The 144,179-nt window shown below is 40.8% G+C and overlaps 3 protein-coding genes across 11 annotated transcripts in view; 1 reads left to right on the forward strand and 2 right to left on the reverse strand.

The window, feature by feature from the left end:
- The first annotated feature begins 609 nt into the window (after positions 1-609).
- On the forward strand, positions 610-28,056 carry LOC131737812 (ubiquitin-protein ligase E3A). 4 transcript variants are annotated; one of them, XM_059029486.1, is made up of 11 exons: positions 610-698; positions 3,449-3,493; positions 8,151-8,461; positions 12,204-13,435; positions 17,847-17,991; positions 19,711-19,916; positions 23,278-23,442; positions 23,716-23,871; positions 23,958-24,031; positions 25,143-25,286; positions 26,076-28,056. In XM_059029486.1, coding segments are annotated over exons 2-11 (2,556 nt in total). In that variant the 5' UTR covers positions 610-698; positions 3,449-3,491; the 3' UTR covers positions 26,197-28,056. The 4 variants fall into 4 exon arrangements, with proteins under 4 accessions (XP_058885469.1, XP_058885470.1, XP_058885468.1 ...); XM_059029487.1 differs by having other exon boundaries at positions 614-698; positions 8,347-8,461; XM_059029485.1 differs by lacking the exon at positions 610-698 and adding an exon at positions 1,068-1,422.
- Positions 28,057-35,378: 7,322 nt separating this feature from the next.
- LOC117407453 (cyclic nucleotide-gated channel cone photoreceptor subunit alpha-like) lies at positions 35,379-62,627 on the reverse strand. Of its 4 annotated transcripts, none has more exons than XM_034012503.3 (9): positions 61,929-62,627; positions 53,444-53,718; positions 52,099-52,215; positions 48,051-48,230; positions 46,256-46,306; positions 41,994-42,101; positions 40,763-40,870; positions 38,798-38,904; positions 35,379-36,958 (listed from the first exon to the last, which is right to left on the reverse strand). In XM_034012503.3, the coding sequence occupies exons 2-9, from the start codon at positions 53,668-53,670 to the stop codon at positions 35,541-35,543; spliced, it is 2,316 nt and encodes a 771-aa protein (XP_033868394.1). In that variant the 5' UTR covers positions 53,671-53,718; positions 61,929-62,627; the 3' UTR covers positions 35,379-35,540. The 4 variants fall into 4 exon arrangements, with proteins under 4 accessions (XP_033868394.1, XP_058885472.1, XP_058885473.1 ...); XM_059029489.1 differs by lacking the exon at positions 61,929-62,627 and adding an exon at positions 60,869-61,894; XM_059029490.1 differs by lacking the exon at positions 61,929-62,627 and adding an exon at positions 55,780-55,987.
- Positions 62,628-65,507: 2,880 nt separating this feature from the next.
- Positions 65,508-144,179, reverse strand: part of LOC117406833 (von Willebrand factor A domain-containing protein 3B-like) — an 86,272-nt gene continuing 7,600 nt past the window's right edge. Inside the window, exons 6-36 of one of the 3 annotated variants that reach the window (XM_059029492.1) lie at positions 142,267-142,426; positions 140,458-140,621; positions 139,965-140,089; positions 138,651-138,767; positions 137,772-137,968; positions 137,345-137,499; positions 136,264-136,402; positions 136,026-136,157; positions 135,382-135,480; positions 133,710-133,892; positions 132,186-132,316; positions 129,226-129,401; positions 128,679-128,822; positions 127,614-127,671; positions 126,190-126,346; positions 109,691-109,809; positions 106,626-106,676; positions 104,739-104,946; positions 99,105-99,225; positions 96,170-96,294; positions 93,877-94,014; positions 89,293-89,390; positions 82,901-83,118; positions 81,480-81,769; positions 80,888-81,056; positions 71,595-71,714; positions 71,063-71,184; positions 69,806-69,898; positions 69,324-69,489; positions 68,005-68,239; positions 65,508-67,293 (exon numbers count right to left, since the gene is read on the reverse strand). In XM_059029492.1, coding sequence (XP_058885475.1) covers positions 67,119-67,293; positions 68,005-68,239; positions 69,324-69,489; positions 69,806-69,898; positions 71,063-71,184; positions 71,595-71,714; positions 80,888-81,056; positions 81,480-81,769; positions 82,901-83,118; positions 89,293-89,390; positions 93,877-94,014; positions 96,170-96,294; positions 99,105-99,225; positions 104,739-104,946; positions 106,626-106,676; positions 109,691-109,809; positions 126,190-126,346; positions 127,614-127,671; positions 128,679-128,822; positions 129,226-129,401; positions 132,186-132,316; positions 133,710-133,892; positions 135,382-135,480; positions 136,026-136,157; positions 136,264-136,402; positions 137,345-137,499; positions 137,772-137,968; positions 138,651-138,767; positions 139,965-140,089; positions 140,458-140,621; positions 142,267-142,426 — 4,585 coding nt within the window. In that variant the 3' untranslated portion in view covers positions 65,508-67,118. Of the gene's footprint in view, positions 67,297-68,004; positions 68,240-69,323; positions 69,490-69,805; positions 69,899-71,062; positions 71,185-71,594; positions 71,715-80,887; positions 81,057-81,479; positions 81,770-82,900; positions 83,119-89,292; positions 89,391-93,876; positions 94,015-96,169; positions 96,295-99,104; positions 99,226-104,738; positions 104,947-106,625; positions 106,677-109,690; positions 109,810-126,189; positions 126,347-127,613; positions 127,672-128,678; positions 128,823-129,225; positions 129,402-132,185; positions 132,317-133,709; positions 133,893-135,381; positions 135,481-136,025; positions 136,158-136,263; positions 136,403-137,344; positions 137,500-137,771; positions 137,969-138,650; positions 138,768-139,964; positions 140,090-140,457; positions 140,622-142,266; positions 142,427-144,179 lie in introns of all 3 variants that reach the window. The other 2 variants (XM_059029491.1, XM_059029493.1) reach the window with 2 other exon arrangements.

Raw genomic sequence — 144,179 nt, forward strand, 5'->3', positions numbered from 1 at the left:
AACACAAACATGGTAAAATTGGCAAGAAAATGAGGGAGCAGGTGAGAGCAGCTCACTTATTGTTTTGAGTTTTGTTATTGGCTCAAAGTTAAAATAGTAATTTGTTTTGTACAATTTGTTTTATAAAAAGTTTAAGTAGTGTGTCTATTTTACTGTGTAAATACCATTAATACTGCTCCCGTAAAAAGTGCGGTTTTTATTTTTATTTTTTATTGCATGTAGTAATGTTAATACGTGTTTCTATAAATCACCACTGGAGGGAACCACCGAGCTGATAGTGTCTGTATTTAAATTCGCTACTGTTTACACTGCCAACGCCATAATAAATGCTTGACATGCACGGGTAATTTCCCCACTATTGAACATCAGTCTTGCTTTGAAAATATTGCTCTTTTATTCCTAGTCATGAGTTTATGTATTTTGTAATAGCACATTGTCAGTGGTATGACTCTGAGAGATTTTAAGCTCGGTTACAGCTCAGTGAGTGAGGGCAATGGGTACACATGCCTCTAACAAGTATCAGGACACAGGTGCTTTTTTTAGTTGTTTATTTTGAACAGGTGAATTTATTTTCAATGTTTCCTGAATAAACTACAGTTCCCAGCATGCAATTCACACAGTCCAACCCTGATTTGAAACCATGCAGTAACCCCCGTCCCCGGCAGGCAGCCAAGCTATCTCAGGACTGGATTAGCGGGGTGAGTTCGCTGTTGCCGCACAGTAATAATATGAATAATAATAATACGTGTTAATTTGGACATCTCATAATGATACCGTTTTGCTAATATTAGGTGCGCGTGAAGATGCCACACCTGTGTATCGTGTGTAGTTATTGTAACATGGATTAACAGTATACAATCTATATATAATTCATTACTCAGTCCGTGTGTGCCCATATTGTATTATAGGAGGGTTGTTTGCCCTGCTGTTACTTTTATTATTGCCCCAATATGGGCGCTTTCTTTAGGGGATTCCGGCACAAGGCTTTGCAAAGCGCAACCCTCAGCCCGCTCGCTGTGTGCGGTTTGCACGCACGCCACCTCGTCTTCGGTTGCAGCTGCGCAATCCCCGGCTGCTCGAGCGCTGCGCTCGCTGCATCCTGGGATAGCTCCCCTTGTGCACGGCCAGCCCGGTGGAAACCAAGATGGCCGAGTTGGTGTTGTGGAAATCAGAGTGTCAAACGGGCCTGAAATGAAACGTTATCTCACTAAAGCAGACACCTCCGCCAAAAAAAAAAACAGCAGCAACAACAAACATCCCATTCCGGCGTCTTGCTGACATCGCAGCAAATTAACCGAGGGAGGTGTTTGTATACATACGCAAACAAACAGAGAGAGAGTCTCGTATGAATTCCGACGAGAAGCAGGACTGTGAGTGTACGCCACCACAGGCCAAGCCGAGCCCGGCAGCAAGAGCAGACAGGTCGGTAAGGGGTGCGGGCAAGGCCGGGGATGCCGGGGAACAGCAAAGTGAGAAGAGAATTGTAGAACATTTGTGGAAGAGGCGTGTAAGATTGCCTAGGTGAAATTGTCACTATTTGTAACTGCATTACGGAAGGTCATTTCATTCGGTGTGAGAGTTCTTACATTTATTTATTTATTTATTTATTTATTGCCAAGTCGTGTTTTTGACAGTTGAACAGCGAGAGCGTACAGCTAACCGTGTTAGGCCTACAGTATAATTTTAGAGATTTGTAATATACCAGCACGTTAAGCCTCTACTATGTGCATTTTTAGATGTTGTCTAAATAAACCCATCCTGGTATCCTTTTTAACGCGCTGGACTGACAGCAGTTAGATGCCGTTCTGTTTTTAGTAAATCGAAATGCCAGCTGTAATAGTTAGTCATGCCCTGTCATTTCCCAGAAAGGCGGTTCTGTCAGTTGCACACACTGTACTGCTACTAATAAAGGGCATTTCTGTTTCCTGATACAAATACGACGGGTTTCTGTGTACACTGGAATTGTGTGTGTGTGTGTGTGTGTGTGATTGTGTGTGTGATTGTGTGTGTTTATAATCTGACAATTGGATCAAATCAGGTTGGCTTATTTGTCGACAGTAATATTAGTAGCTGTAGTACTGGGTTTGATTTGGCTAGTACAGTTCAGATCACGGTGACCGATGCGCCTCCGCTGTGGGTCAGTCACAGTTAAAGAATTCAGCTCCTCTGCATCTCTGTGCTTAAATTAAACCGGTCGTACGTTTTGATGACTCTTCGTGTTCGTTTTATAAATAGAAAATGAATAGCTCCCCAGGTGTATTATTTGATAGGGTATTATTTGATAGTGCTGCAGTGTGATCCGTGTCTGGTTACAACAATAGTAGTCGTCATTACCATCGGATGCAGTTTTCAACAGGAACTGTCTTTTTATGAAAGCGTAAGAATAACTTGCTATACAGTACAAAACGCATGTCCATGTATCTGACGTATGTACAGCGGTAATGAGTGGGGACACGTTTTGATAAATAGCACCTCTTACACAGTATCGTTTCATTCCTTTATAAAAAGCACCTTCTTTTTATTAAGACATGGAGTTTTGTGTGGTCTCTGTTGGGTTGTGTTGCTTGAAAGTACAATGGGATTTGCAGTACACTTGTGCATCATGCACCTTGAGTTTTATAAAAAGCACCTTCTTTTTATTAAGACATGGAGTTTTGTGTGGTCTCTGTTGGGTTGTGTTGCTTGAAAGTACAATGGGATTTGCAGTACACTTGTGCATCATGCACCTTGAGTTTTATAAAAAGCACCTTCTTTTTATTAAGACATGGAGTTTTGTGTGGTCTCTGTTGGGTTGTGTTGCTTGAAAGTACAATGGGATTTGCAGTACACTTGTGCATCATGCACCTTGACTTTTTGTTTCCTTGCAAAATGTCCATTGAAACAAACTTGCGAGAAACATTCTTAGGCTCACCATAAGAGCCCTTAAAAAATGTACCTGAAATAAGCATGCATAAAAAAACAGGCCACAGAAGTATACTTTGAAAGTAGGAGCATAATGAGAGTTAAAAATAGTGTGTTGATCTGCAATCTCTGCACACAGCTGCAGGGGATATTCCTAAGCTGTATACAGTATAGCATTTACAGTGACTGTGGTCTCCATTGTGAAAGCCTCAAACTGGTTTAACAACTGGGACTGTTACTGTCAAAATGAGATCCATTTTGTGCCAAAATACAGATATTTACCAACTGTTTTAATAAAATACTTGTATGGCATATGGTTGTCTGCAGATTGCCATGATATTCCTATAGCCATTGGTATGACCAAACTGATGCGCATAACTGCAGCTAAGTTTCATTTTGTATTGCTTAAAGTACAGTAATGCATTCATGAACATTGCTGTTTGTGGCAAGAGCTGGGAATGAAAATGGAAGTGTAGTCTGTGAACCAGTGACTGGCTGTGTAATTAGGGTACTGATTTGTAACCATTGTAATGCTTATTTCTATTAGATCATCAGGAGACCCTCACATAGAAACCCTTGAAGCTAGCCGAATGTAAGTACAAACTGTGCTGCTTGCTGTGTCCTAGTGTGTGTTCATTGTGTAGTTGTACTTTTTAACATTTGTAGTGATATTTATTTTAATTGTATTAAATTTGTTTTGATGCTGATGACATTAGCCAAAAGAAAAGACTTCACTTGGTATGCAGTTTACACACGACTGTATTTCACCCCTTGAGCTTTCTGTTTTTCTTGCATGAGCTCTTTCCATACTAGATGTGCGCATGGTGTTTCCCAGGGAGTTCAGTATCTCAGCGCTCCAGACCCTTATCGTTACAGTTGGCAACCTGTTGCTTTAGTCATTAAAGTGTTGTAGGGAGCATTGTAGTTAATCGAACTGTGTGCAACGAGCCATCCAAATATGTGTTCTTGCTAAAAAAAATTAAAAAAAACTTTTCTGCTGAAAAATAAGATTAGATAAATTGGGGGCTTAGATATGTTACCAGCAACTGAAAACTAATCCATATGTTTGCACTCCTAACATTATTATTATTATTATTATTATTATTATTATTTATTTCTTAGCAGACGCCCTTATCCAGGGCGACTTACAATCGTAAGCAAATACATTTTAAGTGTTACAATACAAGTAATACATTAAATCATGTATTTGATTATGAACATAACCAAACCAGATGGGATTAAGATATGTGAGGTAACCTGATAAACCCAGACCAGCACAGCCTTTCTGTGAGGTAACCAGATAAACCCAGACCAGCACAGCATTTCTGTGAGACAACCTGATAAACCCAGACCAGCACAGTATTTCTGTGAGACAACCTGATAAACCCAGACCAGCACAGCATTTCTGTGAGACAACCTGATAAACCCAGACCAGCACAGCATTTCTGTGAGACAACCTGATAAACCCAGACTAGCACAGCATTTCTGTGAGACAACCTGATAAACCCAGACCAGCACAGCATTTCTGTGAGACAACCTGATAAACCCAGACCAGCACAGCATTTCTGTGAGACAACCTGATAAACCCAGACCAGCACAGCATTTCTGTGAGACAACCTGATAAACCCAGACCAGCACAGCATTTCTGTGAGACAACCTGATAAACCCAGACCAGCACAGCATTTCTGTGAGACAACCTGATAAACCCAGACCAGCACAGCATTTCTGTGAGACAACCTGATTAACCCAGACCAGCACAGCATTTCTGTGAGACAACCTGATTAACCCAGACCAGCACAGCATTTCTGTGAGACAACCTGATAAACCCAGACCAGCACAGCATTTCTGTGAGACAACCTGATTAACCCAGACCAGCACAGCATTTCTGTGAGACAACCTGATAAACCCAGACCAGCACAGCATTTCTGTGAGACAACCTGATAAACCCAGACCAGCACAGCATTTCTGTGAGACAACCTGATAAACCCAGACCAGCACAGCATTTCTGTGAGACAACCTGATAAACCCAGACCAGCACAGCATTTCTGTGAGACAACCTGATAAACCCAGACCAGCACAGCATTTCTGTGAGACAACCTGATAAACCCAGACCAGCACAGCATTCCTGTGAGGTAACCAGATAAACCCAGACCAGCACAGCATTTCTGTGAGACAACCTGATAAACCCAGACCAGCACAGCATTTCTGTGAGACAACCTGATAAACCCAGACCAGCACAGCATTTCTGTGAGACAACCTGATAAACCCAGACCAGCACAGCATTTCTGTGAGACAACCTGATAAACCCAGACCAGCACAGCATTTCTGTGAGACAACCTGATAAACCCAGACCAGCACAGCATTTCTGTGAGACAACCTGATAAACCCAGACCAGCACAGCATTCCTGTGAGGTAACCAGATAAACCCAGACCAGCACAGCATTTCTGTGAGACAACCTGATAAACCCAGACCAGCACAGCATTTCTGTGAGACAACCTGATAAACCCAGACCAGCACAGCATTTCTGTGAGACAACCTGATAAACCCAGACCAGCACAGCATTTCTGTGAGACAACCTGATAAACCCAGACCAGCACAGCATTTCTGTGAGACAACCTGATAAACCCAGACCAGCACAGCATTTCTGTGAGACAACCTGATAAACCCAGACCAGCACAGCATTTCTGTGAGACAACCTGATAAACCCAGACCAGCACAGCATTTCTGTGAGACAACCTGATAAACCCAGACCAGCACAGCATTTCTGTGAGACAACCTGATAAACCCAGACCAGCACAGCATTTCTGTGAGACAACCTGATAAACCCAGACTAGCACAGCATTTCTTGTATGTAGCAGCTCCCACTGCTACATACAATACATACATCTATCTATTTGTTAATGTGTGCTTCCAGTTGCTATGACCACATTTTAAAAATAATTAACTCGCTTTCACTGTGAGCATGGTTCTGGAATAGGAAAGCATCACAAGTAATTAACAGTGAGCACACCCTCGCTGTCACTGTGAGCATGGTTCTGGAATAGGAAAGCATCACAAGTAATTAATAGTGAGCACACCCTCGCTGTCACTGTGAGAATGGTTCTGGAATAGGAAAGCATCACAAGTAATTAATAGTGAGCACACCCTCGCTGTCACTGTGAGCATGGTTCTGGAATAGGAAAGCATCACAAGTAATTAACAGTGAGCACACCCACGCTCTCACTGTGAGTGGTTCTGGAATAGGAAAGCATCACAAGTAATTAACAATGAGCACACCCTCGCTCTCACTGTGAGCATGGTTCTGGAATAGGAAAGCATCACAAGTAATTAATAGTGAGCACACCCTCGCTCTCACTGTGAGCATGGTTTTGGAATAGGAAAGCATCACGCCCTTAAAAAACGTCATTGTTAGTCTCCGCAATAGGAAGGTATAGATCACTTCAGTCTCCAGAAAGCCCTTTATTAGTCTGTGTTCTACATTCAAATCTTTTTGTAGGCTTTAGTGAGAGTAAGACATTTTGAATGAAGGTATATAGTTAATAAAGCATGAGGGATAATACAAAAAACAATACAGTAGTTGGCATACTAAAGGTGATATTGTGATATATAACCATTTTTAACAAACACAAAAAAAGAACATGTTGGTAGAATTGAACTTAGGCTGCATGAAAACAGAAGCCTTCACCTTTGGAGTTTTTCACAGTTGCTAGTTTCACTTCTCGGTCAGTTCTCATATCTACTTTTTTAAAACCAAGGTCACGTAACACCCATCTATTTTCAGCAGCAAAAGTGAGTAACTTTTTGGTGGCGTTTTCGGTGGCGATGTGCTTTGATTTGAAGCCAGAAGTCGGCAGCATCAAACACCAAAAGCCTGACAACAGCTAGCACCAACATTACAGTTGTTTTAGGTGTTCATTCATTTTTTAGTTCCATGAATCTTAGAAAAGTCCTTTTAAAAAACATTCTAATTTCCTATGAATTTGAAAACTGCTTCCCTCACCACTGAGGAATTGTCTTCTAATCATGTCGGTCGTTATGGAAACAGCTGATGACACAGCAAGCAGGCGGCAGGGTTTCTCACAATCAGCATTTGATGATGCCGTTGACCACAGGAAAGACCAGGTAGAAGAGCATGTTTGTCAGCAGAAAGCTTCTGAAATGCCTGATGTTTGCCATCATGTGTCTTCCTTTCAAAAACCAGGATGTGAGAATTGTCCCAATTGACGAAAAATACTATCCAACATTGGTGGAATTCATTCATCAGCTTTACATCCCTTTATGGTACAAGAGACGTGTGTGCCCCACAAAATAAATAAAGAACAATGCTAACTTTCTTATTAGTGTATTGACCTGCATGGAGCAGGGTTTGGTCATGGATCTGGTCATCCTCATTGTCAGTGTCCTCGTGATACTAGAGTCGCTCTCCAATGCATCTTCAGAAGAAACCGTTTGATCAGCCGCTCAGTTCCTTGTGTATCTTCAGGGCTTATGGTTCAAGACCCCAAGGATAAAGAGGGTGATACAGCTAGATGCAGCTTTCATGGTTGGGTCTACAAGGAGGTGCTTTTATTTTTATGATCAGTTGTCCAACCAGTTGTAAACGTCCTGCCCCCCTTTTGCAGTAGCTGTGTCTAGACGATTTCATGCAACACTTTTGCTGAAAACATGACGTTTTTAGAGTGTTCTATACATGGATGTCAAAGCTATATCGCCTAAAATCAAATACAAGTCCAGTGTGTCTTTGCTGTGCAATTCTGTGCATTTTTCCTTTTTATCTACACAAAGATGGAAAGATGCTGTCTGGCCTTAAGTTAAGAGAATGTCATTGTTTTGTTCGAATTGTATTTAGGTGTCATTGTTCTAGTGTTTTCCACAGCTCCCAGTTATGTAAAACATTTGTTAGTTGTCTTGTATTCCTTTTCTTCTCCCATGTTTTTTTTTTCTTTTTTTTTCTTGCCATATTTATTACTCACCGCTGTCTGAGAAGATGCTGTAGTTTTATAGTGATAACTGACCATGATTGGGAATTGGCACATCTGATAGCATTACAATTGCCATTATTTTATGTATTGTTTAATGTAGTAAACCTGAATAAAGAATGTGTTGAAGTGGAGTTTAATCAGGTGCTCTTTCATTGTATACACAGCAAGTAATTGAATGAGAATGCACTGCTCCACTGTGTCTCAATACAACCCTGCCCTGAAGGCTGTACTAATCCTTGTGCCTACTGTTTGAATATTTGGTACAGGAAGCGAGCGGCTGCAAAGCATCTAATAGAGCGCTACTACCAGCAGTTAACTGAGGGCTGTGGAAATGAGGCCTGCACGAATGAGTTCTGTGCTTCCTGTCCGAGTTTCCATCGTGTGGATAACAATGCGGCCGCCATCAAGGCCCTCGATCTTTATAAGATTAATGCAAAACTCTGTGATCCTCATCCCTCCAAGAAAGGAACGAGTGCTGCTTACCTAGAGACCAGTGCCAAAGGAGCCCGCAACAACGCGTGCAGCGCCAGGGGGATGAACCGGACGGAGGAGCCTCCCGCGAGGGATCACTTCAAAGGTAACGTACTGATTCTTCCAGCCACACCTCCTTCCGCCTGTAACTTCGAGTGACCTGAAGTTCAGAGAATGCAAACGTTGCCATGCATTACCTGAAAATACCATTTTACCATTTTACCATTTGTTCTGTCTAACCACGTGTATGGTTAATGGAAGCCTTTCCTTGCAGAATCTTACCTGACTAAGCATAAAATAATTAAATAATTTATCATTTAAACTATACATACATTTTTCCTAGAAATGCATAAACAGTTATACAAAAAATAAATAAATAAATGAAACCAATCAAGCCAATTCTGCAGTATAACATGTACTGTACAGTAACTGACTGGGTTGTTTTTAGTATTAAATGTTCTAAATGCATTTGAGAGTCAAAGGTGTAAAACATTTACTTTATGTTCAGAACCATTCAAAATATTGCACAGTCCCTCACTTTATTGCTAGCATCACTTCATGTAATCTGTGCAAAACTTTAACAAATGCAACTTGGCACATATTAGTATAGACTTAATAGAAAAAATAGATTCAAGGATTAAGGATTGCATGTGATTTTTAACTGTAGGCAAATTAATACATTTCCTGATGCACATTCCTTATTCAAGCTGAAAACAACAATAACTCTTCTGATCCTAATACAGGGGTTCCCAACCTTTTTCAAAGTAGGGACCACCTTTTGGGGTTTGGATTTTTCCCACAGATCACTTGCCATGCATTTTTTCACAACAGCATTTTGAAACTAGTTTGTATGTGTGTATGTATAAGTACATGTAGAAAGTAAAGTATTTATATAACGTACCTAACTTAATGAGATTCCTGGGCTTGAGTCTTCACTACCAGGTCAGCGAGGAATGTTGTCATTCTACACATGGAAAGTTGCTGATGATAAAGTTGCTGTTTCTTTTGTTTTAAAGTTGTTTTTCTCACATTCCTGAATGATTTGTAGATAAATGGCGTCTCAGTTTTGCAGGATTAAGAGTTTTGGTTGACAAATAATGCAGTGGGGCGTGGGTCGTCCTCGGATCCAGTGAATGTAAATACCAGTGCTGATCCCCACAACCGTTGTCTTGTGTAGCAAATTAAGCTATCCATTTCTAACACACCTTAATGCACACTCGCTGAGTCGCCAGCTTCGCTCGATGTACATGTAAAAAGCACACCAGACTATGAGTAGGAAGGTGAGGTGGATGGGAAGCAATTTAAAAATGAAGAATGATTGGGGAGAGCACAGGATGTTATTTACCATTCTGGTGGGCTGTGATGTGTACATTTAAATGGGATTGGTGGCGCACAGTGGATCGGATTTCTAGCATTTTGGTTAAATATGGCGTCAGAACAGACTGTACACATTGTTTCCAGAAGTCGTGTTAAGAGAATTTCCTTTTGGCATGGAGCTGAAATCGATCATTCACACTACGGTACAGTTCACAAGTCAAGCTACAACTGTAGTGTGTTTGTTAAACATTAACTTCTGTTACTATATGCAGCTAACCTCTCCAAAAACATATACTATGCAAATAATATTATTTATTTCTTAGCAGACGCCCTTATCCAGGGCGACTTACAATTGTTACAAGATATCACATTATTTTTACATACAATTACCCATTTATACAGTTCGGTTTTTACTGGAGCAATCTAGGTAACGTACCTTGCTTAAGGGTACAGCAGCAGTGTCCCCCACCTGGGATTGAACCCACGACCCTCCGGTCAAGAGTCCAGAGCCCTAACCACTACTCCACGCTGCTGCCCTAATATGGATTTTCCTGTATCCCTGGCAACACTGTAGAACATATTTTATGTTGTTGAAAATGAAAAGTACTAAAACTGTAGTTTTAATGGTTCTTTTTTTTGTTTTAATTTACTCATTCCACCCGAATGTGCAATGCAGTGCGTTACTTTTATGCGGAGTGAAAATGCTGGGACAGACAGATTAGGGTTTGTTTTCTGAACAGTGAACACAAGCAGTAGAATGAGCACAGATTAGAAAGATGTGCATTTACATGAATGCTAGTTTTTTATTTTTAATAATGCTGTCAAAAAAGTCCTCCATAATGTGTAAGTTATTTAGTTAGTATTTGTTTCACATTAGAAAGCCGTTTCAGTTAATGACAGCTTTGAAGGCGATGCTTGGTATTGCATCGAAGGGAGCTGTAATATTAATTTATAAACACACTCGTAATAAAATAAAACAGATAGAGGGAAAATGCAGACTACATACACACTTATAATGATGTTTGATGTGGTTTACCCTTTCAGGACCAAACGCTTTTCAGTGGGACCAGTTTTTTGGCTGTAGTTGAGACTCTTCCTATAAAAATTCACATTACAAAATAACATTAGCATCTTGTCCTTTTTTTCAGAACACTCTGGGGAACATTATAAAGTACTTCAGAAACCATATACACGTTTCGCTTTTTTTTTTCTCAACACAATATATATATATATATATATTAAATGTTAAGTAATTTTATTATATATTCTGCTTAGGGACACATGTATAAAAATGTGTTATTCTATGACTTGAAGGATCTTGCAATATTTCCTGAAAGTTTTATTGAAAAATATTGGTGTTTGGGCAAATTGTGATCGTGTTTACATGACCGAGGTTCCAGAATGACACTTCAGTGTGATCGTGTTTACATGACCGAGGTTCCAGAATGACACTTCAGTGTGATCGTGTTTACATGACCGAGGTTCCAGAATGACACTTTCAGTGTGATTGTGTTTACACGACCGAGGTTCCAGAATAACACTTCAGTGTGATCGTGTTTACACGACCGCGGTCCCAGAATGACACTTCAGTGTGATCGTGTTTACATGACCGAGGTTCCAGAATGACACTTCAGTGTGATCGTGTTTACACGACCGAGGTTCCAGAATGACACTTCAGTGTGATCGTGTTTACACGACCGAGGTTCCAGAATGACACTTCAGTGTGATCGTGTTTACACGACCGAGGTTCCAGAATAACACTTCAGTGTGATCGTGTTTACACAACCGCGGTCCCAGAATGAATGGGCTGTCCCTCACGAATTATTCATTTGTTATGCAGACAATCCCTGACATGCATTGTGTTTAAACACTGCTTAGTTGGTAGGTACTTTGAAGAAGATACTTTGAATGCATGGTGTTTCACAGGGAACGCTCTCTATTGTGACTCTCTTCATTCTGAAGAACACTCTTTTTGCACTTCCCTTGGGGTAATGCATTGTTCTGGAGGCATGCGTAATACAATGCGTGTGCCTCCAGAACAATACTCCTACCTGTAATTGATGACCCTACACCTTGTGGACATTGCTATGGCAGATGTTTCTAGCCTGTTCATTATGGGTTAAAAAGGCGTGGAAAAAGCATTTGCAATCGCACTTCTATTTTAAACCTCATTTTGTTCCTTGAAGCTGCAGCAGCTTTGAGTAAATGTAATCTCCCTGTGTGTATTTGATGGCTTTAAAAAAAGTTTTGCTGTGGTCTGGTCAAGCAGAGGTAAATTAAGTTTTGTGTTCCCCACAATGCATTATTATTATTTTTATTCACACATCATGGGTAAGTGAGCTTGGGAATTTTTTTTTTTTTCCCCACAACTTTTTCTTGAACGTTCACCAGAAGAAATATAATTCTTCTTCAAAAAATCGCAATGTATGAAGTTAAGATACAGCAATGTGTCTATGAAAATTTATACTGGGAAATCATAATACTTGCACAACACTAACTTACAATTCTTTTTGCTTCTTTTTCCCCTAAAGATTTGAATTACCTTACAGAGGAGAAAGTGTATGAGATCCTGGAGACCTGTGGTGAAAAGGAGGATTATTCTCCTTTGATCCGGGTGATCGGCAGAGTTTTCTCCAGCGCCGATGGCTTGGTGCAGAGCTTCCGCAAGAACAAGCAGCACACGAAAGAAGAGCTGAAATCGCTGCAGGGGAAGGATGAGGACAAAGATGAGGATGAGAAAGAGAAAGCCGCCTGCTCTGCTGCTGCAATGGAGGAAGACTCAGGAGCCTCATCTTCCAGGTTAGAAGCCAGCAGCGTGAACAAGCCGGGCCCTGACGAAGTGTCTGTGGATGTGGAGGCGGTGAGGAGGGTCTACAGCAAACTCCTGGCCAATGAGAAGATAGAGGCAGCCTTTCTCAACGCACTGGTTTACTTGTCACCCAATGTGGAATGTGACCTGACGTACCATAACGTGTACTCCAGGGATCCCAATTATCTGAACTTGTTTATCATAGTCATGGAGAACAGCAACCTCCACAGCCCTGAGTACTTGGAGATCGCCCTGCCTCTGTTCTGCAAAGCCCTGAGCAAGCTCCCGCTCCCTGCTCAAGCCAAGCTGGTGCGGCTGTGGTCTCGGTATAGTGCAGGGCAGATCCGCCGCATGACAGAGACGTTTCAGCAGCTCATCACCTACAAAGTGATCAGCAACGAGTTCAACAGCCGCAACCTGGTGAACGACGATGACGCCGTCGTGGCCGCCACCAAATGCTTGAAAATAGTTTACTATGCAAATGTGCTGGGAGGCGATGTGGACAGAGAGCACAATGAGGAGGAGGACGAGGAGCCCATCCCCGAGTCCAGCGAGCTCACTTTGCAGGAGCTTCTGGGGGAGGAGCGGAGGAACAAGAAGGGGCCTCGGGTGGACCCGCTGGAGACAGAACTGGGCGTAAAGACGATCGACTGCCGCAAACCACTTCTCCCTTTCGAGGAGTTTGTAAACGAGCCACTCAACGACGTACTGGAGATGGACAAGGACTACACGTTCTTCAAGGTGGAGACAGAGAACAAGTTCTCCTTCATGACCTGCCCCTTTATCCTCAATGCTGTAACCAAGAACCTGGGACTGTATTACGACAACAGAATTCGCATGTACAGCGAGCGGCGCATCACTGTCCTCTACAGCCTGGTTCAGGGGCAGCAGCTCAACCCCTACCTGAGACTCAAAGTGCGGCGGGATCACATCATCGACGATGCCCTTGTCAGAGTAAGTACTGCTCTCCTCAGCCTGCTTCAAAAGCTTGGGTGTAGGAGCAGAGAATCCTCACCTTATGAAACTATACATGAATAGGTGGTGTGGGATTTATAATGTAGCAAGGTATATCTTTAAAAAGGGGTTGAAAGAAGGGAATTAAAGGAGGTAGTGAAGTTTAATAAACCCTTTTTTAAAAAAAAATCAAAACCAATGTATTAATTTTTATCATATTTGCTAAGACGCAGTTCACCGGGGCCTGGGGGTAGGGGGGGTGAGACTCAGTAAAGTAAATGGGTTTTATATTTCAAGCTACTTGATTGTTTAAGAAAATCTAGAGCGGAGGACTTGCATCCAAGCGTGTTTAGTCTAATAGAATTTAACCAATTATTGGTCAGACTGGTTGGTTGCCATTGGTCAGACCTACTAAGATTAACACCTGAACCATGTGCTGGGCATCTTAACCATGTGCCTGCCACCTGGGGTCACCCCTGAATCATGTGCCTGCCACTTGGGGTCACCCCTGAATCATGTGCCGGGCACCTTAACCATGTGCCTGCCACCTGGGGTAACCCCTGAATCATGTGCCTGCCACCTGGGGTAACCCCTGAATCATGTGCCGGGCATCTTAACCATGTGACTGCCACTCAATGCACCACGATGGTCCTGCTGGAGTAATGCAAGAAGATAGGATTTCTACTCTCTTTAAAACCAAGTCGTTTTCCTTGAATTAACTGTGATGGTTTTAATGACTTGTAAAGGGGCTGGTAGTTGCTCAAGGGATTCATCTATCTGCTGCACTCAATTCAATTGCAGTCATTCTTTCCTGTCACTTAATCTCTAGCATTGCACCACTTGGGCGTGGATTTTGAAAGCAAGCAAACTTCTCTGATAGGTGAGAAATGGTTTTGAGGGAAGGAGATGTCTCAGTCTGAGTCTTATTGTGTGGATTAACCCAGAACTCTCAATGCAACAGTGTCAGTTTAATACTACTACTGTATTAAACATGTGGAATCAGAGTGCAATAGAGAAAGGCATTACTGTATAACCCTAACTCTCTAAACATGTGGCATCAGAGTGTAATAAAGGCATTACTGTATAACCCTAACACTCTATTAAACATGTGAAATCAGAGTGCAATAGAGAAAGGCATTACTGTATAATCCTAACACTCTAAACATGTGGAATCAGAGTGCAATAGAGAAAGGCATTGCTGTATAACCCTAACACTCTATTAAACATGTGGAATCAGAGTGTAATAGAGAAAGGGATTACTGTATAACCCTAACACTATTAAACATGTGAAATCAGAGTGTAATAGAGAAAGGGATTACTGTATAACCCTATCACTCTAAACATGTGGAATCAGAGTGCAATAGAGAAAGGCATTACTGTATAATCCTAACACTCTAAACATGTGGAATCAGAGTGTAATAGAGAAAGGCATTGCTGTATAACCCTAACACTCTATTAAACATGTGGAATCAGAGTGCAATAGAGAAAGGCATTGCTGTATAACCCTAACACTCTATTAAACATGTGGAATCAGAGTGTAATAGAGAAAGGGATTACTGTATAACCCTAACACTCTAAACATGTGGAATCAGAGTGTAATAGAGAAAGGCATTACTGTATAATCCTAACACTCTATTAAACATGTGGAATCAGAGTGCAATAGAGAAAGGCATTGCTGTATAACCCTAACACACTATTAAACATGTGGAATCAGAGTGCAATAGACATAATTCTTTAACAATTCTTTCTTTTGTAGCTGTTTTCCGGTATAGCTTGGTACCCTCTTGGCCCTTCTAATAAACATCCTCACAATTCATGCATTGGACACACCCTGCTAATAAGATATATCACTACAAGAGATTACAACAGAAGGCATGAACACCCAGAGATGCTTAGCGGGACTTTCAATAATAAGACATTAAGTACTCTCTTGCAAAGTGAAAACTGATTTCAAATAAAATGCGTTTGGTTTTATTTAAAACGATTGTTGATGGAAAGTTTGAAATTCTTATTATTCATAGCAGCTCATACCAGCCTCTTTCACTGACTGAATTGGTTTTGTTTACATTGGAAATCGCCATCCCATATGGAAGCAATTGTCTGGCACTGACCGCAGATAATGATGTAATTACCATCATGAAGTCTTAAAATAATGAATTATAAGCTTATGATGCAAGTGGTGGCGAACTGCCTTGGTCGACTGAAACATATGCTGAGCAGGGAAATGTCATCTCCTCCAAACACTTCCACTCACTGAAATTGCACCCATTCTGAAATTGCACTCATTTTGAAACTGCACCCATTCTGACACGCACCAGTATGGTTTAAGTTCCACATTCAACTCCAAGGACAAGTGGATATTCTTCTGCTTTTCTTTTCCTGGCTCACAAATTCTGAAGAATCAATATCATATACCAGTAGCACGGTGCCGCACAGATTTGATGAAGACTGCAATAACTGTTTGTCAATATCTTATACCAGTAGCACAATGCTCCACAGATCTTATGCTGGACTTCAATGACATGTGAAGCACAGCAGCATGGTGTGCAGGGTGAGTCATACAGGCAGGGCAGAAGCACAGCAGCATGGTGTGCAGGGTGAGTCATACAGGCAGGGCAGAAGCACAGCCGCAGGGTGAGTGATACAGGCAGGGCAGAAACATAGCAGCATGGTGTGCAGGGTGAGTGATACAGGTAGGGCAGAAGCACAGCCGCAGGGCAAGTGATACAGGCAGAGCAGAAACACAGCAGCATGGTGTGCAGGGTGAGTCATACAGGCAGGGCAGAAGCACAGCAGCATGGTGTGCAGGGTGAGTCATACAGGCAGGGCAGAAGCACAGCCGCAGGGTGAGTGATACAGGCAGGACAGAAACACAGCAGCATGGTGTGCAGGGTGAGTGATACAGGCAGGGCAGAAGCACAGCCGCAGGGCGAGTGATACAGGCAGGGCAGCTCAGGTTCACGTCATGGCCGTGTGGAGTCGCCGGTCTTCTCTGGGGATTCCGGAGGGATTGTCCCATTGGCTCTGGCACTCCTGCAGGTTAGGAAGGCAGAACCGTTGGGGACTGTTTCTCCTCATCACGCTACAGTGAACGGACCCTACTGCAGAGCTCAGGTGGACACTATAAAAATGACAGGCTTAATTTGTCAGTTACTTCTGAAATGTGTTGTGCTGGGTTTAATCTGTGATTTTGATTATAGGGACAATACTAATGTAACAAATTCTAGGGGAGGCAGAAATCTAGTATAATGTATTCATTGTGTCCATGTGTTCTGCACAGGTGGTCTTTTATATAAGGTGTCAGCGTGGGGCTGAGAATGTTATTCCATATCCTATCTCCTCCTGAAGATCGTCTATCCTGAGACAACCAGACCCACAAGTCCATTCAAACAACTCCTTTTTACTTCTGCAAGCTTGGTTACCTTGCTGTTTACTTTAGTTTACTACACAGCACAGTTTTTGCCCATTTCATTTAAAGACTTATCCATTTGCTGTGTTCTGCCAAGTCAACACGAGGCAAGTATGTTATTAAAGCTTGCAAACTTTACATTGACACTTGCTTTGATTCATGTAGGACTCTTGGGATATTGGCTTGTTTGCAGGATAAATAAAAAAAAAAAAATATTAACCTTCTATGCTAGAGCCATGAAACTTAATATGGCCATAAAAAATATTCAAACTGTGAAGTTCAGATATGGGCAACGGGCCTAACATATATTGCTTCTCATTTGCGGGTTTTATTATTGAGCTGTGCCCAGAATTCAGTAGTAAAGCTCATGCCTTTAGAAGAATGTGTTTGTTTTGAAACACCACTTGGGAATTTCGTTGAAAGCTCTTGAAATCTGTGCAGCAGGCTGCAGGGGACCTGGTACCGAATGCAATACGTTGCTGTTGAAACACTGTGTTCAAGTCATGGGCTTTTTAGCCATTCATCATCAGGTTTCATCATGTTTCAATGAAGCATTGGTGCAAAACCAATATGCTTCACTTCCTCCGAAAGAAAACCCTGAAATCAGAACCCCTGCTAATACAAGCGGTTGTTTAGGTACTTTAAATACAAAAATATTAATCATATTCTCAGGATGTGAATTGCTGCAGCGTTGAGCGCTTGAGATTGAGGGAACACCCTTCATTTAAAACTCACACCCCTGTGTGCTGCAGATACACAGACCTCAGGATGTGAATCGCTGCAGCCCTCGTTACCCAACAAGCTGCAGCATTGAGTGCTTGAGACTGAGAGAACACCCTTCATTTAAAACTCGCACCCCTGTGTGCTGCAGATACACAGACCTCCGGCACTGAGTCTGCCATGTCAAGTCTTTTGTAACGAGTCGCTGTATTAATCCCATGGTGCTAACCCTGTTGTTCATTTGGTTCTTCACATTGAAATTGCTTTTCTTCTGTGCTGTAGCTTGAGATGATTGCCATGGAAAACCCTGCAGACTTGAAGAAGCAGCTGTACGTGGAGTTTGAAGGAGAGCAAGGCGTGGATGAAGGAGGAGTTTCCAAAGAGTTCTTTCAACTCGTAGTGGAGGAACTCTTCAACCGCGATATCGGTAAAGATCTTCAAACTAAATTTGTTGAATTTATTATTAGTAGTAGTATGTTTTGCAATAATACACAGTAACCCTGTGGACCTCAGTATCTTCAATGTATTTATATTTGCAGCAGCAACATGTACTGACTGGCCAAACAATGTTAGACTGGCGCTGCTGCCAGTGCAGCTCGTAGTGCGTTGTTTCAGTCGAAGCTGGTGTTTTTGCAGCAGTTTTGAAGGTTTCTGTGATTGGGGCCACTGTAGCATGTCTCGTTTGTTGCTATACGTTGCCACGCTTGCAGGCTTCATTACTTGTGTCTTCAAAGCGTTGTGCTTTGCAGTAGTGGTTACCATCCCAGAAGATGGACATGTTAAGCACTGCAGACACTAATAGACACCCACCATCATGTCCCTGGTGTAGTCACGGGAGTTCTTGGGATTTCTCATTGCTGAACAGTTTCACCCAACTTTCACACATGTTATATAGGCCTAGCAGGTCACATGACCACACACATTTGCACACTAGTGGAACTCTGAAGTACCCCCGTGAGACGCTGCTATGCTGTAGTCATCCTACAGCTCTGTATACCTTTGAGATGCTGACTTCACATTCTCCAGTGTTCCTTGTGGAAAACGGCACCCTTCACTTTGCCCTGTGACCTAAGATGTCTGGCATGTTCTGGTACACAGCTGTGTTCGCTAATCCTCTTGGTCCAGTGGGATTGTGGGTGTCGTACAAGAAAAAACGCCCTTTTGTGTCAGTAATTTTACAAAGCTGACGCTGATGTGTCATCCTGTGTGCAGTGCTTTAAAAATAATATGCTGTATATTTTGGTGACCATGACATTGATTTGTGACTTAATGTGGCTGAAATATTGAGTTCACATGACTTCTATAGGTTTCTGGGGTGAGCCGGAACAGTTTGAGTGTCCTGTATAAATTAAACATTTAGCATCCACATTATCAATTCTACAAACCACACACCGTCTTCACAGCTGAAATACAGCCGGCATGATTCAATCACATTTCACTGTCAGTGTTTCTAAATGTAATCGTTTCAATGCCATGAAGATCCTGTTCATGTAGTCATTTGACTTTATGTTTGTCGATTCCATCAGAGATCCCATGCCCTTCTATGGTCCCTGGAGCTGGGGTGCATTCTCCTAGTTTATTGGCCAGTCAGTGTATGAATCCACCCTCATCCTGTCTTATTCTCACAGTAAGAATCTGTGACGACTATAGCTACACAATTCATTTGGGATACGCACAAATACATTGTGAATGGATATAAAGGAACTAGAAGGTGAACTTAGAAATGAAGCTCAAAACAACCCTGTGCATGAAAATGAAATACTTCAGTATTTAGGGTTAGAGCCTGAAAAATACAGTGATTATCATATACATTACAGTGCCTGCTAGAAAACGTTAAGAATTGCATTTGTTACGAGATTTTCCTATTTGAAAGCATTAACTTATTTTTAGTTTATATTGCAGTTTTATTATCCCCATGTTATTCACACTTTGCAAATAGTCTGTTCAAAATGCATCCAAACCTTGGATCACTACAGGTTCTTCAGGAGTGAGTGAATAATTAGACTTGGAAAGGCATGGCTTTTGAATCTGCTGTAGAGGCCGTGGTGCAGTTGTCTGTGAATTGGATGGAGCAGGGTCAGGTTTATTTCACTGCACATACATGGGCATGCTTCACCAATTTGTTGTTGTTAACAATGTGTTCCAGGGATGTTCACGTACGACGAGACGACCAAACTGTGCTGGTTGAACCCGGCCTCGTTCGAAACGGAGGGTCAGTTTACACTGATTGGGATTGTGCTGGGGCTTGCCATTTACAATAACTGTATCCTCGACGTGCACTTCCCCATGGTCGTCTACAGAAAGTTAATGGGGAAGAAAGGAACTTTCCGCGACCTGGCCGATTCTCATCCGGTAACGAACACATCCTGTTGCTGCATGCTTGCTGTTTTCAATGCCTTTACTTGCTATGCCTGCCTTTGTAGCTTCATATTGAATTGCTGGGGCCTGAGTGCGTGGTAGGAGTTTCACCAGTAACGTTTTAAAAAAGGTTTTAGATGAAACCAAAGGCCTGGGAACAGTTTGAGACCTCATTAAGTACAGAGTTAACGTATGACTTGCTTTGTAATATTGCCAATCGACCAGATTACTTTCAAACAAATATTGCATATTTTGATCCCCTATGGTCCATGACAAGCAAGCAGTTGTTTTCAAAATTCAGGTGAATATTCTTTCATTCTGGGCAGGTGGTATTAGTGAATACTCTGTCTTTCATTCTGGACAAACTTAAGCAGTATGTGACAGGAGACGAAACAAAGACAGACTTAAAATGGCAAAAGAAAAATGAGCTGATAGAGGAGGAAAGTGTCAATGGCCTGGTAGAAAACATTTAGTTTGAATGGAGTACTTTGAATATCTTGAGTACATACTGTAATGTGTTGTACATGTCCGTGCAAACCAGCGGTGCCCTTGTAAAGTATGTGCATGGTTATGGTTCTGATTAACAACAAAACGAATGCATTTGTACAGCTGGAAGTTTAATGCAATTGTACTGCACGTATGCAACACTAAGATGTTTCGTTGACTGGTTATTAGATGGTGCACTCTTTAGTTTATATGGGGCGGGTTGCTTTTTTTAATTGATGCAAGCAGCACTGTTTAATGCTTTTCTTTTAAATTTGAACTAATACAAGAGAATTTGTAAAAGCCAATGCAGAGCTGGAACTATTGCCTAAGTGTGGTTTTGGAAAGAAATGTTCAGTAAAGCAAAGAAGATACGTTCTTGAAGTGTTTGGGTACTTGATAAGCTGTAATAAAATACCGGTAGGGTAATACAGATGTGATACAGGATGTATATTTTATATATCTATTTTCATATTGCACTTAAATTCGAAAAACAGAATAGTTTTTAATAAGTTTCAAAAAGGGGGAGCCACTTTTACGCCAGTGTGACCCGTACAGCGATTTTTACGGTGTGTGTGTGTGTGTGTGTGTGTGTGTGTGTGTGTGTGTGTGTGTGTAATATATATATATATATATATATATATATATATATATATATATATATTATACATACAGCTCTGGAAAAAATTAAGAGACCACTCAGTTTCTCTGGTTTTACTATTTATAGGTATGTGTTTGGGTAAAATGAACATTTTTGTTTTATTCTATAAACTACTGACAACATTTCTCCCAAATTCCAAATAAAAATATTGTCATTTAGAGCATTTATTTGCAGAAAATGACAACTGGTCAGAATAACAAAAAAGATGCAGTGTTGTCAGACCTCGAATAATGCAAAGAAAATAAGTTCATATTCATTTTTAACCAACGCAATACTAATGTCTTAACTTAGGAAGAGTTCAGAAATCAATATTTGGTGGAATAACCCTGATTTTCAAGCACAGCTTTCATGCGTCTTGGCATGCTCTCCACCAGTCTTTCACATTGATGTTGGGTGACTTTATGCCACTCCTGGCGCAAAAATTCAAGCAGCTCGGCTTTGTTTGATGGCTTGTGACCATCCATCTTCCTCTTGATCACATTCCAGAGGTTTTCAATGGGGTTCAGGTCTGGAGATTGGGCTGGCCATGACATGGTCTTGATCTGGTGGTCCTCCATCCACACCTTGATTGACCTGGCTGTGTGGCATGGAGCATTGTCCTGCTGGAAAAACCAATCCTCAGAGTTGGGGAACATTGTCAGAGCAGAAGGAAGCAAGTTTTCTTCCAGGACAACCTTGTACTTGGCTTGATTCATGCGTCCTTCACAAAGACAAATCTGCCCGATTCCAGCCTTGCTGAAGCACCCCCAGATGAGTCCAATTTTCATCTTTGCCCAACACCTGGTCGTCTAATGGTTAGACGGAGACCTGGAGAGGCCTACAAGCCACAGTGTCTCGCACCCACTGTGAAATGTGGTGGAGGATCGGTGATGATCTGGGGGTACTTCAGCAAGGCTGGAATCGGGCAGCTTTGGCATGAATCAAGCCAAGTACAAGGTTGTCCTGGAAGAAAACTTGCTTCCTTCTGCTCTGACAATGTTCCCCAACTCTGAGGATTGGTTTTTCCAGCAGGACAATGCTCCATGCCACACAGCCAGGTCAATCAAGGTGTGGATGGAGGACCACCAGATCAGGACCCTGTCATGGCCAGCCCAATCTCCAGACCTGAACCCCATTGAAAACCTCTGGAATGTGATCAAGAGGAAGATGGATGGTCACAAGCCATCAAACAAAGCCGAGCTGCTTGAATTTTTGCGCCAGGAGTGGCATAAAGTCACCCAACATCAATGTGAAAGACTGGTGGAGAGCATGCCAAGACGCATGAAAGCTGTGCTTGAAAATCAGGGTTATTCCACCAAATATTGATTTCTGAACTCTTCCTAAGTTAAAACATTAGTATTGTGTTGGTTAAAAATGAATATGAACTTATTTTCTTTGCGTTATTCGAGGTCTGACAACACTGCATCTTTTTTGTTATTTTGACCAGTTGTCATTTTCTGCAAATAAATGCTCTAAATGACAATATTTTTATTTGGAATTTGGGAGAAATGTTGTCAGTAGTTTATAGAATAAAACAAAAATGTTCATTTTACCCAAACACATACCTATAAATAGTAAAACCAGAGAAACTGATAATTTTGCAGTGGTCTCTTAATTTTTTCCAGAGCTGTGTATATATATATATATATATATATATATAATATATATATATATATATAAAATACATTTACAAAGTTGACCCTTGTATGTAGTGTCCCAGGTGTTGCCTCTCACCAGCCCCTTGTTACAAATAAAGCACTCAAAACAATTACTTTCATTTGAAACAGGACAGTGCCTGTGTGTTTTTCTGATTACATCCAAAACAAACCAAACCTAACTCCTCTCTGGAACTCTAACTAAACTTTTATTCAGTTCTAACTGTACTGGACAGCTACGCCGTTTACCGGTCACAAAAACCCACACTTGCACAACTATAAGTATTAAATACCTTTCTTCCAGGTCTTCACACACTCAGCCTTCACACAGACCTTAACCTCAGCACAGCAACCCCCAGAAAGCACACACTGGCCTTTTTATTTGTTAATGTGACCAGTCGCAGCTCCCAGTTCCTGAGGTTGACTGTCGTTTTTGTATTCAACTTGTGCCTGAATTCCAGTGATTGATATTAGAACTGTGATGATCTCTTGATTCTTGTGATTTACAGAAATGCAGGTTTTTGCTTTTTTCCAAACGCTTGGGCTGACTTTGACTCTCTTTCTGAGTGTGTTTTAGGTGCTGTTTCAAAGTTTAAACGAGCTCCTGGAATACGAGGGCAGTGTTGAAGATGACATGATGATCACTTTCCAGATTTCACACACCGATCTCTTTGGCAATCCGCTGATGTATGATTTAAGGGAAAATGGAGACAAAATCCCTGTTACTAATGAAAACAGAAAGGTAAGTTACAGAATGATTTCACATTGCATTGATGTTACAAATAGGAAACGAACATGGAAATACAAGCATTCACTTGATCCATGAGGGAAACTCAGTATCAGTGTTTATAAATGTACAGGATTGTAAAGTAAACCTGCAATGGCTGTCCTGCTGCTTTGTTTAAATTGTTCTTGAGGGAAACCAACCCATTCCTCCAGTGTTACTGCCTCAGAGGCTGGATTTTACCAAACCTTGGGTGAAATGTTTCTATTGGTGTCTCTGTTTCTTTCACAGGAGTTTGTTGCCCTGTACGCTGAATATATGCTGAACAAAAGCGTTGAAAAGCAGTTCAAGGCGTTCCGGAGAGGCTTCCACATGGTGACCAGCGAGTCTCCGTTAAAGTATTTATTCAGACCCGAGGAAATCGAGCTGCTGATCTGTGGAAGCAGGGTAAGGCCCTTCAGTCTTCAATCGCTCGCTATCCACAAGAACAGTTACTGAAACCCTGGCATATATTGTGTTTGTTTGATTCACAGAACCTAGACTTTGAAGCACTTGAAGAAACAACGGAATATGATGGAGGCTATACCCGGGAATCCCGTGTCATTAGGTGAGTCTGCGTGTGCTGTATATTAATGTTGAAAACATTGCTGTTTGGGGTTTGAATGCACATTCATAATTACTAATTTCATATAATGATGATATTGTCCTTTTTAAGTTTGTATTTTGATTTGCAGCTTTTATAGAAAATGTGTTTCGGTAATTGAGACTAACTTGAATTTTTTTTATATGGTGGCAGTTACCGGAACTATCTGATTGTGGTTTGTTAGTCAGATTTACAGACTTCACTCTGCATGGAACTTAATATTGTATCACTTCATGCTACAAACAACTTCCTGAAGAGTTCTACTGATAATACTAATATACTCAGTTTAATGTGGTCTTGGTACAGTAATCCACAGAACTGTGCATTATTATTATTAGTCTTGTATAATGTGGTCTTGGTACAGTAATCCACAGAACTGTGCATTATTACATTATTATTAGTCTTATATATGTGATAATGGTACAGTAATCCACAGAACTGTGCATTATTATTAGTCTTGTATAATGATAGTGGTACAGTAATCCACAGAACTGTGCATTATTATTATTATTATTATTATTATTATTATTATTATTATTATTATTTAGTCTTGTATAATGTGATAGTGGTACAGTAATCCACAGAACTGTGCATTATTATTATTATTATTATTATTATTAGTCTTGTATAATGTGATAGTGGTACAGTAATCCACAGAACTGTGCATTATTATTAGTCTTGTATAATGATAGTGGTACAGTAATCCACAGAACTGTGCATTATTATTATTAGAGTCTTGTATAATGTGGTCTTGGTACAGTAATCCACAGAACTGTGCATTATTATTATTATTATTATTATTATTATTATTATTATTATTATTATTAGTCTTGTATAATGTGATAGTGGTACAGTAATCCACAGAACTGTGCATTATTATTATTATTATTATTATTATTATTATTAGTCTTGTATAATGTGATAGTGGTACAGTAATCCACAGAACTGTGCATTATTATTATTACAGTCTTGTATAATGATAGTGGTACAGTAATCCACAGAACTGTGCATTATTATTAGTCTTGCAAATTGTCATTTTTGAATTTGAATGAAGATTAGTTTTGCTTTCAAACAGGAGCTTCTGGGAGATCGTCCATTCATTCGCAGAGGAACAGAAACGGCTCTTTTTACAATTCACCACAGGCACAGACCGGGCCCCTGTGGGTGGCCTTGGCAAACTTAAGATGATTATAGCCAAGAATGGTCAAGACACAGACAGGTAACACTTTGAACATAGGAAAGAAAACGTTCTGTAAAACATGATCTTTTTTTTCGGTAACCTGTAGATTTTAAGCGTTGCTTGTTTCACTTTGCACTGTGGAAGACGACTTGCGGTCTTTAAACTCTACTAGATTCACACTTACTATACTTAATAATATATGTTGAGTAAATCTCTGTTAACACTCTGGATCTAAAAAAGCAAGTCACATTTAAAACATCACATCAAGGAAGACCCACAGAGATTTATACTTTGGGGGGGGGGGGGGGGGGATTTTACTCCAAACCCTTTTAGCAAGATAACCCCCGTTGGTGAAATGCCTGGCACTGTATTACTGAAGTGTATTGAGGGTGACTGCATTTACAATGTGCAGCCACAGGGTGTCTCCCTGTTCACCTGGTAGACTTCTGAAGTACAATCAAACAAACAAAAACAATGGAGAAAAGCCCTTTTAAGTGTGTGTTGCGTGCACAACCCTTATTCCTCTAATAAGTCTGTGCCCGCCCCTAATTCCTCTAATAAGTCTGTGCAGCCCCTTATTCCTCTGATAAATCTGTGCAGCCCCTTATTCCTCTAATAAGTCTGTGCAGCCCCTTATTCCTCTAATAAGTCACATTTTCTTTGAGGAATAAGATCGTTTCAGTGGTATAAAAATGCATGAAGCTTCTCAGAAGAGTAAGATGCTTCGTCCTGTTTCTTGCCTGCTTTATTCCTCTCAGAATCTGCTTCAGAATACGGGCCTGTGTTTGGTTGCTGCTGTAAGCTGATTTCTGTTTCCTCTCTCCCCAGGTTACCCACATCACACACGTGTTTTAATGTCCTCTTGCTTCCTGAATACTCCACTCAGGAGAAGCTTAAAGAAAGACTCTTAAAGGCCATTACCTATGCCAAAGGATTCGGCATGCTGTAACAGATACATGGCTGTTATAAAGTACTGACATTTCTTTGGAAGTTTAATGTCCCTATTTAATAAAGAAAAGAAAAGCTGTCTAAGGTAGTGAGCTCCAGTAGTCACTTGTATCTGTGCCTCCCTCCTGTACAGAGGGCAGCGAGCTGGAACAGCAGAGTACAGCTGCTTGCAGGAACACCATTGTTCTGTTCGTGTGAATTTGTTCTATATTCCTTCACTTGTATGTACAGAAAGGGGTTTTCCTGACTCTATTTTAAAGGTTAAATCAGTTTCTCATGGTTTTGTCTGCTTGGAGTTAAGCTGTTTTTTGGGGGGCGGGCGGGTATATAAATTGTAAAATCCCTGGAAAATCTTTTTTTTTTCCTCTTAAAACAAGAAAACTTGGAGCTTCCAGCTCTTTTGCTTTCCTTTTTTGTGACTTCACTCAATGAGGAGCTGTAAGTTTCTTCTCTGGTTTACTTTGAAAATTGAAGCCTTGGAAGTGGTGTAATGTAACTACTACTGTTGTAGCTGAAGGAGAATCCAGGCGTATCTCTGCTCAGTAAAGACGGAAGGGGGACCTTGGACTGCTAAACTGCAGCCTTGAGAACTTGAGTTCAACCACAGCACATAAAAGCAAAAGAAAGGCAGCATTCACGCCACGATTGAGGGGCTTTACCAGTCTAGTAATATGAATGTCGTGCTTGTTATTTGTAAAGGATATTGTTTAGTAATAGGCAGTACTTGCAGTACTTTTTCCTCAGAAGGGGGGGGGGGGGGGGGTGCATTTTCAAGCAATTAGTGCAGAGTACTGAAGAACAGTAAGAGGTTGCTGTACTGTGTATCATGCAGCATGTGAAAGTGCACTTAAAAATGTGAAATGTTTAAACTGCTTGTTACAATGGCATTTCTTTTCTGTTGAAAATATCATTTAATTTTGAGTCTCACCAGTTTGCTATTGTTTTACAGCTCTGTTTTCTAACAAGAAATATATTGTCATTTGCAGCAGCCAGTTTTTATTTGCTGTAGACTTTCTATTCACTTTGATGAAGCCCATTTATCCTGCTCCTACATCCACATGCGCTTCACACTCACTGTCATATTACCTGTGGCACTGGGAGTGAACAGGGACAGGAAACACAGTACTTCAATTAAACTTAGTGTCAACGCAGGATCCAAAGTCTGAAAAACAAAACTCTTCTGCAAAATAGGGGATTAGTTTTGAATTCTTGGTTATAAGACTTGTTATGCAACTGTATCCATTTTGCTGCCAGTTTTGCAATATGTGCTCTTACATTTGTATGTGTCCTAACTTTATTAGAAATAATTGGCATTTTGTAGACAACAGGATAATACCACTTCCCCTGCCAATCTTGAATAGCGCCTTCAATTCCACACTCACTAGAGTGTGAGGGGGTTAATATTGGTAAGTGATTCCACAGTGAACTTTACCTGCATGCTTTTGAAGTTCATAAATCTCTCGTAGTCTCCATTCAGCTGAAACAGTCACAGGAGTTCAATTCACATTGTATACAGAATCTTCAAACTAAGGATGATAACCATTTTCTGTCTTCAGTCACTCTACAGCAAACATATGCACATGCATTCAGTTTACATACACGTATGTTTATAGTTTGTGCTTCCACTTCTTTTCTAACCTTATTAGCCATATGCCCTGACGTCTGTTGATGTAACGTACCTGTTAATTGTACACCCCCACAGTTGTATATCTGAAAGAAGTCAAATCTTTAAGGGAAGCAAATAATCAATGTTGTTTTTATTGGGTTCATTTAAACCCAGCCTCCTCTTCAAAACGAAAGAACAAGAAAAATAAGTGGTGTGTAAACATGATGCTGAATAAAAGTGACTGCATTTTTAAAAGTGATTTGATTATTTTAACAGGCGATTGAGGGCAAAGTAATACCCCAGGAAATAAGTATATTGTTCATATTCAACCTGGATTGAACCAAACACTCGAAATGCAAGGTATGCATTGTGGAAAGATGAGAGATCTGTGAGCGAAGAGACCAACGCTGGTGAGCTGGATAAACAGTTCATTAGCCTTGTTGGGGATGTACATCTCCAAGGATATTGTGGAGGCATTCCTTGGTAAGTGTGTCACACCTTCACAGTAGATGTGTAAAGGACAGCTGATTCCAGGTAATGCTGTCGCAGCACAAAAATCCTACTGCAGTCATCCAGCGCTAATGAAACCATTCGGCTTTTAAGAGATTCTTTTGGTAAATTCTTTGATTTCGTACTCTTTAGAATAGAGGGTGCTTTTTCCGGTGGATTTTTTAAATATCCATTGGGAAATGGGAGTGTCATGCACTAGGGCCTTCCTGACATACAATTATGAAAATGTGTATTTAATGAAAGTTACGTACTGTGTGTCTATTACTACAGATGGGAATCTTGTGAGAAGAGTCCTGCTTTGGTTTCCCCGCAGTATCGCTGCTGATTCTTGGCAGGTCAGTTAGTGGGACTGATCTTGGCGATTTGAAGGGGTTCCTAGTGTGTGTGTTTTCAGGGATGTCTTCACTGCCTGCACTCGCTCTAGTGTGTGTTTCAGGGATATCTTCACTGCCTGCACTCACTCTAGTGTGTGTGTTTCAGGGAGGGAAGGTGGGGGTCTTCTTGACACATTCTATTTTTCATTTTGCAGTCTATATCCCACAGCTAGCTATTTTTAAAATTCCACTTGCAGATATCACATTTATTATTTTTTAGAAAGGATCTGCGATTAAATAAAACCGATCATCAACAGGATTTTAGGACAATATTGTGCTGTTCGTTGCAACATGGCTGTTGGGGGTTCAGTAGTTGTGTGGCAGTCAAGCAATTCTGAATTTTCAGTGCAATATTGGCTGCACTTTGTAAAACTCACCTGCAATACAGAAAACAACTGAATGTCCTACTAAGTGACGGGTCCAGATTTCCGGGGGGGGGGGGGATGTCTTAAAGGATCAGTCTTACCCTGCACACCATGCTGAGCTCCATTCCTCTGCAGAGCTTCATTCATGGGTATGTCTTAAAGGATCAGTCTTACCCTGCACACCATGCTGAGCTCCATTCCTCTGCAGTGCTTCATTCATGGGGATGTCTTAAAGGATCAGTCTTACCCTGCACACCATGCTGAGCTCCATTCCTCTGCAGTGCTTCATTCATGGGGATGTCTTAAAGGATCAGTCTTACCCTGCACACCACGCTGAGCTCCATTCCTCTGCAGTGCTTCATTCATGGGGATGTCTTAAAGGATCAGTCTTACCCTGCACACCATGCTGAGCTCCATTCCTCTGCAGTGCTTCATTCATTTCTCCTTGGTTGCAGTGCGCAATGCAACTGCCTGTGAAATGCTTTATAATTGGCACGCTTCAGTGCTGTGTTCAATCCAACTGTAACTGCTGTATGATTCATGGAGCGAGAAATGCTAGGCAGGGGATCTGCCAAGAAATAAACATGCTTGAACTACACTGGGATACTGTGGCTCTAGTTTTACACATTAGATTTGATAATAAATCTTGTTCTTTGTTATTGGTGTAAAAATAATAGAAGATTACATGTAACTACCATCCAAATCAATAAATATGTATTATATTCAGGTTGAATTGCTTATATTGAAAAAAAAGAGACAAAGGCAAACAACTACTAATGAACATGCCTCAATTACGCTTTAATTAAACTAAGAATAATTTGCAAGCTTTACATTTGAATATTCTTAGTAAAAAGCTTTCCATAGAGTTTTGTAGTTGTTGAAACTTTAACAAGCTCTTTAAAATCCACACCACGGTATCCAGGGTCTTTTAAAGAAATCCCATCACAAAGGGAGTGCTGTTGAAGTCAATTGAAATCCCATCAGTGAATTGTGAATTGGATCTGCGGCTGGGTAACACAGCATGTCGTCTGGTGCTCCTCCAGGGAAGGCGTTTTGCTTTCTAGTTGGGTAGAACTGCAGCTTGCTTTCTACGTCTTGCTCGTGAACGCCAAATCTTATGCTCTTTATTATGTTATTGTTATAATGGTAACAGCAGGAAATGCATAAAACAGTACTGTTTCTTAAGAAAGAAAATAATATATACATATACATACACTAACGACCATGTTCAGATCTACCCAAATATCAAATAAACTTTGGATTGATTTAGTATATAAAACAAATTCAAGATTCCCATTTGCCGAATGAGAAAGAAGGGTTAAGCTGTTGGTTAATATGGATTGTTAGCAATCCAGTTTCTTTCTTCCTTGTTTTCTTTAGTGATCAAAGCGCTATAGCTTTCCAAGAACAGCACCTCGGGAGGGATGTCCTTCCTTGTGAAATTCCTGTCCAGCTTTCGGATGGTGATGCTTGTGTTGGTGAGCTCGGTGCCAACAAGACCCCATTTGCACTGGTCTTCCTCCATGGCCAATAGCAGTTCCATGTCCCGGCTCTTTTTTGTGTACCTGTTGAAGTTTTCCAGCAGCCTCTGTGAATAGTAATCGCTCAGGGCTTGACCTGGTTGCTGGTTGAGTTCTGTCACCCTGTCTACAAACTGGCTCACTCTTCTCCCGAAGTCGCATCCTTTGTGAAGAGCAATAAGAACCTCGGCTATTGACTGTTTCTTAACTTCAACCCCAGTCTTTATGAAAAGGCTCTTGGAATCTGGCCGGTTCAATCTTTTCTTTTCTCCAGTCCTGCGACTTGTAGCTCTTGGAAGTGTTTCTTCTGGAGAACTGGACGTGTCGCCTGACTCGATTTCAACATTGGGCATTGGAGACCATCCTTTCTGTGGCCTTGCTAACTTGGTTGAAATGTCTGGGTTATTCTGAATGGTAACTGCAGCAGTGTGCGGGCGCATAACCAAATCTATTTCTTTGGACAGTGGAGCCTTGGTTGTGTGAGGTCTTAGCTGAGTAAACGACACACCTTTCCCATTGCCTTTCCATTCACATTGGGTGCTATCCACATCATCCTGAAGGTCTTTTTCCTCAGCCCATGGGATCTCAGGCTTCCCATCAGAGCAAACCTCTGGGGTGAATCGTGCACCTCTTGCAGACTTTAAGGAGTGTAGCCCAGTTGCTTTTGGTTTGCAAAGTCCAGTACTTTTTGATCCTTCCCTCTGCGATGCTTGCAAGATCTGTCTCACTGCCTTTCCGCTGTCATCTGTGACATTGGTGTTGAGCGAGAATGTGCTGATCTGCAGCTGCTGCATGAGATCCTTGTTGCCCATTCGTCTTGCGTGTGCCATCTCCGATCTCCTGAGTTTGATCCGGAATCTGTTGTATACAATGCTCTGATCCAAAGTGTAGGAATCCTCAACCTGTTTCTTCATCAAGTCCAGTGTATTCAGCCTTTCCTTCAGCAACATCTCCTCTTTCAAGTTGAAGGACACAGTTCGCAAAGACTTCTCAGAAACTTTGATTTTCATTTTCTCTGTCATTGTACCGTTTACAACTGAAACTCTTGCTGACCTAGCAGAGAAAGTAGATGAATGGATCTCCTCCCATGATACTCGGTATAGGGATATTACTAGGTGTCACACACTAACCCTGTACAGTTCTTCCCCTGGAGTCCAGCTCCTTTCTGTTGACAGTATTTCAAATCCTCCCCTGCGTTGTCTGTTGTCAGGGATGTTTGTTGGGTGCTTGGTGACATGAATACTTGCCAAACCTTTTAATAAAATTCAACACTGTTTACTGTTGGTGCAGACAGATTCAGGAAATACCACATTCCAAAGCAAGGACACAAGCCAGGTAAAGACTATGACCTCACCTCAATTGAAAGTCACAGAAGGTATTGATTTCTTCATTGAGTTTTTTTTTTATAAATTAACACACACTGACTGTCCAAAAAATGAGATATAATATTAGAAAATATCTTGAACTGAAATATATGCAAATTGATATGGTCCTGTGCGTGTGATCACCGGAAAGCTGAATACGGGTCACGAGTGGGTCATTTAAAAATAATATATATATATAATCCCATAACAGTTACATAATCATATTTGCTCTACAATGTTGTTTGTATTGGTTGTTTGTATTGGTTTATTACAGGAGTGATTTTACAGTAATTCCAGTTATGTTTCATCACCACAGTAACTCCACACAGCAGCTCAGGAAACCTGAAGGTTTGGGTGTACCCCCGGTCGCTCCCCCAAGCCAATTCCCTTTACAAGCAGGTGCTTGTCCGTTCGCTCCCCGAAGCCAATTCCCTTTACAAGCAGGTGCTTGTCCGTTCGCTCCCCGAAGCCAATTCCCTTTACAAGCAGGTGCTTGTCCGTTCACTCCCCGAAGCCAATTCCCTTTACAAGCAGGTGCTTGTCCGGTCGCTCCCCGAAGCCAATTCCCTTTACAAGCAGGTGCTTGTCCGGTCGCTCCCCCAAGCCAATTCCCTTTACAAGCAGGTGCTTGTCCGGTCGCTGTCAAGCCAATTCCCAAGCAGGTGTCATCGAGATTCAGATACTTCAAACTTGTGAAGACTGGGAGTTAAGACTGCTAACAGAGAAACCTCATTCAAGAATATCATTTTCACAGTCACTGAAAGATAATGGGCAATTGGTTTATAAGCAGCAGTTAATAATGCTCTAACAGTATAACAGCCAATGAATAACAATAGTAGCACATGTACAAAATACCTGTGGCTTATGATTTTGACTTCTGAATCAAAAAATAGATTTTACTTTTCAAGAGCAGGTTGATCATGGTCAAGGAAGCAGAGGTTAACTAGCTACTTTCCTCTAACATGTACCACTGGTATCCCCTGAAGGAACTGCTGCAGAGTGGAAGGAATGCAAACACCAAGGCCGGTGGGAACGGGTGCATTTTAATACCCTGGGGCTGCTTCTGATTGGCTCGTGAGCACTCTTATTTGCATTATCTCATTGCTACACATAGAACAGTTTCAATTTCAGTTTTGCAACAGTTGTTATGTTTTCTGCTGTTGTATAAAAGGACATTACTAACTAAACTGTAGAGATTACCTTCAAATTCCTATCTTTTATTTTGTAACTCTAAAAACGTAAACAGGAATAGCTTCCATTCCTGATTCACTCATCATGCCAGTCATGAGAATGGAACTTTTCAATAAACAGCTGCCATTCTGGAAGGAGGTTAAAATACATAAACACAACATTTGCTCAAATAAACCATTTTTATTTAGATATGAAGGTTTTGTTGCATAATTTAAATTACATTACAAACATACATAATAAAAAATTAATTACATTACAAACCAAAAACTAATATTTAAGCATTGTAAGATGGGCCTTTCATTTTGGAATGACCCACAAGTACCATGGAGTCGAATGTGGTCAGTTCAAGTACCATGGAGTCGAATGTGGTCAGTTCAAGTACCATGGAGTCGAATGTGGTCAGTTCAAGTACCATGGAGTCGAATGTGGTCAGTTCAAGTACCATGGAGTCGAATGTGGTCAGTTCAAGTACCATGGAGTCGAATGTGGTCAGTTCCTGTAAGTAGAGTCTGTTTTGGGTGAATGCAGATCTTTATGTCTAAATGAAATCCGTCACTGTACTTACCAGTTAAGGGAACAGAAGGTGTGATACATGTGTATGCACTGAATCTGTTTTGATGAGCTCTGATGATGAAATAAACCAATGTGTGTGTGTGTGTGTGTGTGTGTCTGTCAAGGTGAGACCCTCACAGTAATATTGAAATGCCTGTTATTGTGTTTGTTTGTTTATTATTGTTATTCTACTGGTGATAGAGCCTGCATGATAGTGTCATGCATGCTGTTGAGCAAAGTGTATTTGATATGATGGTTTCTTGCTGTATTTAGATTAGGGCGCTTACTTTAATGAAGTTGCCGTAGCTTTACATGTGGGACAAATGTTTGTTATAGGCATATGTTTGGTAATCTTCCGAGAGAAGGGGTAATGCTAATGTTCAGTCTTTATACTGGTAAGTTAGGGACTAGAGAAGAATAAGGGTAATGATCAGGAGTAAACCTTGAATAATGGAATAGTTAGCAATTGTCTGTTTCTTAACAGAAACGGTATTCATGCAGGTTAAACACAAACGTGTGAAGCAGAAGAAACATGTTTATTGTAAAAAGTAGGAATGGAATGAATGTTAAAGAGTTTCTTTGTGTATAAAATCATTCCGGGTGTAGCTGTTTATTGAATAATTCAAGCGCTTTGTGATGGTGGTCCACTATGAGAGATTGATTGATTAATTGATAACTCATTCTGTTAGAAGCAGGTGGGGCTGGGGCTCATTTAATGCAGTGTCTTTCCTGTGCTTTTTGGGTCATTCGTGATCTTGTCTTTGTGAACGTCAGTCATTTTGTGTTCAGTGTTAGTCTGTGAGCATCAGTTGTAATTTGTGTGAAGTCTTCTTCCAGTGCCAAAATAAATATGTATGCCTATGAACACTATCAAGTGGCTGTTTCCTGCGTTCCAAAAACCTCTGTGTTCCTGAGCTGATAAATGTGATTGTGGGTAGGGGAAGCTCGGACCATTACCCTGTCACAGTGTGCTGTACATTTCTGTTGACTCTGTTCAATGTAATAGGTATACACTGTGCCGCAAGGATTACCAAAAGTGCTGTGAATTTTTACCAAGGATTTTCACCAAGGCTTATTTTCCCAGTTAATTGTGTTTGTCTTTGCAACTGCAAATGATCCAGTATAATGCACTACATACAGTACTGATACGCACAAAACATCCTTTGCTTATTGTAATGGTGGTAACATGATCAACTAGAATTGTAAATGAATGCATTTATCCCAGTATTTCCATACGCTTTACCTACAGTACATGAATATGGTCATTTAAGAAATGCATGCTCAGCACTGATGTTTTTTTAATCTTGAGGATAAAGCTTGCTTGCTAATGTCGAAGAGAAACAGTCTTTCCATACAACTAGACTATTCTTGATTACTGTATGCACACCTGTGGGCCCTCCAGACTCAAGTCTGTTCCTCCTTCGCTCTCTCTCAAATACCGTTATCTCCTTAAATAAGAGTGCATATATTATTCAGTAATAAATACAGTTCCTCCCTTTCAAATGGGATTCTGTCACACTCCCAATGCAGGCGTTATATATGCATTCTGTGTTTCCCAGAAGGAGCTTTTCATGTGATTGAAAAGACTTCTGTAATGAAGAGTTTCCTCCTGCAGAACTGCACTACACTGTATGTGAACAGCTTGAGATCGGCAAGTAAAAAGAGACTTTTGCTCTAATGGAAAACTATTTTCAAGGGAAAAAAGCATAACTTAACATTATATGTTAAATGAAAACAGAAGTTAAGTATCAAACTACATTTTTTTCCTGTTTGGTATCTTATAAAAAACAATTAGCTGGTCTAGTCCAAGATAATCAGAAATGCACAGACCAGTGCACTGACCAGTGCACAGACCAGTGCATGTTATTTGTCCTTTTTGTCCTCTTCTTTCGCAGCTTCGTTGTCTGTTTCCAGATCCTCCGAGAAGCTTGCGCTCCCGTACTTCTTCACTTTCGACTCCACTGTTGCGAGTCTCTGTTTGAGCTTTTGCTGGCTCGAGGTAAACTCTGCCATCAGTCTGGCGAATTTCGTTTGCATGAGGTCCAGAGTGGTTTCCAGGTGGTCCACTTTTTCTTGCATGTTTTGCGCGTCGTCTCCTTGTTTGGCCATCTCCTCGTCTATCAAGCCATCCTTCATTAAAATGGCTTTCCCTTTCTCCTCCAGTGCCTTCTTGGCCTCCGGATACTCAGTCAGGGCTTCCATGAGGTCATCCTTGGATAAACAGAAGAGATCGGAGTAGCCTATGCTTCTAATGTTTGCAGTCCTTCTGTTCCCTGACTTGCTACCCTTGATGTTCAAGATGCTGATTTCTCCAAAGTAACTCCCGTCACTCAAAACAACAAACTGGGTGATGCCGTCGTCTGCTACGACAGCCAGCTTCCCCTCTTTGATGATGTACATTTCTCTGCCAATGTCCCCTTTGCGACAGATATAGTCTCCGGGGCTAAACACCTGTGGCCTCAGCTTCAGCACCAGCTCTATCAGAAGCCCGGCTTCGCAGTCCTGGAAGATGCGCACTTTCTTCAGCGTGTCCAGGTGGACGTTGATGGCGATCTCGGCTTTCAGCTTGTCAGGCAAGTTCTTCAGGACCTCCTTTTCATCCACTGTTTTCTTGTTGGTCCAGAGATAGTCAAACCACTTGATGATTCGGGCCTCCAGGTCTTTGGTGACTTTGCGGAAATGCATGTATTGCTTAATGGAATCTATCTTGGCCTGGAATTCCGCTCTGGAGGCGTTCATGTTGGAAATCATGGCACCCACATTACCGACGATGGTAGCGAAGATCAGCACTCCAATCAGGAAGTCGAACACGACAAAGAGGTACTCCACGTCCTTCACTGGGGGAGGGGTCTCCCCAATTGTGGTCAGTGTCAGTGTGGACCAGTACAGGCTGTAGATGTACTTCCTGGCCAGTCGACCGTATTCAGGGTGGCTTATGTTGGGGTACACCCAGGTATCCGTCCCAAACCCTATGGCTTTGGAAATGGCAAAGTATATGCATGCGTTCCAGTGGATAATAATCAGGATGTACAGGACAAGGTTGCCGATTCGAAAGATGTTGGGGTAATTGGTTCTGGTTTCGGTGCGGTCAAAAAACTCAAACATGCGTGCGAATCTGAAGAGCCTGTTAAACCTCAGTTCAGGCCAGTTGGACCCAATTTTAATGCTGATTAAGTCTGTCGGCATGAGTGAGAGTGTATCAAATTTGAACTGCAAAGTCTTCATGTAATTCTCTCGTAACTCCTTTGAATCCTTGACAAGCAATCCTTGTTTGAGGAAACCTGGATTTTTATAAAAAAAATATTAAAAAAGGGTATTTAAGAGCGGCAGGCAGCACATACACATATTCTGGATCAATAAACTACTTACAACCAAACGAGCAAGATGGGCCAAACAGCCTCCTCTCATTTGTAAACGTTCTCATGTTCTTATATACAGAACATGCTGACTCACACACACATGTACAGAACATGCTGACTCACACACACACACATATGTACAGAACATGCTGCCTCACACACACATGTACAGAACATGCTGACTCATACACACACATGTACAGAACATGCTGCCTCACACACACACACATGTACAGAACATGCTGACTCATACACACAATGACAGAACATGCTGCCTCACACACACATGTACAGAACATGCTGACTCACACACACACATGTACAGAACATGCTGACTCTCACACACGTACAGAACATGCTGACTCTCAATACACACATGTACAGAACATGCTGACTCACACACACGTACAGAACATGCTGCTTCACACACACATGTAAAGAACATGCTGCCTCACAGACACACACATGTACAGAACATGCTGACTCACAATACATACATGTACAGAACTTGCTGAATCACAATATACACATGTACAGAACTTGCTGACTCACACACACACACGTACAGAACATGCTGCCTCACACACATGTACAGAACATGCTGACTCACAATACACACATGTACAGAACATGCTGAATCACAATATACACATGTACAGAACTTGCTGACACACACACACACATACAGAACATGCTGCCTCACACACACACACGTACAGAACATGCTGAATCACAATATACACATGTACAGAACTTGCTGACACACACACACGTACAGAACATGCTGCCTCACACACACATGTACAGAACATGCTGACTCTCAATACACACTGTACAGAACATGCTGACTCACACACACATGTACAGAACATGCTGCCTCACAGACACACACATGTACAGAACATGCTGCCTCACACACACACATGTACAGAACATGCTGACTCAATACACACATGTACAGAACATGCTGAATCACAATATACACATGTACAGAACTTGCTGACTCACACACACACGTACAGAACATGCTGCCTCACACACACACGTACAGAACATGCTGCCTCACACACACATGCACAGAACATGCTGACTCTCAATACACACTGTACAGGACATGCTGACTCACACATACATGTACAGAACATGCTGACTCACAGACACACACATGTACATAACATGCTGCCTCACACACACACATGTACAGAACATGCTGACTCACAATACACACATGTACAGAACATGCTGAATCACAATATACACATGTACAGAACTTGCTGACACACACACACACGTACAGAACATGCTGCCTCACACACACATGTACAGAACATGCTGACTCTCAATACACACATGTACAGAGGGCAGCAGTGTGGAGTAGTGGTTAGGGCTCTGGACTCTTGACCAGAGGGTCGTGGGTTCAATCCCCAGTGGGGACACTGCTGCTGTACCCTTGAGCAAGGTACTTTACCTAGATTGCTCCAGTAAAAACCCAACTGTATAAATGGGTAATTGTATGTAAAAATAATGTGATATCTTGTAACAATTGTAAGTCGCCCTGGATAAGGGCGTCAGCTAAGAAATAAATAATAATAATAATAATAATAACATGTTGACTCACACACACACACACACACATGTACAGAACATGCTGCCTCACACACACACATGTACAGAACATGCTGACTCACACACACATGTACAGAACATGCTAACTCACACACACACTTTAGTCACATATGTTGCAATAGGAAAGGCACTCACCTGTCCTAAATCTCACAAAAGTGTCAATGAGGTAGACACAATCTGAGGAGTAATCTAAAACACCCCACAAAACCAGGTAATCCATTTGAAGTTCATCAAAACATGCCCTAAAAACAAAATTAACAAGTTGTAATTAGCATGTTTTAACTATGATTTGATGTGTTCATTTTCTACATTAAAGAACTAAAAGCCAATACATTCATTTAGTAAATCTTGCCATTAAATGCAGGGCTGCTTCATACCTTGCTGCTCTGCTGTCAGAGGCCAGGGAAATTTAAAGGGCGTGCCATTACCTTGAGCATGATGGGTTACAATAGTGCTGTCTGTAAACCAGCCTGTGTTGTGTATCACAGGAGGTGCATGATGGGTTACAATAGTGCCGTCTGTAAGCCAGCCTGTGTTGTGTATCACAGGGGAGTCATGATGGGTTACAATAGTGCCATCTGTAAACCAGCCTGTGTTGTGTATCACAGGAGGTACATGATGGGTTACAATAGTGCGTCTGTAAGCCAGCCTGTGTTGTGTATCACAGGGGGAGTCATGTTGGGTTACAATAGTGCCGTCTGTAAACCAGCCTGTGTTGTGTATCACAGGAGGTACATGATGGGTTACAATAGTGCCGTCTGTAAGCCAGCCTGTGTTGTGTATCACAGGGGAGTCATGATGGGTTACAATAGTGCGTCTGTAAGCCAGCCTGTGTTGTGTATCACAGGGGAGTCATGATGGGTTACAATAGTGCGTCTGTAAGCCAGCCTGTGTTGTGTATCACAGGGGGAGTCATGATGGGTTACAATAGTGCTGTCTGTAAGCCAGCCTGTGTTGTGTATCACAGGGGGAGTCATGATGGGTTACAATAGTGCTGTCTGTAAACCAGCCTGTGTTGTGTATCACAGGGGGAGTCATGATGGGTTACAATAGTGCCGTCTGTAAACCAGCCTGTGTTGTGTATCACAGGGGAGTCATGATGGGTTACAATAGTGCTGTCTGTAAGCCAGCCTGTGTTGTGTATCACAAGGGAGTCATGATGGGTTACAATAGTGCCGTCTGTAAACCAGCCTGTGTTGTGTATCACAGGGGGAGTCATGATGGGTTACAATAGTGCGTCTGTAAGCCAGCCTGTGTTGTGTATCACAGGGGAGTCATGATGGGCTACAATAGTGCGTCTGTAAGCCAGCCTGTGTTGTGTATCACAGGGGGAGTCATGATGGATTACAATAGTGCGTCTGTAAGCCAGCCTGTGTTGTGTATTCCAGTTTTAGGAGCTGCCTCTTCATGGTTTGTCTTATTTCTGTGCAAAGGGTTTGCAGTAGTTGTCATAGCTTAGAATTACTGTGAGTAAGTCAAGTGGAGCCACGTATCTCATGACGCATCACTTCACCTGGTGCTGGTGATTTAAAACAAGCGCTTGACTGCCTCATGTGAATCATGGATTAGTTATTGTGCAGCGATCTCCCAAAGTTTTGCATCACCTCAAATTTTCCGATTGAGATATAATAAAACTAAAAATAAACTCTATGAACATAATTTATATTTATATTTTATTTAAAATCAAGTAATCAAGAAACTATAAAATGATATTGCAGAAGTCTACTGGAAGCGATAATAGTAGTACAGTATTGTCACAAAATGTCACATTTTTCAATTTTTGTCAGTTTACCATTAAGTATATGGAAAACTGCAAAGAGGTAAGAAATTCAATATGTTAACGTAACATTATTTTGCAGGTTTGATTTGACTTTATGAAGCAAAATAAGTTATTTCTATAGGGTTATGCAACACTTTTAAGCATAGCTTTATTATTACCTATACATTCTTTTTTAAGGAGATTGTTATTACAATGCTAGGGCAGCTGCAGTAGTTTATGTTGATTTTAAATCTTCTAAATAAAGACATTAAAACCGAAAGCTTGTGTGTTGTATAAAACGATAATGGGAGTGCATTTTAAAGCGTGGCTGAAACCCCTACCTGCACACCAGCAGACACCAGTTGTACATGACTGGAGCTGCAATAATGGACAGCCACCTGTAGTATAGATTGCTCGCTGGGTCGATGACAAACACTTCTTTTTTCTTCCTGAAAAATAATTCAATATGTAAAGAACACACATGGCGAGATTGAAGCCCAGCTTTGAGTCATCAAGTGAAAGCCAATGACCTCGTCCGCTGATCTGCCAGGTTTATAATAACCCAGCTGAGGGAAAACAAACCAACAAGCTGAATAGATTAGAAGGAGCTGTGCAGAAAGAAAATGCTGCGGACGCTTGTAGAACGTGGAGGCGCTCACTGGAAGTATAATGGCACCATACAGGTCGTTTGAAAGAGAGCAATGCAAACAGGAAGCCATACAAAATGATGCAGACACTGTGGATATTTTCAAAGCATTTAGATCCTGATTTGAACATATGCAGAGCCACTTCAAATCCCTCTCTTGTGTCTGAGGTAAAGAAGTGTAATAAATGGAAACCAGTCGATTATTGAGAGGCCCGTCCACAGTCCACTATTACAGATACAAGTTTCTATGTCGTCTGACCATTCTGAAATATGTGAATATCATGCAGCTCTGTATGAAGTTCTGATTGTTTTGCAGTAATGTGTACTACAATCACAGCCCACAAGGAAGGGTTTGATTTCAGAAAGCCATCAAGCCCTTACTGCAGTAAATCACCTCACTTCAAGACACAGTTACTTCTGGAACTAGAACTGCTCTTCATGTGTTTATAATATCGCTATGCATACTTCAATCACTCTCTCAATGATACAGTTTTTAATATACCGGTTTATAGACATTAATTCTACTGAAACCTGGATTTACCTGAGGATCAGATTTGACGTGAGCGGCTTCAATGGAACCCACGGGCGGAACCCTGTCTAGAACTTTCAGGATCAGCCTCAGAGTTCAGCTTCCATGACAACAGATTGTTGGTCTCTGTTTAACACTTCCAGCAGAGGTGCCAGTTAGTGTCAATTATACAGCCGATTTACATGATGTGGAGACCTTTCTACTAGGAACTGGGCAGAGTGACATCCAGTACAGCAACAAGAAGAACCCATCCCCCTCAATATGAGCAGCACTGGAGGTGGCGAGAGATGGGTCCGATTCCTGTGTGTGTTGCAGCCGTTCAATAGGCCAGGTCTCAAAAGGGAAGCTAGTAATATTAAAGAAAGCCAGGTAGAAAAACTGCTAGATAAATACTTACTCCTCTTTCTTTTTATCGTCCTTTTTGGCATCCTTCTTGTCATCTTTTTTCTCCTCCTTTTCCTCTTTTTTATCATCCTCTTTCTTCTCCTTTTTGTCTTCCTTTTTGCTGTGTGATTATTTTAGTTGTGAAAGTCTCAACTACCAGGCATGCTATGAGAACTCTACAAGTCTCAGAAAGCTATGCATGGGAGGGAGGTCTTAGCAGCTAACCCTGAAGTCCTTGTCACAGCACATGGTTCTTTGGACAGAGTGCTTTAGTTAAGAATCGTTTTCCCTTAGTGAATAAGAAACCCTGTGCAGTGCATTTCAGTTGTCTCTTACAGTATACGATTCTTCTTGTGAGGACAAGAGAAACCCATCTCAGCTAAGAAAGTGCTGATGAGGAGACACAGGAAAGGTATCAGAGTGGCGCTCGATTGCACACAGTCGTTCTCTGCTCAAGGTGAGGGAAATTGCTTTGGCGTATTAATGAACCAGGGTAACAATCCTAGTTTGCATTTTTAATACGCAAAACTACACTGTGCACATAGATGGCACTAAACAGGAAGAACTGGCAATGTTTTAAAGTAAAACGTGACACAAAGTAACTTGAATTGATTGTCTTACCAGTATACCCTGCATGGATAAGTCACAGCACCACTGCAGTGACTGCTTTAGAGCATTTTACAGTACTAGGAAACTATGGGTATGCTCTATAAAATGCTCTAATAAAATCCAGCCGTGGTACATCCCGGCTGGGTATAAGTTGATCAAATCGACCCCTAGGTTAAGCAGACAAGCGTCATTTTTTTGTTTTTGTGAATGAGAATGCTATGGAAGTCAGTATAAGGTTCTGGTTAGGGAATGCTGAGTGTGTTCTGGAAGTCAGTGCCATGTTCTGGTTAGGGAATGCTGACTGTGTTCTGGAAGCCAGTGCCATGTTCTGGTTAGGGAATGCTGATGTTGTTCTGGAAGTCAGTGTAAGGTTCTGGTTAGGGAATGCTGAGTGTGTTCTGGAAGTCAGTGTAAGGTTCTGGTTAGGGAATGCTGAGTGTGTTCTGGAAGCCAGTGCCATGTTCTGGTTAGGGAATGCTGATGTTGTTCTGGAAGTTAGTGTAAGGTTCTGGTTAGGGAATGCTGAGTGTGTTCTGGAAGTCAGTGTAAGGTTCTGGTTAGGGAATGTTTTGCTTAGTACATTCTTGTTGGAATATGTGGGTGCCCTGATAGGTTTTTGTTTTTCAGATTTAAATTAAATATAGATCCTGCTCAGGCCTCTTTTGTTGTTGGTTTTTTGCCCAGCAGAGGGCATACTGGCCTGAATCAGACATTGGATTAGAGTGAGACTTCCATTGTATAGAGATTTTAACAAATGATCTTGCTTTCAGTGTTTCCAAAGAAACCATCCTGACCACACACCTCACGTAACACATTCTGACCCTCGTTTCTCAGGTTACTAAGGAACCAGTTTGATACCTTTCTTGTGTACCTTTACCTACCCATGATATGTCACATTGCAGTCTCAGTGGTTGTTGCTGCCTGGTTGTACAAAGGTGTTTTTAATGTAGTCTCTGAATTGCATGTCACACTTTGTCACAAGCGGCAGCTGCAGTTCTGTGAGGCTCCCCTCCCTCTTATGGTTGTGTCAGTATATCAGTGTTCCTGTCTGACTGCGCAGCATAATGTGGGTTACCTGCATCGATGATTCATTACAAGGTGTTAGTAAAAAATAGGTACAGGAAAGCGAATTCTTATTTAGAATGAAATCTGTATCTGTTTATAGAAAAAACAAATCTTTGTAATCCGTGTTGGCATGTGATCTGTGACAACTTTGAAATAATCATTTATACCCTGTGAATTTGCCCCATGTTCTGTACATGCTCTTCATTTCTTAATATTTATTATCCTAGGACATGATTTATTAATGTTTTACCCAGTACTGAGCAACACGCAATAATAGGCAGGGCTGTATAACAATGACCACTAGGGTGTGCACTGATAAATCCCTCCCCCGAAACAGTATGTTTGTTAAAGATTTGTAAAGGAACTCTCTGACTAACTCATTGTTTTAGTAGGGAGCAAATTACTAGTGACACCCCAAGTGCAAACCTAGTGGTCATTTTTATACCAGCTTCACTGCAGAAAATCCACCTTGTTCAGGCTTGCTCAGAGACAGTCCCAGAGGTAAAATATGCTGGTGACACAAAACATGCCAAATATTCATGGTGAAATAGTAATACATGATAACTAAGAACACATATCACGACATTATAGATCATTTTAATATTCTGGAAATTCAGAGGGTATTCAATATTCTTTCAAGGGTTTGAACAGGGTAAATACTAGGCAAGCACTAACAGCACACAATGCAAACTGTTCTCTTTCCAATATAGAATTAAGAGTTCCGAGAAAGGGATATATCAAATCTAAGTGGAAGTGCAAATGCAATAGATCACAGTGTGGAAAACAACTGAATTAGAAACTTTGAAATGGATTTAAAATGATGATTTAGAAATATTCAGTATTTAAAAAATAAGTGTGCTTTATAATTCATAGTAATTGATTGTTATCCACATTCACTGCACTATATGCATTATGTACACATGCAAAGAAGAAACTATGCTAATCATAGATATATATTTCTAAAAATTCTATTTTGTGGACGTGTGAGGTTCATAGCATAAATACTGTAATAAACCATATAAGGAAATATGGCCAAAACATTTAATTAAACCAAAATGTAAATATTATTTTAAAAAAAAATATTATTATTATTATTATTATTATTATTATTATTATTATTATTATTATTATTATTATTATTATTATAAAACACTACAGTTAAAAGAATGCGATATGGACCCTCTTATGTACACAATATAAAATCAAAATTCTGGATTTAAGGAATAATGCTTTTAACAGAACAAAGTAAGGAGCCTACAATCTAGAGAGACTAGCTAGAAGACCAGTGGGAATCTCAGGGTCTGCTTCACTAGAACTAGAGAGACTAGCTAGAAGAGCAGTGAGAATCTCAGGGTCTGCTTCATAGAACTAGAGAGACTAGCTAGAAGAGCAGTGAGAATCTCAGGGTCTGCTTCACTAGAACTAGAGAGACTAGCTAGAAGAGCAGTGAGAATCTCAGGGTCTGCTTCACTAGAACTAGAGAGACGAGCTAGAAGAGCAGTGAGAATCTCAGGGTCTGCTTCATAGAACTAGAAAGACGGGCTAGAAGAGCAGTGAGAATCTCAGGGTCTGCTTCACTAGAACTAGAGAGACTAGCTAGAAGAGCAGTGAGAATCTCAGGGTCTGCTTCATAGAACTAGAGAGACGAGCTAGAAGAGCAGTGAGAATCTCAGGGTCTGCTTCATAGAACTAGAGAGACTAGCTAGAAGAGCAATGAGAATCTCAGGGTCTGCTTCATAGAACTAGAGAGACTAGCTAGAAGAGCAGTGAGAATCTCAGGGTCTGCTTCATAGAACTAGAGAGACGAGCTAGAAGAGCAGTGAGAATCTCAGGGTCTGCTTCACTAGAACTAGAGAGACGAGCTAGAAGAGCAATGAGAATCTCAGGGTCTGCTTCACTAGAACTAGAGAGACGAGCTAGAAGAGCAGTGAGAATCTCAGGGTCTGCTTCATAGAACTAGAGAGACTAGCTAGAAGAGCAATGAGAATCTCAGGGTCTGCTTCATAGAACTAGAGAGACTAGCTAGAAGAGCAGTGAGAATCTCAGGGTCTGCTTCATAGAACTAGAGAGACTAGCTAGAAGAGCAATGGGAATCTCAGGGTCAGCTTCATAGAACTAGAGAGACGAGCTAGAAGAGCAGTGAGAATCTCAGGGTCTGCTTCACTAGAACTAGAGAGACTAGCTAGAAGAGCAGTGAGAATCTCAGGGTCTGCTTCATAGAACTAGAGAGACTAGCTAGAAGAGCAGTGAGAATCTCAGGGTCTGCTTCATAGAACTAGAGAGACTAGCTAGAAGAGCAATGAGAATCTCAGGGTCTGCTTCATAGAACTAGAGAGACTAGCTAGAAGAGCAGTGAGAATCTCAGGGTCTGCTTCACTAGAACTAGAGAGACTAGCTAGAAGAGCAGTGAGAATCTCAGGGTCTGCTTCACTAGAACTAGAGAGACGAGCTAGAAGAGCAGTGAGAATCTCAGGGTCTGCTTCATAGAACTAGAGAGACTAGCTAGAAGAGCAGTGAGAATCTCAGGGTCTGCTTCACTAGAACTAGAGAGACCAGCTAGAAGAGGGTCTGGTTCACTATAACTCATCTGGTTGTACTTACTCGTCTGTATTGTTGCAGTTGTTCACATTGAAGTTTGCCGAGGGCCAGTGGCTGTGTTTGAAATATTGTCATAATATTAGAGGCATGGCATGACTCTGAAACACTACTACACAATCATACTTCTGTTCATGCTGTCTGAAAACACATTACGAAATGGCTCTGTTAAATACATTAGCATCAGGTCTCATTATTGTACGTCAGAGAAGTACTACACTGTTAGCTACTGTGCTGCTGTACCAAGTGGCAAGTCTGCAAAGAAACATAGGCCGGTTTGTGTTCTTTTCAGGGCACACTAATGCTTCATGAATACAGCCCCAGGACCCACGGGTTTCTCTATACCTGAGGTCTACGTCCATTTAAGGGCACACTAATGCTTCATGAATACAGCCCCAGGACCCACGCGTTTCTCTATACCTGAGGTCTACGTCCATTTCAGGGCACACTAATGCTTCATGAATACAACCCCAGGACCCACGCGTTTCTCTATACCTGAGGTCTACGTCCATTTTAGGGCACACTAATGCTTCATGAATACAACCCCAGGACCCACGCATTTCTCTATACCTGAGGTCCACGTCCATTTCAAGGCACACTAATGCTTCATGAATACAGCCCCAGGACCCACGGGTTTCTCTATACCTGAGGTCTACGTCCATTTTAGGGCACACTAATGCTTCATGAATACAACCCCAGGACCCACGCGTTTCTCTATACCTGAGGTCTACGTCCATTTCAGGGCACACTAATGCTTCATGAATACAGCCCCAGGAGCCACGCGTTTCTCTATACCTGAGGTCTACGTCCATTTCAGGGCACACTAATGCTTCATGAATACAACCCCAGGACCCACGCGTTTCTCTATACCTGAGGTCTACAGCAAGCACAAGCACTTGACCCTTCTAGGAACCTTTTTTATTATTTCTACTATTCCATTCAAAACTCAACCCATTTCTAGAAAGAAAAGCAATTTCTTACTGCAATTTGGTGACTTCTGAATTGGCTCAAGAAAATATTGATATATTCAGATGGTTTTACAAAATGTGACAAAGGAAGTAGTTCCTTTTCAGACTGAGCCATTATCATCACAAACGGGAAATATTGCATTTTCCACCTTTGACCGGAACACCTGTGCCAAAGCCAGGGGTGAACCTGAACAGGACTGCAAATAAACAACTTGTTTCCTGATACCACAATCTCTCAACGTTTCAGACAGCAGATGGAAAGCTTAAAAAAGGCTTATAAAGGCTCCCTGGCGATATCCAACCCCCTTCCCCCCACAGAATGCACACTAAAGAACAGTTTCTCCTTTGAAAACTCTGCAATTTCCAGCTGGTTAACAGCAGGGTCCTTCAATAACCATATTTGCACATGCTGTTTGTGAGCGGAAATTTGAAGAAAATTACACAATCTATGGTCTTTACCTACCTACAAAGCAAGAAGCTTTCGCGTAGAAAAGCTATTTGATATGGTAATTGTGTATTTGTGTATATATTGTGTGTAATGGGCAGTGTTGTGTGTCATTACAGATTCTGTCCAGTCCCCTGACAGAGACCAGTGTTAATGTCTCTTGAAGTACGCTGTGTGTGTGAGACTCACCTCTTCACTCTGGACAGAGACCAGTGTTAATGTCTCTATTGTAGTGCGCAGTGTGTGAGACTCACCTCTTCACTCTGGACAGAGACCAGTGTTATTGTCTCTATTGTAGTTCGCTGTGTGTGTGAGACTCACCCCTTCACTCTGGACAGAAACCAGTGTTAATGTCTCTATTGTAGTGCGCAGTGTGCGTGAGACTCACCTCTTCACTCTGCCGTGCTGGCCCGGGGTCCCCAGGGCTGACTGGGTGTTACTCTCTCTGCTGGAAGCCTCCTTGAGCTCCGGGCCTCGGAAGCGCTCCAGAAAGGAGTCTGGTCTCTGGTCTTCGTGGTGCAGTCGTCGCCTTGCCCAGTTTCTTAATGAAAGGAGAAATCGAGAAACCCTAGGAAAAAACAAGTTTTGTTTTTAAATTTAGTAGTCGGCAATTCGTTTTTTGTTATTTTCTCCCCAATTTAGTAGTGTCCAATTATTTTGTTTGGCTCAGCTCACCGCTACCACCCCTGCGCTGACTCGGGAGGGGTGAAGACGAACACACGCTGTCCTCCGAAGCGTGTGCCGTTAGCCGACCGCTTTTTTTCACACTGCGGACTCACCATGCAGCCACGGCGCCCGGCCAGACTACAGGGGTCGCTGGTGCACAGTGAGCCGAGGACACCCTGGCCAACCTAACCCTCCCCCCCCCCGGGCGGCGCTCGGCCAATTGAGCACTGCCCACTGGGAGCTGCCGTCCTCGTCGGCAAAGGAATAGCCTGGACTCGACCCAGCGACGTCCAGACTATAGGGCGCATCCTGCACTCCACGCGAGTGCTTTTACTGGATGCACCACTCAGGAGCTCGACATTCTGCTTTAACTGAGCGTTTCTTTGGTTTGTTTTAGTCAGTGTGATGCTGTGTTTCTTTGGTTTGTTTTAGTCAGTGTGATGCTGTGTTTCTTTGGTTTGTTTTAGTCAGTGTGATGCTGTGTTTCTTTGGTTTGTTTTAGTCAGTGTGATGCTGTGTTTCTTTGGTTTGTTTTAGTCAGTGTGATGCTGTGTTTCTTTGGTTTGTTTTAGTCAGTGTGATGCTGTGTTTCTTTGGTTTGTTTTAGTCAGTGTGATGCTGTGTTTCTTTGGTTTGTTTTAGTCAGTGTGATGCTGTGTTTCTTTGGTTTGTTTTAGTCAGTGTGATGCTGTGTTTCTTGGTTTGTTTTAGTCAGTGTGATGCTGTGTTTCTTTGGTTTGTTTTAGTCAGTGTGATGCTGTGTTTCTTTGGTTTGTTTTAGTCAGTGTGATGCTGTGTTTCTTGGTTTGTTTTAGTCAGTGTGATGCTGTGTTTCTTTGGTTTGTTTTAGTCAGTGTGATGCTGTGTTTCTTTGGTTTGTTTTAGTCAGTGTGATGCTGTGTTTCTTTGGTTTGTTTTAGTCAGTGTGATGCTGTGTTTCTTTGGTTTGTTTTAGTCAGTGTGATGCTGTGTTTCTTTGGTTTGTTTTAGTCAGTGTGATGCTGTGTTTCTTGGTTTGTTTTAGTCAGTGTGATGCTGTGTTTCTTTGGTTTGTTTTAGTCAGTGTGATGCTGTGTTTCTTTGGTTTGTTTTAGTCAGTGTGATGCTGTGTTTCTTTGGTTTGTTTTAGTCAGTGTGATGCTGTGTTTCTTGGTTTGTTTTAGTCAGTGTGATGCTGTGTTTCTTTGGTTTGTTTTAGTCAGTGTGATGCTGTGTTTCTTTGGTTTGTTTTAGTCAGTGTGATGCTGTGTTTCTTTGGTTTGTTTTAGTCAGTGTGATGCTGTGTTTCTTTGGTTTGTTTTAGTCAGTGTGATGCTGTGTTTCTTTGGTTTGTTTTAGTCAGTGTGATGCTGTGTTTCTTTGGTTTGTTTTAGTCAGTGTGATGCTGTGTTTCTTTGGTTTGTTTTAGTCAGTGTGATGCTGTGTTTCTTTGGTTTGTTTTAGTCAGTGTGATGCTGTGTTTCTTTGGTTTGTTTTAGTCAGTGTGATGCTGTGTTTCTTTGGTTTGTTTTAGTCAGTGTGATGCTGTGTTTCTTTGGTTTGTTTTAGTCAGTGTGATGCTGTGTTTCTTTGGTTTGTTTTAGTCAGTGTGATGCTGTGTTTCTTTGGTTTGTTTTAGTCAGTGTGATGCTGTGTTTCTTTGGTTTGTTTTAGTCAGTGTGATGCTGTGTTTCTTTGGTTTGTTTTAGTCAGTGTGATGCTGTGTTTCTTTGGTTTGTTTTAGTCAGTGTGATGCTGTGTTTCTTTGGTTTGTTTTAGTCAGTGTGATGCTGTGTTTCTTTGGTTTGTTTTAGTCAGTGTGATGCTGTGTTTCTTTGGTTTGTTTTAGTCAGTGTGATGCTGTGTTTCTTTGGTTTGTTTTAGTCAGTGTGATGCTGTGTTTCTTTGGTTTGTTTTAGTCAGTGTGATGCTGTGTTTCTTTGGTTTGTTTTAGTCAGTGTGATGCTGTGTTTCTTTGGTTTGTTTTAGTCAGTGTGATGCTGTGTTTCTTTGGTTTGTTTTAGTCAGTGTGATGCTGTGTTTCTTTGGTTTGTTTTAGTCAGTGTGATGCTGTGTTTCTTGGTTTGTTTTAGTCAGTGTGATGCTGTGTTTCTTTGGTTTGTTTTAGTCAGTGTGATGCTGTGTTTCTTTGGTTTGTTTTAGTCAGTGTGATGCTGTGTTTCTTTGGTTTGTTTTAGTCAGTGTGATGCTGTGTTTCTTTGGTTTGTTTTAGTCAGTGTGATGCTGTGTTTCTTGGTTTGTTTTAGTCAGTGTGATGCTGTGTTTCTTTGGTTTGTTTTAGTCAGTGTGATGCTGTGTTTCTTTGGTTTGTTTTAGTCAGTGTGATGCTGTGTTTCTTTGGTTTGTTTTAGTCAGTGTGATGCTGTGTTTCTTTGGTTTGTTTTAGTCAGTGTGATGCTGTGTTTCTTTGGTTTGTTTTAGTCAGTGTGATGCTGTGTTTCTTTGGTTTGTTTTAGTCAGTGTGATGCTGTGTTTCTTTGGTTTGTTTTAGTCAGTGTGATGCTGTGTTTCTTTGGTTTGTTTTAGTCAGTGTGATGCTGTGTTTCTTTGGTTTGTTTTAGTCAGTGTGATGCTGTGTTTCTTTGGTTTGTTTTAGTCAGTGTGATGCTGTGTTTCTTTGGTTTGTTTTAGTCAGTGTGATGCTGTGTTTCTTTGGTTTGTTTTAGTCAGTGTGATGCTGTGTTTCTTGGTTTGTTTTAGTCAGTGTGATGCTGTGTTTCTTTGGTTTGTTTTAGTCAGTGTGATGCTGTGTTTCTTTGGTTTGTTTTAGTCAGTGTGATGCTGTGTTTCTTGGTTTGTTTTAGTCAGTGTGATGCTGTGTTTCTTTGGTTTGTTTTAGTCAGTGTGATGCTGTGTTTCTTTGGTTTGTTTTAGTCAGTGTGATGCTGTGTTTCTTTGGTTTGTTTTAGTCAGTGTGATGCTGTGTTTCTTTGGTTTGTTTTAGTCAGTGTGATGCTGTTTCTTTGTGCACTGGGTCCAATACAGGAGGGGTAGTTATGTATTACATGTGAACGTCTATGTTTTAAATCCTTTAGTTTAATGCTACTAAATGATTAATCCTTAACCCCTAAATATTCATTCAAGAAGTGGAGTGAACAGTTTATTTAAGTATAGTTCTATAGATTTATGCAAAACTCTAAAATGAACAGAAAGACAAACAGCCACCAGATCCCTGCGATTATGGCACAAAATATACCACCTTGTGCTAAAGAAGGTCCAAAGCATGTTTTGTGGATATATGCTAAACTCTAAAGTGTGGGTTAAGTGTGACATCCATACATGTGGATGTAGATATATACAGTCAAACCCACTTGATATCACTCTGTTTAATATCACACCCACGTATTCTCATCACATTGAAATGTCCCGCCCACAATGTAATGAGTTGATAGAAACAAGCTCCTGATGATCACGTGGGTTCATGTCACACTCCGCCCACTCAATATCACTTCAGAATGCCTGCCTCCACTGGCCTGTATTTGGACACATTCTGTATACGCTGTACTCGACAGCCTTGTGTTCACAGGATCACCCAGCTTGACTCGTGTGAGCACAAGTGTGTCTTCAGTGTTTTTTTGACCATTTGCATATTAAAATGAAAAAGTCTTGTGACTTATATAATTAAAAAGCCTTGTGACTTATATAGCCAGTGTTTCACAAGCAGCAACATTCATAAAAACCAGATGAACAGACTATGCAGACCATTGCTTTGCTAGAGTAATGGTAGGGTCCTTGCTAAGTGGGCTCTCTTCCCTGTGAATGGACATTACCTGGCCATGGCTCCCCTGCCTGTGAAGGAACTCCTGCGGGACTCCGCCAGCTCTCTGGTCTCCATGGAGACGGCTCTCTGCAGCTCAGAGGAAGTGTCTTCGCAGAGTGACTGATCCCTGAGCAATGACATGTACAGGAGGATGAACACTGCTGTCCTTGTGCATTCAAAGGGCCTCCAGAGAGCTGATATTGCTGTTCTGAACAGGCCCCGGAGACTGTGTCAGGCAGCAAGCTAACCATTCCTCTTGCAGGACTGTCTGCTCGTGCTTTTCTCTCATGTCTATCAAGAGGCTGGATGTAATTAAGGAAAAGGCAGCTTCAAAGAATGACAATGTTGTGTATAAAGAGGGATTGGGCATCATCGCTAATGAAAACTGCCACCTTGATAGACAAGAACGCACAGCTCTGGCCAAACGGTTTGCATCACCTAGATGTTAGGATTGAGAAATCATTAAAAAAACCTATATGAACATAATGGAGATATTTTATTTAACATCATGCAATCAAAGGAAATACAAAATGAAATCGCAAAAGTCTGCCGGAAGCCATAACAGTAGTACAGTATTTCATGTTAGATTTCCAAATGTCACATTAGAAATTGTTTGTCAGTTTTGCATTAAGTATATGGAAAACTACAAAGTAGTCTGTAGTAATTCAATATGTTAACCTAATATTATTCAGCAGGTTTCATTCGGCTTCATAAAGCAAAGTGAGTTCATGTCAGTTTAGGGTTAGGGTTTATCCACATGATAAAGTGCTGGCTCTGATGAACAACACAATGGCTTTGTGATTACATCTGAAGACATTGAGACACTCAACTGAGGATGCTTGTATAGTTTATACAATAGATATGAATCATCCAACTATTACATATTTGAGGAAGCTTCACAAAGCTATCATAGAAATATCCACAAATGACCTCCTACCTTTGATTTAGTTATGTATTTATTTATTTATGTTGCATATCTAGGCTTAATGTAAACATGGCTCATACACAACTGTCCATTTTCAGGTGAGTCTCATTGCTAAATGAAATCTTGTGCTTCAATACAATGTAGCTAGTGTAGCTAGTGTTAGGGTTCTCATCAGAAGACATTCCAGACTCCCATTGTTCAGGGATGTACAGTATAACACTGATTTCAGCTTTATGTGTGTGTTTTTTTATATAACAGAATGATGGGTATGTTTGAAAGGCGATTAAGACACACACTAAAGTTAAGAGAACACCCTGGTTAATGAATGTTCCTCATAAGAGAGTGTTACACTGCGGTACCTTCCTACCGCTGTAGCCACCCTTGTGCTGGGTAAAGGACACACAGTTCCATGGAAACGATTGGTTGTTACCTGCTGTTGCCGTTCTCAATGCGGTCAGCCTCATCCTCATTGGTCCTGATTGACAGCCTGTGTGGGCCAGGGTAGGGTTGCTGGGTGCTGATTGACAGCCTGTGTGGGCCAGGGTAGGGTTGCTGGGTGCTGATTGACAGCCTGTGTGGGCCAGGGTAGGGTTGCTGGGTGCTGATTGACAGCCTGTGTGGGCCAGGGTAGGGTTGCTGGGTGCTGATTGTCTCCATGCTGACTCACAGCGTCCCGATCCAAGGCATCCAGACTCTTATTGACAGCTGGAACACAAGAAAGGAGATCAGATAACTCTCCCGTCACAAAAGAGTTTCCTTCCAGGATAAAACATTGAACCTCACTGGCTTTCACATGTTCAGATGTAACATTGAATCTCATTGGCTTTCACATGTTCAAATGTAACATTGAATTTCATTGGGGCTTTCACATGTTCAAATGTAACATTGAATCTCATTGGGGCTTTCACATGTTCAAATGTAACACTGAACCTCATTGGCTTTCACATGTTCAGATGTAACACTGAATACACTATGTAACACAATTTTTGTTCCTGGGTAGTAAGTGTTATTTCCTAATTGCTTATGCCTCAAAAGTATAGAAAATGGCTATTATTCCCCACAAACTTTGCTTTTGTGACAGGACAGTGATATTTTGAAGTTACACGGTGTTATCATTGGGGCTTTCACGTGTTCAGATGTAACATTGAATCTCATTGGCGAGCAGTGTTGTGTGATGCTCTGCCGTTATGGATTCTGTCCCCTGTCAGTGAGATGAGATGAGGTTTAAAGCTCTAAAACCACAAATGTTTTGCATAGTGGTTAAGATGCTCTCTTGCAGTACGCAGGATCGACGGCTCACTCCCAGCCTCCCTCCTCTCACACAAACATCCGAGCCACGTACTAGAACTGTAGCATTTTAAACTAGAAACAAATCAAACATTTTTAAGATTTAAGTTTCAGTAAAACTCCTGGGAAAATGGAATAGCCAACTGTTCAACTGTATTGAATAAAACATCTTTGTTGAAATCTACACCGGAGTTTGGAATCACAATAATTATTTATACTGACGGATGCATGAAGTTAAAGTAATAACATGAAGTTCACTTGTGCCTTTTTGTAGCTGAACAAGCAAACGAAAACTGAAATTTAACATTAAACACTTCAAATAAAACAATCGTGGAAATGGTGTTGTAAAGTGAAGGTGAAAAAGCTCACCATTTTGGTTCTCGTTTATTACATTCCACATAACAGAAAGTCACACCGAAAATATATAATATATACAATCTATATATAAATCACTAGACAACATTTTCAGGAAGTTGGGTTCAGAATGACATGCTTGCCTTTTTTCTGTCCCATGAGATTCTGGCTCGCTCTAAAGCATCACAACGTGTTTTTGACCCAGATGGCTTTCCATAGAGATCACTATGAGCACGCACAGTATCTGGTTTGTTTACTTTTTGCTGTCTAAAACTTTTAAATAGAGGCTCACGAGCTGCTGTGTTGATCCTGTGTTTTTTTATATATACAGTGCCTTGCGAAAGTATTCGGACCCCTTGAACTTTGCGACCTTTTGCCACATTTCAGGCTTCAAACATAAAGATATGAAACTGTAATTTTTTGTGAAGAATCAACAACAAGTGGGACACAATCATGAAGTGGAACGAAATTTATTGGATATTTCAAACTTTTTTAACAAATAAAAAACTGAAAAATTGGGCGTGCAAAATTATTCAGCCCCTTTACTTTCAGTGCAGCAAACTCTCTCCAGAAGTTCAGTGAGGATCTCTGAATGATCCAATGTTGACCTAAATGACTAATGATGATAAATAGAATCCACCTGTGTGTAATCAAGTCTCCGTATAAATGCACCTGCACTGTGATAGTCTCAGAGGTCCGTTTAAAGCGCAGAGAGCATCATGAAGAACAAGGAACACACCAGGCAGGTCCGAGATACTGTTGTGGAGAAGTTTAAAGACGGATTTGGATACAAAAAGATTTCCCAAGCTTTAAACATCCCAAGGAGCACTGTGCAAGCGATAATATTGAAATGGAAGCAGTATCAGACCACTGCAAATCTACCAAGACCTGGCCGTCCCTCTAAACTTTCAGCTCATTCAAGGAGAAGACTGATCAGAGATGTAGCCAAGAGGCCCATGATCCAATAAATTATTCATTTAAACTTAGAATGCTATGGGCCAGATTCACAACATTTTTTTTTGTTTTTTTTAGTCTGTCTGGATAAACCAAATACAATTTGATACTCATAAAACTCTTTTAGGTTTTTTTCTACCCAACTAATAATAACAAATGATGTCCCCAGACCTGAAGGCTAATGGGTGTCCGTGTCCTCCAATCCTGCATCCCACACAGCTGTGCCTTTAGCAGAGGAGCCGCTCGGGGACCCTGATCTAAACACATTATACATACAACACTATACAGTAGAATGCACCAGACATGCAACACTATACAGTAGAATGCATTATACATGCAACACTGTACAGTAGAATGCATTATACATACAATACTATACAGTAGAATGCATTATACATGCAACACTATACAGTAGAATGCATTATACATGCAACACTATACAGTAGAATGCATTATACATACAATACTGTACAGTAGAATGCATTATACATGCAACACTATACAGTAGAATGCATTATACATGCAACACTGTACAGTAGAATGCATTATACATGCAACACTATACAGTAGAATGCATTATACATGCAACACTATACAGTAGAATGCATTATACATGCAACACTGTACAGTAGAATGCATTATACATGCAACACTATACAGTAGAATGCATTATACATGCAACACTATACAGTAGAATGCATTATACATGCAACACTGTACAGTAGAATGCATTATACATGCAACACTATACAGTAGAATGCATTATACATGCAACACTATACAGTAGAATGCATTATACATGCAACACTATACAGTATAATGCATCAGACATACAACACTATACAGTATAATGCATTATACATGAAATAATGTATAGTATAATGCACCAGAAAAGACTTTGAATAACTCAGAAGTTATTCTGTGAATTGAAGCTGTGAATTGGGTCCCATGTTATCTTTTAAAGAATAATTGAATTGCTTGAACCCTTGTTGGTTATTGTTTCCATACTAGAATGATGATGCTGTTTACTGAGAGATTCATTTAGGGCATTTTGCTATCACAACTCTGCAATGCAACCCATTTGTGATGAGATTTTTTGATGTGTTTTTTCTTTCAGTATTTAGACTTCAGGATGGGATACTCCGGTGCAACCAAAGGGGACGTGCTGAGATTAACCCCCTCCCCAGACATATGAGGTCACAGTACAAGCAAATAGCAAGATTTAAAAGGCTTGCATGCCCTTGTCTTTGATTTGGTGCAAAATCCCTTTTCTGTCTTGGAAATTGCATTAGCAGTAACTGATCCTACATGCTTCAGTGAGAAAATCAAATCAAACAAACAAGACTACTGTATAAAATGCAGATTATATGGAAGAATTTCAACAATATTAATAAGCACACCCTGATCAAGAAATCTGAGTTTGTAGCTAGTCTGTGAACATCAGCACTAATCCGATGGTTTTATGAGTAAATCAGACTCCAAACACTATGATGTGTTTAAGTGGCACATGACCATCCAACTATCCCAGTTTGATCTGAATCTCACAACAACCCGGAACATTAATGTGACACAACAACCCGGAACATTAATGTGACCCAACAAAATAACCTGGCAGCAAGCCTGTTACAGTTTTACATGCAAAATGTACCCAGTAAAATTGCCTTCTACAATTAAGTGACATCCAATTTAAAGAAGCCAGTAACTGGCAGTGATGGTTTGAGGGTGGCATTCTAATACACATCTGGCTGCTTTATTCGTTAATCGATCCAATTTTTGTTCAGCAGAGGCATGTAAAAGTAAAGTATCACCATAATCAAACAAAGGAAAAATACAGCTCTTTATGACACGAGTTCCACTTTGAAGCAGTACTACTTTAGAACAGTGACACTGGAATTCTCAGTCAGACAGTAGAACGTTCCAGAGTGGACTGGACTGTATGATTCTGTCTCTAGAACAGTGACACTGGAATTCTCAGTCAGACAGTAGAACGTTCCAGAGTGGACTGGACTGTATGATTCTGTCTCTAGAACAGTGACACTGGAATTCTCAGCTGCAGCCAGTCAGTCAGACAGTCAGACAACAGTCTCACGTTCTTTAGAACAGTGAGACTGGAATGCTGCTGCCACCTCCTACATCCAAAAAAGGCAGCTTTAAAATGTCATTGTTATTGCTTTTGTACAATGAAATCAACATACTGTATAGTACTGCCAGCAGGGGAAGTCTGCTCAATTTGCATCTGTTTATATGGAACAAAGAAGCGTTTTATTAGTTTTGTGTTTTATTGCAATAGCTGTAGGATTCGTCCACTTACAGCAGTTTTTTTCCCCTCCAGTTAAATAAATGTTAACTAATATAACTGGCACACTGCTCTTCTTTCACCACTAGGAGACTCTGGATGATGCAGGCACAGATTGCGTAAAGTAAAAAGAGTTACAGTTTGAATGGACCAGTACTTAAAAAAACCCAAAGAAACAGTCCAAGTAAACGTGTTCTTGACGATGAAAAGAAGCCTGATTTTTATAATTATTATTGTCACTTTAAACAAATTGACAAATTATTCCAAACAGCATAATAGGCTTGACAGTGTCTTTGCTGCCATGGCATTAGTCCTTGTAATTGCCACTGGATCTGCACAGGATTTCTACTGACGTAAGTAATGTCATGCTATTCAAAGGGAATACTGGTAAATAATGTACTGTATATGCTTATGGCCGTGATCACTCGATAAAGGCTGTTGATTAGCAAGCATGCATTGTAAGCCATTTGCTACTGGAGAAAGCGGTCATTATTGCACAGGAGTGGATTTGGGTTCCTGGTCTTGTGAATTCCACTCGCTTTTCAATGGGAGAGGCAGCTTGCCATGGTTACTAGACCCGTAACCATAACGATATGGATACACTAAATGAAATTATCTAATTGTACAGGGAATTGTGAATGAGGGGATTTGTATTGGTCTCATTCAGTGCCAAATCCTTGTGTGTGTGTGTGTGTGTGCGCATATGTGTGTGTGTGTTTGTGAGTGTGTGTGTTTGTGTCTGCATTACTTACACCAGCACAGGGGATACTGGGTACAGTTTTTAAAGTTTTTAAAGATTTTTAACACCTACTATTTTTATATCTTTAAATCATTTGGTAATACTGCAGTTTAGGGATCCGTTATAAGTGGTTATAAACAATAGCAAAAACAAAACAATGGCACAAGTGTGTAATAACTGTATTGCAAAAACAAAGCAACCTCATACAATCGGTGAGACAGACATTTACAGACAGACAGACATAGAAAGACAAACAGACCTGAAAAGACAGACAGACTATATCCATAATAAGCGATTCTAAACGATAGAGTAAAAACCTATTACAAAAGTGTGTACTAAGACTCATTATTTCTAATCATATTCTGTAATTGTTAATAGCATAATTAATAACATGTTTATAGATTATTTATAACACTTATATAAGATCCCTAAACTAAAGGGTTACCAATCCTTTTTAAGATATCTAAAATTCAATTTAAGATATCTCAAAATGACTTCCTGTTCAATTAGAGATATCTCTCTAAATCATTTTTTTTTTTTTTTTATCTCATCTCTAAAAGGACAGGACGTCCATTCAAAACACAGGTCATTTAGAGCTCTTGAAATGACTGTTAATTTCAAGATATCTTAAATTAATTTGAGATATCTCTAAATGAACAGGAAGTTATTTTGAGTTATCCACTGGGGTACCATGCTAGATAGACATTATAAAAAGATATCTGTAAATCAATTTGCGATCTCTATTTCATTTTTGGATATCTCAAAATTAAATTATTAAGATATCTTCAAAAGGGTTTCTTTACAGATATCTCAAATTAATTTAAAGATATCTGAAAATGATTTAGAGATATCTCTAATTATTTCCAGATATTTTAAAATGCAATTTAAGAGATCTCTAAATGATAATTTTGCTTGCCACACTTCTTCAGTTCAGGTACCTTGTACATAAATGTGAACATGTTTTGAGAACTGTGCTTTTATCCACGTCTTTAAAGGCGTGAAACATGTATATAGAATAGTGCTGCATCATCACAATGTGACAGGCTCGCCACAACGCGACCCATGTAAGTCACAAAGTGGAACGCTGTCAAACGGTGCTGTGTTTGTATTTCAAGTATACGTTTAATGCATGTGCCAGTTTATGTACCAGTTATTTTTTTTCAATATATACACTGATAGCGGTATAGCCTGCAGTACAATGTGAAGCAAGGAAGTATTGAACAGGCTGCGGATGCATGCTTGCTTTAAATAGATACATTTCAGAACCATTAGCTCTGTTCATAAGTTACTACAGAACTTAACATTGCGTTAACAAAATTTGCAGATTTAAGCTTGTGGAATCTACATTATTTGTTTCAAATTGTACATGTGATTGTGTTCCCTCATTTAAACAAATGAATAGAGTATATGATAATTGTATTAAATGAGGTGTTATATGCATGCTGCCTGTGTGTCAGTATACCAAGGACTCGACATTGGATATGTTATGTTGGCTATAGCTAGATAACAGAGTTTGCAGATAAAATAGTGTTTGTTGTATACCTGTTCACGCTAGGAATGTTACCGTGTAAATGTAATGTTAATATGAACAGCTGACCCTGTCTCTCAAGGTGTCAGAGTGTCACTTAGTGTGACGAAATGCCATTCGTGTTTCATCAAGTCTAGTGGGTATATTTTGCAGTGCGTAAACAAGGGAGACTGGAGTTGCTAAAGTACAAATAAGATACTTAAAAAAAAAAAAAAAAGATCAAAAAAACGTCTGGACTGCACAGAATTGCTGGGAACTACGCGACTGCGTGCCGTTTGCAAGACATAGGCTGAGGAGGGAGTCTCCACATCGGAATAAAATCAGCGTGCCACGAATTGATACAAGGTAATTACCATTATTGAAATTACTGATAAGACGAATTAAACATTTGAAGATAGACTATTTTAATGATTATTTAAATAGCCGGCCTGTCACTCTTAGTATTAGCTTTTTTTTTTTTTTTTTTTTTTAAGCAGCTATTTAATTTTTCAGTCATCCTGGGTGAATAATTTGTGGCTTAATTAGTTTAAGTTGCCATATAGTGCTATACCTATTCCGTACATTATATTGAGTTCAATAATAATAATAATAATAATAATAATAATAATAATAATAATAATAATAATAATAATAATAATAATAATAATAATAATAATAATAATAATAATAATAATTTGAATCATTAAAATATATTTACGTGTTCTCGTTTTTCTTTCTTTCTTTCTTTCTTTCTTTCTTTCTTTCTTTCTTTCTTTTACTCGCTGCGTCAGGCTATGTTTTGTATTGACGTTGTTGGTGTGATTTAACCTGATGGTTTCGGATGCTTGATGTTGCAACCTTTCGCTGCTTTGTCTGGGCTAAATGCCGCAAGAACTGATCAGCTACAATATGACCGTATTACACACAATTGTAGATTCATATTAAATATAAACTAAATGAAAACGCACGGCACACTGAAGAATAAGCACGTACGCCTGAGTTAATCACTTAAAATAATGTCCCCTAGTAGCTTTTTTTTCTTTTTTTTTTTTACTTTAATTTGTTTTCACTGCAGGTGACATTAACTAATAAAAGCGGTTGTTTACGTCATTTTGACAAAATGCATTTAGAGTGTGTCGTGGCTGAAAACCAGGACTTTTTAAAGATTTTGAGCAAAATGTCTGGACACCGGGACCTATGATGGAAATCCGGGACGTCTGGTCAGCCTAAAACTAATGAATTAGGATGAGTCGAAATAAGAGTATAGCCGAAAACAATGTCACTGTGGTCTGTAGTTCGGGGTCGGTCTGTGCTGCTCGGACACGCGTGCTCTGCATTTAGATTAGCGTTACAGTAAACCCAGCTAAATCAAAGTAAAGCAGATCTAGACATCTGCTATCCTGTTAGCTACTTACAGGATCAAAATATCCTTCGAGTGACTCTATTTTTGAACCACATTTCTAAAATATCCCATTGTGAGAACAAGGAGTTGCATCGCATTTTGCTCATTAAACTTTTAGACACCTGTCATAATGTCTAATATTTTATGGTAGGCTCTCGTTTACCACTCACTCAGTACATTCAAACATACCGTATTTCTCGTGGTGTCTTTCTTCGCGTTTAGTGCTGTAACCGTTCACTCAAATCGACTTACCAAAAAACACAGATATAATTATGCATAATCAATATACATTATATAAGGACGACACATAATTAAAGATGAACTAGTATTGTACTGAGTTACCCACTCACATTGTAGAAATAGTTTTAACCCCTACCTTGCTGTATTGTGCAAACCGTAGTCCTCAAGCAGTTCCACAGAACATTATACTTCCAGTGATCCTTTTCAGTTTCATGTTAAATAATCCCATTGTTGCAACAAAAATATATAATATATATGTACACATAAATCCTGTGGAAAGGGTAACCCTCATGCCCGTAGTTCCGTTAGTTCAGTACGCAACAAGTCCACAGGCATCATAAGAATCCTTCAGGTGTAAAGACTTTGCAGTTAAAGGCTGTTTCACTTCTCTTAGCAGCTCGGGTGAAGGACAGCTCGGAGCTGAATCCTGATGTCACTGGTAATCAGCGCTCGCTCTATCCCCCTCTCACTCGCTCGCTCACTCACTCAAACTCTAAATTCGCAAACGTCACGCACCTCATCTTCTTAATATCCATCAGTATCACCACGCTTGTACGCCACAAATTAACTATTGTCACCACAATGTCGAGCGTGTGCTGCAGGTTGTATTTTACTCCTCACTACATTATGGAGTCTGCGTTTGAAGAACAGCGCGAGGTATTATATTGTATATGAGGTGCATACTCTTTCTGGCGGCCCGAATAATCTCTGTAGGCTACTGTACTTCTGTATATGTACAAACATTTTGAGAAATGGAGACTGCATTCGTTTTTAATAAACCCTAAATTTAACCATTCGATTATTGGTATGCATTAAAGTGTGGAGGTGTCCTTCACACTGTCTCTCCCGTGATGTGTGTAGTTGGCCATGATACACATCATGTTTTAAAAATGCAGACTAGAATGAAAGCCTCGGTATGGTCACCTGACAATATTGTCCCCAGCCCCCTTACCCCAATCCACAGCTACAATATTCATCCAGTACTGGGTACACTGCCAACAATGCTCCATTACCATCCTATTGCTGTTCTGACAAGAATCTGTGTTTCAGCTCACAGGTATTTCATGTTAATAATCCGTGTTTCAGATCACAGGTATTTCATGTTAATAATCTGTGTTTCAGATCACAGGTATTTCATGTTAATAATCTGTGTTTCACATCACAGGTATTTCATGTTAATAATCCGTGTTTCAGATCACAGGTATTTCATGTTAATAATCCATGTTTCAGATCACAGGTATTTCATGTTAATAATCTGTGTTTCAGATCACAGGTATTTCATGTTAATAATCTGTGTTTCAGATCACAGGTATTTCATGTTAATAATCTGTGTTTCACATCACAGGTATTTCATGTTAATAATCTGTGTTTCACATCACAGGTATTTCATGTTAATAATCTGTGTTTCAGCTCACAGGTATTTCATGTTAATAATCCGTGTTTCACATCACAGGTATTTCATGTTAATAATCCATGTTTCAGATCACAGGTATTTCATGTTAATAATCCATGTTTCAGATCACAGGTATTTCATGTTAATAATCTGTGTTTCAGATCACAGGTATTTCATGTTAATAATCTGTGTTTCAGATCACAGGTATTTCATGTTAATAATCTGTGTTTCAGATCACAGGTATTTCATGTTAATAATCCGTGTTTCACATCACAGGTATTTCATGTTAATAATCTATGTTTCAGATCACAGGTATTTCATGTTAATAATCTGTGTTTCAGATCACAGGTATTTCATGTTAATAATCTGTGTTTCAGATCACAGGTATTTCATGTTAATAATCCGTGTTTCACATCACAGGTATTTCATGTTAATAATCTGTGTTTCAGATCACAGGTATTTCATGTTAATAATCCGTGTTTCACATCACAGGTATTTCAAGTTAATAATCTATGTTTCAGATCACAGGTATTTCATGTTAATAATCTGTGTTTCAGATCACAGGTATTTCATGTTAATAATCTGTGTTTCAGATCACAGGTATTTCATGTTAATAATCTGTGTTTCAGATCACAGGTATTTCATGTTAATAATCCGTGTTTCACATCACAGGTATTTCATGTTAATAATCTGTGTTTCAGATCACAGGTATTTCATGTTAATAATCCGTGTTTCACATCACAGGTATTTCATGTTAATAATCTGTGTTTCAGATCACAGGTATTTCATGTTAATAATCTGTGTTTCAGATCACAGGTATTTCATGTTAATAATCTGTGTTTCAGATCACAGGTATTTCATGTTAATAATCTGTGTTTCAGATCACAGGTATTTCATGTTAATAATCTGTGTTTCAGATCACAGGTATTTCATGTTAATAATCTGTGTTTCAGATCACAGGTATTTCATGTTAATAATCCGTGTTTCACATCACAGGTATTTCATGTTAATAATCTGTGTTTCAGATCACAGGTATTTCATGTTAATAATCTGTGTTTCACATCACAGGTATTTCATGTTAATAATCTGTGTTTCAGATCACAGGTATTTCATGTTAATAATCCGTGTTTCACATCACAGGTATTTCATGTTAATAATCTGTGTTTCAGATCACAGGTATTTCATGTTAATAATCCGTGTTTCACATCACAGGTATTTCATGTTAATAATCTGTGTTTCAGATCACAGGTATTTCATGTTAATAATCTGTGTTTCAGATCACAGGTATTTCATGTTAATAATCTGTGTTTCAGATCACAGGTATTTCATGTTAATAATCTGTGTTTCAGATCACAGGTATTTCATGTTAATAATCTGTGTTTCAGATCACAGGTATTTCATGTTAATAATCTGTGTTTCAGATCACAGGTATTTCATGTTAATAATCCGTGTTTCACATCACAGGTATTTCATGTTAATAATCTGTGTTTCAGATCACAGGTATTTCATGTTAATAATCTGTGTTTCACATCACAGGTATTTCATGTTAATAATCTGTGTTTCACATCACAGGTATTTCATGTTAATAATCCATGTTTCAGATCACAGGTATTTCATGTTAATAATCTGTGTTTCAGATCACAGGTATTTCATGTTAATAATCCGTGTTTCACATCACAGGTATTTCATGTTAATAATCTGTGTTTCAGATCACAGGTATTTCATGTTAATAATCTGTGTTTCACATCACAGGTATTTCATGTTAATAATCTGTGTTTCAGATCACAGGTATTTCATGTTAATAATCTATGTTTTAAGGTTCTATGCAGGTTAGGAAATCTCTGCAGGCCTTCTTGCTCCTAGTCTTCATCATCATTTCACATGGAGAGTGAAACTCCCCCTTCCTGTCAGTAACCAACCAGCTGTTTCTCCACGTGACTGACATGCTTGGCAGCCAGTAAAACAATTGACCCTGAACACTGTTGAGGTGAAATGACCTAGGAAGTAGAAGTGTAACATATTTCCTGGAAGACAAGGCAAGCAAACTGAGAACTTCCTTTAACCTAGCACAGTAGCAGACGCCCTGTTTGAAATTGAAAATACATGCTTGTGACAGCGTGCTTTCATCAAAACTGAGAACTTCCTTTAACCTAGCGCAGTAGCAGACGCCCTGTTTGAAATTGAAAATACATGCTTGTGACAGCGTGCTTTCTTCAGAATGGTATTTGAGAGCTGCTAGTGAATGCAGGCGCATGACAGGTAAGATCATTCAATTATTATTGTTTAGCTACAATCATCTTAAATAACACTGTAGAACAATCATAATGTAATAGTATGTATTAGATTACACAAGTTATGATGCAATAGTATGTATTAGATTACACAAGTTATAATGCAATAGTATGTATTCGATTACACAAGTTATAATGCAATAGTATGTATTCGATTACACAAATTATAATGCAATAGTATGTATTTGATTACACAAATTATAATGCAATAAATAGTATGTATTAGATTACACAAGTTATGATGCAATAGTATGTATTAGATTACACAAGTTATAATGCAATAGTATGTATTCGATTACACAAGTCATAATGCAATAGTATGTATTCGATTACACAAGTTATGATGCAATAGTATGTATTCGATTACACAAGTCATAATGCAATAGTATGTATTAGATTACACAAGTTATAATGCAATAGTATGTATTCGATTACACAAGTTATAATGCAATAGTATGTATTCGATTACACAAGTTATAATGCAATAGTATGTATTCGATTACACAAGTTATAATGCAATAGTAATTGCATTATAATTGCAGTTTCTCTTTAATTGGAAACTGGCAGAAATCCACTAATTAATGTTTTTAATTTCCCTTCTGTACTTTAAATCATCAGATAAAAGCATGTAAAACATACAACTGAGGAATTGAAATTTCACAGAATTCAAACTGCAGCAGCCGTCCACCCCAATGATTATGTCGAGGTTAAACTACAGCAGTGTGGAGTAGTGGTTAGGGCTCTGGACTCTTGACCGGAGGGTTGTGGGTTCAATCCCCAGTGGGGGACACTGCTGTTGTACCCTTGAGCAAGGTACTTTACCTAGATTGCTCCAGTAAAAAAAAAACCCAACTGTATAAATGGGTAATTGTATGTAAAAATAATGTGATATCTGTATAATGTGAAATAATGTATAATGTGATATCTTGTAACAATTGTAAGTCGCCCTGGATAAGGGCGTCTGCTAAGAAATAAATAATAATAACATACAAGAATGTCTCTTTATCTGTTTGTAAAAATAGTAGACTTTGAACTTACCAGCTAAACAGACCCCTGGAAAAACGTCATTTTCAATTGCAATGCCTGCGTTTCATACGTACTGCTCTTTGATTACACTGAAGCGTCTGTCAAACAAAGTCTGTATTTCACCCTTTTCAAATTAAATGAAAATCTTTTTTTTTAGATTATAGATTAGATCTATAATGATTACTGATAAGACGCTAAATGCTAAGCGTTATTCCAGCACCAGTTCCATCGCCCTATATACACGCAAAGCTCACTGCCTGAATATGCATGAGAAAGATGTCATGCCTAATGTGTGGTTAAACCACTCGGGAAAGGACAAGCCGTGAATATAAAGTACAATATTCAGGTAGGGCCTCTCCTCAAAGCGCTTTACTCAGTTCTTAAGAGTCTTTTAATGAAACAATGCATTAGTTTAATTCTGGTTTTGTAAAAGCAACGGGTGTTTTTCGTTCGACAGCTCTCGCTGTGATTCGCACTGGTGGCTCTTCCAATCTCTGATGGTGCAAATAAACAATGACCTGGATTGGCAGCAGATCTGCACTGGAAGAGACACAAGGCAGCAGCACTGGCTTCCAGCGATGCTGTTTGTTAAGCAAGCTGGAAACACATTATGTGATTAACGACTTGAAGCACTGCTGGTCACTACAGAGTCATCAGACCCTGACACTTCAGCTTCATCAGTCTCCTTGCCCTCGTCTTCATGCTCCGCATGCTTCTTGTTATACATTTGCACTGCCTCGTTAAACTGGTCCCCCGAGAGCCAGAAGCAGTGCTGGGGCTCCACATGCTGGCTGCTGGAAAGACACAAAGCAGCAGTGACTATCACTGGCTCATCAAGCACTGCTCATTACAGCTCTGCACAAAAGCTTTGCATCACCCTGTACAATGAACTCATGCTGCTTCATGAAGTCGCATGAAACCTGCTGAATAATGTTACCTTAACATTATGTATTGCATACCGCTTTGTGGTTTTCCATATACTTTACGAAAAACTGACCAATTAAAAAAAAAAAAAAGTGAATTTCTAAATCTAACATGAAATACTGTACTACTGTAATGGCTTCCGGAAGAGTTTTGTGATATCATTTTTCAGTTTCTTGGCTTGCATGATGTTAAATATAAGATCTATATTATGTTCGTGTAGTGTTTTTGCTTGATGATGTCTCAATCCTCATTGTAGGTGATGCAAACCGTTTCACCAGAGCTGCAGTTGTGTTTTAGATGCCTGTGAGTAAAGACCTGGCCCTGAACACTGCACATGTTACAAACTCAAGGTTTTTATTTTCAAACTAACAATCACATTGGTAAAAAAGTACAGTAATTACATTCTTAGTAAGGAAACCTCTCTCTCAATTGATGTGTTGGCTTTGGCGATATCAAATACAGACGTGAGACAGGAACAGACTGCATGTTACTCTTATAACAGGTAAAGATAACCCCCCAGTATTAAAATATTCAAACCCAGCACAAAATAAATCCAAATCCAAACGTTAGCGTCATACCTTTTTCCATTGCAGAAGGTAACAACCAGCTGTGTCCCATTGAACCCACAGATAACCCCAGGCAGGTAAGTGAGGGAGGCGGGCTCTGCTAGTGCTAGAACACGGTCCCCCAGCGTCAAGGTACGAGAGCGAGTAAACCTTCCAAAGATAAAAGCAGCACTTTGCACTGCGGTGGAGCCGTCCGCCCACAGGATCACATAGTGCTTTCCATCACCAACTCGCTCATGGACCTCACCTGAGATTGAAGCAAAGACAAGGAATGAATCGGTGGGGTTACTTAGCTCAGCAGTCTTATTCCATCTGGGAGTCCCAGCTGTAATGAAAGTGCTCATGTGTGTTGAGCGAGGGCAGGACTGAGTGGTAGGGAGTCACAGCTGTAATGAAAGTGCTCATGTGTGTTGAGCGAGGGCAGGACTGAGTGGTAGGGAGTCCCAGCTGTAATGAAAGTGCTCATGTGTGTTGAGCGAGGGCAGGACTGAGTGGCAGGGAGTCACAGCTGTAATGAAAGTGCTCATGTGTGTTGAACAAGGGCAGGACTGAGTGGCAGGGAGTCCCAGCTGTAATGAAAGTGCTCATGTGTGTTGAGCGAGGGCAGGACTGAGTGGTAGGGAGTTACAGCTGTAATGAAAGTGCTCATGTGTGTTGAGCGAGGGCAGGACTGAGTGGTAGGGAGTTACAGCTGTAATGAAAGTGCTCATGTGTGTTGAGCGAGGGCAGGACTGAGTGGTAGGGAGTCCCAGCTGTAATGAAAGTGCTCATGTGTGTTGAGCGAGGGCAGGACTGAGTGGCAGGGAGTCACAGCTGTAATGAAAGTGCTCATGTTTCTGGAGCAAAATAGGTTTTATGGGTGTGATTCGCCAAATACTTTGGTCACAAATATTTATGGCTTTACAGTATTTTTTTTTAAATATAGCTGATCCAGCATAAGTAAATAACTAAATAACATAAATAAATAACAGAAAATGTTTCTGAAGTTCATACCGCAAGTTTTTTTTTTGTTTTGTAGTATGTTTTGTAATTCATTTTCTGTTAAGTCACAGAATCGCCGTTCAGCAGTTTTTTCATTCAGCCATTTTATGTTGTTGTTAGGAGTGGAGGTGGAGGGCGTTTCCTTTGAAAAGGGGTGGGACTGACAGTGATGTGAACCAATCACATGACAGAGGGAGACTATTGCCCGGTGGTGTAAGGATATTATTATTATTATTATTATTATTATTATTATTATTATTATTATTATTATTATTATTATTATTATTATTATTTTAATAGCATGCATGTGTTTGCAGTGTGTTGCTGTACAGTGTGAAGCATGTCTCTACCCAGGTGATACGCTCCACTTCCGTCATCTCTTGCTACTACTGGCTGTCCCACCCATCGTGCTTCACATTCTAGCAGATAGGCAACGTCTCGTTCAAACTTCTGGGTGGAAATCAAATAGGCCTGGTCCCTGGGCACCAGAGCTTCAGTCCCATCGTAATATCTCACCTACGTGAAAAAAAAAGGGATGGGTTTAAAGTCATACAAAACACATTCAATTCTACTCCATATCTTAATATCCTCAGTGATAATTCTACTCCAAGACCCGGTCCATATCTTAATATCCTCAGTGCTAATTCTACTCCAAGATCCGGTCCATATCTTAATATCCTCAGTGCTATTCTAATTGTATTAAATGTTTTACTATGTGTTGAGAATGATTTTTGTGTTTAATCGTAATATGTTACTTTATTTGCAGGTAGTAGCAGGAGAATGAATGTTAATTTTACTGGTACAAGACATACTAAACACAGTGATTACGCACCTCTAGCTTCATGTCCAGCATGACCTGAAGGACCGCTCCAGGGCAATAGCTGTGTGGATACAGAGGGTGCAGGCCAATGACAGGGTCCCCCACCTGTGAAAATACAAAGCATGTGAAAATAGGCAAGACCAGGCTGGATCTGATTATAGCTGGCAACCATGACCTGGGCCAGTGGTACTATAATCAGAACAGAGCACAACAACATACAATCTCCTCTCTTGGGGATGCATTGATATACAGTACTGAATACCAGGGTTACTTACAATACTGATATCTAGTATTGAACTGTCACCTACAGTATTGATATCTAGTATTGAACTGTTACCTACAATATTGATATCTAGTATTGAAGACCACTGTCACTTACAATATTGATATCTAGTATTGAAGACCACTGTCACTTACAATACTGATATCTAGTATTGAAGACCACTGTCACTTACAATACTGATATCTAGTATTGAACTGTCACCTACAGTATTGTTATCTAGTATTGAACTGTTACCTACAATATTGATATCTAGTATTGAAGACCACTGTCACTTACAATATTGATATCTAGTATTGAAGACCACTGTCACTTACAATACTGATATCTAGTATTGAAGACCACTGTCACTTACAATACTGATATCTAGTATTGAACTGTCACTTACAATATTGATATCTAGTATTGAAGACCACTGTCACTTACAATATTGATATCTAGTATTGAAGACCACTGTCACTTACAATATTGATATCTAGTATTGAACTGTCACTTACAATATTGATATCTAGTATTGAAGACCACTGTCACTTACAATATTGATATCTAGTATTGAAGACCACTGTCACTTACAATACTGATATCTAGTATTGAACTGTCACGTACAGTATTGTTATCTAGTATTGAACTGTTACCTACAATATTGATATCTAGTATTGAAGACCACTGTCACTTACAATATTGATATCTAGTATTGAAGACCACTGTCACTTACAATACTGATATCTAGTATTGAAGACCACTGCCACCTACAACATTGATATCTAGTATTGAAGACCACTGTTCCACTGTTCTCCAGAATTAGGGCCCCCAGCTGTTTTTGTGTCTCTTAGTCTTCTCATGGTAATAACAAGCATTGTTTGGTGAAACTGCATGTTGGTGACGTTGCTATCTGTAATGTGTCTGTTTTGACAGCACACAGCTAATATGTGTGCTGTCAAAGATACTATACTATCCAGTATCTTCACTATACAGCTCCACAGGTTTACCTGTATTATGTTTTCAGCATCGTCAGCGTCTGTGATAAGGTCCTCTCTCCATATTCTCTCAAGCTCTCCCTCGTTGTTTTGCACGAAGTAGCTCTGGTCGCCACAGGAGTGAACAACAGCACCTAAAAGAATCTCACTGAACTCATTGAAATATCCACAGTGAAGCTTGATCTAACCCTAACCCTTATCTGATACAATTGTGTACTTACATATATCACACGTTAAGTACATTGTAACTATGAATAATAACGCTGCAATTATGTGCAAGTACACATGTATTTACTAAATAACTACTATGTAATTACACAGTAATTAGAGACACCATGTAAAGTGTTACTGAGTTTGGACTGTACTTACACTGTACTTACTGTACTTACTTACTTGTGTAAGAGACTCAGATACAAGAGATGTTCTCAAAGTCTCATTCCTTTAATGATTTAAACAACAGATCTGTTAAAACATTCTGATCCAATGAATAGACCCCTGCTGCTTCAGTTCCATCAATACAAGCTGCACCTTCTGTAAAACCCACCTGGGCAATACCATCCATCTAGTGACCAGCGGGCAAGCAGCTTCTCTCCTGGAGTCAGTTTAGGGAGGCTCTGTCTGGCATTCTTTACATACTCGGGAATATCCTCAAAGGTACTCACACCTTTCCATAAAAAAAAAAAAAAGTTATATAAATAATGTATTGCTGACTTTCTAATACAATAGGAATTCCTTGTCCTGACTTAAACCGTGTTTCCATGGAAACATGTCAAGACCTGATAAAGTAATTGAGAAATCTTCTGAAGCTTCACAGTTTTGAACTGTTTAACTCTGGACTGTTGCTGTAAAACAACTCGTAATTTAATAAATGTAGAATAATAAAGAACACTGCTGGTAAATGTGCTTCATTAGTATATTATATATTGTGGATTATGTGATTTCTCTTCTGTTTTAATCACAGGCAATCTCCATTCATAGAAAAGTGACCATGGTTAACCATGTTTTTATACTGTAATATTGCATTCATGTGTTTTTAAGCGGTCTGGTCCATCTGAAGCAGGCGGGCTGCTTCTCATTCTCATCCTTTAAGCTGTTTCACTTGTTTATGCCGACGCCTGCATCTGCTGGATGTGAACTTCAGTCTGTCGGGAGTATGCAGGTACTTCTGTTTTCATCCGTAACTCAAAACACGTAACGCTATTATGCAAACTATTTCAGCAACACTTGCCTAATTTGGGTATGTTCTTTTAAAATGGCATCAATGTCCCATTCTAAATGAGCTGTCTGCTCCTATTTCTGGATAGGATACCCGAGGCTGATTGAGCACATAAGCTTTGTGTTATTCTTGTCCTCTGTACAATTCCACTGAAATGTGCACATGCTTGCTGTCCCTCATGCACACTGTGTTCTGATCAAAACCCCCACATCGGGGCAGAGGTGCCAGAAGGTCCTTAATGCTCATCATGTCTGGCACAGAGCGTCTTGTGTAACTGGTGAACAAGCCAAGCAGATCTATGATGAGAGAAGGATCAGTCCTGAGCTTAATTAAATCATAAGGACTGTATATGCCAGCCTACTGGGAGCTCATCAAAGCATTCTCAGAAAATCCGGTTTCCAGTCTGATAATGAGAATCCTTGCAGGTATTCATGCAAGATACATGGTGAGTGATGCATCTCACTGACTGAATAACAGACGTGTGGGCTTCTAATCTTCAAGATCTTCTGTTTCCTCCTAATACATTTCAGTGAGGCCCCGCTGCTTTATACACACACACACACACACACACACACACACAGCTCTGCCATGCAATAGGTTGCAGTTATTTCTGACCATGTAATACACAGGCCACTTGCTAATTCAAGTACTCAGCATAGTTTCCTTGATCACTGAGAAGGCTGCCAGGTGAAACTGTGTAATGGCAGTATTTATTTATTTATATAGAACATGCTTGTTTTAAAGATGAAGTCCTGTAAATATTTCACGATCTGAGATTTGTATTTCTATACAGAAGATGCTTGTTTTAAAGATGAAGTCCTGTAAATATTTCATGATCTGAGATTTGTATTTCTATACAGAACATGCTTGTTTTAAAGATGAAGTCATATAAATATTTCATGATCTGGATCTGGAACAGTGTGGGGAATACTGGAATTAATACATTCCAAGTGACTTGTGGCAATACATGTCAGGTGTCTTACTGCAGACACTGTAACTAGATGCTTTATTTTACAGCTGCTTTGATACCTTGCCAATGAAAGTGATTAAAAAAACCCAATCACACCATGCAGTTTTAAGTATAAATCTTGTTAACAGTAGATTCAAATGGTATTACAAATTCAAATAAGCTAATATTGGAGAAACAGAACTAAGAGTGGTACTTCTACTGATTCACTGTCAGCGCCAGCCCAGCCCAGAGAGACCTGGTGATCCGTTCACCAATCAGCAGCCCAGCGTAGCTAATCACAGATTAAAATTTATCTCTCAGCTGAGCCCCCTAATTCCTTTTCTTGGATCAGGGCAAAAAGCATGTACTGACTATAGAGCCTTAAAGTGCATGATACACAATGGTACACACACCCAGGTGGGCAGCTCCGCTCATCAGCTACAACTACAACCACGGACTAGAAGAAGCAGACATGCGCGTCAAAACCAAGGCTGTTCATTTAACACTTTACTGTACTGGATTCTTCTCACTGTGGTGAAACTAAAGCAGTGTTCATTCTGCTGTTTATTTAGCAGATGCCTTTATCCAAGGCAACTTACAGAGACTAGGGTGTGTGAACTACGCATCAGCTGCAGAGTCACTTACAATTACATCTCACCCGAAAGACGGAGCACAAGGAGGTTAAGTGATTTGCTCAGGGTCACACAATGGAGTCAGTGGCTGAGGTGGGATTTGAACCGGGGACCTCCTGGTTACAAGCCCTTTTCTTTAACCACTGGACCACACAGCCTCCTTATGTCTGCTGTTGATGTCTCAGGATGGTCAAAATCTCATTCTGCACACAAAATATTAGGTCATAAGAATACATTATTGGAAAATCAATTTCAAATAACATTTCAAGTAAAATTGTATTTTTACTTGAGAGTTTTAGTTCTCCTTAGTGATTTGTGTGAATACAACTCATCTTGCTGCAAAGGACATGAATGTAATACTGTGGAAAACAAAGTAAACAAAACATCCATTCTTTGAAATCAGTGCTTACCCTGGGATTAAACTTTCATTATGGTGCTGTTATCCTTATAGCTATCCTTAAGAAAGAAGACTCACACAGGTCTAAAGCTGAGGGAACACGAAGCCACTTTGTGGCTTGGAACTTGGTTTCAGGAGACGAGGTTTCAGGCCCCTGCATGGCACACCAGGTTAGACTTGGGGTTTGATACAGCAAGGCTGCCTCAAACTAGGTCTCCTGGAACCAGGTTTCAAGCCACTGTTCATGAGAAAGTGGCTTTGTGTTCCCTCAACTTTACACATTCAACTTCCAAATTAGAATTGACTTGACATCTTTTGAAAATGTGGAATACAGTAAGTCACTTTTATACCTGGCCCTTGAATTATCTATCAGACTGAAACATCACTCTGGGCCCAGTTCATTTAACTCTGTTTAATGTGTGAATTATTTCATATGTGCTCTCTTTACTCCAAATCATCACTAGCATGTTTTTACTACCCCGGAAAATACAAAAACACTTTCAAGTTACCAAACCAAAGAACTGTGATTGTAATGGTAAAACCCTGAATGGAGGTGCTCCTTTATGTTGCTGTGGTCACTAGGGCAACATCTTTGCAGAAGTGCAGGGGCCTGTCAAAGCATGTTCCCCACTGGAAGCACGAGGCTCAGGGTGCTGACCATACACACACACATCATGATTTAGGGTTTTACACAGAATTCACAGCTGATTTATCATAGGGCAGACGCACTGCTGTTTGAAAGCTATAAAGAAGTAGATTCAGTGTTTATCCAGCCATGTGTGCCTCACCCGTCATTACAGGAATTCAACAGCCACACCTGCTCAGCAGATAACTACAGACATTCCCAGACACAATAAAAGACTGTATTTCAGCTAAATAAACGCCAATAAAAGGTATGACTAAGGGTTATTTTTAAATCAGTTTTTAAGAGTTGTTTCTACATGTTTGTACATCCAGTACACACAGCTTCAATCCTGCTGTACATCCAGTACACACAGCTTCAATCCTGCTGTACATCCAGTACACACAGCTTCAATCCTGCTGTACATCCAGTACACACAGCTTCAATCCTGCTGTACATCCAGTACACACAGCTTCAATCCTGCTGTACATCCCGTACACACAGCTTCAATCCTGCTGTACATCCCGTACACACAGCTTCAATCCTGCTGTACATCCCGTACACACAGCTTCAATCCTGCTGTACATCCCGTACACACAGCTTCAATCCTGCTGTACATCCAGTACACACAGCTTCAATCCTGCTGAACATCCAGTACACACAGCTTCAATCCTGCTGTACATCCAGTACACACAGCTTCAATCCTGCTGTACATCCCATACACTGAGCTTCAATCCTGCTGTACATCCTGTACACTGAGCTTCAATCCTGCTGTACATCCAGTACACACAGCTTCAATCCTGCTGTACATCCAGTACACACAGCTTCAATCCTGCTGTACATCCAATACACACAGCTTCAATCCTGCTGTACATCCAGTACACACAGCTTCAATCCTGCTGTACATCCAGTACACACAGCTTCAATCCTGCTGTACATCCCGTACACTGAGCTTCAATCCTGCTGTACATCCCGTACACTAAACTTCAATCCTGCTGTACATCCAGTACACACAGCTTCAATCCTGCTGTACATCCCGTACACACAGCTTCAATCCTGCTTGTCTCTTGTTTTCCTCATCACTGCTCATTCACAGAGCTCTTGGGAGTGTTTGTATTTGGAAGTGTGGACAAATAAGCCCCGACTCCACAGCCTCACTTATCTTGGGATTAGCAGCTGCAATGAGATTTCTGCTAATCTTTTGATGCCATTCGGAAGCTAAATGAAAGTGGCATCCCAGCTGCCGTTGAGAGAAGATTTAACAGAACAGCAAACGCAATGTCAGACTCAACCACCAATCAGTCTCAACAAGCTTTGAGAGAAGATTTAACAGAACAGCAAACGCAATGTCAGACTCAACCACCAATCAGTCTCAACAAGCTTTGAGAGAAGATTTAACAGAACAGCAAACGCAATGTCAGACTCAACCACCAATCAGTCTCAACAAGCTTTGAGAGAAGATTTAACAGAACAGCAAACGCAATGTCAGACTCAACCACCAATCAGTCTCAACAAGCTTTGAGAGAAGATTTAACAGAACAGCAAACGCAATGTCAGACTCAACCACCAATCAGTCTCAACAAGCTTTGAGAGAAGATTTAACAGAACAGCAAATGCAACGTCAGACTCAACCACCACAGTCTCAACAAGCTTTGAGAGAAGATTTCTCAGAACACAAGCACAATGTCAGACTCAACCACCAATCAGTCTCAACAAGCTTTGAGAAGATTTCTCAGAACCGCAAAACACTGGGTTTTTTTTGGCGTGCAAATTAGCTTTCCTTTGTGTAACATGGGTTATGCAAAATACGCAAATGAGCTTTCCTTTGTGTAGCATGGGTTATGCAAAATATGCAAATGAGCTTTCCTTTGTGTAGCATGGGTTATGCAAAATATGCAAATTAGCTTTCCTTTGTGTAGCATGGGTTATGCAAAATACACAAATTGGTTCAGTAACTTGCAGTTTGGCATTACAAATGTCAGAGACCTTACTAACACAAGAGTCTAATGAGCTTGTCACAGGGACAGGAGACTGCGTGCAATATCCTGCAGACAGGAGACTGAATGCAATATCCTGCAGACAGGAGGGTGAATGCAATATCCTGCAGACAGGAGGCTGAATGCAATATCCTGCAGAGACAATATACTGAATGGAATATCCTGTTCAAGATCTTGTCAAAGCTGTCTTTGCAGCAGGACTGTCAGTAATGTGGTGTCAATTGGTCTGATTGAAAGTGATACAGAAAGTAGAAACCTCCTTCTCTGCATATCACCATGTTTCCACCCCTACAGTACGGATGCACAGGGATCAATTAGGACCCTCTGTAGACAAGCATCTAAAGGCTAGAGCAAATTATTTAACAGCGATGTCCCAAGTGTCCCTGAATTATCGTTTACTCTTCTAAATTAAACATTACAGGACTCGTAAGAGAAACTTGGCCCAGGTATGAAATATTGGAAATCATATGTTCATCTCTCAAGCCCTTGCATGCCTGAAAAAAAGACCTTAAAAAAATGTATATTATCAAATAAAACATTTCATGAAAGGCAGATCAACAAAGAAGCTTCTGTCATCTTTCTTTTCTTTCATTTTAATTGTATCTTAAAAATACATGCCATACTGTACTGCTCTAAACACAATGAGAAAACAGACAAGCCAACAATCTGCTTAAAGCACTCGAGAGAAGCTCAATCAAGCTTGCTTTCCTTCATCCCTGCAACCATTCATTCCCCTCTCCATCACTCTCAATGGGGAACTAATTGTGCTTCCCTGACAGAACGACACTCTGAATTACAATCTTGTTAAAAGCCTACAATACTAGCGGCTTCATAAAATGTATGTCAGTCTGCGTGATGTATTCCTGTTCAAGACTTTTCCTTTATCAAGCATATATTTATTCTACAAACCCCAATATCCACAGCATACTCTATACAATATATATATATATATATATATATATATATATATATATATATATATATATATATAAACACGTGAAACTGCGCAAATATGTATGCAGACATAAGAACATAAGAAAGTTTACAAACGAGAGAAGGCCATTCCCATTTTCCCATCAGCCCATCTTGCTCATTTGGTTATTAGTAGCTTATTGATCCCAGAATCTCATCAAGCAGCTTCTTGAAGGATCCCAGGGTGTCAGCTTCAACAACATTGCTGGGGAGTTGGTTCCAGACCCTCACAATTCTCTGCATAAACTCCTAGGTCTTTTTCATAGATTCTTTCTTCAATCTCCCATATGATATTTATAATGCACATTTGTATTGCCTGCGTGCAGTACCTTACACTTTTCTCTATTAAATGTCATAACATAATCAAACTGGCATGCACTCAGGGTTAATACAGGATTTAGTCACGCTTCCATACAAATCGCCTGAGGAACCTTGACAAACCGATACGCAAAACGGGAGCTTCATAAGAAAAACATTTACTTGTTCCTATTTTATTATTCCACTTTTTAAAACAGTGATTGCAAAATACATTTTACACTGTTCAAAAAATCATTGTCCGAAAGCCAGGTTTACTGAAGTGTGGCGAATGCAAGCTTCCTTGAGCAGCACACTTCATATTAGCATGTGCAGCACGCAGTACAAAGTGACAGAAACACACACAGTACAAATCAGAAACTGAAACGCAATTGTCCCATTTGTTAGCTGCAGCGGTCATGAATACACTGAGAAATAACCTGTGTTCAAACCTGGACAGCATTCTTACTAGTCTCTCGCTGTTAATCTTTTTGTATCCACATTTTATTTCAATTTGACAGAAATTAACTTTGTGTAAAGGTTGTCATGCTAATGAGGGGTAAGAAAATGTTGTGTCATAAAAATCAGATAAATTGGCTGCAAATTCATAAATATTCCATTGGAAGAGTTTCAAAAGAGTATTGAAGTTATCTGTATAAGATTTAAAATAACTGGAAAAGCTAAAGTGGTATAACTCCATTCATATGCATTCCAATTAAATTCTGATGGCTGATTAGCTCTCTTAGCATTACTGAAACAAGTCTGGACAAGTGTCTCTCTTTCAGTGTCAGACAAACAACAACAAACAACTATTGCCTAGCAATTTGTTTTGCTTGCTGGATTGTGTGTATTTGAAAGGGTGCTGTTTCTTGTACAGGTGTGTTTGCTTGCTGGATTGTGTGTATTTGAAAGGGTGCTGTTTCTTGTAGAGGTGTGTTTGCTTGCTGGATTGTGTGTATTTGAAAGGGTGCTGTTTCTTGTAGAGGCATGTTTGCTTGCTGGATTGTGTGTATTTGAAAGGGTGCTGTTTCTTGTAGAGGCGTGTTTGCTTGCTGGATTGTGTGTATTTGAAAGGGTGCTGTTTCTTGTAGAGGCGTGTTTGCTTGCTGGATTGTGTGTATTTGAAAGGGTGCTGTTTCTTGTAGAGGCGTGTTTGCTTGCTGGATTGTGTGTATTTGAAAGGGTGCTGTTTCTTGTGGAGGCGTGTTTGCTTGCTGGATTGTGTGTATTTGAAAGGGTGCTGTTTCTTGTAGAGGTGTGTTTGCTTGCTGGATTGTGTGTATTTGAAAGGGTGCTGTTTCTTGTAGAGGCGTGTTTGCTTGCTGGATTGTGTGTATTTGAAAGGGTGCTGTTTCTTGTAGAGGTGTGTTTGCTTGCTGGATTGTGTGTATTTGAAAGGGTGCTGTTTCTTGTAGAGGCATGTTTGCTTGCTGGATTGTGTGTATTTGAAAGGGTGCTGTTTCTTGTAGAGGCGTGTTTGCTTGCTGGATTGTGTGTATTTGAAAGGGTGCTGTTTCTTGTAGAGGTGTGTTTGCTTGCTGGATTGTGTGTATTTGAAAGGGTGCTGTTTCTTGTAGAGGCATGTTTGCTTGCTGGATTGTGTGTATTTGAAAGGGTGCTGTTTCTTGTAGAGGTGTGTTTGCTTGCTGGATTGTGTGTATTTGAAAGGGTGCTGTTTCTTGTAGAGGCGTGTTTGCTTGCTGGATTGTGTGTATTTGAAAGGGTGCTGTTTCTTGTAGAGGTGTGTTTGCTTGCTGGATTGTGTGTATTTGAAAGGGTGCTGTTTCTTGTAGAGGTGTGTTTGCTTGCTGGATTGTGTGTATTTGAAAGGGTGCTGTTTCTTGTAGAGGCGTGTTTGCTTGCTGGATTGTGTGTATTTGAAAGGGTGCTGTTTCTTGTAGAGGTGTGTTTGCTTGCTGGATTGTGTGTATTTGAAAGGGTGCTGTTTCTTGTAGAGGTGTGTTTGCTTGCTGGATTGTGTGTATTTGAAAGGGTGCTGTTTCTTGTAGAGGCGTGTTTGCTTGCTGGATTGTGTGTATTTGAAAGGGTGCTGTTTCTTGTAGAGGCATGTTTGCTTGCTGGATTGTGTGTATTTGAAAGGGTGCTGTTTCTTGTAGAGGCGTGTTTGCTTGCTGGATTGTGTGTATTTGAAAGGGTGCTGTTTCTTGTAGAGGCATGTTTGCTTGCTGGATTGTGTGTATTTGAAAGGGTGCTGTTTCTTGTAGAGGTGTGTTTGCTTGCTGGATTGTGTGTATTTGAAAGGGTGCTGTTTCTTGTAGAGGTGTGTTTGCTTGCTGGATTGTGTGTATTTGAAAGGGTGCTGTTTCTTGTAGAGGCATGTTTGCTTGCTGGATTGTGTGTATTTGAAAGGGTGCTGTTTCTTGTAGAGGTGTGTTTGCTTGCTGGATTGTGTGTATTTGAAAGGGTGCTGTTTCTTGTAGAGGCATGTTTGCTTGCTGGATTGTGTGTATTTGAAAGGGTGCTGTTTCTTGTAGAGGTGTGTTTGCTTGCTGGATTGTGTGTATTTGAAAGGGTGCTGTTTCTTGTAGAGGTGTGTTTGCTTGCTGGATTGTGTGTATTTGAAAGGGTGCTGTTTCTTGTAGAGGTGTGTTTGCTTGCTGGATTGTGTGTATTTGAAAGGGTGCTGTTTCTTGTAGAGGCGTGTTTGCTTGCTGGATTGTGTGTATTTGAAAGGGTGCTGTTTCTTGTAGAGGCGTGTTTGCTTGCTGGATTGTGTGTATTTGAATGCATTCCTTACCTCTCTCATCATGTCTCCTGTTTGCGCTGTTGCTTGTAAGAGGTCTCTGCTTTGTGAGTCGTTCTAGAAGCTCCTGCTGCTGTTGGGCTAATTGTTTCTGGCTGTCTAATATATCTGCATCTTCATGAATCTTCCAGTTCACCAGATCTTTTACATGCTTTTGAATGAGCTATTGAGAAATCAAGACAATTCCATTGTCATGTCATTAATTACGAGGCACATGTTTGTAAATGAAGAGTGAACAGGTCCCATGTTATATCCCTGCTCTTTCTCTGAATATGATACCTATAGAGTCCACATTGCTGTGATGATCATGTCACCCAATACACACATTATCATCCCATGAACTCTGTCAAGAAGCTGTCATTGCACAGCTTGGGAGGGTTTGCAAAGGGAAAGGCTTTGATTTGGTATATCCAGTTCATGCTGGTTGCAATGCCGTATTGGTGTACTGTGGGCACAGAGCATTACAATGAGCATAGTGGAACTGACACACACACACACACACTGACACACAGACACACGCAGCGGAACTGACACACACACACACACTGACACACACACACATTGACTCACACACAGCGGGACTCACCTCTTGTTGTTCCCTGTGCTGAGCGAGGGCCTGCTCCAGCTCTTCAGCCCAGTCCTCCAGTTTCCTGATCCTCTCTGCAGAATTGCCACTCCGTACTGAAGAGGCTGGTTTTGCTGATGGAGCTGTCGGCACCTCGGAATGCCTTGAGGACAGAGGGGTGGACAGTGTGTCAGATCGCGGGGAGCCGGTCCTGGAGTGAGGTTCAGACTGCGGAACACATGAAACTGCTCTGGAGGTGCGAGGAGGCGTGCCGGCCCTCTCTCCGTCACAGTCCCAGTCGGATTTTTCCTCTGTCAAATCAAACAGATGCAGCAGAGGATGAGCAAAGAAGTGTGCAAGCAGGCCTGACCCAGGGAACGCTGCCTTGCCTTTCACCTCCCAAAGGAATGGTGGGGGTCAAGTGTCTTTATTACCGTGTGTGACGTCCCATAAACAGGAATGGAATATGAGCAAGCAAAACTTCCAGCACGACGACCACAGCGCTGTATCTCACAGCTATTCCTAGGTAAAGTGACATCTTCCACATGTTTTACACAGAAACTATCAAAATATCAGAAGATGAAGGGTAATGGTTTATTTGCCAGTTAAGTCACTAGCAGCAGAGGGAAGTGTTCTGGTGAGTAATGATAAAGGCATTCTAATAATGATGAGCCTTCAAAGGGAAGGAGAACTCAAAGATGATACGACTGAAAATAAAATCACCAAAATGGTTTGGCATTTCTCGCTGCTCTGACTGAAGATAAAGCTAACTGGTACAAACAGAGGAGGTAGACAATTAAAGCAGGCAGCCCACAATGCTTCCCTGGAAGGGATGTGTAGTGTAAGTATAGACACTGGGGAACGGAGGGTCTGGAGGCCATAGGAGTGAAGGACAAGCAAAGTGAAGAAGCCGGAGTGGAGATGTTGACAACAGAGACAAGGGGAACACGTTATTTTAAAGGGCACTTTACTAACTATGAACAACGAGCTTACTACCCCGTGAACAAACCACCTTCATGCTGTGTCAATATACTGCAACCTATTTATAAACAAAATCAAAAAGACTCTGCTAAACATGTTCAGCAGCCATCAGAACCCTGCTTAGGGATTAAACACTCAGAGCCATTCATATCATTGAAACAGGGTTGTGTTTATTTAAGAAGACCCCATTGTATCTCACTATAGCTTTTTCTAATAGTTCATAAATTAGTTAATTTTTATGAACTGTTAACACAAATGAACAATATTTATTGAACCTAAAGTATAAGTTCCGGTATGCTGTACAGACTGTGGGCTGTATTCATTCTGCAATATAGTATCTCTAATGTCTCATGAATACAACCATGTCTCATGAATATAGCCATGTCTCATGAATACAGCCATGTCTCATGAATACAGCCATGTCTCCATCAGGGACTGCAGCACTGAAACCCCAGTGTTACCTGTCAAAGCTTCATCCCTTGAGGCACTCCCTGGGTCATGTTTACTGACATCTGTCTCCTCGCTGTCTGAAGGATCCTGGCACGCTTTCTGCTCCCTCTTCTTTCTTCTCCTCTTCTGCTTCTTTGCGTCTCCTCCCTGTTGTTCTGATGGAGCCTTTCCTTTTTCTTCCTGTCGTTTGGAATCTTTAGGAAATGGCTTCACAGATTGGATGCTCGGTCTGGACAGAGAGTATAAGGTTAACATGGACTGTACCACAGGGTTAACTGCTCTTCCACAAGCCTACCACATTGCAATGCAGTCTCCCACTAAATGGAAAGCGCCTTTACAGCAGTTCATCTGCTAAAAGCTGTGCACATGTTTCTCTTGTACTTTGTTCTGTACTTCAGTATACGAGTGAGGAGAGGAACAATGGTACAGTTGCCATAAAAGCTTCCACTGACAGCTCTGCATGTCACCTCAACCCCTCCCTGTCATTCAGTCCTGTCCCTCAAGCAGAGACATGAGTGTCCACTGACAGCTCTGCATGTCACCTCAACCCCTCCCTGTCATTCAGTCCTGTCCCTCACTCCAGCAGAGACGTGAGAGCTTCCACTGACAGCTCTGCATGTCACCTCAACCCCTCCCTGTCATTCAGTCCTGTCCCTCAAGCAGAGACATGAGTGTCCACTGACAGCTCTGCATGTCACCTCAACCCCTCCCTGTCATTCAGTCCTGTCCCTCACTCCAGCAGAGAAGTGAGAGCTTCCACTGACAGCTCTGCATGTCACCTCAACCCCTCCCTGTCATTCAGTCCTGTCACTCACTCCAGCAGAGACGTGAGAGCTTCCACTGACAGCTCTGCATGTCACCTCAACCCCTCCCTGTCATTCAGTCCTGTCCCTCAAGCAGAGACATGAGAGCGTCCACTGACAGCTCTGCATGTCACCTCAACCCCTCCCTGTCATTCAGTCCTGTCCCTCACTCCAGCAGAGACTGATGTTTGGCGTGAAAGGGGCTTTATCATTTTTGTTTTTCCTATTCAACTGTATCACAAAATAATGATTGTAATTAGATGATAGCGCAGCAGCTGTGATAATTATAGGATGTTAATGTACTGCAGATTTCTAGGGTTCAGAAGAGTATGGTGTGTTGTGCGGGTTTATTGAATTCATGAAGCTAAGAAAAGGTAACCAAGAGCCTAAAGGACTCAGATATGCTTAGCAATCAGAAGTCTTTTTACACTGAAGGGATAGTAATTCAGCCAGAAGCACATGGCATTGACTTACATGTGTTATTTAATGTTGGGTTGTTCTTTGACTAGGGTTAGCTTTCTAACCCTGCACTGAATGAACAGGCATTCTTGTTCTGTCAGTGATGTGTACTTCAATATCAGAACAGGGCACAACAAGCCTGGAATCTATGTAGTTGGATTTGTAATGAGATTGATGACAGATATTCATAGGAGCTAATGACAAACTAGGGCAAGAAGAAGAATATATATATATTTTTCCATTTTTAAGAACATTGTTCCTAGTCTGCCTCCTAAAATAACAACTTGAATTTAGAATATGAAATACAATATATCTTAAATGGTATTGTATACCATAAGAGACCACAGTTAATCTGGGGAAACACAAGGCGTTCTGGAGTTATAAGCCTCATAAGCTTTCATAGAAACACATCCACACGAGCAAACCCACAGAAACAGGATGTGTCTGTGCACAGAGCTCACACACATCCACACGAGTAAACCCATAGAAACAGGATGTGTCTGTGCACAGAGCTCACACACATCCACACGAGTAAACCCATAGAAACAGGATGTGTCTGTGCACAGAGCTCACACACATCCACACGAGTAAACCCATAGAAACAGGATGTGTCTGTGCACAGAGCTCACACACATCCACACGAGCAAACCCACAGAAACAGGATGTGTCTGTGCACAGAGCTCACACACATCCACACGAGTAAACCCATAGAAACAGGATGTGTCTGTGCACAGAGCTCACACACATCCACACGAGTAAACCCATAGAAACAGGATGTGTCTGTGCACAGAGCTCACACACATCCACACGAGTAAACCCATAGAAACAGGATGTGTCTGTGCACAGAGCTCACACACATCCACACGAGCAAACCCACAGAAACAGGATGTGTCTGTGCACAGAGCTCACACACATCCACACGAGTAAACCCATAGAAACAGGATGTGTCTGTGCACAGAGCTCACACACATCCACACGAGTAAACCCATAGAAACAGGATGTGTCTGTGCACAGAGCTCACACACATCCACACGAGTAAACCCATAGAAACAGGATGTGTCTGTGCACAGAGCTCACACACATCCACACGAGTAAACCCATAGAAACAGGATGTGTCTGTGCACAGAGCTCACACACATCCACACGAGTAAACCCATAGAAACAGGATGTGTCTGTGCACAGAGCTCACACACATCCACACGAGCAAACCCACAGAAACAGGATGTGTCTGTGCACAGAGCTCACACACATCCACACGAGTAAACCCATAGAAACAGGATGTGTCTGTGCACAGAGCTCACACACATCCACACGAGCAAACCCACAGAAACAGGATGTGTCTGTGCACAGAGCTCACACACATCCACACGAGCAAACCCACAGAAACAGGATGTGTCTGTGCACAGAGCTCACACACATCCACACGAGCAAACCCACAGAAACAGGATGTGTCTGTGCACAGAGCTCACACACATCCACACGAGTAAACCCATAGAAACAGGATGTGTCTGTGCACAGAGCTCACACACATCCAAACGAGTAAACCCATAGAAACAGGATGTGTCTGTGCACAGAGCTCACACACATCCACACGAGTAAACCCATAGAAACAGGATGTGTCTGTGCACAGAGCTCACACACATCCACACGAGTAAACCCATAGAAACAGGATGTGTCTGTGCACAGAGCTCACACACATCCACACGAGTAAACCCATAGAAACAGGATGTGTCTGTGCACAGAGCTCACACACATCCACACGAGCAAACCCACAGAAACAGGATGTGTCTGTGCACAGAGCTCACACACATTCACACGAGCAAACCCATAGAAACAGGATGTGTCTGTGCACAGAGCTCACACACACACACTATAGAAGAGCAAGGAAGGACAAGTCCAGTTCCAGCTCAGTCCAGGATATATTGAGCTTGCTGATTTGTCAAATGATGCAGGTGCTTTTGGTATCTGTTCATCTGGACACATGCAATAGAGCCCGGTACTCAGTGTAAAAGGAAATACTGAACCAATGAGAGGTGCAGCTCAACAAATGAGACGGTAAAGAAATGAGAGCAGCCTCTCTGTTTCCAATGAAACAATGCCATCGATTCATTGTAGCAGCATGACAGACAAAGGAAAGGATGGTTCAATTAGTTCTTCAATAGAATGCTTTTTACAAACTCTTAAAGGTGTATTCAGCAAGCTGTTTTCATTTACATTGTAATGGGATATGCAAATCTGTTTTGTAGACAATCCTCTTGATCTGAATGCCTTGCAAGGGGGACACAGCAGCTTGTGAGAGTGAAGCTACGTTAAAACACTGAGAGTGAAGCTACATTAAAACACTGAGAGTGAAGCTACATTAAAACACTGAGTGAAGCTACATTAAACACTGACAATAAAGTTACATTAAACACAGAATGAAGCTACATTAAACACTGAGAGTGAAGCTACATTAAACACTGTGAGAGTGAAGGTACATTAAAACACTGTGAGAGTGAATTGTATGTGGCATCATTTTAATATTGTATTCAGCATCATTTTAATATTGCATTCAGCATCATTTTAATATTATATTCAGCATCATTTTAATATTGTATCCAGCATCATTTTAATATTGTATCCAGCATCATTTTAATATTGTATTCAGCATCATTTTAATATTGTATTCAGCATCATTTTAATATTGTATTCAGCATCATTTTAATATGGTATCCAGCATCATTTTAATATTGTATTGAGCATCATTTTAATATTGTATCCAGCATCATTTTAATATTGTATTCAGCATCATTTTAATATTGTATTCAGCATCATTTTAATATTATATTCTGCATCATTTTAATATTGTATTCAGCATCATTTTAATATTGTATTCAGCATCATTTTAATATTGTATTCAGCATCATTTTAATATTGTATTCAGCATCATTTTAATATGATAGTCTGCATCATTTTAATATTGTATTCAGCATCATTTTAATATTGTATTCAGCATCATTTTAATATTGTATCCAGCATCATTTTAATATTGTATTGAGCATCATTTTAATATTGTATCCAGCATCATTTTAATATTGTATTCAGCATCATTTTAATATTGTATTCAGCATCATTTTAATATTATATTCTGCATCATTTTAATATTGTATTCAGCATCATTTTAATATTGTATTCAGCATCATTTTAATATTATATTCTGCATCATTTTAATATTGTATTCAGCATCATTTTAATATTGTATTCAGCATCATTTTAATATGATAGTCTGCATCATTTTAATATTGTATTCAGCATCATTTTAATATTGTATTCAGCATCATTTTAATATTGTATTCAGCATCATTTTAATATTATATTCTGCATCATTTTAATATTGTATTCAGCATCATTTTAATATTATATTCTGCATCATTCTAATATTGTATTCAGCATCTTTTTAATATTGTATTCAGCATCATTTTAATATTGTATTCAGTATCATTTTAATATTATATTCTGCATCATTTTAATATTGTATTCAGCATCATTTTAATATTACATTCTGCATCATTTTAATATTGTATTCAGCATCATTTTAATATTGTATTCAGCATCATTTTAATATTGTATTCAGCATCATTTTAATATTGTATGCAGCATCATTGTAATATTCACAAGTGCAGCTTTCTGGTAATGTATTCAAATTGTGTCTCATGCATTATAGACTCAATTATATTTTCTTAGTTTGTTCTGCAGATGTCTGATTGAAACTGTCTGTGGGTCCTTTAGTGAGGCTAAAAGAATGATAATGTCGTTTTCCACAAAGCTCTTCATTGGCAATGGGAAATGCATGTGTTATTAACGCTTTATAAGCAGCTTGGGTGCGAGGTACCATATGTGCTAAACCATATGTTCACATTCAGGTGAGAGGAAAGCTGGAGAGAAGCCAGCAAGATGCTGAGCATATAAGACCTCACCTAGAATATTGTGTTCAGATCTGGTCACCTCGTTACAAAAAGGATATTGCTGCTCTAGAAAGAGTGCAAAGAAGAGCGACCAGAATTATCCCGGGTTTAAAAGGCATGTCGTATGCAGACAGGCTAAAAGAATTGAATCTATTCAGTCTTGAACAAAGAAGACTACGCGGCGATCTGATTCAAACATTCAAAATCCTAAAAGGTATAGTCAATGTCAACCCGGGGGACTTCTCTGACTTGAAAAAAGAAAAAAGGACCAGGGGTCATAAATGGAGATTAGATAAAGGGGCATTCAGAACAGAAAATAGGAGGCACTTTTTTACACAGAGAATTGTGGGGGTCTGGAACCAACTCCCCAGTAATGTTGTTGAAGGTGACACCCTGGGATCCTTCAAGAAGCTGCTTGATGAGATTCTGGGATCAATAAGCTACTAACAACCAAACGAGCAAGATGGGCCGAATGGCCTCCTCTCGTTTGTAAACTTTCTTATGTTCTTATGTTCTTATGTTCTTATATAGAGGGCACAAGACTGTGGAAAAGAACAGGAATATCAGACCCTGAAGAGAAGCACACCCAAACAGCAGCATCACAACAAGCTGCAACAGAGCCTATATAAGTGAGAAGTGCAGAGGGGTTCATTGCATTCCTGTGAAACACAAACACCATTCTGCACTGGCAGCAGGGCGTCCAGGACAGCTGCACATTGAAAAGGCTATCAGCTTAGAAACTAACAGGTATATGAGGTGGTGTCGCAATTCTATACCTCTCGGTCCTAAAATGATGATTCAGTATGGATTGCTGGTAATAAGGAGATGACTCTCACACTGAGTGGTGCTGGGATATTTCTTATTGGTATATTGTTGTCCGATCTTAATTATCTCATAATAATGCCATAGCTGTAATTTGATATGTTGTGGCAGAATATCATTTGATGAATGTTGAATTACTGTTTACCATACGTGTTACATATCAATTTAAATAAAATACATACGTATATCAAAATGGAATAATTACTAAAGAAAATGAGAACTAATTATCATATTAGTACAATCCAACAGTCACACATTTCCAGCTTGTAAAACAACTCTAATTTCCTGTCTTTGCTTATTACATAATATCACAGCAGTTTTAACTGCAAACATTAACCTTTATATTCTCGTAATTCTTCACCAGGTAATACTTACATTGTGTGAGAGATCATCTGGCATTCTCTTATGTAACGGCAGGTCAGGGCATATCTTGTCTGGCTAGTTTTAACAATCCAGCTGCGCAGCGAAACCTCCTGGAACAGCAGAACATGCCATTGAACATGGATTCATCAATGAATTACTATTACTAACTAACATGGATTCATCAATGAATTACTATTAATAACTAACATGGATTCACTACCCAGCTCCTGGTCCAGGCCCTGGTACTCTCCCGCCTAGACTACTGCAACTCCCTCCTGGCTGGCCTCCCTGTGTCCGCCACCCGTCCGCTCCAGCTCATCCAGAACTCTGCTGCCCGCCTAGTGTTCTCTCTGCCTCGCTTCGCCCACGCTACTCCACTACTCCGCTCGCTCCACTGGCTCCCGATCACCGCTCGCATCCAGTTCAAGACTCTTGTACTAGCCTACAGATGCCTTGACCAGTCTGCACCCAGCTACCTCCAGACCCTCATCTCTCCCTACACCCCCACTCGACCTCTCCGCTCCGCCTGCACTAGAAGACTAGCTCTACCACCGCTACGCTCCCCTGCCTCCAAAGCCCGCTCCTTCTCCACCCTTGCTCCGCAGTGGTGGAATGACCTTCCTACAGATGTCAGGACTGCCCAGTCCCGGGCCACATTCCGGCGCCTCCTTAAGACTCACCTCTTCAAAGAGCACCTGTAGAACTCCTCTGTTTGTATCCTGGGACACTATCACCCATTATGTAAATGTGCTTTATTTTGCTCTTATCAGCCCCTATTTTACTACATTTAATCCTGTACTTCAGAATACTGTAATCTGCCAAGTGTTTAACCTGTAGTACTTTGTATTTAATCACATCCTGATGTAACTATAACTATTTAATCATATCCTGATGTAACTATCACTATTACCTGCTGTATTATTGAATTGTGGTTTGTCAAACTTGTACTTTACTTGAACAAAAGTTATTGTATTTCTTGCTCTTATTGTATTACTTGTATTGTAACGCTTGAAATGTTTTTGCTTACGATTGTAAGTCGCCCTGGATAAGGGCGTCTGATCTCTCTATCTCTGTTCCTCTGGAATCTACCACACTCTCTCCCTCTTCCTCAGCTAAAAACCTTGGAGTCACCCTGGACCCCTGCCTCTCTTATTCCCAGCACATCTCCACTCTGGCACGCACTTGTAGATTCTTCCTGAGCAACATCCGAAGAATCCGACCCTTCCTCACCAACTATGCTACCCAGCTCCTGGTCCAGGCCCTGGTACTCTCCCGCCTAGACTACTGCAACTCCCTCCTGGCTGGCCTCCCTGCGTCCGCCACCCGTCCGCTCCAGCTCATCCAGAACTCTGCTGCTCGCCTGGTGTTCTCTCTACCTCGCTTCGCCCACGCTACTCCACTACTCCGCTCGCTCCACTGGCTCCCGATCACCGCTCGCATCCAGTTCAAGACTCTTGTACTAGCCTACAGATGCCTTGATCAGACTGCACCCAGCTACCTCCAGACCCTCATCTCTCCCTACACCCCCACTCGACCTCTCCGCTCCGCCTGCACTAGAAGACTGGCTCTACCTCCGCTACGCTCCCCTGCCTCCCGAGCCCGCTCCTTCTCCACCCTTGCTCCGCAGTGGTGGAACGACCTTCCTACAGATGTCAGGACTGCCCAGTCCCTGACCACATTCCGGCGCCTCCTTAAGACTCACCTCTTCAAACAGCACCTGTAGAACTCCTCTGTTGTATCCTGGGACACTATCACCCTTCATTTAAATATGCTTTATTTTGCTCTTATCTGCCCCCTATTTTACTGCATTTAATCCTGTACCTCAGAATATTGTAATCTCCCAAGTGTTTAATCTGTAGTATTTTGTACTTAATCATATCCTGATGCAACTATCACTACTTAATCATATCCTGATGTAACTTTCACTATTATCTGCTGTATTATTGAATTGTGGTTTGTCACACTTGAGAATTATTGTATTTCTTGTTCTTATTGTATGACTTATATTGTAACACTTGAATGTATTTGTATTTGCTTGCGATTGTAAGTCGCCCTGGATAAGGGCGTCTGCTAAGAAATAAATAATAATAATAATAATAATAAGAAATAAATAATAATAATAATAATAATTCATCAATGAATTACTATTAATAACTAACATGGATTTCATCAATGAATTACTATTAATAACCAACATGGATTCATCAATGAATTACTATTAATAACTAAAATGGATTCATCAATGAATTACTATAAATAACTAACATGGATTCATCAATGAATTACTATTAATAACTAACATGGATTCATCAATGAATTACTATAAATAACTAACATGGATTCATCAATGAATTACTATTAATAACTAACATGGATTCATCAATGAATTACTATAAATAACTAACATGGATTCATCAATGAATTACTATTAATAACTAACATGGATTCATCAATGAATTACTATTAATAACTAACATGGATTTCATCAATGAATTACTATTACTAACTAACATGGATTCATCAATGAATTACTATTACTAACTGAGGCAGCAGTGTGGAGTAGTGGTTAGGGCTCTGGACTCATGACTGGAGGGTTGTGGGTTCAATCCCAGATGGGGGACACTGCTGCTGTACCCTTGAGCAAGGTACTTTACCTAGATTGCTCCAGTAAAAACTGTATAAATGGGTAATTGTATGTAAAAAATAATGTGATATCTGTATAATGTGAAATTATGTATAATGTGAAATAATGTGATATCTTGTAACAATTGTAAGTCGCCCTGGATAAGGGCGTCTGCTAAGAAATAAATAATAATAACTAACATGGATTCATCAATGAATTACTATTAATAACCAGGGATCCCAGGAATCGGTTTGCCCTGCAGAATAACGCAGAAAACATGGATTTGCAATGCTGTCGGAGAATTTTGGGGCACGGCAAAAAAATGCGTGCTTTTTTTGTTTGTTTGATAATCAAATCAATACACGTATCATATATACTCATCAACACAGGCAATTTTGCTTTACATTTACATAAACATACTTCAATAATACGTTCAATAAAACTGCTTCTGGTGCACAGAGGTCAAGGATGAACAGGCACACGCTGTCACATTCATGCTGAAACGTAGCTGCAGTTTACTTCAGTATCCAGTGCCTTGTTACTACTCAGCAAGCTGTTTAAAGATGCTGAAAACAATAAAGATCACCCTAAAGATCGGGTCAATGCGCTTGGCAATAGCCACCCAGACTAGCTCGCAGATAAACGAATATGAACACTATGTTTTGGTTCGTATGATTCCTACACAGATGTATTGTAATGTTTAAAGTAAAGTGGTAAGTTTGTTTATATTATTGATGGCACTGGAGAGCTTGTAACCTCCTTAGAATTTAAAAAATACTTCCTGTGTTAACTGTTAGTCAATAGTACTGTTTGTGTATCTTATAATGTGACAGGCGGGACGACTCAATTTTAGCCTTTTATTTTAATTGTGAAATAATGCAGATTTTAATTTTTTTTAATCTGAGAATTTAGTTTTTTTTTTTTTTATTGTGTAAAACTAGGATCCTTGTAAATAACTAACACACAGTTCTATAAACTAAAATACTTTAATACAGGAAAATTATTTATATTCTAATGTTGTACTGAACATAAAAAAACATTTCAGAATATTTCTGAACCCTTTCAGACAAACGCTGGGTGAGAGGGATTTCATTGTAGCGCAAGAAGAGCAGCTGAACCCAGCTGTCATGAAATGCAACCTGAACAGCATAACTATACTGAGAAAGCCTCCAATTAATCAATGTGTCTTTATTACTATAGAGTTCCCTATAGAGCAATCCTTTTTATTTTGAACATGCTTTTTCAGTCAAGTTTTTCAAAGGTCTTTCCTGGCATTGGAAGATGATTACCCAACACATAATTGTTCAGGCTTTTCAAAATAACTCAATGCTTTTTGACAATAACTGAATGCTTTTCACAATAACTGAATGCTTTTCTCAATAACTGAATGCTTTTCTCAATAACTGAATGCTTTTCACAATAACTGAATGCTTTTCTCAATAACTGAATGCTTTTCACAATAACTGAATGCTTTTCTCAATAACTGAATGCTTTTCTCCAGAATCTGTAAGACCCGAGGAGCTTAGCAGATCCCATTGTTGCAGAGAACACAATTACAGGCGAATCTGTTTGCCCGTGTGCCAATAACGTAAACTATTAAAAATACAATACCATGCATGTTGCTCTACAAGCTCCTGTTCCAGGTTTGTAACCTTTAAATCACTATCATATCATTGGTAATATACAGTATGTCTGATCTATATAATAGTATGTAACTCTTTTTTAGAACAAGTGTGCAGTTTGAAACAGCAGGCAGCCATGTCACAGAACCAATTATTTTGTTTTTTGCTACAGATGAACTCAGTATGATAACCTTGAGCCCCCTTCATTCATGAGTGGTTTAGACTCACAAGAAACTGCTGAAGCACAAAGAAAACAATCTGCCAGTTTGAATGAGAAAGTAATGACACGATGCTTGGAGAGAAGTCTGCTCTTTTTAGTTCTTTATTTTCAAGTCAGTAAACTGGACCTACTTGTTTGTTGTTGTATTTCAGAACCGTGTAGAATTTATCTGTTGATTTGCCTCGCTTTGGGGTTGCTATGACAACACCAGGGACCCAGCACTCCCCGGCACAGTCGGTCCCACTTCGAACAAATACAAAATCTCCAACCTGAGAAAAGCAAAAGAGGACCTCAAATTAGTGCTCCCAGAGAGTCCTGCTCAGCTTGGTATGGCTGTATCTAGCACACAGGCTAATCAGCACGAAACTGATTTTCACCTGGAATCACAGTCTTATCAAGGCTTAATTATAGCAATCAGTTGTATTGTGCCCTTTTGCTCATTAAAGTGTGGAAAGACTGTTTGAGTGGAATACAGGGCTCTTTAAAAAGCAGGCATTGTTATGAACTATTTTTACAAGGGCTCATACCACTGCTGATCAGTTATACACTTGGATCATTAGAATAATTCTAGGCAGAAGTCTCTATTTTTAGAATTTAGCTATAGGAACTATCACTCCGACTCAAAACATAATGTTTGTGCACATAATCAGTCCAAGGAAATACTAAACTTGGCAGAAAGGTGCTTTTCTGTGTATTTGTTCATAAGCCCAAGCTAGGAAATCATGTCATGATGTCATAGTTATAATTCTAACATACAGCTCTGGCCCAAAGGTTTGCATAGACTTCTCTAATTGTGCTTCATAAAGTGGAATGAAAGCTGCTGAATAATGTTACGTTAACAAATTGAATTACATACCACCGCTTTATAGTTTTCCATATACTTAAGAAAAACTAACATACATTTTAAAATGTGACATTTTGAAATCTAACATGAATACTACTGTACTAGTATTATGGCTTCCGGTAGACTTTTGTGATATCATTTTGCAGTTTCTTTGATAACACGATGTTAAATAAAATATCTAAATTATGTTCATATAGTTTTTTAATGTCTCAATCCTAAAATTCTAGGTGATGCAATATTTTTGGTCATAGCTGTACATATAATTAGACAACAATTAGTTTTTTTTTTTTTATGTATAGTCTTTTGATATTTACAGTAAATATAGTAATGCAGGTGCTAATCTGTATGTCTTCTACACCGGCATGTTGTCCATGTATTTGTCTGTCTTCTAAACCAGCATGTTGTCCATGTATTTGTATGTCTTCTACACCAGCATGTTGTCCATGTATTTGTCTGTCTTCTACACCAGCATGTTGTCCATGTATTTGTATGTTTTCTACACCGGCATGTTGTCCATGTATTTGTCTGTCTTCTAAACCAGCATGTTGTCCATGTATTTGTATGTCTTCTACACCGGCACGTTGTCCATGTATTTGTATGTCTTCTACACCGGCACGTTGTCCATGTATTTGTATGTCTTCTACACCGGCACGTTGTCCATGTATTTGTATGTCTTCTACACCGGCATGTTGTCCATGTATTTGTATGTCTTCTACACCGGCACGTTGTCCATGTATTTGTATGTCTTCTACACCAGCACGTTGTCCATGTATTTGTATGTTTTCTACACCGGCACGTTGTCCATGTATTTGTATGTCTTCTACACCGGCACGTTGTCCATGTATTTGTATGTCTTCTACACCAGCATGTTGTTCATGTATTTGTATGTCTTCTACACAGAAAATGTCTTCAGAACAGAAAATAAAATAGGAGGCACTTTTTTACACAGAGAATTGTGAGGGTCTGGAACCAACTCCCCAGTAATGTTGTTGAAGCTGACACCCTGGGATCCTTCAAGAAGCTGCTTGATGAGATTCTAGAATCAATAAGCTACTAACAACCAAATGAGCAAGATGGTCTGAATGGCCTCCTCTCGTTAGTAAACTTTCTTATGTTCTTATGTTCTTATGTACACCAGCACGTTGTCCATGTATTTAGGGATGAAGCCAGGACACCTGGGTTAGCATGTGAGTACCACGGGATCTTCAATTCATCGACGGGACCTCAGTGTTACTTCTCACACAGACACAGTATGAAGGACGGACACTTCTATAGCACAGCGCCCCCCGGTAACATGCTGGTGTATTGCTGAAGCCCTGGCCACTAACTGAGCCACAAACCACACTTCATGTAAGAAACTGATTTTCCTCAGAGGTCACCATTCCCAAGTGCTGACTCTCAACCAGGCTTAGCGATGAGAGCTAAACAGATCAGATCCAAGCCGGTAAATCTCCTGCTTCTACTGATGACACAGAACTGAAGAGAGGAGCATGCTCTGAAGATGCACGGCCATCCTGCCTAGCGTAGTATCTGGCAGTCAGACCCACATTCGAGTGGTATCATGTTGTCTGTGCGCTTACCTGCAGTGGTGGGCAAGCGAGAGCTCCTCCAATGGGAATCAGAAGCCCTGGTGGTGTAATCTGGGTATCTCCATTGCTGAAACTCACAACAGCCTTTTTGGAGCCAATGCATTTTGTCACTGTACCTGAAAACAAACATATTTAATTAATAGGTTTTTTTTACAAGCCATAAATGAGCTGATCAGCAGTGTGGAGTAGTGGTTAGGGCTCTGGACTCTTGACCGGAGGGTCGTGGCTTCAGGTGGGGGACACTGCTGCTGTACCCTTGAGCAAGGTACTTTACCTAGATTGCTCCAGTAAAAACCCGCCTTTATAAATGGGTAATTGTATGTAAAAATAATGTGATACCTTGTAACAATTGTAAGTCGCCCTGGATAAGGGTGTCTGCTAAGAAGTAAATAATAATAATAATAATAATAATAATCCTACAAAAAATAATAATAAAATGCAACGACACATTCGTAATATCACAACACTTAGAAGTAGTTCAGCTTTCCAGAATAAGTCATTCTGATTTGCTATTTGAAATGTGTTACTTCCAGGGCCCCCTGTTTCGAGTGTAACTCATTTAAAGCCCCACTGATTCGCCCCCGCTGCAGTGGCTCTGATAGAATTAGCAAGATGACGTCAAAGAGTCATTTCATGCACTTCTAGAACCCACTGGAGTCGGTACTAGAGTCTGTAGATAAAGACAAGGTTGATTAATGAACCAAAGAGGGGCTTGTTATCAGCATCACAGAGTACTGATTCCAATATATATCTACAAATGATGGGCATTGACAAAATTATTTTTGGTTTCTTTTTAATCACTTGATTATTCATCCTTGACCATGACACATTTGAGTGACTAATTAGTGAGACAGTCGATTGGAGTGATTTCAGCTGTTGAATTGCAAGCTTGAATAAAAGCAATATGCCACGTCTGTCAAGAGAGCAGCGCCTTTGTGCCTTCGTGCAATCGGCATGTTGGAGGCTGGACTAGGGCAGCGTACAGTGGCTCGCCATCTTGGGTGCTCACAGCCAGCAATTTCAAACCTGGTGAGATGGTATAACCAGACACACTGTCAATGACAGGCCACAAACTGGGAGACCAAGAGTCACAACACCTGCCCGAGATCGACAGATCATTTTGCAGCATCTTTGTGATGTCAATTGTTAATCAGCACAATACAAAGTTACTGCATCTGCTCTAAAACACAGTTTGTCATTTTTCAATCTTATGAAATAAGCCATTTTTACCATGAATCATAGATCATAGTCCAAGGTGTACAGATCATTGACCGCTTGCCACTTGTGCAGCTCCTCTGAGTAAATGTGAAGCAGTCCTGGCATTAGCAGGCTGTGAACTGCCTCATCCATCAAAGATAAAGGTCAATGAATTATAACTGCTGAGATTAGCCTCAAATAATAAACCAGGACACTGACACTCTTACTGTGCAACAAGAAAATCCCAACCCAAACCCTGACTCTGACCCTGACCCTGACCCTGACTCTGACCCTGACCCTGACCTTAACCCTGACCCCAACCCTGACCTTGACCCTGACCTTAACCCTAACCCTCTTACTGTGCAACAAGAAAATCCCAACTGTAACCCTGACCCGGAATAAAAACATAAATACATTTAAAACTAACAACAGGCATGTGAAATGTTCCCTTCTTTTACTGGACAGAGGGATCTTAAGCAGAAATGTTTTCAATCTTTGATGCAGCTGGTGTCTTTTTCGTTGAAGACATTTTAAAGAAATTGTGCAGCTCTATGCAGTGTGTGTATAGTGGCGTTATTTGTTTTTTGGTATAGTGGTGTTAAACTCGATCTATAAATTCCCTGGATCTGTGATGACTTTCTTCTCCTCATTTCAAAAGCTAAGATGCAGCAAAATCAATCTGATCTATAAAAGGGAGATGGTGCTCTATTATTTAGAACACTGTATTTGTGTTTAATAAAATGCAAGATGCTGAAAATAAATCTACTGAATGTAAGGCTAGAATGGCGATAATGATGTCACACAGTCTCCCTGGATGCTACGGCACAATGCACGTTTAATTTAGTGGTCACTCTTCCTCAGTACAATGAGGTCTACTGTTCGACTAGTTTCACATCAATTAGGAGTGTTGTATTTGAAATGCTGCCTCTGCCTCTGACTCATGGGGTTAAGCTGCTCCCGTACATGCAGGAGTCTGGCATGTCTGCCGTATCATTTTAATGGACTTCACATCTTAACATTTCATATTTTAAGCACATGGGAGCTTGATTCCAAACTTTATTCCAAGTGCATTAATGTTCGATCCGCCATTTATCACCAAGTGTGTGTTAATGTGCAGGCTGAGAAGAGAATTTCATCACACCATTTATCACCAAGTGTGTGTTAATGTGCAGGCTGAGAAGAGAATTTCATCACACCATCACCAAGTACATGTTAATGTACAGGGTGAGAAAATAATTTCATCACATCGTGAAAGCTCAGAGAACAAGATCATTTATTATAAGAGGATGGCCCAATTATTTTACCCCGAGAACTGAAAGTTCAGCGGGCGTCCTCCGATCCACGGCCGAGCCAGCTTCCTCTTTTACACCCAGGAACTCGAGAGCAGCTGTCAGCTACCGGCCTCTGGAGGACAAAGGCCAGCCCTGCAGGTGTCTGCTATGAGCTCTCTGGGGGTCTGGACAGCGGGGTTCGCTGTAGCATGATGAGGAGAAACAGTCTCTGCTGGTTTTGCCTCCCTAACCCACGGGAGTGCCAGAGCCAATGAGACACTCCCTTCTGAGTCCCCAGTGAAGACTGGCACCTCCACACGGCCGTGCTTTTACCAGGTGAGCCACTCAGGGACCCAACACTGGCTATTTTAATATACCATATACACCAGTATGTTTATGGTGCTATATGCTTTTATTTGAAAAAGTAATTTGAAAGGAGATCATAATTTTATGATTACCTGGGTAATAAAAGCCATCCGTCTCTGCCCTGGCAATGACCCGCTGGCCTCTCAGTGTGTCCAGGACCCTTTTCTCTCCTGCACTGGCTCTGAACACATTGCTGCCTTGGATCTTTTCTTCCTGCACAAACAGGGAGAATAAAATCATCTTTACAGCATGTTGAACAGAAAGCCTAATGGATGTGAACCCATTACTCATGTGACTTGGGCTGAAATCACAAAGCCTCATTTTCACTATGGGAAACTTTTATAAGCGCTGTTTCATGACTACAGGGTTTTCAGATCGGGAATTTTATCCACAAACCTTAACAAAAGTAATGTTAACTGCCTGGGGGTGCTTGTAATCCCCAAGCTAAATGAACAGCAGTTACATTAAATATCTGTTTCAGATCCATTTGAGCGACCCTGAACTAACTAAAACAAGCATGACTCTTCAGCCTTGTGCAAGAGGCTTGCCTTAACACTAAAACAAGCATGACTCTTCAGCCTTGTGCAAGAGGCTTGCCTTAACACTAAAACAAGCATGACTCTTCAGCCTTGTGCAAGAGGCTTGCCTTCTTAACACTAAAACAAGCACGACTATCCAGGGTGTTAGATACTGCTGGAAATGCACTCGGCAGGAGCTGGGAATTAGAGCAGGTCTATCCAGGGTGTTAGATACTGCTGGAAATGTACTCAGCAGGAGCTGGGAATTAGAGCAGGTCTATCCAGGATGTTAGATACTGCTGGAAATGTGAAGCACATCAGCACAGTAAGAGCCTGAAGCACATCAGCACAGTAAGAGTCTGAAGCACATCAGCACAGTAAAAGCCTGAAGCACATCAGCACAGTAAGAGTCTGAAGCACATCAGCACAGTAAGAGTCTGAAGCACATAAGCACAGTAAGAGTGTGAAGCACATCAGCACAGTAAGAGCCTGAAGCACATCACCACAGTAAGAGTCTGAAGCACATCAGCACAGTAAGAGCCTGAAGCACATCAGCACAGTAAGAGTCTGAAGCACATCAGCACAGTAAGAGCCTGAAGCACATCACCACAGTAAGAGTCTGAAGCACATCAGCACAGTAAGAGCCTGAAGCACATCAGCACAGTAAGAGTCTGAAGCACATCAGCACAGTAGGTTAGGGGTCTGTTTATCTGGGTTCCTCCAGGCTCCCGGGCAGACCACAGTTACAGCAGGTTAGGGGTCTGTTTGTTTGTCTAATCCATGTATTTTGCTGAAGTAGCTTGAATGAAATGTTCAGCATTTTCCTTCCTGTCCTTTTATCTTTGCATGATGATGATAATGATGTTGTGTTGAATTGTATTGTGTGTGTCGAGTTCCTTTTATCTTTGCATGATGATGTTGTGTTGAATTGTATTGTGTGTGTCGAGTTCCTTTTATCTTTGCATGATGATGTTGTGTTGAATTGTATTGTGTGTGTCGAGTTCCTTTTATCTTTGCATGATGATGTTGTGTTGAATTGTATTGTGTGTGTCGAGTCCCTTTTATCTTTGCATCATGATGATGATGTTGTGTTGAATTGTATTGTGTGTGTCGAGTCCCTTTTATCTTTGCATGATGATGATGATGTTGTGTTGAATTGTATTGTGTGTGTCGAGTCCCTTTTATCTTTGCATGATGATGATGATGATGTTGTGTTGAATTGTATTGTGTGTGTCGAGTCCCTTTTATATTTGCATGATGATGATGATGTTGTGTTGAATTGTATTGTGTGTGTCGAGTCCCTTTTATCTTTGCATGATGATGATGATGATGTTGTGTTGAATTGTATTGTGTGTGTCGAGTTCCTTTTATCTTTGCATGATGATGATGATGTTGTGTTGAATTGTATTGTGTGTGTCGAGTCCCTTTTATCTTTGCATGATGATGATGATGTTGTGTTGAATTGTATTGTGTGTGTCGAGTCCCTTTTATCTTTGCATGATGATGATGATGATGTTGTGTTGAATTGTATTGTGTGTGTCGAGTTCCTTTTATCTTGCCATGATGATTATGATGTTGTGTTGAATTGTATTGTGTGTGTCGAGTTCCTTTTATCTTTGCATGATGATGATGATGTTGTGTTGAATTGTATTGTGTGTGTCGAGTTCCTTTTATCTTTGCATGATGATGATGATGATGTTGTGTTGAATTGTATTGTGTGTGTCGAGTCCCTTTTATCTTTGCATGATGATGATGATGATGTTGTGTTGAATTGTATTGTGTGTGTCGAGTCCCTTTTATCTTTGCATGATGATGATGATGATGTTGTGTTGAATTGTATTGTGTGTGTCGAGTCCCTTTTATCTTTGCATGATGATGATGATGATGTTGTGTTGAATTGTATTGTGTGTGTCGAGTTCCTTTTATCTTGCCATGATGATGATGATGTTGTGTTGAATTGTATTGTGTGTGTCGAGTCCCTTTTATCTTTGCATGATGATGATGATGATGTTGCGTTGAATTGTATTGTGTGTGTCGAGTTCCTTTTATCTTTGCATGATGATGATGATGTTGTGTTGAATTGTATTGTGTGTGTCGAGTCCCTTTTATCTTTGCATCATGATGATGATGATGTTGTGTTGGATTGTATTGTGTGTGTCGAGTTCCTTTTATCTTTGCATGATGATGATGATGTTGTGTTGAATTGTATTGTGTGTGTCGAGTCCCTTTTATCTTTGCATGATGATGATGATGATGTTGTGTTGAATTGTATTGTGTGTGTCGAGTTCCTTTTATCTTTGCATGATGATGATGATGATGTTGTGTTGAATTGTATTGTGTGTGTCGAGTCCCTTTTATCTTTGCATCATGATGATGATGTTGTGTTGGATTGTATTGTGTGTGTCGAGTTCCTTTTATCTTGCCATGATGATGATGATGTTGTGTTGAATTGTATTGTGTGTGTCGAGTTCCTTTTATCTTTGCATGATGATGATGTTGTGTTGAATTGTATTGTGTGTGTCGAGTCCCTTTTATCTTTGCATGATGATGATGATGTTGTGTTGAATTGTATTGTGTGTGTCGAGTTCCTTTTATCTTTGCATGATGATGATGATGTTGTGTTGAATTGTATTGTGTGTGTCGAGTCCCTTTTATCTTTGCATCATGATGATGATGATGTTGTGTTGGATTGTATTGTGTGTGTCGAGTTCCTTTTATCTTTGCATGATGATGATGATGATGTTGTGTTGAATTGTATTGTGTGTGTCGAGTTCCTTTTATCTTTGCATGATGATGTTGTTGTGTTGAATTGTATTGTGTGTGTCGAGTCCCTTTTATCTTTGCATCATGATGATGATGTTGTGTTGAATTGTATTGTGTGTGTCGAGTTCCTTTTATCTTTGCATGATGATGATGATGTTGTGTTGAATTGTATTGTGTGTGTCGAGTCCCTTTTATCTTTGCATGATGATGATGATGATGTTGTGTTGAATTGTATTGTGTGTGTCGAGTTCCTTTTATCTTGCCATGATGATGATGATGTTGTGTTGAATTGTATTGTGTGTGTCGAGTTCCTTTTATCTTTGCATGATGATGATGATGTTGTGTTGAATTGTATTGTGTGTGTCGAGTTCCTTTTATCTTGCCATGATGATGATGATGTTGTGTTGAATTGTATTGTGTGTGTCGAGTTCCTTTTATCTTTGCATGATGATGATGATGATGTTGTGTTGAATTGTATTGTGTGTGTCGAGTTCCTTTTATCTTGCCATGATGATGATGATGTTGTGTTGAATTGTATTGTGTGTGTCGAGTTCCTTTTATCTTTGCATGATGATGATGATGATGATGTTGTGTTGAATTGTATTGTGTGCGTCGAGTCCCTTTTATCTTTGCATGATGATGATGTTGTGTTGAATTGTATTGTGTGTGTCGAGTCCCTTTTATCTTTGCATGATGATGATGATGTTGTGTTGAATTGTATTGTGTGTGTCGAGTCCCTTTTATCTTTGCATGATGATGATGATGTTGTGTTGAATTGTATTGTGTGTGTCGAGTCCCTTTTATCTTTGCATGATGATGATGATGATGTTGTGTTGAATTGTATTGTGTGTGTCGAGTCCCTTTTATCTTTGCATGATGATGATGATGATGTTGTGTTGAATTGTATTGTGTGTGTCGAGTCCCTTTTATCTTTGCATGATGATGATGATGATGTTGTGTTGAATTGTATTGTGTGTGTCGAGTTCCTTTTATCTTTGCATGATGATGATGATGTTGTGTTGAATTGTATTGTGTGTGTCGAGTCCCTTTTATCTTTGCATGATGATGATGATGATGTTGTGTTGAATTGTATTGTGTGTGTCGAGTCCCTTTTATCTTTGCATGATGATGATGATGATGTTGTGTTGAATTGTATTGTGTGTGTCGAGTCCCTTTTATCTTTGCATGATGGTGATGATGTTGTGTTGAATTGTATTGTGTGTGTCGAGTCCCTTTTATCTTTGCATTATGATGATGATGATGTTGTGTTGAATTGTATTGTGTGTGTCGAGTCCCTTTTATATTTGCATTATGATGATGATGATGTTGTGTTGAATTGTATTGTGTGTGTCGAGTCCCTTTTATCTTTGCATGATGATGATGATGATGTTGTGTTGAATTGTATTGTGTGTGTCGAGTCCCTTTTATATTTGCATTATGATGATGATGATGTTGTGTTGAATTGTATTGTGTGTGTCGAGTCCCTTTTATATTTGCATTATGATGATGATGATGTTGTGTTGAATTGTATTGTGTGTGTCGAGTCCCTTTTATATTTGCATTATGATGATGATGATGTTGTGTTGAATTGTATTGTGTGTGTCGAGTCCCTTTTATATTTGCATTATGATGATGATGATGTTGTGTTGAATTGTATTGTGTGTGTCGAGTCCCTTTTATCTTTGCATCATGATGATGATGATGTTGTGTTGAATTGTATTGTGTGTGTCGAGTCCCTTTTATATTTGCATTATGATGATGATGATGTTGTGTTGAATTGTATTGTGTGTGTCGAGTCCCTTTTATATTTGCATTATGATGATGATGATGTTGTGTTGAATTGTATTGTGTGTGTCGAGTCCCTTTTATCTTTGCATGATGATGATGATGATGTTGTGTTGAATTGTATTGTGTGTGTCGAGTTCCTTTTATCTTTGCATGATGATGATGATGTTGTGTTGAATTGTATTGTGTGTGTCGAGTCCCTTTTATCTTTGCATGATGATGATGATGTTGTGTTGAATTGTATTGTGTGTGTCGAGTCCCTTTTATCTTTGCATGATGATGATGATGATGTTGTGTTGAATTGTATTGTGTGTGTCGAGTCCCTTTTATCTTTGCATGATGGTGATGATGTTGTGTTGAATTGTATTGTGTGTGTCGAGTTCCTTTTATCTTTGCATGATGATGATGATGATGTTGTGTTGAATTGTATTGTGTGTGTCGAGTCCCTTTTGTCCCAAGTTCAGGAGTAGCTCTTGAGATGTAGTTGCCAGACTCACTATAACACATGTCACACAGGCTAGTCCAGAAAAGTCTCTTGTAAATAACACACAGTAGCTACTAGTAGCTATTACTGGTTAACACAAGAAGAATCTACTGTGTTCAGCAATATTACAAGCTCTACAGATTCAATGGCTGGACAGTAAAATGCCATGTACTCACTGCTGTGTTGCCCTCTTGAGATTGTGAGTGCGTTTCCAGTGCTAGTTTTTGTAAGTCTGAGGCCTGTTGGAGATACGTCTGCCCAGCTGCTATCTCCCCCTCCAGCACAGACAGGCTCTCCTCGGGAATCGGCCAGCCCAGCCTGTCCAGAGCCTGAAGCAGAGCTTCCTTGTGTTCTGTGAAGGGAACTGGCTCGGCGCTATGAAACCTACAGGAAGAACACAGTTAAACCAGGCATTGCATTGATATGATCGCTTTCTCCACAATCTGCTCCACCCTTCACTGTGTCACGCTGTGATCCAGACAGACGTAGTCCTGGAACTACTGTGCTTATAGCAGTGGAAATGTAGCTCATGAGGCATGAAAGAACAAACACATGATCTATATATACTGTGTAGCTCATTTTATAGGGTTACCTATGTATACATAGTGTATTGAAGAGGCTTGCACACATTTATAACACATCTATAACCTCAATCTGCTAAACAGCTGTGCGCAAAAAGGGGGTCAAATTTAATTAACTTCATGGATAGAAACAAGACTCCTGTTCCACAGACGTTTGATCCATTCCTGGCTTTACTATGAGTTTATTAAGAGATACCTGAGCTTGTTACCTATACACACTGGGGCTAATCACCTGGAATGGGAAAAACAGCTACTTCCCTCCTGCACTTGTAGGCTTGGAAAACCCCTAGAATTCATACAGTGAATATGATGTATATGCTCCATATCTCAGCTTATTGCATTTGTTTATTACTCTGAAATGCAGACACGTTGCAGAGCTGCCCTCAGATCCTATTTTATATTACTCTGAAATGCAGACACGTTGCAGAGCTGCCCTCAGATCCTATTTTATATTACTCTGAAATGCAGACACGTTGCAGAGCTGCCCTCAGATCCTATTTTATACTACTCTGAAATGCAGACACGTTGCAGAGCTGCCCTCAGATCCTATTTTATATCACTCTGAAATGCAGACACGTTGCAGAGCTGCCCTCAGATCCTATTTTATATTCATGTGAAATGCAGACACGTTGCAGAGCTGCCCTCAGATCCTTTTTTATATTCTTGTGAAATGCAGACACGTTGCAGAGCTGCCCTCAGATACTATTTTATATTACTCTGAAATGCAGACACGTTGCAGAGCTGCCCTCAGATCCTATTTTATATTACTCTGAAATGCAGACACGTTGCAGAGCTGCCCTCAGATCCTATTTTATATTACTCTGAAATGCAGACACGTTGCAGAGCTGCCCTCAGATCCTATTTTATATTACTCTGAAATGCAGACACGTTGCAGAGCTGCCCTCAGATCCTATTTTATATTACTCTGAAATGCAGACACGTTGCAGAGCTGCCCTCAGATCCTATTTTATACTACTCTGAAATGCAGACACGTTGCAGAGCTGCCCTCAGATCCTATTTTATATCACTCTGAAATGCAGACACGTTGCAGAGCTGCCCTCAGATCCTTTTTTATATTCTTGTGAAATGCAGACACGTTGCAGAGCTGCCCTCAGATACTATTTTATATTCATGTGAAATGCAGACACGTTGCAGAGCTGCCCTCAGATCCTATTTTATATTCATGTGAAATGCAGACACGTTGCAGAGCTGCCCTCAGATCCTATTTTATATTCATGTGAAATGCAGACACGTTGCAGAGCTGCCCTCAGATACTATTTTATATTACTCTGAAATGCAGACACGTTGCAGAGCTGCCCTCAGATCCTATTTTATATTCATGTGAAATGCAGACACGTTGCAGAGCTGCCCTCAGATCCTATTTTATATTCTTGTGAAATGCAGACACGTTGCAGAGCTGCCCTCAGATCCTATTCATGTGTTGGTTGATTTGTAACAATAAGAAGCACAATGATCACATACTTATCTCTTTCCTCTTGGGTTAAAGCTCTCCACACAATTCCATTAAGACGACTTGTGAAAGAAAACAGAAAAGCCTGTTATTGATGAGTTGTAGTGCTGTTCTAATATGATGAATACATATCATTCTTACGCTGACATGTGATTTCAAGCTGTGTTTTATGTATAAGCCACACTGTGGCCCATCCTTGAATTAGCAGTAATATATCTTTACGTTTGATCTGCATGCCCTTATACATGTTTACCAGGGTATCTTTGCACTTTTCCCATGGCTCTGCTATACCATTCCTATAGTGGCCCCTGGTTTATCATGCAGCTTTACCATACCTTGCTATTCGGTACCATGCTGTTACTGTGCTTTATTACACATCGCAATGTGTTTCTGTGGGGCACTTTTATAAGGGTGTGGCTGTTAATGCATGTACACAGCAACAGCTCTACAATCTTTACCCCTATCTGGATTAAGTGGGGTTTCTCAATGCGTTTTTCAGGTGACGCACTAAATCAATGTGATCTTCTTTAACTGCAAAGTCGCTGAGTGAAGGCGTTCTGGTAAAAGCATAGTAAAGAGTAGTAAAGATAAACGCCTCGTGAAATCATGGTAAAGACCCACATGCACTGAATACAACATATACACACTGTAAAGCATTGTGAAAACAATAGGTAATCTTTGTAAAGCATGAGCAATACTGTACATCACACAAGAATGGGAAAAGTGCATCGCAACCAGCAAAATGACTGTGGTAAAGTATTGAAAGCCATTAATACTGTAGCTATACACTGCTCTGTAACACAGACATGATCATTATCTAACCCAGTGAACGGGTTTGTGTGCTGTTGTCAAATATAACCCAGTGAACGGGTTTGTGTGCTGTTGTCAAATATAACTCAGTGAACTGGTATGTGTGCTGTTGTCAATGGTACAAATATAACTCAGTGAACTGGTATGTGTGCTGTTGTCAATGGTACAAATATAACTCAGTGAACTGGTTTGTGTGCTGTTGTCAATGGTACAAATATAACTCAGTGAACTGGTTTGTGTGCTGTTGTCAATGGTACAAATATAAGCCAGTGAACTGGTTTGTGTGCTGTTGTCAATGGTACAAATAAAAGCCAGTGAACTGGTTTGTGTGCTGTTGTTAAATATAAGCCAGTGAACTGGTTTGTGTGCTGTTGTTAAATATAACTCAGTGAACTGGTTTGTGTGCTGTTGTTAAATATAAGCCAGTGAACTGGTTTGTGTGCTGTTGTCAATGGTACAAATATAACCCAGTGAACTGGTTTGTGTGCTGTTGTTAAATATAAGCCAGTGAACTGGTTTGTGTGCTGTTGTCAATGGTACAAATATAACCCAGTGAACTGGTTTGTGTGCTGTTGTTAAATATAAGCCAGTGAACTGGTTTGTGTGCTGTTGTTAAATATAAGCCAGTGAACTGGTTTGTGTGCTGTTGTCAATGGTACAAATATAAGCCAGTGAACTGGTTTGTGTGCTGTTGTCAAATATAACTCAGTGAACGGGTTTGTGTGCTGTTGTCAAATATAACTCAGTGAACTGGTTTGTGTGCTGTTGTTAAATATAAGCCAGTGAACTGGTTTGTGTGCTGTTGTTAAATATAAGCCAGTGAACTGGTTTGTGTGCTGTTGTTAAATATAAGCCAGTGAACTGGTTTGTGTGCTGTTGTTAAATATAAGCCAGTGAACTGGTTTGTGTGCTGTTGTCAAATATAACTCAGTGAACTGGTTTGTGTGCTGTTGTTAAATATAACCCAGTGAACTGGTTTGTGTGCTGTTGTTAAATATAACCCAGTGAACTGGTTTGTGTGCTGTTGTCAATGGTACAAATATAACCCAGTGAACTGGTTTGTGTGCTGTTGTTAAATATAAGCCAGTGAACTGGTTTGTGTGCTGTTGTCAATGGTACAAATATAACCCAGTGAACTGGTTTGTGTGCTGTTGTTAAATATAAGCCAGTGAACTGGTTTGTGTGCTGTTGTTAAATATAAGCCAGTGAACTGGTTTGTGTGCTGTTGTCAATGGTACAAATATAAGCCAGTGAACTGGTTTGTGTGCTGTTGTCAAATATAACTCAGTGAACGGGTTTGTGTGCTGTTGTCAAATATAACTCAGTGAACTGGTTTGTGTGCTGTTGTTAAATATAAGCCAGTGAACTGGTTTGTGTGCTGTTGTCAAATATAACTCAGTGAATGGGTTTGTGTGCTGTTGTCAAATATAACTCAGTGAACTGGTTTGTGTGCTGTTGTCAAATATAACTCAGTGAACTGGTTTGTGTGCTGTTGTCAAATATAACTCAGTGAACTGGTTTGTGTGCTGTTGTTAAATATAAGCCAGTGAACTGGTTTGTGTGCTGTTGTTAAATATAAGCCAGTGAACTGGTTTGTGTGCTGTTGTCAATGGTACAAATATAACTCAGTGAACTGGTTTGTGTGCTGTTGTCAAATATAACTCAGTGAACTGGTTTGTGTGCTGTTGTCAAATATAACTCAGTGAACTGGTTTGTGTGCTGTTGTTAAATATAAGCCAGTGAACTGGTTTGTGTGCTGTTGTTAAATATAAGCCAGTGAACTGGTTTGTGTGCTGTTGTCAATGGTACAAATATAACCCAGTGAACTGGTTTGTGTGCTGTTGTTAAATATAAGCCAGTGAACTGGTTTGTGTGCTGTTGTCAAATATAACTCAGTGAACTGGTTTGTGTGCTGCTGTTAAATATAACCCAGTGAACTGGTTTGTGTGCTGTTGTTAAATATAAGCCAGTGAACTGGTTTGTGTGCTGTTGTCAAATATAACTCAGTGAACTGGTTTGTGTGCTGTTGTTAAATATAACCCAGTGAACTGGTTTGTGTGCTGTTGTTAAATATAAGCCAGTGAAATGGTTTGTGTGCTGTTGTTAAATATAAGCCAGTGAACTGGTTTGTGTGCTGTTGTCAACTTGGCTTTGTTTTTGTTGTTTTTCTTTGTTTGCTTGTTTGGTTTTTTGGTTCTTTTTTGTAAGAGTGTAAAAAGTTTCAGTTTCATATTGAAATGCAGATTCAGAGATTCAGTAGATTTACCTTTCATAGGATTTCAGAGCCTGCTTCAGCTTCTCTTTGTAAACTTCCAGGTTCACAGCCTGGGGATTGACCAGTGTGATCCGTTTCTTGCTGTTACTTACATAGGCCAACGGTAAAATCTAAGAATATAAAAATATAAGAGCAGATGCTTGAATTACTGGGGTTTTACAGTAATACCAATCGAGGCGTGAATAGCACAGCGAGCATAAGAGCACAGGACAGGACAGGGTGCCAGGGGGCAGTGTGGATAACAAGAGCACAGGACAGGACAGGGTGCCAGGGGGCAGTGTGGATAACAAGAGCACAGGACAGGACAGGGTGCCAGGGGGCAGTGTGGATAACAAGAGCACAGGACAGGACAGGGTGCCAGGGGGTAGTGTGGATAACAAGAGCACAGGACAGGACAGGGTGCCAGGGGGTAGTGTGGATAACAAGAGCACAGGACAGGACAGGGTGCCAGGGGGTAGTGTGGATAACAAGAGCACAGGACAGGACAGGGTGCCAGGGGGTAGTGTGGATAACAAGAGCACAGGACAGGACAGGGTGCCAGGGGGCAGTGTGGATAACAAGAGCACAGGACAGGACAGGGTGCCAGGGGACAGTGTGGATAACAAGAGCACAGGACAGGACAGGGTGCCAGGGGGCAGTATGGATAACAAGAGCACAGGACAGGGTGCCAGGGGGCAGTGTGGATAACAAGAGCACAGGAGAGGGTGCCAGGGGGCAGTGTGGATAACAAGAGCACAGGACAGGACAGGGTGCCAGGGGGCAGTGTGGATAACAAGAGCACAGGACAGGACAGGGTGCCAGGGGGCAGTGTGGATAACAAGAGCACAGGACAGGACAGGGTGCCAGGGGGCAGTGTGGATAACAAGAGCACAGGACAGGACAGGACAGGGTGCCAGGGGGCAGTGTGGATAAGAAGAGCACAGGACAGGACGGGGTGCCAGGGGGCAGTGTGGATAACAAGAGCACAGGACAGGACAGGGTGCCAGGGGGTAGTGTGGATAACAAGAGCACAGGACAGGACAGGGTGCCAGGGGGTAGTGTGGATAACAAGAGCACAGGACAGGACAGGGTGCCAGGGGGCAGTGTGGATAACAAGAGCACAGGACAGGACAGGGTGCCAGGGGGCAGTGTGGATAACAAGAGCACAGGACAGGGTGCCAGGGGCAGTGTGGATAACAAGAGCACAGGACAGGACAGGGTGCCAGGGGGCAGTGTGGATAACAAGAGCACAGGACAGGACAGGGTGCCAGGGGGCAGTGTGGATAACAAGAGCACAGGACAGGACAGGGTGCCAGGGGGCAGTGTGGATAACAAGAGCACAGGACAGGACAGGGTGCCAGGGGGCAGTGTGGATAACAGAGGTGTAGAATAATCGAAGTTTGGATAATCACTTTGTATTTTTTTTTTTTTTTTGCTGTTTTACTTGAAAAGGTTGTACTATAGTACAATATAGGAGCATGGAAAACATATGTAAAACTAGACATTTTAAACTCAAACCAAGCCATAGTATAGGCCAATGGGACACTATAACTTCCTGAAGATGGTTATGCAGGATGGTAAAGAAAAGTCTTATTCAGGATCTTCCTGTTGAAATCTTTACAGAGCAGCACACTGAAAGCTGGCAGTGCATTTCATAAGGGCCACGTGCAGCATACAAATACAAGAGAGGAATCTGTTACGTATTGTCTAGTTGAGCTGCCGAGGTCACACATGCAGTGGAAGAGGAGCATTGCTCCATGGTAATGAGGAGTTGCCATGGCAGCCTCTTATAGTGCCATTTTATATGCAAGGCAATGCACTTCATAGGGGTGGCCTTCCAAAATGGCCTTCTTTTATTGCATTTCCTTTTTTCATTTAAGAAATCCCAGCATGCAAAGCAACTACAAGCAACACACAACTCCAGAGCTCCCACCAGATAAACACACTGCTCAACCGCTGCCACAGGAAGCTCAGCCTACTTAAACAGCTGCTGCTGCTGCTGCTGGAAACACTTTTTGAATGCAGGTGACCTGTTGCTCTATCTGCATTTCCAAGTACATATGGAAGACTCATCATTTACGGGAATTATTATTATTATTATTATTATTATTATTTATTTCTTAGCAGACGCCCTTATCCAGGGCGACTTACAATTGTTACAAGATATCACATTATTTTTTACATACAATTACCCATTTATACAGTTGGGTTTTTACTGGAGCAATCTAGGTAATGTACCTTGCTCAAGGGTACAGCAGCAGTGTCCCCTACCAGGGATTGAACCCACAACCCTCCGGTCAAGAGTCCAGAGCCCTAACCACTACTCCACACTGCTGCCCTATATGGGAATGCTTGTATACTTGTGTGCTACATGTAGTGAAGCACTTACTTTGCTGTGATTAATATACTGCACACAAGCAAGCCTAACATATTGCACATTGCCGCTGCAATACTTGATAAAACCCTCATGTTTTAAGCATGGAAAGACTCAGCACCATTAGCAGATCAGTGTGGCACAGGCTCCACAATGCATTTTAATGGAAAACCATTTGAATACATTTTCAACTTTAAATAAACAGCAGTAATTATCCTTGTATTTACAAAAACATACCTCTGAATCATTTTGTTATCCAAACTAATATTAAAACAGCTTAGTGTCTTATATTTTACACAACCATTGCCATGCAAAAATATAAGGACCCAAATTCCACATTCATTGATCAAAATGCAAGTGGGCCATTGGTCACGCAGCACCAGAACTACCATAAAAAAAGCCTTTCCCATTGGAAACAAAAAGATAAGCATCTGTACACAGTGCCTGCTGCATGGGAAATACTGTGTGTGATGAATGCTGAAGGCTTTCCACACAGTGCAGAAGTGTCAGAGCGCCCTCTGCTGTTCTCACAGCCTCATCACAGACACCACAGCTCTGTTCATATTGCTGGAAGCTAATTTCCAAAGGCTTAGATTGACCTTTACACTCTACAGTTTTAAGTCAGTAGCGTTGGCATTGTGTTTGACATCCCTGTGGTAACAGTGTTAGCAACTGAGTCAGCTGCAAGTGTCAGCATTGACATACAGTAACGTTTAAGACAATCCCAGAGGAAGTCTTTCAAGATAGAAAGATGCAACAGAATGTCTGTCTACTGCTCAGCTTGTACCAGTGACCGTGGCCAAAGCTGGCCAGCCTGCATTGGCAGGTATCTCAAATCGAACCAGCAGAGTATGTTTCTGTAACGCTTGGCGAGGCAGCGACAGCACTGCAGCTCCCTGCGCTGCGGCTGGGATACAGCCTTAGTTGCTTGTTGGGAACTTAATTAAGAGAGACTCATCCACAGCAATCTGAATTCTCAGGTACTTAATAAAGTCAAGCAGACATTACAAACACATTATCCACAGCAATCTGAATTCTCAGGTACTTAATAAAGTCAATCAGACATTACAAACACATTATCCATAGCAATCTGAATTCTCAGGTACTTAATAAAGTCAAGCAGACATTACAAACACATTATCCATAGCAAGCTGAATTCTCAGGTACTTAATAAAGTCAAGCAGACATTACAAACACATTATCCACAGCAATCTGAATTCTCAGGTACTTAATAAAGTCAAGCAGACATTACAAACACATTATCCATAGCAATCTGAATTCTCAGGTACTTAATAAAGTCAAGCAGACATTACAAACACATTATCCACAGCAATCTGAATTCTCAGGTACTTAATAAAGTAAGTCAAGTAGACATGGGTCTATTCCAAGCTCTGGTCTAATCTTTTGATGCTCTTCCTCTTTGAATTTGCTGGGATAATCCTTGTGGTTCAGTCATGCTATGGTGATATTTCTAGTGGATACTGTAGTTACTGCAGGAGTGAGGACAATGGGGTGAGCTCCTGAAGGGGTAGACAGCCTCATCGCTTGTTGTACAAGTTTGAAGACTTTGAGAAAGAATGTTTCTTTTAGTTCAGTATAACATAGTATAACAACCCACCTTATTGACAGTACAGTCCACTGGACGCAATGCGACAAAGTGTTAATGTGTTTGGCACAAGCTGATCTTATAAGTGTCAGTGTGATTACTGAACTGAATTAGAAAAACATGTACAAACTTGCAGTGTTTGCCTGACCTGCTTGTTTAAAACATGCCTGATTTACGGAGGCTCCCGAGAGAGTGTGTGCTGTTTGTAAACATGCCTGCTCAGGAACTAGAAGCTATCAAAGTGCTGTGTTCATAACTGATGCCCTTGTGAATAATTAATTTCCACTTCACTGACAAACCATTCCCAGAAATTAGATTTAACGAGTAACACTCTTTACATGAGATGGAATCTGAGTAGCCGATCAGAAAAAAAAAACATCATTTATTGTACTTAATTTACTGATTACTTAACATTTTAACCTTCTACATATAATCGGTTATTAAATAAATGTATTAATTTATTAATGCCTGTGTCTCCCTGAGTAACTGATCCAAGCGAAGCGCATTATGTATAAATTCTACAGCATGACTTTCAGTATGTATGGATATTCATACATTCACCTGCACTAGATCAGTATGTATGGATATTCATACGAGCACCTGCACTAGATCAGTATGTATGGATATTCATACGAGCACCTGCACTAGATCAGTATGTATGGATATTCATACGAGCACCTGCACTAGATCAGTATGTATGGATATTCATACGAGCACCTGCACTAGATCAGTATGTATGGATATTCATATATCCACCTGCACTAGATCAGTATGTATGGATATTCATACGAGTACCTGCACTAGATCAGTATGTATGGATATTCATACGAGCACCTGCACTAGATCAGTATGTATGGATATTCATACGAGCACCTGCACTAGATCAGTATGTATGGATATTCATACATCCACCTGCACTAGATCAGTATGTATGGATATTCATACGAGTACCTGCACTAGATCAGTATGTATGGATATTCATACATCCACCTGCACTAGATCAGTATGTATGGATATTCATACGAGCACCTGCACTAGATCAGTATGTATGGATATTCATACATCCACCTGCACTAGATCAGTATGTATGGATATTCATACATCCACCTGCACTAGATCAGTATGTATGGATATTCATACATCCACCTGCACTAGATCAGTATGTATGGATATTCATACGAGCACCTGCACTAGATCAGTATGTATGGATATTCATACGAGCACCTGCACTAGATCAGTATGTATGGATATTCATACATCCACCTGCACTAGATCAGTATGTATGGATATTCATACATCCACCTGCACTAGATCAGTATGTATGGATATTCATACGAGCACCTGCACTAGATCAGTATGTATGGATATTCATACGAGCACCTGCACTAGATCAGTATGTATGGATATTCATACGAGCACCTGCACTAGATCAGTATGTATGGATATTCATACATCCACCTGCACTAGATCAGTATGTATGGATATTCATACATCCACTTGCACTAGATCAGTATGTATGGATATTCATACGAGCACCTGCACTAGATCAGTATGTATGGATATTCATACATCCACCTGCACTAGATCAGTATGTATGGATATTCATACGAGTACCTGCACTAGATCAGTATGTATGGATATTCATACATCCACCTGCACTAGATCAGTATGTATGGATATTCATACGAGCACCTGCACTAGATCAGTATGTATGGATATTCATACGAACACCTGCACTAGATCAGTATGTATGGATATTCATACATCCACCTGCACTAGATCAGTATGTATGGATATTCATACATCCACCTGCACAAGATCAGTATGTATGGATATTCATACGAGCACCTGCACTAGATCAGTATGTATGGATATTCATACGAACACCTGCACTAGATCAGTGTGTATGGATATTCATACATCCACCTGCACTAGATCAGTATGTATGGATATTCATACGAACACCTGCACTAGATCAGTATGTATGGATATTCATACGAGCACCTGCACTAGATCAGTATGTATGGATATTCATACGAACACCTGCACTAGATCAGTATGTATGGATATTCATACATCCACCTGCACTAGATCAGTATGTATGGATATTCATACATCCACCTGCACAAGATCAGTATGTATGGATATTCATACGAGCACCTGCACTAGATCAGTATGTATGGATATTCATACGAGCACCTGCACTAGATCAGTGTGTATGGATATTCATACATCCACCTGCACTAGATCAGTATGTATGGATATTCATACGAGCACCTGCACTAGATCAGTATGTATGGATATTCATACATCCACCTGCACTAGATCAGTATGTATGGATATTCATACATCCACCTGCACTAGATCAGTGTGTATGGATATTCATACATCCACCTGCACTAGATCAGTATGTATGGATATTCATACGAGCACCTGCACTAGATCAGTATGTATGGATATTCATACATCCACCTGCACTAGATCAGTATGTATGGATATTCATACGAGCACCTGCACTAGATCAGTATGTATGGATATTCATACATCCACCTGCACTAGATCAGTATGTATGGATATTCATACGAGCACCTGCACTAGATCAGTATGTATGGATATTCATACATCCACCTGCACTAGATCAGTGTGTATGGATATTCATACATCCACCTGCACTAGATCAGTATGTATGGATATTCATACGAACACCTGCACTAGATCAGTATGTATGGATATTCATACGAGCACCTGCACTAGATCAGTATGTATGGATATTCATACGAGCACCTGCACTAGATCAGTATGTATGGATATTCATACGAGCACCTGCACTAGATCAGTATGTATAGATATTCATACGAGCACCTGCACTAGATCAGTATGTATGGATATTCATACATCCACCTGCACTAGATCAGTATGTATGGATATTCATACGAGCACCTGCACTAGATCAGTATGTATGGATATTCATACGAGCACCTGCACTAGATCAGTATGTATGGATATTCATATATCCACCTGCACTAGATCAGTATGTATGGATATTCATACGAGCACCTGCACTAGATCAGTATGTATGGATATTCATACGAGCACCTGCACTAGATCAGTATGTATGGATATTCATACGAGCACCTGCACTAGATCAGTATGTATGGATATTCATATATCCACCTGCACTAGATCAGTATGTATGGATATTCATACGAGCACCTGCACTAGATCAGTATGTATGGGTATTCATATATCCACCTGCACTAGATCAGTATGTATGGATATTCATACGAGCACCTGCACTAGATCAGTATGTATGGATATTCATACGAGCACCTGCACTAGATCAGTATGTATGGGTATTCATATATCCACCTGCACTAGATCAGTATGTATGGATGTTCATACATCCACCTGCACTAGATCAGTATGTATGGATATTCATACGAGCACCTGCACTAGATCAGTATGTATGGATATTCATACGAGCACCTGCACTAGATCAGTATGTATGGATATTCATACGAGCACCTGCACTAGATCAGTATGTATGGATATTCATACATCCACCTGCACTAGATCAGTATGTATGGATATTCATACATCCACCTGCACTAGATCAGTATGTATGGATATTCATACGAGCACCTGCACTAGATCAGTATGTATGGATATTCATACGAGCACCTGCACTAGATCAGTATGTATGGATATTCATACATCCACCTGCACTAGATCAGTATGTATGGATATTCATACGAGTACCTGCACTAGATCAGTATGTATGGATATTCATACATCCACCTGCACTAGATCAGTATGTATGGATATTCATACGAGCACCTGCACTAGATCAGTATGTATGGATATTCATACATCCACCTGCACTAGATCAGTATGTATGGATATTCATACGAGCACCTGCACTAGATCAGTATGTATGGATATTCATACATCCACCTGCACTAGATCAGTATGTATGGATATTCATACATCCACCTGCACTAGATCAGTATGTATGGATATTCATACGAGCACCTGCACAAGATCAGTATGTATGGATATTCATATATCCACCTGCACTAGATCAGTATGTATGGATATTCATACGAGCACCTGCACTAGATCAGTATGTATGGATATTCATACGAACACCTGCACTAGATCAGTATGTATGGATATTCATACATCCACCTGCACTAGATCAGTATGTATGGATATTCATACGAGCACCTGCACTAGATCAGTATGTATGGATATTCATACATCCACCTGCACTAGATCAGTATGTATGGATATTCATACGAGCACCTGCACTAGATCAGTATGTATGGATATTCATACATCCACCTGCACTAGATCAGTATGTATGGATATTCATACGAGCACCTGCACTAGATCAGTATGTATGGATATTCATACGAGCACCTGCACTAGATCAGTATGTATGGATATTCATACATCCACCTGCACTAGATCAGTGTGTATGGATATTCATACATCCACCTGCACTAGATCAGTATGTATGGATATTCATACGAGCACCTGCACTAGATCAGTATGTATGGATATTCATACATCCACCTGCACTAGATCAGTATGTATGGATATTCATACGAGCACCTGCACTAGATCAGTATGTATGGATATTCATACATCCACCTGCACTAGATCAGTATGTATGGATATTCATACGAGCACCTGCACTAGATCAGTATGTATGGATATTCATACATCCACCTGCACTAGATCAGTATGTATGGATATTCATACGAGCACCTGCACTAGATCAGTATGTATGGATATTCATATATCCACCTGCACTAGATCAGTATGTATGGATATTCATACGAGCACCTGCACTAGATCAGTATGTATGGATATTCATACATCCACCTGCACTAGATCAGTGTGTATGGATATTCATACATCCACCTGCACTAGATCAGTATGTATGGATATTCATACATCCACCTGCACTAGATCAGTATGTATGGATATTCATACGAGCACCTGCACTAGATCAGTATGTATGGATATTCATACGAGCACCTGCACTAGATCAGTGTGTATGGATATTCATACATCCACCTGCACTAGATCAGTATGTATGGATATTCATACGAGCACCTGCACTAGATCAGTATGTATGGATATTCATACGAGCACCTGCACTAGATCAGTATGTATGGATATTCATATATCCACCTGCACTAGATCAGTATGTATGGATATTCATACGAGTACCTGCACTAGATCAGTATGTATGGATATTCATACGAGCACCTGCACTAGATCAGTATGTATGGATATTCATACGAACACCTGCACTAGATCAGTATGTATGGATATTCATACGAGCACCTGCACTAGATCAGTATGTATGGATATTCATACGAGCACCTGCACTAGATCAGTATGTATGGATATTCATACGAGCACCTGCACTAGATCAGTATGTATGGATATTCATACGAGCACCTGCACTAGATCAGTATGTATGGATATTCATACGAGCACCTGCACTAGATCAGTGTGTATGGATATTCATACATCCACCTGCACTAGATCAGTATGTATGGATATTCATACGAGCACCTGCACTAGATCAGTATGTATGGATATTCATACATCCACCTGCACTAGATCAGTATGTATGGATATTCATACATCCACCTGCACTAGATCAGTGTGTATGGATATTCATACATCCACCTGCACTAGATCAGTATGTATGGATATTCATACGAGCACCTGCACTAGATCAGTATGTATGGATATTCATACATCCACCTGCACTAGATCAGTATGTATGGATATTCATACGAGCACCTGCACTAGATCAGTATGTATGGATATTCATACATCCACCTGCACTAGATCAGTATGTATGGATATTCATACGAGCACCTGCACTAGATCAGTATGTATGGATATTCATACATCCACCTGCACTAGATCAGTGTGTATGGATATTCATACATCCACCTGCACTAGATCAGTATGTATGGATATTCATACGAACACCTGCACTAGATCAGTATGTATGGATATTCATACGAGCACCTGCACTAGATCAGTATGTATGGATATTCATACGAGCACCTGCACTAGATCAGTATGTATGGATATTCATACGAGCACCTGCACTAGATCAGTATGTATGGATATTCATACGAGCACCTGCACTAGATCAGTATGTATGGATATTCATACATCCACCTGCACTAGATCAGTATGTATGGATATTCATACGAGCACCTGCACTAGATCAGTATGTATGGATATTCATACGAGCACCTGCACTAGATCAGTATGTATGGATATTCATATATCCACCTGCACTAGATCAGTATGTATGGATATTCATACGAGCACCTGCACTAGATCAGTATGTATGGATATTCATACGAGCACCTGCACTAGATCAGTATGTATGGATATTCATACGAGCACCTGCACTAGATCAGTATGTATGGATATTCATATATCCACCTGCACTAGATCAGTATGTATGGATATTCATACGAGCACCTGCACTAGATCAGTATGTATGGGTATTCATATATCCACCTGCACTAGATCAGTATGTATGGATATTCATACGAGCACCTGCACTAGATCAGTATGTATGGATATTCATACGAGCACCTGCACTAGATCAGTATGTATGGGTATTCATATATCCACCTGCACTAGATCAGTATGTATGGATGTTCATACATCCACCTGCACTAGATCAGTATGTATGGATATTCATACGAGCACCTGCACTAGATCAGTATGTATGGATATTCATACGAGCACCTGCACTAGATCAGTATGTATGGATATTCATACGAGCACCTGCACTAGATCAGTATGTATGGATATTCATACATCCACCTGCACTAGATCAGTATGTATGGATATTCATACATCCACCTGCACTAGATCAGTATGTATGGATATTCATACGAGCACCTGCACTAGATCAGTATGTATGGATATTCATACGAGCACCTGCACTAGATCAGTATGTATGGATATTCATACATCCACCTGCACTAGATCAGTATGTATGGATATTCATACGAGTACCTGCACTAGATCAGTATGTATGGATATTCATACGAACACCTGCACTAGATCAGTATGTATGGATATTCATACGAGCACCTGCACTAGATCAGTATGTATGGATATTCATACATCCACCTGCACTAGATCAGTATGTATGGATATTCATACGAGCACCTGCACTAGATCAGTATGTATGGATATTCATACATCCACCTGCACTAGATCAGTATGTATGGATATTCATACATCCACCTGCACTAGATCAGTATGTATGGATATTCATACGAGCACCTGCACAAGATCAGTATGTATGGATATTCATATATCCACCTGCACTAGATCAGTATGTATGGATATTCATACGAGCACCTGCACTAGATCAGTATGTATGGATATTCATACGAACACCTGCACTAGATCAGTATGTATGGATATTCATACATCCACCTGCACTAGATCAGTATGTATGGATATTCATACGAGCACCTGCACTAGATCAGTATGTATGGATATTCATACATCCACCTGCACTAGATCAGTATGTATGGATATTCATACGAGCACCTGCACTAGATCAGTATGTATGGATATTCATACATCCACCTGCACTAGATCAGTATGTATGGATATTCATACGAGCACCTGCACTAGATCAGTATGTATGGATATTCATACGAGCACCTGCACTAGATCAGTATGTATGGATATTCATACATCCACCTGCACTAGATCAGTGTGTATGGATATTCATACATCCACCTGCACTAGATCAGTATGTATGGATATTCATACGAGCACCTGCACTAGATCAGTATGTATGGATATTCATACATCCACCTGCACTAGATCAGTATGTATGGATATTCATACGAGCACCTGCACTAGATCAGTATGTATGGATATTCATACATCCACCTGCACTAGATCAGTATGTATGGATATTCATACGAGCACCTGCACTAGATCAGTATGTATGGATATTCATACATCCACCTGCACTAGATCAGTATGTATGGATATTCATACGAGCACCTGCACTAGATCAGTATGTATGGATATTCATATATCCACCTGCACTAGATCAGTATGTATGGATATTCATACGAGCACCTGCACTAGATCAGTATGTATGGATATTCATACATCCACCTGCACTAGATCAGTGTGTATGGATATTCATACATCCACCTGCACTAGATCAGTATGTATGGATATTCATACATCCACCTGCACTAGATCAGTATGTATGGATATTCATACGAGCACCTGCACTAGATCAGTATGTATGGATATTCATACGAGCACCTGCACTAGATCAGTGTGTATGGATATTCATACATCCACCTGCACTAGATCAGTATGTATGGATATTCATACGAGCACCTGCACTAGATCAGTATGTATGGATATTCATACGAGCACCTGCACTAGATCAGTATGTATGGATATTCATATATCCACCTGCACTAGATCAGTATGTATGGATATTCATACGAGTACCTGCACTAGATCAGTATGTATGGATATTCATACGAGCACCTGCACTAGATCAGTATGTATGGATATTCATACGAACACCTGCACTAGATCAGTATGTATGGATATTCATACGAGCACCTGCACTAGATCAGTATGTATGGATATTCATACGAGCACCTGCACTAGATCAGTATGTATGGATATTCATACGAGCACCTGCACTAGATCAGTATGTATGGATATTCATACGAGCACCTGCACTAGATCAGTATGTATGGATATTCATACATCCACCTGCACTAGATCAGTATGTATGGATATTCATACGAGCACCTGCACTAGATCACTATGTATGGATATTCATACGAGCACCTGCACTAGATCAGTATGTATGGATATTCATACATCCACCTGCACTAGATCAGTATGTATGGATATTCATACGAGCACCTGCACTAGATCAGTATGTATGGATATTCATACGAGCACCTGCACTAGATCAGTATGTATGGATATTCATACATCCACCTGCACTAGATCAGTATGTATGGATATTCATACATCCACCTGCACTAGATCAGTATGTATGGATATTCATACGAGCACCTGCACTAGATCAGTATGTATGGATATTCATACGAGCACCTGCACTAGATCAGTATGTATGGATATTCATACGAGCACCTGCACTAGATCAGTATGTATGGATATTCATACATCCACCTGCACTAGATCAGTATGTATGGATATTCATACGAGCACCTGCACTAGATCAGTATGTATGGATATTCATACATCCACCTGCACTAGATCAGTATGTATGGATATTCATACGAGCACCTGCACTAGATCAGTATGTATGGATATTCATACATCCACCTGCACTAGATCAGTATGTATGGATATTCATACATCCACCTGCACTAGATCAGTATGTATGGATATTCATACGAGCACCTGCACTAGATCAGTATGTATGGATATTCATACGAGCACCTGCACTAGATCAGTATGTATGGATATTCATACATCCACCTGCACTAGATCAGTATGTATGGATATTCATACGAGCACCTGCACTAGATCAGTATGTATGGATATTCATACATCCACCTGCACTAGATCAGTATGTATGGATATTCATACGAGCACCTGCACTAGATCAGTATGTATGGATATTCATACGAGCACCTGCACTAGATCAGTATGTATGGATATTCATACGAGCACCTGCACTAGATCAGTATGTATGGATATTCATACATCCACCTGCACAAGATCAGTATGTATGGATATTCATACGAGCACCTGCACTAGATCAGTATGTATGGATATTCATACGAGCACCTGCACTAGATCAGTATGTATGGATATTCATATATCCACCTGCACTAGATCAGTATGTATGGATATTCATACGAGTACCTGCACTAGATCAGTATGTATGGATATTCATACGAGCACCTGCACTAGATCAGTATGTATGGATATTCATACATCCACCTGCACAAGATCAGTATGTATGGATATTCATACGAGCACCTGCACTAGATCAGTATGTATGGATATTCATACGAGCACCTGCACTAGATCAGTATGTATGGATATTCATACATCCACCTGCACTAGATCAGTATGTATGGATATTCATACGAGCACCTGCACTAGATCAGTATGTATGGATATTCATACGAGCACCTGCACTAGATCAGTATGTATGGATATTCATACGAGCACCTGCACTAGATCAGTATGTATGGATATTCATACGAGCACCTGCACTAGATCAGTATGTATGGATATTCATACATCCACCTGCACAAGATCAGTATGTATGGATATTCATACGAGCACCTGCACTAGATCAGTATGTATGGATATTCATACGAGCACCTGCACTAGATCAGTATGTATGGATATTCATACATCCACCTGCACAAGATCAGTATGTATGGATATTCATACGAGCACCTGCACTAGATCAGTATGTATGGATATTCATACGAGCACCTGCACTAGATCAGTATGTATGGATATTCATACATCCACCTGCACTAGATCAGTATGTATGGATATTCATACGAGCACCTGCACTAGATCAGTATGTATGGATATTCATACATCCACCTGCACTAGATCAGTATGTATGGATATTCATACATCCACCTGCACTAGATCAGTATGTATGGATATTCATACGAACACCTGCACTAGATCAGTATGTATGGATATTCATACATCCACCTGCACTAGATCAGTATGTATGGATATTCATACGAGCACCTGCACTAGATCAGTATGTATGGATATTCATACATCCACCTGCACTAGATCAGTATGTATGGATATTCATACGAGCACCTGCACTAGATCAGTATGTATGGATATTCATACGAGCACCTGCACTAGATCAGTATGTATGGATATTCATACATCCACCTGCACTAGATCAGTATGTATGGATATTCATACGAGCACCTGCACTAGATCAGTATGTATGGATATTCATACGAGCACCTGCACTAGATCAGTATGTATGGATATTCATACATCCACCTGCACTAGATCAGTATGTATGAATATTCATACGAGCACCTGCACTAGATCAGTATGTATGGATATTCATACGAGCACCTGCACTAGATCAGTATGTATGGATATTCATACGAGCACCTGCACTAGATCAGTATGTATGGATATTCATACATCCACCTGCACTAGATCAGTATGTATGGATATTCATACGAGCACCTGCACTAGATCAGTATGTATGGATATTCATACGAGCACCTGCACTAGATCAGTATGTATGGATATTCATACGAGCACCTGCACTAGATCAGTATGTATGGATATTCATACATCCACCTGCACTAGATCAGTATGTATGGATATTCATACGAGTACCTGCACTAGATCAGTATGTATGGATATTCATACGAGCACCTGCACTAGATCAGTATGTATGGATATTCATACGAGCACCTGCACTAGATCAGTGTGTATGGATATTCATATGAGCACCTGCACTAGATCAGTATGTATGGATATTCATACATCCACCTGCACAAGATCAGTATGTATGGATATTCATACGAGCACCTGCACTAGATCAGTATGTATGGATATTCATACATCCACCTGCACTAGATCAGTATGTATGGATATTCATACGAGCACCTGCACTAGATCAGTATGTATGGATATTCATACGAACACCTGCACTAGATCAGTATGTATGGATATTCATACGAACACCTGCACAAGATCAGTATGTATGGATATTCATACGAGCACCTGCACTAGATCAGTGTGTATGGATATTCATATGAGCACCTGCACTAGATCAGTATGTATGGATATTCATACATCCACCTGCACTAGATCAGTATGTATGGATATTCATACGAACACCTGCACTAGATCAGTATGTATGGATATTCATACGAGCACCTGCACTAGATCAGTATGTATGGATATTCATACATCCACCTGCACTAGATCAGTATGTATGGATATTCATACGAGCACCTGCACTAGATCAGTATGTATGGATATTCATATATCCACCTGCACTAGATCAGTATGTATGGATATTCATACGAGCACCTGCACTAGATCAGTATGTATGGATATTCATACGAGCACCTGCACTAGATCAGTATGTATGGATATTCATACGAGCACCTGCACTAGATCAGTATGTATGGATATTCATACGAACACCTGCACTAGATCAGTATGTATGGATATTCATACGAGCACCTGCACTAGATCAGTATGTATGGATATTCATATATCCACCTGCACTAGATCAGTATGTATGGATATTCATACGAACACCTGCACTAGATTAGTATGTATGGATATTCATATATCCATCTGCACTAGATATACAGTACACCTCCCACCTGGGGACCAATTACTTGTCATTGATATAGTCCAATTCAGAATCTGCAGGGTTTTCCATTGTAATTAAAGAAATCAGAGACTCACCTCATCAAACACCTTAGAACAAACGTGCTTGTCCAATATGGGAATGTATTTTGCGGTCTGCGGCACAGCTGTAGGTGCCAAGGCATCCATGATGGTGAGCCTTCTGGCAACCAAACCATTGGTTTGAAGCCAGCGAGCTGAGGACATGTCCAAAGACCTTCAAGAGAGAAAAGACAAGTTAAAAGGGCCTCTTGTGACCAGTAAGCACACACACAAACACAGTGAATAAAAGACATAATTATACATTCGGAGACATAACATAAGAAATGAAGCGGTCGATTTGATCAGCCTCTATCCTGCTCGGATAAGCCCGCCCCGGGGAATACTCTGAATTGGATCAGAAAGCAATGTGTGGTTCTTGGGATTGTAACAAACAGGAAGTCGAGGGGATTCCCTGGGGCTGTGCAATGCTATAACAAAAGCCAGCTTTGACTTCACAGCAGGGCACAGTTGATCAGATCCATTTCATCTGTGTTATATGACTCAGTGCTTCATCTATTGCAGTGTTTGTTAGAGACAGTGTACTATGTACAGTAGAAAATAATCCATAAAAACATTTAGAAAGTGTGTTTGCACAGGAATGAAGCAAAGTTATGAAGCAGGATACAAATGCAGAAATAATCCATGTCCACTTCCACCCTATGGTGTAAAGCATGTTAACCCATTCACTGAAGCACATCTATAAAACCTCAAAGCTGCATTCAAACAGCAGCAATGAATGTGTGCGTCTTGGTTTTCCACGGGTTAAAGACACTGCACTCCATCCACAGCGATGGTACACAGGGAGGAAGAGAAACAGTGACGTGAAACATCAAAATACATGTTTGTTGGGTTTTAAAAAACCTTGTTTCAGGGCACCTGTCTAAACTGATTGTTCTAAGTCATTGATTACTTAACCCAGCAGCCCTTTTCCTTTTTGTTGAGGCATCCTGGCAAATGAAGTCTTTTTGCAGACGTTTCAGTGGTAGGACTACATTTTTCTTTGTACCATTTTATCCCAGTATTTAAGCCATGGGGTACAAACTTGGGGTTATGTGGGGCCCAATATACTTTTCCATTTCCTTCACCACACGGCTCAAAAGCTTGTGCTGTTCTTGTTACAGGACACACGCACACACACACACACACACAAACACACACACACACACACACACACACACACACACAGAGTGTCTGCTGGCTTGCTGAGTTTGTAGTACTGCATTACTGTCCGAAGTACCTGGATCTTTTATTCAGACTAGAACAAGCATGTGTTGTGTTTAAAGAAAAAACAAGACATGTCTGTGTCCATTATTGTGTGTTATTTCATTCATTTACAGGGTATGCGTGTTGTTCATAAACCATCCAATCTCAACACTGTAACTTAATACTGCAGCTTGAGCTCCTCAAGATAATGAAAAGGCAAGCAGCGCTCGTGGACTCACTCCTTTGGTTTGCATTTTGCTTTCTTCTGAGTCTGTTTGTTTGCTGTTAAATGAAGTCCTGCAATAAGAAATGAAGCATTGATTAAACACAGGCTGACGTAATAATTATAGTACTAGAAGAGGCCACTCCACTGCAGTAATTAGCATTTACCACCTTGAAAAGATGAGAAGGGATTGGAATTGAGCTCTTAGAATCACGCTGCAGCATGAGCTGCTGATTTCATTTAAAGTAGAAATCTATCGATGATTCACAAAATAGTTCATTACAAAAAAGTACCCCTAATAATAATGTATAATATTAATATAAAACTCAATGGGCAACATTCTCAGATGGCCGTTATGCCAAAAGCAGCTGTAATATTTTGAACTGGTTCATTTTCTCCTGATTTAGTAGGTTGTTATTTTCTCAGCATGTTGACCTACCTAACAAGTAGATCAACATGAATCTCATGAAGTGCTTATTAGCATATGCATTCAGCTATCCTCAGGGCTACCATGTGATACTCTAATGTGTTATGTTACCATATTCCAGTTAGGTGTAATGTATGCCATATCTGCTTCAGTCAGTATCCCACATCGCTACGGTTGCATATTCAACATCGGAGCTATCAGTGTGATTAAAAAGCTGCTCACCATGACATGTATCAACAGAATAGTATAGAACAGGAACCAGCAATGACATGGACAAGCACAATTTGAGAAGCAATTCTCCAGATTAATGCAAGAATGTAATGTGACATGCAGATGGACACCTTGTATATCTCCAGAATCGTATCTTCTCAATAACTATAGTACTGTGTATACGTACATACATACATACATACATACATACATGCATCCATACACACACACACGCATGCAAGCACACACGCACGCACACACGCATACACACACACACACGCACACGCACACGCACACACACACGCACGCACGCACACACACACACGCACGCACGCACACACACACACACACATGCACGCACACACACAACCTTCTCCACTCTATCCACTCAGCAGGGGGTTTCTGCCTCGGTGGGGGAATTTGGGATGCACTTTCCAAACTTACCATTTAGTACTTGACTTTGTTTTGCTAAATTCCCTTTAAAAAGCTCCTGGGTTTCTGGCAGCATCCACTCCTGTAGAGCGCTGTCTTTGCCACTGATTCCCACACCATTGCTCAGAAATCGCAGCAGACTGGACCTTGTATAAGCTGCAATGAACACAAAGAGAGCATTTGTCAAAGAAGGACACTCAACCCCAGTGCTGTGCATTGCAGATGCATAATAATACTGAACACGGGTACTGGGTCTTTGCAGATCCTTTGATCTGTGGGTTTGATCCCTGTCCCTGTGGCTGCGATGAGAGGCTGGGGTCCAGGTGACTGCTGGCAGGGTTAGGGTTACCTCAACCCCAGTGCTGTGCATTGCAGATGCATAATAATACTGAACACGGGTACTGGGTCTTTGCAGATCCTTTGATCTGTGGGTTTGATCCCTGTCCCTGCGATGAGAGGCTGGGGTCCAGGGGACTGCTGGCAGGGTTAGGGTTACCTCAACCCCAGTGCTGTACATTACAGATGCATAAGAATACTGGGGTTTCCTTTCTTTTCCTACCTGCATGTCTAAGCTTCTGTCTTTGCAGATCCTTTGATCTGTGGGTTTGATCCCTGTCCCTGTGACTGCGATGAGAGGCTGGGGTCCAGGGGAGTGCCGACAGGGCTCTCTTAGCTACTTCAAGATCCTCAGCACTGGACTGAAGCATGGATGCACTGTGGGGTCTTTCCTGGTTTCTGGTAATAGAGAAAAACAAACCACTGGTACTAGGTATAGCCAGACCCTCATCTGGATGTTAACAATATCACAGAGGACAGTAACTTGTGTTAAATATCACAGATGACAATAGCTTGTGTTAAATCTCACAGAGGACAGTAACTTGTGTTGAATCTCAGAGTACAGTAACTTGTGTTCAGTGTCAGAGTACAGTAACTTGTGTTCAGTCTCAGAGTACAGTAACTTGTGTTGAATCTCACAGAGGACAGTAACTTGTGTTGAATCTCACAGAGGACAGCAGCATGTGTTAAATCTCACAGAGGACAGTAACTTGTGTTGAATCTCAGAGTACAGTAACTTGTGTTCAGTGTCAGAGTACAGTAACTTGTGTTCAGTCTCAGAGTACAGTAACTTGTGTTCAGTCTCAGAGGACAGTAACTTGTGTTCAGTCTCAGAGGACAGTAACTTGTGTTCAGTCTCAGAGTACAGTAACTTGTGTTCAGTCTCAGAGGACAGTAACTTGTGTTCAGTCTCAGAGGACAGTAACTTGTGTTGAATCTCAGAGTACAGTAACTTGTGTTGAATCTCAGCGTACAGTAACTTGTGTTCAGTCTCAGTGTACAGTAACTTGTGTTCAGTCTCAGAGGACAGTAACTTGTGTTGAATCTCAGAGTACAGTAACTTGTGTTGAATCTCAGCGTACAGTAACTTGTGTTCAGTCTCAGAGTACAGTAACTTGTGTTCAGTCTCAGAGGACAGTAACTTGTGTTGAATCTCAGAGTACAGTAACTTGTGTTCAATCTCAGCGTACAGTAACTTGTGTTCAGTCTCAGAGTACAGAAACTTGTGTTCAGTCTCACAGAGGACAGTAACTTGTGTTGAATCTCAGAGTACAGTAACTTGTGTTGAATCTCAGAGTACAGTAACTTGTGTTGAATCTCACCATACAGTAACTTGTGTTGAATCTCAGAGTACAGTAACTTGTGTTCAGTTTCAGAGTACAGTAACTTGTGTTCAATCTCAGAGTACAGTAACTTGTGTTCAATCTCAGCGTACAGTAACTTGTGTTCAGTCTCACAGAGGACAGTAACTTGTGTTGAATCTCAGAGTACAGTAACTTGTGTTCAATCTCAGAGTACAGTAACTTGTGTTCAATCTCAGAGTACAGTAACTTGTGTTCAATCTCAGCGTACAGTAACTTGTGTTCAGTCTCAGAGTACAGAAACTTGTGTTCAGTCTCACAGAGGACAGTAACTTGTGTTGAATCTCAGAGTACAGTAACTTGTGTTGAATCTCAGAGTACAGTAACTTGTGTTGAATCTCACCATACAGTAACTTGTGTTGAATCTCAGAGTACAGTAACTTGTGTTCAGTTTCAGAGTACAGTAACTTGTGTTCAATCTCAGAGTACAGTAACTTGTGTTCAATCTCAGCGTACAGTAACTTGTGTTCAGTCTCACAGAGGACAGTAACTTGTGTTGAATCTCAGAGTACAGTAACTTGTGTTCAATCTCAGAGTACAGTAACTTGTGTTCAATCTCAGAGTACAGTAACTTGTGTTCAGTCTCAAAGAGTACAGTAACTTGTGTTGAATCTCAGCGTACAGTAACTTGTGTTCAATCTCAGAGTACAGTAACTTGTGTTCAATCTCAGAGTACAGTGACTTGTGTTGAATCTCAGCGTACAGTAACTTGTGTTCAGTCTCACAGAGGACAGTAACTTGTGTTGAATCTCAGAGTACAGTAACTTGTGTTCAGTCTCAGAGGACAGTAACTTGTGTTGAATCTCAGCGTACAGTAACTTGTGTTCAATCTCAGAGTACAGTAACTTGTGTTCAATCTCAGAGTACAGTGACTTGTGTTGAATCTCAGCGTACAGTAACTTGTGTTCAGTCTCAGAGTACAGTAACTTGTGTTCAATCTCAGAGTACAGTAACTTGTGTTCAATCTCAGAGTACAGTAACTTGTGTTCAGTCTCAGAGTACAGTAACTTGTGTTGAATCTCAGCGTACAGTAACTTGTGTTCAATCTCAGAGTACAGTAACTTGTGTTGAATCTCAGAGTACAGTGACTTGTGTTGAATCTCAGCGTACAGTAACTTGTGTTCAGTCTCACAGAGGACAGTAACTTGTGTTGAATCTCAGAGTACAGTAACTTGTGTTCAGTCTCAGAGGACAGTAACTTGTGTTCAGTCTCAGCGTACAGTAACTTGTGTTCAGTCTCACAGAGGACAGTAACTTGTGTTGAATCTCAGAGTACAGTAACTTGTGTTCAATCTCAGAGTACAGTAACTTGTGTTCAATCTCAGAGTACAGTAACTTGTGTTCAGTCTCAGAGTACAGTAACTTGTGTTGAATCTCAGCGTACAGTAACTTGTGTTCAATCTCAGAGTACAGTAACTTGTGTTCAATCTCAGAGTACAGTGACTTGTGTTGAATCTCAGCGTACAGTAACTTGTGTTCAGTCTCACAGAGGACAGTAACTTGTGTTGAATCTCAGAGTACAGTAACTTGTGTTCAGTCTCAGAGGACAGTAACTTGTGTTGAATCTCAGCGTACAGTAACTTGTGTTCAGTCTCAGAGTACAGTAACTTGTGTTCAATCTCAGCGTACAGTAACTTGTGTTGAATCTCAGCGTACAGTAACTTGTGTTGAATCTCAGCGTACAGTAACTTGTGTTCAATCTCAGAATACAGTAACTTCTGTTGAATCTCAACGTACAGTAACTTGTGTTCAGTCTCACAGAGGACAGTAACTTGTGTTGAATCTCAGAGTACAGTAACTTGTGTTCAGTCTCAAAGAGTACCTGTTTTGTATCTGCTCGTCTCCATTGTGGTACCAATCCAACATCACGCACTCAGCTTGAAGCTTCAGTGCTTTGTCCAGGTCCTGCTTCCCCTGCTCCATTTCTTTCTTTAAAAGATACGTGTCTTCACTCTAATAAACAGAAAGCACAATAACTTCATTCAGAGCGCATTGATCGAATACTTTAACTGCTACAGCTTGAGGTCCTGGAATGAAATTCACAATGATATCAAGCTCCCATACGCAACAGTGTAAACCCAGAGAGGAATGGTACAGCATATTAAAAAACATGGAAAACCATGTGCAATGCATAGTAAACCATGGGCAATGCATAGTAAACCATGGGCAATGCATAGTAAACCATGGGCAATGCATAGTAAACCATGGGCAATGCATAGGAACCCATGTGCAATGCATAGGAAACCATGTGCAATGCATAGGAAACCATGTGCAATGCATAGGAACCCATGTGCAATGCATAGGAAACCATGTGCAATGCATAGAAACCCATGTGCAATGCATAGGAACCCATGTGCAATGCATAGGAACCCATGTGCAATGCATAGGAACCCATGTGCAATGCATAGTAAACCATGGGCAATGCATAGGAACCCATGGGCAATGCATAGGAACCCATGTGCAATGCATAGGAACCCATGGGCAATGCATAGTAAACCATGGGCAATGCATAGTAAACCATGGGCAATGCATAGGAAACCATGTGCAATGCATAGGAAACCATGGGCAATGCATAGGAAACCATGGGCAATGCATAGGAAACCATGGGCAATGCATAGGAACCCATGTGCAATGCATAGTAAACCATGGGCAATGCATAGGAACCCATGTGCAATGCATAGGAACCCATGGGCAATGCATAGGAAACCATGGGCAATGCATAGGAAACCATGGGCAATGCATAGGAAACCATGGGCAATGCATAGGAAACCATGTGCAATGCATAGGAACCCATGGACAATGCATAGGAAACCATGTGCAATGCATAGTAAACCATGGGCAATGCATAGTAAACCATGGGCAATGCATAGGAAACCATGGGCAATGCATGGTAAACCATAGGCAATGCATAGTAAACCATGGGCAATGCATAGGAAACCATGTGCAATGCATAGGAACCCATGTGCAATGCATAGGAACCCATGGACAATGCATAGGAAACCATGTGCAATGCATAGAAACCCATGTGCAATGCATAGGAACCCATGTGCAATGCATAGTAAACCATGGGCAATGCATAGGAACCCATGTGCAATGCATAGGAAACCATGGGTAACGCAGGGGAAACTGCAAAATTACTGTATTGATAACTATAGTACAAACAGTACCCTGATAGCTACAGTGCATACAGTACCCTGATTGCTACAGTGCATACAGTACCCTGATTGCTACAGTGCATACAGTACCCTGATAGCTACAGTGCATACAGTACCCTGATAGCAACAGTGCATACAGTACCCTGATAGCTACAGTGCATACAGTACTCAATGCCAGTGAAGACTGTTACCACAAATGGTTGAGGAGCTTGGGGCTCTATGATGTCACACTGGTAGCAATGGAACCTGCCCCCAGTCTCCTTGGAGAGCTCATGCAGGAACCTGGAGGCTTCCAGATCAGCACAGTGGAATGAGATGCTGTGAATGGGAACCGGAGGATGCAGATGCATCTGAGCCAGAATCGTCTTCGGAGGCTGTTTTATAGAAACAAGACACAAGGTTAGTCCATCTCCACGTCTGTGGAAGTCATGTGTCGGGGTCTCTTATCCCAGGTTAGTCCATCTCCACGTCTGTGGAAGTCATGTGTCGGGGTCTCTTATCCCAGGTTAGTCCATCTCCACGTCTGTGGAAGTCATGTGTCGGGGTCTCTTATCCCAGGTTAGTCCATCTCCACGTCTGTGGAAGTCATGTGTCGGGGTCTTTTATCCCAGGTTAGCCCATCTCCACGTCTGTGGAAGTCATGTGTCGGGGTCTCTTATCCCAGGTTAGTCCATCTCCACGTCTGTGGAAGTCATGTGTCGGGGTCTCTTATCCCAGGTTAGTCCATCTCCACGTCTGTGGAAGTCATGTGTCGGGGTCTCTTATCCCAGGTTAGTCCATCTCCACGTCTGTGGAAGTCATGTGTCGGGGTCTCTTATCCCAGGTTAGTCCATCTCCACGTCTGTGGAAGTCATGTGTCGGGGTCTCTTATCCCAGGTTAGTCCATCTCCACGTCTGTGGAAGTCATGTGTCGGGGTCTTTTATCCCAGGTTAGTCCATCTCCACGTCTGTGGAAGTCATGTGTCGGGGTCTCTTATCCCAGGTTAGTCCATCTCCACGTCTGTGGAAGTCATGTGTCGGGGTCTCTTATCCCAGGTTAGTCCATCTCCACCTCTGTGGAAGTCATGTGTCGGGGTCTCTTATCCCAGGTTAGTCCATCTCCACGTCTGTGGAAGTCATGTGTCGGGGTCTCTTATCCCAGGTTAGTCCATCTCCACGTCTGTGGAAGTCATGTGTCGGGGTCTCTTATCTTTGAGGGGTGTGAAGGTGAAGGTGAGTGGTGGCTCACACTGTCAAAGTGATTGATGCTATAATAAGAGACGCCCGACACACGCTGCTAGGTGTTGTTTTTTATTCTGTAATATGAACTGGGGTGATATCTATACACAAGGTAAGTATAGGAATTTCCACACATTATTAGCCCTGCTTTTCTCATATTTGATTTAGAATTATGTAAGCAAAGGCAATTATCTTGTCCATAGGTGTGTTCTGCAGGAGTGAGTAAAAAAAAAAAAAAAGATATATGATAGGATTTAGTTGAAATGCAGTTTAAATTCAGGTCATACTCTGGTAGCACACTGGCACTGAAACGATACCGTGGTATCGCAATAGAGTCCCAGTGTATATTCATCACACCATCTACCAAATTCACCAACGGCTCATAACACTGTATCTGACCTTATGCCACTACTGCCCCTTATTACAGGACCAATGCATTGAAGATCAGTAGGTAAAGCTGAGCCCAGCTCAGCCTGTGTTGCCTTGGCTTGCATGAACACTTCAGGAATCTGGGTTTTATCCAGCATATACAACACATATTATTCATCTAATCCTTTTTATTATTCCAGATACTCAGTGCAATTGGCTGCATCTACTTTCTTGTAGCCCTGGTGTTTGGCATGTGGTCGTCTTGCTTGCGAGTACCTGATCCGGTCTCCCATCGCTGAGGAGGTAGACCGCGTGAGTTCCAGGATCAGCCAGGGCCAGCCTCAGAGCTCCCAGTGTGTCTGTAGAACCGCCCACCTGCAGCAAACCACCAATCAGATTCCACTCTCAACAAACACATTGTTCCAGGGCTCTCTCACAAACACTATTGTCTTTCAATTGACTCCTAGTCTTCAGAGAACGACTGCAATCACCTAGCCACGCTATTGAGAGCCTGCTGTATTTCAATGACTATTAATGTTCAGCTTTATAGGTGTTGCTTTTCCAAGCTGAAATATTCCTCGCTATGCACCTCCCTGTTGTAGGGTTTCCAGTGAAGCTCAGCACTCTGTAATTATCCGTTGACAAATCCTTGCATCTTATTTACTGGCACTGATAGCTGTATGCGAGGAACTTGCTTGTGCATTTTCCACATTTAAATGAAACCCCCTGGAGGATTTATTTTAAAAAAAGTCAAAGACACAAACACAGCATTTTACTGAAATGTTTACTTGAATGATTTCTCCTTTTTCATGCTGTACCCCATATGGCTTTGAAATAGTTTTTACAAATTTCAGAAATGCACTTCCTAGTAAAGTGCTCATGTTTCAATGTTTTTGGATAGTCTGTAAATGTGTGCTTACCTTAAACCCTTTTACCCAAAGCCAGGCATTTTCCAGATTGTGTTCATTGACTTCTGCCAGTCGATCGCGCCAGGCGACAGCGCGGGAATCAAACTTCACGAAGTTCACTTTGCTTTTGTGTCGGAGTTGTTCCTGTAAATGATGCAGAGCTAACAGTTTATATGTGATGTTGCATGCAGTGGCGATTCTAAAAAATCACAACCTCATAAAATTATCAAGGGGCACTACTGTTTTTAACCTGCATAAGCTGGAAGATTTTGTCCTTCACTGTTGGCAGCTTGTCCTTCATAGATTCCGAAGTGTCTATGAGGACGTACACCTGATCCTCAAGAACTGTTCCAAACAGCTCCCTGCTGCCAGTCTGAAGCCAGTCAAGCCTGCCATGAGAGGAACGTTATTCTAATCTCTATTATAATCCACTAGACAGAAACCTGCATGTTTCATGATGCGAATGATACCCGGCCACCATCTTACTATGGCACATCTGCAAAGCATCATTCCTGCTTCGCCTTGTTTTTGTCGTGCTTTTACTATGCTTTGGCCGTAGCTACTCAAAGTGTGTCATGCTGTTCCAAGGCTTCTCCTCACCACATGATCTCCAGTGGCAATGTAGTGACCTGTAAGGGGCAACGGCAGCACAAAGGCAGGTGCAATTGGTAGAGTCATGCAACAGGGTTCAGTTTTCATATTTATAATATAAGAAGGGAATGATGCTCATCTGGTAACTCTGTGAAGTGCTAGGGTGCCATTTAGGACGATTGTGCTGTGTTTGTTCCAAATCTACTCTACTGTACTAAAGACTTGCCTACAGGCAAAAGCACATGTGTGCTTGTTAACTGGCCATTGTGGTTGCATGTTATTCAATAATGTGTTGCTCACATCACTACACATGCTGTAAAAACCATATACAGTATAGCAAGCAGCTGCAAATAATGTGGGATGTCACTGCATATCTCCATTCAACATTGAATAACGTGGGATGTCACTGCATATCTCCATTCAACACTGATACATTAATAACGTGGGATGTCACTGTATATCTCCATTCAACATTGATACATTAATAACGTGGGATGTCACTGTATATCTCCATTCAACACTGACACATGAATAACTGCTGATTGGTACCTTTCATTTCCAGTTTAACTCTACAGATCAAAACCTTCTAAAGACCATTAAATGCAATTCATTTCATCAAGCAATATATTTCATGGTCTTTCTTCACACAAAGGAATACAACTGCATGTCCATGTGAAACACAGGAGGTGTAGAAACAGCAGCACTCTACAGTGTCATGTTTAAGTCACTAATTTGCTGACCTTTTCTGTAAGTGATCAAGAGCTGTCTTCATCCTTCCTTCATACCACTTACACTTCTCGGCAGTGATATACATGTGGACCACTGATCCATCTCTCCACTTTGTGTGAGCAAATTTGTCGCAGTATTTGGCATTGACAAGCTTGTCTTTCTTTTCCTGATGGGAGCAAAATAATGACAATTTACAGCATTTATACTGAAGCTATAGCTTATATCCTCTCAAGACTGCCACCTCTATGGGACTGTTCAGGGGTTTCTAAAGGGTTGGATTGAGGTCAGGGTCAGGGTCAGGGTCAGGGTCAGGATCAGGGTCAGGATCAGGGTCAGGGTCAGGGTGGCCAGATTAATATTTAGGGACATATCCTTACCTGGCAGATAATGTAGGGTTTGGTTGGGGATGAATTGATACGTCTAGAGTTTATTACTCACAGCATCGGTGTGCAAGCTCTCATCAGCTGGCTTGGATTTCACATCAACGACACCATCAGAATGGGGAAAGGCGCAATCGCCTAGAGCATCGTAAAATAACAGCTTCTGTGCTTTCAAGCCATACTTCCGCAGCCAGTCCCTGGAGCTCACGCAGTCCTCCGACTTCGGCATGTCAGGGTGCTTTGAAATCATAGCCTCTAAAAATAAATAAATACACAGAAAAACAAGAAATCTCCCAGGATGTACAGAAATATCACGCCATCTGGAATCTTTCAGTTTACTGTTTCCATGCTGCCGAGTGCATCGCATCGTGTAGGAGAGACGGGGTCAGTCAGTACACTTTGAATGTGTGCAATACTCCGAGTGCATCGTGTGGGAGAGACGGGGTCAGTCAGTACACTTTGAATGTGTGCAATACTCCGAGTGCATCGTGAAGGAGAGACGGGGTCAGTCAGTACACTTTGAATGTGTGCAATACTCCGAGTGCATCGTGTGGGAGAGACAGGGTCAGTCAGTACACTTTGAATGTGTGCAATACTCCGAATGCATTGTGTAGGAGAGACGGGGTCAGTCAGTACACTTTGAATGTGTGCAATACTCCGAGTGCATCGTGTGGGAGAGACAGGGTCAGTCAGTACACTTTGAATGTGTGCAATACTCCGAATGCATTGTGTAGGAGAGACGGGGTCAGTCAGTACACTTTGAATGTGTGCAATACTCCGAGTGCATCGTGTAGGAGAGACAGGGTCAGTCAGTACACTTTGCTGCAAGTGGTCTGGATCTCCACGAAATCTCTGTCATGGCTGCTGTGGGGAATGGCACCGTATTGAGCAGAGATAATACTTTATCAATACAATAATATTCTTTTGTGAAAGTTACCGTGACCCCCTATTGGCTGAGGAACTTCCAGTACAAGAGCCTGAACATGTGCCAGAGTGTTCCTGGCTTCCTCCATCTCTCTCCAAATCAGGAACACGTCTTCCCTGACGCCAGCTCCTGTGGGGGAAGAGCAGGCAGCGATGGAGACGGAGCACATGCCAGAGATGCATTTCACTGTTGTGCTCGATGCACTGCAATTACAGCGTGTGTGGAGACGGTCTCACAGAAAGAGCAGCTGTTACTCTGTGTGGAGACTGTCTCACAGAAAGAGCAGCTGTTACTCTGTGTGGAGACGGTCTCACAGAAAGAGCAGCTGTTACTCTGTGTGGAGACGGTCTCACAGAAAGAGCAGCTGTTACTCTGTGTGGAGACGGTCTCACAGAAAGAGCAGCTGTTACTCTGTGTGGAGACTGTCTCACAGAAAGAGCAGCTGTTACTCTGTGTGGAGACGGTCTCACAGAAAGAGCAGCTGTTACTCTGTGTGGAGACTGTCTCAGAGAAAGAGCAACTGTTACTCTGTGTGGAGACTGTCTCACAGAAAGAGCAGCTGTTACTCTGTGTGGAGACTGTCTCACAGAAAGAGCAGCTGTTACTCTGTGTGGAGACTGTCTCACAGAAAGAACAGCTGTTGCTCTGTGTGGAGACGGTCTCACAGAAAGAGCAGCTGTTACTCTGTGTGGAGACGGTCTCACAGAAAGAGCAGCTGTTACTCTGTGTGGAGACTGTCTCACAGAAAGAGCAGCTGTTACTCTGTGTGGAGACTGTCTCACAGAAAGAGCAGCTGTTACTCTGTGTGGAGACTGTCTCACAGAAAGAACAGCTGTTGCTCTGTGTGGAGACGGTCTCACAGAAAGAGCAGCTGTTACTCTGTGTGGAGACTGTCTCACAGAAAGAGCAGCTGTTACTCTGTGTGGAGACTGTCTCACAGAAAGAGCAGCTGTTACTCTGTGTGGAGACTGTCTCACAGAAAGAGCAGCTGTTACTCTGTGTGGAGACTGTCTCACAGAAAGAGCAGCTGTTACTCTGTGTGGAGACTGTCTCACAGAAAGAGCAACTGTTACTCTGTGTGGAGACTGTCTCACAGAAAGAGCAGCTGTTACTCTGTGTGGAGACTGTCTCACAGAAAGAGCAGCTGTTACTCTGTGTGGAGACGGTCTCACAGAAAGAGCAGCTGTTACTCTGTGTGGAGACGGTCTCACAGAAAGAGCAGCTGTTACTCTGTGTGGAGACTGTCTCACAGAAAGAGCAGCTGTTACTCTGTGTGGAGATTGTCTCACCGGTTGTTACTCTGTGTCAGTCTCAGAAGGGCATTACCTGGGGGTACACCTCCAACAGGTCTTCTTGGTGCCTGGAGAGCTGAGCCATGCACACCACTCTCTCCACCCGCAATACACAAAGCATCTTCTGCATAATCAAACATTTCAGCGAAAGCATGGAACCTAGAGAAACATCACTCTCAGCGTTTTAAAATGTGTAGTAGCATTTATTCATCAAAAAATCAATAGCACCAAAATGAAGCTTGATTTTGCATACGCTAACTCCAACCCTAACCCTAACCCTAACCCTAACCCTAACCCTAACCCTAACCCTAACCCTAACCCTAACTCAGCTTCAGCTTTTAGATTGTGCTTAAGTTTGGGTGACGATCCCAATCCTGGTTAAGCATTAATAATCAGAATACAGCAGAACAACTCCCAGTGGCAGATGGTAAAAAGCGTTTAATAATATATGCTACACTCTCCTGCAAACCTTTCTGTATCTTCCATCCTTGCTAAAAACAGATAGTATACGATTCCAGGTGTCTTACCTCCCGGCAGTCCGGTGGGATAAATCCTTTAAGAGCTTTATAGTTCCTTCATGTTTGGCATTGAATGATACAGTGTGGACGGGGCACATGCTGGGAAACGCTGTCAACAGATCCACCATAGCTTCTTTAAAATCCCCCGCAGCAAAGAGATAAACGGCTTCAACCTAAAAGAAACATCCCATAGAATGATTTAAAAAACAGCAGGATACAGATTCATGCTACAAATGACCAGCTGGATGTTAATATATCACTTTTGAATGACTGCTATAGAGTGATAATCAGAAAACCAAAGAAACAACTCTGTTTAAAAATCGAACGCTGTTTTCAACTTTGTATCTGTCCAGGAAGCTGAAACCGATATCTACTCACAATTAGCAGCACAGCCTTTAGCAGTCCCCCCTTTCTTATTACCTTGCTTCTCTGCTTGTTATTTTAGGTTTAACACAATTGATTAAAAGTCGCAGTTGCTTCCTGTGCTGTAGGTGCACCTCACTCCAGTAGTCTATCTGCACACCATGTGACCTACAGAAGCAGCAGCCTAGACTGTGGATCAATAGTAATACAAATAAGCAAAGAAGCTAAATATCTTGGGCAAAGCAGACACTGTTGCCAGTTCAAATAAGAGGCAGGAGAATTGACTATAGCCTTGGTTAGAGCTCTGAATGGGCTCTTAGAAACACCATGCTTTTAAATGATAGGAAGCGAATTCATGAGTTTTGTAAATCTTCCTTTAAACAGAGTGCTATTCACCATGTTTGTGTCAAACTGCGAAAGAACCTTACTTCAAAGGGAAGGTGTGTTTGTTTTTGACGTGGTATATATCGTGTCTATGTTCTCATCTCTGCAGTGTGTATTTCTTACTTCAAAGGGAAGGTGTGTTTGTTTTGACATGGTATATATCGTGTCTGTGTTCTCATCTCTGCAGTGTGTATTTCTTACTTCAAAGGGAAGGTGTGTTTGTTTTGACATGGTATATATCGTGTCTATGTTCTCATCTCTGCAGTGTGTATTTCTTACTTCAAAGGGAAGGTGTGTTTGTTTTGACATGGTATATATCGTGTCTATGTTCTCATCTCTGCAGTGTGTATTTCTTACTTCAAAGGGAAGGTGTGTTTGTTTTTGACATGGTATATATCGTGTCTGTGTTCTCATCTCTGCAGTGTGTATTTCTTACTTCAAAGGGAAGGTGTGTTTGTTTTTGACGTGGTATATATCGTGTCTATGTTCTCATCTCTGCAGTGTGTATTTCTTACTTCAAAGGGAAGGTGTGTTTGTTTTTGACATGGTATATATTTGTTTTTGACATGGTATATATCGTGTCTATGTTCTCATCTCTGCAGTGTGTATTTCTTACTTCAAAGGGAAGGTGTGTTTGTTTTTGACGTGGTATATATCGTGTCTATGTTCTCATCTCTGCAGTGTGTATTTCTTACTTCAAAGGGAAGGTGTGTTTGTTTTTGACATGGTATATATTTGTTTTTGACATGGTATATATCGTGTCTATGTTCTCATCTCTGCAGTGTGTATTTCTTACTTCAAAGGGAAGGTGTGTTTGTTATTGACGTGGTATATATTTGTTTTTGACATGGTATATATCGTGTCTATGTTCTCATCTCTGCAGTGTGTATTTCTTACTTCAAAGGGAAGGTGTGTTTGTTTTTGACATGGTATATATCGTGTCTATGTTCTCATCTCTGCAGTGTGTATTTCTTACTTCAAAGGGAAGGTGTGTTTGTTTTTGACATGGTATATATCGTGTCTGTGTTCTCATCTCTGCAGTGTGTATTTTACTGAGCCGGTTCATCTCACTGTTTTGTCGCTCATGGCTTTCAGAACTGCCTCCACCGCGCTGCTCTGGCTGCTGCTGGGTTTGTGCTCCAGGTTCCTTATCCAGCCCATGGCAGAATCGATGGTGGCTCTAGTGCTGTGTACTGCTTTCTCAGGATACATTTCCATCTCTGCAGCTGCCCTACAAATTGAGAAGTAAATACAAAAATATCACTCTTACACAAAAAACCTAGCATATAGTACAGTGCATTGTTAGTGTGGTACAGTGTTAGTGTGGTGCAGTGTTAGTGTGGTGCAGTGTTAGTGTTAGTGTGGTACAGTGTTAGTGTGGTACAGTGTTAGTGTTAGTGTGGTACAGTGTTAGTGTGGTGCAGTGTTAATGTGGTGCAATGTTAGTGTGATGCAGTGTTAGTGTTAGTGTGATGCAGTGTTAGTGTTAGTGTGGTGCAGTGTTAGTGTGGTGCAGTGTTAGTGTGGTGCAGTGTTAGTGTGGTGCAGTGTTAGTGTTAGTGTGGTGCAGTGTTAGTGTGGTGCAGTGTTAGTGTGGTGCAGTGTTAGTGTTAGTGTGGTACAGTGTTAGTGTTAGTGTGGTGCAGTGTTAATGTGGTGCAGTGTTAGTGTTAGTGTGGTGCAGTGTTAGTGTTAGTGTGGTGCAGTGTTAGTGTGGTGCAGTGTTAGTGTGGTGCAGTGTTAGTGTTAGTGTGGTGCAGTGTTAGTGTTAGTGTGGTGCAGTGTTAGTGTGGTACAGTGTTAGTGTTAGTGTGGTGCAGTGTTAGTGTTAGTGTGGTGCAGTGTTAGTGTTAGTGTGGTGCAGTGTTAGTGTGGTGCAGTGTTAGTGTTAGTGTGGTGCAGTGTTAGTGTTAGTGTGGTGCAGTGTTAGTGTTAGTGTGGTACAGTGTTAGTGTGGTACAGTGTTAGTGTTAGTGTGGTACAGTGTTAGTGTGGTGCAGTGTTAGTGTTAGTGTGGTGCAGTGTTAGTGTTAGTGTGGTGCATTATTAGTGTTAGTGTGGTGCAGTGTTAGTGTTGTACAGTGTTAGTGTTAGTGTGGTGCAGCGTTAGTGTTAGTGTGGTGCAGTGTTAGTGTGGTGCAGTGTTAGTGTGGTGCAGTGTTAGTGTGGTGCAGTGTTAGTGTTAGTGTGGTGCAGTGTTAGTGTGGTACAGTGTTAGTGTTAGTGTGGTACAGTGTTAGTGTGGTGCATTATTAGTGTTAGTGTGGTGCAGTGTTAGTGTTGTACAGTGTTAGTGTTAGTGTGGTGCAGCGTTAGTGTTATTGTGATGCAGTGTTAGTGTTAGTGTGGTGCAGTGTTAATGTGGTACAGTGTTAGTGTGGTGCAGTGTTATTGTTAGTGTGGTACAGTGTTAGTGTGGTGCAGTGTTAGTGTGGTGCAGTGTTAGTGTTAGTGTGATGCAGTGTTAGTGTTAGTGTGGTACAGTGTTAGTGTGGTGCAGTGTTAATGTGGTGCAGTGTTAGTGTGGTGCAGTGTTAGTGTTAGTGTGGTGCAGTGTTAGTGTGGTGCAGTGTTAATGTGGTACAGTGTTAGTGTGGTGCAGTGTTAGTGTGGTACAGTGTTAGTGTTAGTGTGGTACAGTGTTAGTGTGGTGCAGTGTTAATGTGGTGCAGTGTTAGTGTGGTGCAGTGTTAGTGTTAGTGTGGTGCAGTGTTAATGTGGTGCAGTGTTAGTGTGGTGCAGTGTTAGTGTTAGTGTGGTGCAGTGTTAGTGTGGTGCAGTGTTAGTGTGGTACAGTGATAGTGTGGTGCAGCGTTAGTGTGGTGCAGTGTTAGTGTTAGTGTGATGCAGTGTTAGTGTTAGTGTGATGCAGTGTTAGTGTTAGTGTGGTACAGTGTTAGTGTGGTGCAGTGTTAGTGTTAGTGTGGTGCAGTGTTAGTGTTGTACAGTGTTAGTGTTAGTGTGGTGCAGCATTAGTGTTAGTG

This window comes from Acipenser ruthenus, chromosome 8 (genome assembly GCF_902713425.1).
Source record: "Acipenser ruthenus chromosome 8, fAciRut3.2 maternal haplotype, whole genome shotgun sequence".
Lineage (NCBI taxonomy): Eukaryota > Metazoa > Chordata > Actinopteri > Acipenseriformes > Acipenseridae > Acipenser > Acipenser ruthenus.

Excerpts from the sequence above, each read along its gene's own strand:
- LOC131737812 (XM_059029485.1), top strand. The coding sequence starts at position 1,346 with ATGAATTCCGACGAGAAGCAGGACTGTGAGTGTACGCCACCACAGGCC. Across the intron at positions 23,872-23,957 it reads TGCTGATCTGTGGAAGCAGG|AACCTAGACTTTGAAGCACT; the intron begins GTAAGGCCCTTC and ends TTTGATTCACAG. Across the intron at positions 25,287-26,075 it reads AATGGTCAAGACACAGACAG|GTTACCCACATCACACACGT; the intron begins GTAACACTTTGA and ends CTCTCTCCCCAG.
- LOC117407453 (XM_034012503.3), bottom strand. The coding sequence starts at position 53,670 with ATGGAGACAATCAGCACCCAGCAACCCTACCCTGGCCCACACAGGCTG. Across the intron at positions 52,216-53,443 it reads ATTGAGAACGGCAACAGCAG|GGATCAGTCACTCTGCGAAG; the intron begins GTAACAACCAAT and ends GTCATTGCTCAG. Across the intron at positions 38,905-40,762 it reads TGGTGTCTGCTGGTGTGCAG|GGCATGTTTTGATGAACTTC; the intron begins GTAGGGGTTTCA and ends TTTTGTTTTTAG.